The sequence below is a fragment of the Sturnus vulgaris genome, chromosome 2, assembly GCF_052056855.1.
Source record: "Sturnus vulgaris isolate bStuVul1 chromosome 2, bStuVul1.hap1, whole genome shotgun sequence".
NCBI classification, from domain to species: Eukaryota; Metazoa; Chordata; class Aves; order Passeriformes; family Sturnidae; genus Sturnus; species Sturnus vulgaris.
In genome coordinates, this window is record NC_142244.1 from 55,675,430 (window position 1) to 55,819,608 (window position 144,179).

The 144,179-nt window shown below is 40.1% G+C and overlaps 1 protein-coding gene and 1 long non-coding RNA gene across 2 annotated transcripts; one reads left to right on the forward strand and one right to left on the reverse strand.

Moving 5' to 3' along the window:
* The first annotated feature begins 6,446 nt into the window (after positions 1 to 6,446).
* COG6 (component of oligomeric golgi complex 6) lies at positions 6,447 to 62,034 on the forward strand. The gene is made up of 19 exons (XM_014868879.2): positions 6,447 to 6,597; positions 7,191 to 7,334; positions 7,666 to 7,737; positions 11,016 to 11,074; positions 22,278 to 22,389; positions 24,396 to 24,478; positions 24,719 to 24,789; positions 25,964 to 26,057; positions 30,718 to 30,846; positions 30,958 to 31,049; positions 35,332 to 35,396; positions 38,921 to 39,012; positions 40,455 to 40,572; positions 49,261 to 49,392; positions 49,942 to 50,109; positions 52,053 to 52,160; positions 53,584 to 53,637; positions 56,034 to 56,113; positions 59,628 to 62,034. The coding sequence occupies exons 1-19, from the start codon at positions 6,469 to 6,471 to the stop codon at positions 59,773 to 59,775; spliced, it is 1,950 nt and encodes a 649-aa protein (XP_014724365.1). The 5' UTR covers positions 6,447 to 6,468; the 3' UTR covers positions 59,776 to 62,034.
* Positions 62,035 to 65,613: 3,579 nt separating this feature from the next.
* LOC148224791 (uncharacterized) lies at positions 65,614 to 80,841 on the reverse strand. The gene is made up of 4 exons (XR_015801420.1): positions 80,686 to 80,841; positions 68,602 to 69,007; positions 67,225 to 67,362; positions 65,614 to 66,217 (listed from the first exon to the last, which is right to left on the reverse strand). It is a non-coding gene; the product is annotated as an uncharacterized LOC148224791 (long non-coding RNA).
* Between the last annotated feature and the right edge of the window lie 63,338 nt (positions 80,842 to 144,179).

Sequence of the window (144,179 nt, forward strand, 5' to 3'; positions counted from 1 at the left end):
GTGATGGCATCTTGCCAAGGCTTTGGAAGGGTTGTATGAGCTGACACACAAAGATGAATGGTTGAGGCAAGCCCAGATGACACTTCTGAGTCAACTTTACAGAAAGATTCAAATCCAAATATACCAGGTAGCTCCACACTGGAGTTGCTGAGAAGCTGTTTGGCTACACTCCTGACAGATGTCTGAGAGTGTGACTTCTGGCATTTTGGAAACTTTTATTTCTCCTGAAGTAGCAATAAAATTCCATTAAATTCACCCAACCAGAATTGTTATGAGCACTAGGAAAAGCTATTTATGACACCCATACCTGTAAAATTAGGTTGATGTTGTATTACTGCTATGAAAATTGCAATGATCACCAATATGTTTTTTACAACTTCTACTAGCAACATCCCTAAAGAGCTCTTTTGCAAGATAATGGCTTTTGTGGTGAAGCTGTACAATTTTTGCCTCATGCCCCACTACTGCATTTTCCCTCAAGAGCTCCTTGTGCACTCATGGCTCCAGATATGCTTTTGCCTGACAAAATTGTTAGCTGCCATTTAAAAGGGAAATTCCATGTGCCAGGTGTCCCTGACCATGTAATCTTCTCTGTTCTGTGCCACTACAAACATCTGTGCAGGATTTGCTGGGCTAGCAAGGTGAGAATTCCATCATCTTATGATACAACTACATCCAAATCAACAGCTACCAGACCCAGCAGAGCAGTTACTAACACTGAGGACTGTACTTTGGATGTTGACTATGGTAAAGAAATGGCCTGGAGCTGAGAGAAGCCTGTCATACTATCCTGCCTGCATGGCAGAAGTATGTGTGTATAGATGCAAAAGGGGCAAGAGGGCAGAAGATGTATATAACAAGAGTTTAAAAGGAGCTTTGGAAAATTCAGATAGGTTTCAAAACACAGACCAGCCAGTCAATGTAATTAAAAAAAGAGGAAAAAAAAACCGCTGCAAAAAATGCACTTCATTCTACATGTATGCATCTCTGGTCCTGCCAAATGGAGTTATACTATCTTAAAGTCCTGTATGAATCCTGAGTGACGGAAATAGATGTTACATTTATCACACATCTTCAGTAACTTGAACTCTAAAAACAAAGTGACCATCGTGGTTGGATTCTGGGAATAACAAAAACAGTTCAGTGAAGAATAGTCATAGTTGATCACTAGCTGGGGGGGCTTAAGGCAAGGCCTGACTTTCCACTAAGAGATCACAAGAAGAGCCTGTTCACAAGAAACATATCAGAAAAGTCAAAGGAGGAAAAGACTAAGAGATTTGACAGAGATACATAAGACATGGAGGTCTGACCCACAGGTCTGGATTAAAATACAGCAGTTGGAGTCAAAGTTTGCAGCAGTTATGGTCTTTATTAAAACTTGTGTTGCTGATGTACTGACTCAAAAGGTATTTTTCTAATGCCGTCATTCTTACAACTTATTAGATCTACCTTTGGCTTGTCGTGATCCACATCATGACCCTGTCATGATCTTGTAGAGGGCCTTATTGTGGATCAGCTGATCTGAGAGCACTGCCCAGTAATTTAGGTGTCATTCTCTAGATTTTCTGTGCTAGACATTGACTTCAGCTGAGATCAGGGCATAATGAAGGGTACTGTTTCTTTGTTTGATGGTGAATAGTTGTAATTTTTGTTCAGTTGTTTGGCCTATTTTTATTTCACTTATAAAACAGAACACATTCCAGAGATTTTTTGCCAGCAGGACATGGACAGTCATTGCCTGAAAAGATAGGTCAGCACACATCATTATCATGTGTTACGTGTCCTGCTTCTATTTTTTTTTGGCAAAAATATTCCTCTTTGTTGCTCTATTATAATAATGGTAAGAGTAATCATCTATATTAGAGATCTTATCAGCATATTAGTGAGCATATGCAAAGGAAGATAAGCTTTATACTTCAGCCACAGAGATGTGGTGTAACTAGGGTGATGCAGTTCATCAGCCACAAACAGATATTTGTTCTTATGTTTCCATGATCTAAACTATTTATTTCTTTTTTTTTTCTTAGGTGAAATTTGAGCCCTCACTGAAGTGAGTGGCAGTGCCATGACCAATGACCTTGCCAGGGATGTGGCCACATAGTTTAGAAAATCACTTCCTTAGAAAAGTCCTTTATTCTGTAGTGTTCTAGAATCACATAAATTTATACTAAACCCTATTATTTTTGCTGATACAGTACTTCCCTTGAAATCAACGGTTGGGTTGTTTTAGCAGGAGATGAACAGGAAGATTTCATGGGCCTGGTATGTATTAAAGTGCACACTGTACTGCTAGTGTTATCTTTTCAGTGAGTTATAACAAACAGAAGTTTTATAGCTCCTCAGCCAGGTGGCTGATTCAGCATCACATATATTAGAGCCACTACTGCTGACTGTGAGGCACAACAATAAATCCTCAAGTGAGATAGTATGAGCTAACCTAAAACTTCAGAACTGTACATTCTCCTGGACCTTCAAGGAACACAGACAGGCTTCACTACATGACTACATGTTGCTGTCAGGGCGATCTTTGGCCAAATCATTCACAGAGTCATATTTCCAATTTCCAGATGATGTCAACATTGTCTGGGTTTTTAAAAAAAATATTTAGCTCAGAAAATGAATTTATTTGGTCTGGTGAAAAGATTCTATAATATTAACCTCTAAGAAAGTAAATTATTAAAAAATCCAGCCCTAATTGACTTAAAGACACAGAACATTTTCCTGTGCTCCTGCCTATCTGTTGAATTTTCTAGTCCAACCTTAGCACAAAAAGACATCAAAATACTGGAAAAAGCCAAGTAATAATTTCATGGTAGAGAACTAGTGAAGATTATAAAGCAGTGGTGGATTTCTTTTGGGGTAGGTATGCTGCATGCAGTGGAGAGCCTGGCAGAGCCAAGTTCCACTCACATGATCATGTAAAGCGATGTCAGCCTAAAGGGCTGCAAACATTTTCACAGGGATGGCATAGTTGAGCAGCAATATATCATATCCAGCTTCCTTCAGATACTCTTCTTCACTGCAGGACATGTAAACTACATGCAAAATAGCATTGTCAAATTCTTTTTATCTACTATACTGTAAGAAAAATACAACTAACTATGGGCATTTGTCATATGACCTTTCACATCCCTGACTTCATAAAGCTTCCCGTTTCTATGTGCTCTGTGCATCATATTGAAGCAAGCTCTCAATATGGCATTAGTCCTTCCTTCCTTCCTTCCTTCCTTCCTTCCTTCCTTCCTTCCTTCCTTCCTTCCTTCCTTCCTTCCTTCCTTCCTTCCTTCCTTCCTTCCTTCCTTCCTTCCTTCCTTCCTTCCTTCCTTCCTTCCTTCCTTCCTTCCTTCCTTCCTTCCTTCCTTCCTTCCTTCCTTCCTTCCTTCCTTCCTTCCTTCCCTCCCTCCCTCCCTCCTTCTCTTCTTTTAATGTATTTGTACATTTTCTTTTCCCTTCATCACAGAAATCTTCCTTTCTCACTCTCATTTGCCTATGACAACACCCATAACAAGGGCTATTCCTTCTTCTTTGTGTTTAAGAAAATATTTTCATTGTGCCCTGTTCTGCCACTCCTCTTTTGCCACAGAGTAGGGAAATACATCCAGCCATGTCTTTGACCCAGTCAACCTATTCATCCACTGAAGTTTTATTACTACTTAGCCTTTTGTGGAACAAATTCAGGTTACTACTCCAAATCTTTTTTGTCTGTCTTCAGAAAGTGCATGTACTCCCAAGCACTTGAAAGTACAGCAGCACTTACTAGCTTTGGCTATATAGACAGCAGGTGACATTCCTGACCACACCTTGTTCTGCAGGCTGAACCATGCTCCTGTCTGTGCACCAAATGAGTGGTTTGTGAACCAGCTGCATAGTGGTAACAGTTATCAAACGGTTTTGCTGTCTGAGAGGGAAAGCCCACAAAACCAGAAACCACCATAGTAAGGAACTAAGATGGAAAATTAACAGAAAACACCCTGTGCTAGACATTTCTTTACTGACACCTGTAGTTCTGCTGCAATGTCAAGCTTTGATAAGGGAACTTGCAGTGGAGTAAATTACACACACTACACAAACTGTCTATCATTGACACCCAGAAACTAATAACTGAAATCAAAGTATCTTCTGGCAGTTAGAGATCACAAAATCCCAAGCATCTTATCCTACAATGTACTTCCAATCGATTTAACAGGATGTTTGCTGGTGGGTAAGCAGACTGGTAAGAATGTCAAGCCAAACCCACGTTTGTGATGCATACAAGCCCTGGCATATCAGCTGAGTTCTAGATGGTGACTTCGTTGCAGTCACATTTGTATTTTTGTTTAAAATATCTGCTCCAAGGAAAACTCTACCCTGCAATATTATTCATATCAGAAAAAGAGAGGATTTCTTTTTATAGCTGTATTTAATATTCCTAAAAGATGAACAAGATATAAGCACTAGTATCCTCATACAAACATCTTTTAGATGTGTGAGAGGTAAAAAAGTGCTCCCTTGATAATTTCTTCTCATTTTTTCCAGAGAACACATGCATAGATAAACACATGCTGTTTCAAAGCTCCATTGGTTCCTGTCAGCCCAATGTTTTACATTAGCTAGAAGCATTCTGGCTTAGGAAACACATTCTTGAAGAAATGCACACCCATGAAGAAGCATCTGAAAACAGAGCTGGTTGCTTCAAAAGAAAATGCATGTAGCAACTAACAGAGGGAATTCTTTCTGGCTCCTTGTATGTTTGTGGTAAAACTTGTTGGACAAGACTTGGCAATGGTCGTGACTTATCTGACACTTGTGTTTCAGATGTTGGAGCCTTTATGACTTCAAGGTGTGCCTTCACTCTGTCAACTCATCCATCAGGTTAACAACATTTGAAGTGTTGTTCAAACAAGTAACAACATTCAGCTTCTAGGTGGGAGGGGATCTTTCTAATAAGAGGATTTTCTTGACATGCTTAGATATTAATTGCTTACACCTGTGATGACTGCAGGCTGTTTTATCACTTCTGACATGGAGAAGGGAGATCCTGGCTCCTGGAAGCTTAGTCAGAAGTAAAGGACATCTTGAAGGAGATAACATCAGTGTAATAGGGCAGATGAGAGACAGAAACTAAGGAAAACAAGGTGTCTGAATATGCTTGAAAACCTTCTTGCTGACTAGCCAAGAATAGAAACAAGGCACTACACGGACTGTTCAGAAAAGTTGGCCTCTTTTTTTAGAGGATCCCAGTGAGGAAGCAAGCAAACAAAAATTAAATAGAAAAATATCCTGTCACTGTCTCCATCGTGCTAAGATTTCAAGGGCTCAGGTCATACAGTTTTTCCTTGAGATAAATTACTCAAACTAACAGAACAAGTGATTAATGAATAAAATCATTCAGAAGCTCAGCGCTCCACCTTGGGCATAAAGGCAATGTCTGCTTGACTTGTTTGCAGTTATTTTCACGAAGGCTCTTCAGAAGAGCAATGTGAAATCCCCGAACTCCCAAAGAGTTAAGCTACTGCTTGAATCTTCAGGTTTTGACCACACACCATCAGACAAATGGAAAGGTGATGGTGTTTTCACAGCTAATACCATGGTGGAACCCGTGTCTGCTTACATAATAGCTGTGTGCTCTTAGTCATCATCTTTCCTGAAGGCATGCTACCTTTATCAGTGTACCTGCTTTCTGGCCTTTGGAAATTCACAGAAATTCACAGAAATTCCTCTGCTGCACCCCAGCCTTTCAGATGGGACAAGTGACAATACGAGAGGTCACGGTCTTAAGCTGCACCAGGGGAGGTTTATGTTGGGCAGGAGGAATTAGGAGGAATTTCTTCACAGAGAGGGTCTTTGGGCATGGGAATAGACTGCCCAAGGAGGTGGTGGAGTCATCATCCCTGGAGCTGTTTAAGGAAAGACTGGACATGGCACTCAGTGCCGTGGTCTGGTTCATACGGTGCTGTTAGGTATAGGTTGGACTCAATGATCTCAAAGATCTTTTTCAATTGAATTGAATGTGATTTTGTGCTCTGGAGCTTGTGAGGAGACCTTGGGAGTTCACCTCTGTGTCAGTAAATGCGCAGCAGAAACAAGACAGCTCCCTCACTTTGACACATATTACAGCCACTGCAGTTAGCTTATGCAACAGAGATCTCAATTATTGTTTCCTTTCTAGCTGTGCTCATAATTAAAACATTTGTTTTGTGAAATAAATACAGCTATCTGGCATTATGAAGTGAACCCTCTACCATCGACTCAAAATCCTTAATTTAGTGATTAAATTATTTTTAATTATTAATACTTTAATTTTTACGTATTTTTATTTTATCAATAAAAACAAACAAAGAAATAAACAGAAAAACGCCGAGCGCCGCCTCGCACCAGGTGCGGCCTGGCTCTCCAGCCGGCCCGAGTTAGGCCGGAACCAAATGCTCGGAGCGCGTTTCCGCCGGAGCCGCTCCGTGTGCGGCGCTGTGGCCGGAGAGGGCCGCAGCCATGGCCGACACCGCCGCGCCGCCGCCGCCGCCCGCCGCCCCCACGCCGGGGCTCCCGGCTGCCCCCGGCACCAACCCGCTGTCCCGCAAGCTCAACAAGATCCTGGAGACGCGCCTGGACAATGACAAGGTGGGTCGGGCGGCGGCGGAGGGACGGGGTGGGGGCCGGATGAGCCGTCAGGGGCCGCGGGCCCCGACAGGCTTCGCGGCGGGGAGGCGAGTCGTGCCGTACCCTCAGTTCCGCTGCGGAGCTGCGGGCGGCCCTTTGCAGCATTAATTGCAAACAAAATTAGTTTTCGCTTCTCCAGCAGCATGCCACGCTCCTATTTCATCCCTTCAGATCGGAGGGAGGTTTGTATTACTTGCCTCGAAGGGAACTTCACAAGCTTCTTGTAATTTAAATGTTTTCTTGCTGTGGATAGGTCATTCATTTACAGAAAGTAGTCTTATTGGTTAAAGCTGCTGTAAAATTGTGGGCGAAGTTCTCTGTTATAAGAGAAGAAGAAAGGCTCAGCAATTATTTTAGTTTGTTAATGTATTTGTATAGCTGTTTGTTTATCTATTTGCCAATAGATGTGAGTGTGCTAAGGTAGCTTTTCCTCTAAAACAATTTATTAGGTTTGCTTTCTTTTTAATAAGACCATGAACTTGGGATGAGTACAGATTATTTAACCTGCTTCTTTGTAACTGCTTGCAAACTGAGGGTCCTTATTTATTTTCTAGGAAATGCTGGAAGCACTCAAGGCTCTCTCGACCTTTTTTGTGGAAAACAGTTTACGCACCCGAAGGAACCTGCGTGGAGACATTGAACGACGAAGCCTGGCCATAAATGAAGAATTTGTGCACATATTCAAGCAAGTTAAAGAGGTAATGTTTTGCAGCATGACTAGCTATTTTGTAAGAGTACTGCTATGTGATTAAAAAAAAAAGGATTAAGATAGATTTTAACTTTCTAGGACCGATATACTTCTACAGTAAAATTGTTTCATTTGTTGAAAGTGTTGCATTGGATGTTTCAAACAAATCCAAGTGCTGAGTGAATGTTGATATTCAGGGGTGCATTGCTCTGCACTGACTGACAGGGAGCCTAGAGCAACAATATTCCTTTTAACTGGGGCATCTAATTGTGGTGGGAAGCTGGGCCTGGACACAGCATTTCTGATTAAAAACACAGTTACTGTTATTTGAACTTATTTAGGAACTTGAGAGTATAAATGAAGATGTGCAAGCAATGAGCAGCTGCTGTGAAGACATGTCCAGTCGTTTGAAGGTAATGTATAGATGGAAGTGCTTTGAATAATTTTCCTTTTGAGGTGTGACTACATTCTTTTAAAAGGACGAAGAGTTATTTTTGAGGATTAACAGCAACACCAAGGTGTTTCCATGGTATGCATATTATGTTACTTTAGGAAATTAATATGTTTCTTTTTACTTGTTTAGAAAATGTATAAAGGAAGTAATTTTAATTTCTTCCAAAATGCAGTTCAAAATGTAACCATATAGGTATTTTGAGAATAGCAATGTGATATCCGTATCTACATTAGTGGAGAGAAAATATTGTATTTGATGGGATGTGGGACAGATATAAGGGTTAATTTGTGTATTTCCATTTAAAATGGCTTTTGCATTGACTGTATCTGTTGAGTTCTGTGTTTATATAAATACCTCAAGTATATTCATAGGAAGGTATCTGATAATTCAAAGAGGGAGACAAATCTGGTGTGCATCTTCAGTTTATTGGTTTTATTTCTTAACATTGTCTCAGAATGCTGATATGCAACAAAACCAATTCTGTTTCACCTTAATCCTGAATCCGTAATATTCCTGGCAGGCCTGGGGAATGTAGGAAATTTGTGGTTTATGGTGCATTACTAAATCTGGCTTGGTTTTAGGGTACAAGCTCTAAATTCAATGCAGTGATGAGTATAAATGGCATGTGGATGCTGAAGTGTAGGTGTATTGCCAAACCAAACTTGTTCCCAGCACAGCATATAAGTTATAGTATGTGAATAAGAATCCTTCACTAAAAAAAATACCTATGAAAACAATTGTTTTCCTCTGCATATACGTGTTTGTGGATATTTGATATCCTCCTATGTAGATAAATAGGTTTCACAGTCATTGTACAAATGCTTGTAGCTTGATGCTTTGAACTTGTACCAAAAAATGTTAGAGTACAGTGTAGCCAACTGCAGTACTTAATTTTCAGTTTTGGAAGGAACTGGGTAATGTGCCTCAGAGGTCTCAGATCTCTTTGAACATGGCTAATGTGGATATATTCCCCAGTGCAGTTCAGGAACTGTTAGACTAAGCTCTTAGATGTGGAAATGAGTCAAGTGTCCATGCAGATTTTTGTTCCTTTTGGTCTTTAGATCATGAAGTGTAGCTATCGTCTGTGATTTTTTTTTTTCTTTTCCCAGAGCAGAGCCACCCTGCAGAGATTTCTTTTTCTGTTAAAACCAGTAGGTAGTTTTGTTCTGTGCCCCACAGGAGGTTTCCTCTAGAGTCCTGTAGAACTCATAACTTGTCTTGATTCAATCCATATTTTCTTTGTAGGAATGTAAAGTAATAAACTCATGAACTAGCACTCAGTTGTGAAATACTCTGGTACTTTATCTGTAATAGGACAGGAAGACTTTCAGGCATGTGCTCAAGCTGAATAAGAAGACAAAAATGAGCTAAGAAGGGCAAATAGAAGGTACAAAGAGGAGGATTTGGGGCATATAATGCAGAAAAGTGTGTAAAGAGAGCAGTATATTAAGAAAGCAGAACAAATGCAGGACATGAAAGGGAATATATTTGGATAAGCCAAAAAGCTTTTTAGCTTTGTTATTTTGTAAGTTTATAATACCATCTCATCCAAACAGCCATATATTGTCACATCTGATTTTAGGACAGTGATTTGATAAATACAGTGGCTGAAAGGGAAGGAAGGAGCAAGTGCTGAAATGGATTTCAGTGGGGTTGAAGTATAATGAAATTGTTAACTAATATACTGAGGTAGGGAAGAAGAGAAAAATATTTCATCAAATACCAACTTTCTGATTTTTTCCAGCATGTCTGGCTCATTTCTGACAGTTACCTTGTTAGGTTAGATGTAAGCTCTTACATTTCATACCTGACATAATGACAATATCTGGTGTGTTTTTGAATGCACATATGTAAAATTTGACTTCAGGGTATATCTAGCTAGATTCAGAAAAAACGCCCTTTCTTCTTTTCTGCTGTCCTACTGTTAGCATTGTTCATGGTAATCAATACTTCTGCCCAGAAAGTACTGGAAAGGAAGCAAATTGCTTATTTTTTGTTATATGAAAATTTGCAATTAAGTTAGACATGAATTATTACAGTCCTACTTTCACCTTTCAAAGCATTCCTGTACCTTGACTGCTTTTCTGTTGTAACTAATATAGTGGCAGATAGAAAGGCTGAAATGAAGCAGCGTGTATAGATGCTTTTGTTAAACCTCTCAGGGGTCTCAAGACTGGCATCTTCAATTTGGCAAGCTGTAATTTGGCTGTAACTGAAGTATTGAAATTATTCCCACAGAACGTCTTTATTGCTACCTCTTCACTTGCAGTATTATTCTATACTGAATGCATTTTGATTTTAGTATAGTTTTGTTACATCATCTTAGTTTTTCTGCATAAGGGATCACTGGTGGCACCCAGTGTGAAGCCAGAAATTCCAGATGTCTTTTAGCTTTTCACAGAGCAATAAGCTTCAGAACTCTTTAACTTCAGTTGCAGCAGTCCTTTTAATTATGCAGTTGCTGTTTGATGCAGAATTGTTTCTGCATCAATCCATATTTAGGGCTGTGATGAACTTCCTAAGTGAATTGCTCTTAGAAAGATAGAATCATTTAGATTGGGAAAGACTTCTGAGATTGTCGAGTCTAACCCAGCACTGCCAAGTCCACCACTATCCCATATCTCTCAGTGCTACACCTGCACATCTTTTACCTCCAGAGATGGTGACTCAACCACTTCCCTGGACAGTCTGTTCCAATGCCTGACCACCTTTTCAGTGAAGAAATTTTTCCTAATAATTGTCCTTGGTCCATGCAGCTCTATAAGCTGTTGGACTGTAGAGCTAGGCTTGCTTAGACTGGCAGAGATGTGTTCATCTTTTCTAAAAAGTGAACACTGGTACTGGGCAGTTTAGCATCCAAAGAAATTGGTTTCATTTTTTTATTTTGTGACATCACACGATTTGCAGCTGATGGGCAAACAAAATAATCAGAACTTTATATAATGTTTATAGTGTTTCTCTATTAAATATAAATATAAATTAAAAATAACTGTGTGAATATAAATGTATATAAACATGAAATATATATGATTAAGGATAAAAAAATACTTTTTTTACTGCCTGGACATAGGGAGAGTTAATGAATACTTGTTTTAAGAAAGCCTTTTGTTTCAAAGAGTATACACTTTAAATTGCTTGTACTCAGAAAGCTTCAAAAGTATTACCTATTTTAAAGATTGTTTAATACAGTTGATATGTTTGTTTTTCACATGCTTAACAATTCTAATTGTATTCTAGGCAGCAAAGGAACAAACCCAGGACTTGATTGTAAAAACCACAAAACTCCAGGCAGAAAAGTATGTATACCACCTTATTTATTTGATAGACTTTTCTTTTAGGTGTGACTCTGACACTTTGATTTATGACTTTGGGTTTTTTTTCAATACTATATATGTTTTCAGCTCGGTTGCACTCTCAGCTTATTGCTAAATGATCCAAAAAGGTAAGAATGTGTGCTAGTGTTTGTTTCAATAAGAATTGGCTTTTTAGGGAAAACAATCAGTTACATTGGTAGCACATGCTACATACATATGAACATGCTTTGCCTAAAGTCTGTTGATAATGTAAGTTATGTTGTGTCATAACAGATATCAACTCAGTTTCTTACCAGTTTGACAGGCTTCTCGTTATTAATGCTTTCTATCCAGTGGAAATCTCTCTTTTTTTCAGGGACTGTAGGAGGGAATGCAAAGTTGGATTCTAACCTACTCTGCCATATTTAAAGCTGACTGTAAAATACGGGAGTGTTGTTTAATGAGCCTAGCACAGACCACTTTTTCCATTGGTTCTCCAGCCTCCTGTGGAAGAAAAGATTTGTATTTTTCTCTTTTTAGTATTTTTATTCCTGAGAAGGGGGTAATAGCCAATGACAGATTCAAGCAGTCTTTATTGTTTTTATGGCTAGGATGTATAGTTTTATAGCTTCAGGTTTTCTCAGTGTAGAAGAATGATTCTCCTTGGTTTATGAGCTTTCTTCAGAAAATTATATACAGTTCACTGGAGGTTAGAAATAATTATTTTGCAGTAGTAACTTTCTAGTAGAAATTATAGTTTTGGATAGCTCTCGGTGAGCTTTCAAAATCAGTAGGTTTATGATATGAGCTTCAGTAGGAAATGGATTATGTCTGAATATGAAGTTGGAGTCTAATCTGTATATATTTTAGACGTTGAATGTAGAATAACTGCATAAAATGCATTACTGGTTCATATAAAATGAAGGATTTGGTAGACACTTTAAGTAAGTGAGCAGAAGTCTTAAAAAATGTATCATTTTGAACATGAATATGTGAAGTAGTAGGACAGAGAAGTGGTTATATATTTTGTAGTCCCAAAAAAAGAAAAACTGCTTTGATTCTTTGTTCTGAAGTAGAATGGGAGATACCAAGACCAGTCCCAAATGGTGTATGTCTAATTTGCCTTAAATTCCATTAAAGGAGATTATTGCAGAGGTACTGATGTGCAGTGTGCACATAGTCCTTACTTGTGCTGTTGTTTATTTAAAAGATTTTCTGCTAATTCCTTTAAAAGACAGAACATCTCTCTAGTGTGAAGAGGAAAACGTTTAGGAAGTAGCCTGTCCTTCCAAGGAGCTGTGTGACCTTGGAGTGCACATATAGGAAAAAGTTTGGAAGTTTGTGTTTTAAGTATACCATGAAGTACCCATGAGCAGAAGCCAAGAAGTACTTGAGACTTTTACAGTCTGATAGCTATGGAAGATTCATAATACCATTTATTAGCAAAGTTGAATTTTCCCCTACCTAAGTGTATAAAATATGTAAAGACTGTTTGGTGCCGTTTTGGACGTTTTAGTCATTTGTTCTTTTAACTTGTTAAAGGACTTTTTCTTCTGATGCGTTCCTTTGGTTTACATTAGGCACGTGAAGAGGTATCTGCTGCCAGATGTTGTTGTATTCTTGAACAGCAGAAATCTTGCCTCTGAAAATATCCAGGTCTTAAATTGCTGATACCTTCAACTTAATGTGACGTTTTTTAGCCAACAAATGAGTAAGTGGTGAAACTGGAAGGACATGGCTTCTCTGTCCTCTGAGGGTGTAAGAGCCTGACGGAGAGATGGAGGCCTCAGACAGCTCCTAAAATGCCGTTTATTGCACAGATGAGGTTACAGCAGTTGCGGGTCGTGGGTGAGCCTGTAGCCGCTGGCTATAGGCAAGCCGTGTGTCCTGAAGCCCGTCAAGTTCTGGTTACAATGTATTATATACTTTTTATTACAGAGCATCTTAATACCTTTAACATTTGCATATAACCTATCAAAACTGCTAAAATTATCATATTATGTCAGTGATTTAGTAGTTACATGTTCAACTTTGGGACTTGTTCTCCAGTGGAAATTTCTGAGATCTTTTCTCTACTTGTAACATTGGCTTTCTTGTTTGCCTGTGAAGACTCTTTTGTTTGGTAAAAACACTTTTGTTTGAGGCGGATTTATTCTTTGCTCTAAGCCATAAAAGCCCCTTCCAACTCACTTGCTCCTTGCCTTCTAATTACCCAGTAAGACTAGCTCAGCAATTATTTCCTTCTATATCAAAACTTGTTTTCATTTCTATAGAACCATCTGTATATCTGCAAAACTCCTCTGTTAAATTCTGGTCCTTCCCAACATGAGGGTTGTCCTAAAATGCTGTCTGGTTGAAATGCAGAGATGAAAACTGAAACGGTTCTATTATGTTCTTGTATTAGGCTAGCATTTATGTGATTTACTTTAGCTGACCATGTTTTGATAGCTGGAAAAAATATTAGGATGTTATTCAGTGATCTTCCAGATGCATTTAATGTATTTATGGTAACTGGAGATTTAGATTTTTTTCCTTTTTTGCTGTACTTGGAAAGGAATGGATGTCTCAGTGGCTCTGTGTGGGTACTAGGTTTTTTATACTAAGTAGTTTTGGCATTGTATTACCGTCTATATAATTAGTTGTAGTTCAAGATGGTTTTCAGTTTCCAAAGCTTGTTGCCTGAACTCTTGTTGATTATGTTATTGTCTCAGATTTGTGGTTTAAAAGTAGAGCTACCCACCTGGAGTTTCCTGTAGTTAGTCTTGATGAGCACTTTGGGACTTCCTGAATTGGTGAAATGTGTGAATTTAAGACATCTGTGTAAATATTTGAGATAGAAATTTAGACATTTGTCTCACGTTTAGATTAAAACCTTTGCATTCTTGCGTTTTTGCTTTGCAGCATTTTTTTTCTTGTTACTTAGTTTGTGAGCTTTCAAACTGCTTTGGCATAAATGCTGCATGTAGGGTCTTACTTAGATAATAAATTCTAAAAGTAATTAATACAATTGCATTTTTATATTTGTGCATAACTTAGAGTTGGTGCATTTTTTGGTCATTTAGATTGCTTATTCTGAATTTATTTATTCTGTAAAGTCTAGTTTAAACTACTGTACATTAGAAACAGTTATCCTTCACACTGTTTAAATTATGCTATCTGCTTAGCATAGGAACTAGGATTTTTTTTTTCCTTTTTTCTTTAAAACTGAGGCTTACCATAACTTAATAGAACCATTTAGTGTGAAATAAAGTAATCCAGACATCCAGCCCATCTCTTCATAACAAAAGGTTGTTATTGCTTCTCAGCAACATAGAGTTTTGAATAGAGTGCCCGTTTTAATGTATTTCATAACAAACCTCTATAGTAAAGAAAAATGGAGTTAGTTAATTTAGACAATTTCTGGTAATTGATAAAAATCTGCTTCCATTTCAGTTATCTTCAGCAGATTGGTGTACTTCTACATGAGCACACTAATATTGCTTTTGGGTTGCATTAGGCTTTTTATGTATAGTTAATGAGGAGATTATTTTCAAACAATGAACATCTGTTGTGCTTTAGAAGATGTGGGTTTGTTTAATTCTATTGCTAGTAGGCTGACGGAAAAAGGATCTCGCTTCTTGAAATGAGATTTTAATAATAGCTTCTTCTGACTTCTCTGACTTATTCATTCTCTGATTTTTGTTTTTTTTTTTTGTTCTACTTGACTCTAGTTTTGTTGGTTTTATTTATGGTTGTTGTTGAGTTTCTGTTTCTTTATTTGAGGTTTTCTTTTTGTTGGGGTTTTTTTGTTTTTTTTTTTTTGTTTTTTTTTCTGGGGTTGTTTCGTGTTTTTGTTTTTTGTTGTTGTTGGGGGTTTTTTTGTTTGTTTTTTTTTTGTGAGGCTTAAAACTTATTTACAATACTGCACTACTTCACCTTGCATAGGGAAGAAGCATCCCAGAGTTCAGTAATTCCCAAGGGAAATAATTTGTTTTGCTCCAAATACTCTATACAGAATTCCAGAAGCCTGGTTTCATAGTAATTCTGCCAGACACTTAATAATATGTTGTTCAAGGTGTTGTTTTGTTTTTGAGGTTAGCCACAAGTTACAGTCATCAGTGTAACAATTGAGAAGAGAGACTAGAAAGTAATACTCACAATATTAATTCTTATGAAATTAAGTAAGAGCAGTTATGTAAGTGTATGTGTATGCTTAGAGGCTTCACTGAAAATAAGTCTGTAGAAATACAAAAGTTATCGAGAACTAGAACTAATGTTCTAGAAGTAAAAACCACAATACTCTGAAAACTGTAAAGAAAAAATGGAAATGGCTCAGACAGATAGTTCTTGAGGGAGGCTGCTGGTTCAGAGCTTTTGTGGAATTATGCACTTAACACCTTTGCAAACTATCTTATTTTGCTCCCCTCTCTTAATTGTGTTCTTAAACAGACCAAAATTTGTGTTTTGATGTCAGAATCATTGTTAGTTATATGGATACCAAAAAAGCCATTTACATAGCCCTGGGAGTCTTTTACTTTTTAAAGAAACAATTAAATATGATTCCCAGACAGGAATGTAAGTGTGTACTTTAGTTTGTTTCAATTGAATTACATTGTATTCAGGCCTGATCTTTATTTAAAAAATAACAAACACCATTCTTGGAATTTAGTCAATTATTTGACTGTTACCTCTGTGCTCAATACAAGCTCAGACATCTTAGGAAAAATGTTTCTAAGTGAGCATCTGCTTCAGTAGTGCTACACTACTGTTCTCTCATCCTTCTCTCTTGGTGGTGCCTTTTTCCTTTTGTAACAAATACATTTTTTGTCCTAGTCAATTTAGAAATGATGCGGGAAGTTCAGCACTATTTGTAGCAGGCTAGAGAGGTTTGCTTTTATCAGCCTGTGCTAAGAAAAGTGGTGATCTGGTGGTTTGCATTGATGAGATATATTTTGTGTGTTGACATTTTGAAACTTATATTTACATTTATTCCCATGAATGTGCTTCATGAGAAAAATGAGTGATTGCCTAAACTTAATTATAATTCCATGTGGGAGAGGGTGAAGACTTGAAATCCCGAGGCTCATTTTCTATCCTGATTTGTACCAAAGTAAAGTATAGGTGACAAGGTGTAGCAGAGGAATAAAACCAGCTAAAATAGATCTGAAAGAAAAAAATCAAAACTAACCTGTCACATTCTAGCCATGACCAGCAGAGAACATGTAAAGCCGTATTTTCTTACCAGCTTTTCTTCCAGGCATCTCTGTTGAGACATGAAGTACTCTTGGTCAGTATGAAATGAGGTGTGGTTTTACAGATTGAGAAAGATTCACCAGAAATGCAGAATCAGTTATATGGTACCACTTCTGATTTCTTTCTGGTGTTTATCTCATCTGCTCTGAGAAGAAAAGCCCAGGAACAGAAGGAATAGAGAGCCTGTAGTCTTCACTGGAAATTAATTTTGGTTTTATTGTTTTCCTGCTATCTGATTTAGTTCTCCTTTTGCTGCAGCTCAGGCTTATTTGTCTCTTATTCCAGATGGATGTAGAGAATACGTGTAATTTTCATGCTTTTGGCAATATTTTTTGAATTTGATGGCAAATTTGAAGCTAGACCAAGCAGACTTCTTTCAAGTGGCTTTATGTCAAATTTTATAAAAGATTAACTGAAGATACCAGTCTGTTTGGTATGGAGATATCAAATAGCTCATCTCTACAAGATGGAAAATAATGTATTTGTTGGAAATAGACTCTTAAACTTCATCTCTGTGCACGACTTAGAAATCGTGAATCTTAACCATTGCCAAACACTGATTTACCGTGTGTGTTTGTATATCTATATCTGTATGTATCACATGATTGCTGCAAAGCTCTGCATATGAAAATTTTGTCAAAACTATTCTGTAGGTGCATACACATTATATTTAGAGGGAGCCTTATCAGTATAAAAGTAGAAAATGATTGAATTTGTCAGATTTATTTACAACGTGTAAGCTTTTTTATTCCTGTGTTTGGTAATCGGTTTGGTAAGATTTTAATCATTTCAGTGCAGATGTGTTGCTTAACTTAGATTTAGCCTTTTCAGTTTTTTCCCATTTATTTTTATCACAGAACGTATGAGATGGCAGGGCTGCAACATTGCAGGCTGTCTTCAGATAGGTGTTACAGATGGGAGAAACCTTCTAAGTTCAAGTCCACTCTCCTGCTGCCACCTATTAGTTGCATGATGACTTTAGTAAACTCATCAGCTGTTCAACACATAACTAGTGCATTATTTTTGCATGTTGTGTGTGTTGCTATTCATGGAACAGTTACCCCAAAAGCTTATTCTTTCCAGTAAAAGCCTTTCCCGGATTTCCAACCTAATTATTGGATATAAATTGACTGTTTACTCATCTTGTCCTTTGCCTTAAGAGCTGCCTTCATCTCCTGTGATAAATTAGTTTTTCCATTCCCATGATCATCCTGCTCGCTGTGGTCTAATGGGAATCCATTGTTCTTGCACACAGATGATCAGGATTGTGATCTGTTTTCCAGATGAGGTCTCACTAAAGCCTTCTTTTCTATTACTGCTATTTTCTTGTATCCTGGAAACATTAGACAGTTCACTGGGTTTTTTATGTCTTCCAAATTTTTAGTTAAGGCGAATGTTTCATAATTATATTTTAGGATGGAATGGGTCACTGAATACCTCCTCACAGTATTTCAGTTCTACTTCAATAAGAGATGTGTTTGTTGGATAAAGTGCAGAACAAAACATTTGTTCTCAGCATTTACCAAGGCACTTCTGCACCTGTACTTATTCTTAAAAACGGTTTTCCAATGCTTGTGTATAAATGTTTTGTTACATAATTTTGTATATTTGCCTTTCACATGACAGAAAAATAATTTCACAGCTTTATACAAGGTGTTAAAGGTGATTGTTATTTACTTATGAGTTAGAAATACTCCATTGTCCTGAGGCTTTAAAAATGTGTTGACTCCTCAGTACCACAAATGGAAAGTAATTTCAGAATGACTGCTCTGATTCATCCTAGGTGGAAGAAACTAGCAGATTTTTATTCTGTATGTGGTGGCAAGATAAAATTAAGCTTTAGAAAAGTCTGCTTCTTCTCCACCTCATTTTTGAGCTGTCAGGTGATAATCCTAACAAACAGTGCACATTTGTATTTGGTTCAAAGGAAAAGTGCATGAAGTGCATAGTTTTCCCAGCCTTTTGAGTTCTCTTGCAAAAGAATTCTGTCTCCCTGGTAACGATTAAAACTGGGGAAATTGCTCTTTGTTGGAATCCTGTCCTTTGCCCAAGTTCTGAATTGTACCAGCACTTGGTACTTGCCCTTTTGCATCAATGCGGGGTTCCCATAAGTTGTTAGTTTTGTTTGTTTATACAGGATTCACTTTGTTAAAAGAAAAAAAAAATTTGGGATAACAACATGGTATGGCCTTTACTCAGCTGTACTGCACTGCTTAGAATTTAGAAATTAGAATTTAGAATTTAGAAATTACTATATCTACAGAAAGGGTTTTAAAGGCCAGTGGGTCTTCTAATGTCTGATTGCACATAGGTACTGACTGCTGTGGGTCATATGTAAGACAGCCTTACACTGGCTTTTGTTGTTCTCTGCAGTGTTTTGTAAGGCACTGTAGTGAAATGATTATAGCAACCTTGAGTGACATTTTAATCCATTGCCCTGCCTTAATAAAATATATTAAATTCTACTTAAATATCGGTTAGCTTGTGTGTAAGGAAATAAATACATTTTTAAAAAAAGTATATATATATATATATAAATTGAATACAGATGTGAGTGTATTTTTCTCAGTAATACTGTATGGTGCCAGGCAAAAATCAAAAGTATTTAAAATTTTACATATTTTGTTCCTGATCCATCATATAGCATATAGGGTCTTTCTTGTGCAGATTGATAACTAAGGCAACTTTCACAGTCATCTCAAGAAGAACTGGCTGACCTGAGTTCTGAAGCTGAGTAGCACTTTGAAATCCTGTGTGCTTTGTAAAGAGCCCAAGAGAAGCACCTTGATCAAAATTCAGACACATTCTTTTGTTTAGGAGAGATGTTTGTCACCACTTCCCAATCACTATCTTGAGAAAAGTGAATGAAACATTACTGCCACCTTGAGGTTGTTATCTTGTGAGTACGTTGTGAAGCTTCACTTGCCCAGTGTGCTTGAGTTTAATGTATTGACTCTATTTTATAAAAGTTAATTATTGGGAGTGCACGGAGTCCATCAGTGTGCAGTTATGCCCAGCCTTAGCCCAAGACACAGCCAGGGATGGGAATGGCTTTAAAGCACAGTTGTTTGATCAAACCTTGTTCTCCATAGCAGCAAAAATGGAGGGAGGACTGTGAAGAATGAGGTCTTGCAAAAGAGGAAAGATTGCTTAGCAAGATTACTCTTTATTTATAAAGGAGGAGTAAAACAGGGCAGAGAGTTCCAGGATGGGCTCATGAGCATGCTGTTTGTACAGTGCCTGACTCTGTTTCTTGTTCTACCACAGCTCTAATTCCACCTGAAAACTGAGAAAACCATTATGCCCAGTATACTACACTTCTTAAAATCAGACCTCCTTCTACCCGCAGTTCAGTGGAAGTATACAGACAAAAAATCTGAAGAACAGAAGATAATAATAAATGGAGATCTTCTGGAAGAGAACCTAAAAGTTTATGCACTCAGGAGATAGGCTCAAAGAACAGAAAAGTTTCTCGGAATCCCATTTGCTTCTCTCTTTGTGGAATATTTGTTTCAATTGAACCCAAAGAAGGCCTTGCATTTGCCTTCTCTCATCTGTTTGCTACATTCCTTCTCTTACCTAAAGGGAAGGATAATCTGGTCAATTTTCAGTTTTGTGGATTTATGTTAAATTGAGACTTCCATCCCAAGATGAAAGACTTGGAGCAACTGTTGAAGTTAATGCACTAATTTACATTTTCTCTTGTTTCAACCGAATACAGTGATGGTGATGTTGAGGCATTAGAGTTGCTCAGCAAGCAATGTGAAACAGGAATGCTGTGTTGAATGCAGCATCATTGTGTTAAATTTTAAATGTCTTCTGCTGATGTTCAATTTGAGTAGCCATCTTGGTGCTTCAAAGGTTTTCTTGTGTTGTAATATTTATGATTTTGATTATTATTAGTATGAAATGAGCTCTTCTTACAACCCACAGGAGTTCTGAAGTGTAGTTTTCATGAGAGTTTCATAGCAGCAGTGAGGTCAGTGCCCTCATGCCTCTGGCAGCTCCTGGTGCTGGCACGCCCCAATCCCTTAGCACAGGCTGTGGTAAACGGAGTTAGAAAATACATGTAATCTCCACCCCCAAGAAGTAAGAACTTCTGGATTTTTTTCCTGCCAGATTTGTTCCCTGATCTGATGCACTACATGATGCTGTAAACAGTGGTCCTGGCACAGTGGGAAGGTCAGTACAGGGCAGGGATGAGCAGGAATGGCTGAGGCAGCCTGAGTATGTTAGTGCACTGCCCCATCTTTCATCTGTGTTTTGAGAATTTCATAGTTATCCTCAGAACATCTCTCACAGACCTAATAGTGATTTTAAAACATTCTCTTGTCAATATCTTGACTGTTTCTTGTATGTTTTGTAGACCACTTGTCTTTTTGCCTCTTACAGCATGACTTACTCTCATCAGATTTCATCACATAAATCTTCCTGCTGAAAATTTACTGAATTTGTTCAAAATGTTGTTGTTCCATTCCCCTTCCACTGTGTTGGAAAGTGCCAGGATTTTTCATGGATGCATCTCTCTGTATAGTTGGTTAAAATCATCCTCCATCGTTCTTGTTCCTTCCCTGAGAAACATTTGACTTCCTGGAGACCCAAAATTTGGAATTGTAGAGTTTACTTAGAGAAAATTAAATAGTTTGAGTTTAAGCATTGCAAAACTGTCAATGTAAAGATAAAGTCGTTTTATTTGCCTAGGACCCCAGTGGAACTTGAATTACCAATTCAAGATGTGGTATTAAAGCATATGTGTTTTTGATTTTCCTTTTTGATTAGGTCTCTTCTGTGTAACTTAGAAGTATTGGCTTGCTTTTCCTTTTGATTTTCATGGATTTTACTATTAAAGTACTGTTGGATTTTGTATTGTTCTCCCTCTCACTGTTCAACGTGCTAGAGCATTGACAATTGCAAAACATTTATTCTGATCTCTAAAAGAGTTTGTGGAACTGCAGGGTGGGAAAGTCATCCATGTCTACAGAAGAGAAGCTGGTTTTGCATACTTAGTAGCTGAATGAAATTCAGATGCTAGTTGGATAGTAGAGAAGGGGTAAATAAGTTAAAGCTTACTTTTCCAGCTTTAATTGTGCAAGGAAATTTAATTATACAGCATATGGAAGTACACTTTCCTGTCTTACCACCCTGTAATAACAATGTATTTATCTTGTTGTAATTACGTCATACTGAAAGATGAAATGATCTTAAAGGAATTGAGCTTTATTCTTCTGCGAATAACTAATTAGTGCCTTCTCAATGTCCTGAAAAAGTAGATTTTATATTCAGGAATACTGTGTGCTCAGACCCCAGTTCAAGCAAATTTTTTGTTGCTACTAGAATCCCAGTCAATTCCATTTGGGTCCTTCAGTGGTTGTAAGGTGTGTGACAAAACACGTGCAGGAAAATGGTGCCCATGAGATGGTGCTTGCATATTGCATCCTGGCTGTGTTTATTTCAGGAACAAGGGAATTAGCAAGATTGCATTTTGTTTGCTTGTGACATTAGTAAATTGTGATCCCAACTGTATGGCATTACAAAGAAATGGATCTGGTCTGTAGAAAAGTAGATTAATCTGAGGTTAATTTTTTGATTTTGGATGCTATTTTTGAGGCTTTTCCTTTCCTTAGTGAATTTGAAAGGAAATAACTGCAAACATAACAACTGTACGAGCACAAAGTATCTGGATTAGATAACTTATGATGCAAATGCTAAATAAAGGAATATTATTGTAAAGGACTTAGTAATTTTCAAATGTGTTACCATACCTCTATATTGTCTTTTCTGAATAATCTGCGTAAGCTTAGTAGAAAGTTGTGTATGAAAACGCAACTAAGTGTTTGATGGCAAGAATGTGCTATTATAATTTAATAATACCAATTTCTGATGCTGGTTATATTTCCAAAAGTTTGAATATGAAAAAACAGTCTTTGAGATAAGCATAAAAAGCTAATATCCTCTTCACTTTGTTTTATTACAGTCAGAGATTAGAAATGAAAGCACAAGTTGCTGATGCATTCATAGCAAAATTCCAGCTGACACCGGATGAAATGAATCTGCTTCGAGGCACGAAAGATGAGCCAATTACTGAGGTAGCTCAATGAACATTAAAGTCTTCACCCTGAACTAAAATGTAGAAATGCCCTAACTGAATTGTACACGAGATATTATTTTGACTTTGCAATTTAATTCTTTATGGAGGAATGTAGCTTTTAACAGAATGGTGAATTTCTGATGAGTTTGTAATGTGTGATGAAAGATTCAAGTAAAGAGACAGAAAATCAGCATTAAATTCTAGTTTGTTTAATGATGTAATGAGTTTGAGGCAAAGGAGTTCTCATATGGTTCTACACTTAAATAAGACCTTTATGAAGTCTGAATTTTCAGTGAAGACATTTTAAAACTTCATGATACTCAAAGCAAATGAGAAGCTTGCAGCTCTCTAGTACTGCCACTGTGCATGTGTGTGTACATTTTGCATATTCATGTATATAGGTATTCAGTGACTTGAGACAATATAAGCTTAGGCTTTCCCTCAATGTTATTTGGTTGCTAAAGATACTAGGTGCCGATTCACTTTGGCCACCTTCCAAAGCAAGTTTTGGAATATGTTACGGTTTTAATAAGAAGACAGAGTAAAAGGAAACTTGTTCTACAATAAAAGCAAACTGAATAATGAAAGAATTGAGTATACTGAATACAATGTTTTATTATTGTAGTTGCATGGAAAGCTTCAGGTAGTGTCTCAGCAGGTAGTCCAGATTTATCTCATTTTCACAGGCATCCTGTTCGCAGTTAAAGAATTAAAAACGTGGAACTGATAACCAAAAACAGTGCAAATGAAAGCATCGATGGAATGTGCTAAATAATTGTGCATTTGAGTAATTGCTGTATGCTTTTGTACCGCTATTGCCATGAAAGAACATTCAGGTTTCTAGAAAGCGCCTATTGCAGGGAACAATGACAGTAATGCTGTGCCAATTACTGCGTGATTGGTTTGCAGCCAGCGAGGGCTGGTCTTTTTGATAATTCTTCTAAAAAATGTGCAGAAGTAACTGAGATAAAATAGTTGTTCTGCTTTAGTTGGCAGACTTCAGTAATATCATGTCTGTGCATTTTACCTATGACAGTGTCAACCAGTGTGCTTAAAAAGCTTTAGTCAGACTTCTGGTTTGGAAATTTTCTTTTTTCCTGAAGAAAGAGTGCTTGGGGTTTATAAACAGTCTTTAACACAGCTGATGCCAGGCAGTAGATTAAATTGCTGGCCTGTTTTATTTAGAATATGTCTGTTTTTATGTGACTTGAGCCAGAACTCTACTCTCCTGAGCGAACTGTGTTGGAATCATGAAAGATGAACATGAAAAATGTAACAAACAGTTGTATCTGAAATAGCTAGTCTCCTCCAGGGCATTTAAAATATGTTTTCATAAGAAGAGGTGCTTGAAAATGTTACTGGCTTTCCATTTGCACTTTGAAACTAACAAAGTAACGTTTTTAGCAGTATGTCCTTGTCTTCTGGGGTTTGCGTTTTTGTTTTTGTTTTTGTTTTTTTTTTTCACTGCTGATGTTGAGTTACTCCACAGAGAAAGGTTGTTCTGGAAAACCTTAGTCTAGTCTATTGCAAATGGATTTTAATTTTTTTTTTTGAGAAACAGTTACTCTATTTTATGAATACAATAAATATCAACCTGTAATCATTGTACTTTATTTTGCTCCTTAGTTGCTAATAGTAATGGAAGACAGTGATGTAATGCATAGCAGTGTCCTCAAAATCTCCCTAGAGTTACCTAATTGATGTGAAACACATATTTCACAAGACAGGTTAAAAACACATCTTTAGTGCTTTGCTTTTTTGCTTTTTTTTTTTTTTTTAAGAAGAAAAGTTTGATACAATGGGAACTAAAACATACTAAGGTTCTTATGATGGAATGAAAGGTAAGTAGTAGGGGCGGGGTGTGAATTTTAAAAGCAGCATTGGAACACAGACCTGCAAGAAACTTAGGAATAGAATTAAAAGAGAGAGTATAGAGTGCTAGAGATTTGAATAGAAATTTCTGCTTTTACACTCTGCTTGTATTTTGTTTTTAAATTGATTTAGGATTTTTTCAAGGCTTTGGGAAGAGTAAAACAAATTCATGATGATGTCAAGATTCTCCTCAGAACAAACCAGCAAAGGGCGGGGTGAGTCCTACTTAAATGAATGAAAGAGAACCACTTACAATTAAAAGCAGAAATTAAAGCAAGGTCTCTTTCTTTGCTTCATATGACAGAATATATACAGAAATATGCAGGATATTTCACAAAGAAAAAAATTTAAATGCTTAGCATTTTAGTAGTGGTATGTTTAGTTTGACTTGGACATGCCTTTGCTAGTCCTGCCTAAAATAGTATTTGCAAATAAACTTTTTATTTATCTTGTAGCTTGGAAATTATGGAACAGATGGCTTTACTGCAAGAGACATCTTATGAGCGACTTTACAGATGGACTCAAAGTAGGACTAAGAATGTTTTTATGTTTATGAATATTATTATGATGATTCCTTTAATTCCTTTATGTGGATTGAACTTAGCACAAACCCTTTCCAAGATACCTTAGCATTTTGATTTCCTTCTTAGAGAAAGATATGTTTTGAACTAAACAGTTAATTGGCAATTCTCTCATTTCTTGGGCCAATTTCATTATTATAAAAGTGGGTTATTTATTCGTGTTTTTAGTAGATGGTTTTCCACAAAGAGCAACTACTACAGTTTGGTAGTCCAAACAAATTTTTAATTGTATTGGATTTCATTTCCTTGCGAGTTAGAGGGAAGTTGTTGGTTTTAATGATTTGGTAGTAAGATCTAGTTTAGTGGGAGGAGTGGAAGATTACTTTTAGAAAAGGAAAAAAAAAAAGACACCTGCTTTTGTCAGGATGCTCTTTTGAATGATAGTAGGTTTTTTGGTTTTTTTGCATATGTACCCTGGCTGTAGCCATCCACGTTCAACGTGGCACCTTGATAGTGTCAAATATAGTTGCTTTTTTATTACTTCCCTATTCTCCATAGCAAGAAACTGTCTCACTCTCACAGTAAGATTTATGGGGGAAAAAATGGTGCAATGTGATTTTTATATTCATTAGCTGTTCTTCAGTGGATGATGAAACCTCAAATAATAGTTGTGGTTTCACCCTTACAAAAAGTCATAACTTTTCTGCCAATGTTTGATTTAGTTTATATGATTTCCACATTTTTGCCTGGAATATACAAGATTATATAGTTATTTGGATGAAAGAAAAAAAAATAACAGAACCAAATGACAAAACAAACAGCTTGCTTAACTACTTGCTCTGTTTTTTCTTAATACTTAACCTGAAATGTGGTGAACAGTTAGAAAGGAGCCTAATAAAATTCTTGAGGTTGAATGAGTCAGCATTTGTATGTGGGCACAAACAAATAGTAAGCTTCCTTTAGTCATTTTTGTTGCTGTAATTTGTGACGGACATGCATTTTACAGTACTGCTTGCAGGGGAATTTAATTATATTAACACTAACTAGCCCAGGTAGCACATTCTGAAGTCTTCAAAATGAAAAACCTTTGAGTTTTTAACTAATTTTCTTGTTTGACAGCTTGTATAAAATGTATTACTATGTAAAGAATGTGCTTTTATTTGTGTTGGTATTTTATAGATGAATGTAGGACATTGACACAAGAATCATGTGACATTTCTCCAGTTCTCGCTCAAGCTATGGAAGCCTTACAAGATAGACCTGTCCTGTACAAGTAAGTAAATGTTTGCTATTGCCTCTAACAGAAGCTAGTATTTTGAGGTTATAAAACTTTGGTGGGCATGAATTACAGTGCCAAGGCTGATGGCACTTTGGTCCTGTGCCAAGTTCAAAACTCCCCAGAAACGTAAGTTATAAAATAATCATATTTCAACTGCTTTAAATTTCAGAAGTATTTTTGATATAATTTTGATACAGGAAATGTCATTGGACTTTTTCTAACTTACAAGTTTTCTAATTAAAGTAAAACAGCCTGACATTTTAATCTAAATTAATTGTGAATTTCTCTGCTCTCATTCTAGGATTTTTCTAAAGTGAAAAATTCTGTTCAAAACATGCGATTGAATCATTTAAATCCCTAAAGTAAGAAATTGGTAAAGGCTAATTAGCTTTTACTGAAGTGCCTATGGCAGTAAGAATGTCTTCCATTTTGAATTATACAGTAATCTATTAAAAAATTCTACATATAGACCTCTAAAATGTCAAGGCATTTATATATCTGTATCTGTGTAAAATACTACTGTTCTTATTCCGAATTTGCTGAAGTGTTGTTGGAGTAAATGGAATGGTACTTAGGAGAGTGAACCACCAGGTGGCACTGAAAGAACTGTTTATTTGGGGTGACATCCCTGAAGAGTTTATTTACACTTCTTTGGGTTTTGGGCTTTTCGTTTTCGTTGGGCTTTTTTTTTTTTTTTTTTTTTTTAATATATTCATCACATTTGGAACTACGGAAAATTGCCTTCAGCCACAGATATCCAGGACAGCAGAGTAACAGGCAACCTTTCAGAGGCTACCTTTGAGAGTGTCAGTGCAAAGGTGTAGGTACATGATGCTGTAAAGCTCCATGGAGCCCTTCACAGGAAAAATGCATAGGGCATGTGGACCTAAAAAATGCTGTAAGTGTGAGAGAAGGCTCAGATCTGGACATTCTCGGTCAGCTCTGCTAGTTAATGTGAGGGAGAAGTGGTGTCACTTGACCTCCCCAGCTGTTGGATGGGGTGTGTTGCAGTACTTCGGCCCATAGCTGGGACTTCCTGTCCTTTTTTGCATTCTCTGCTCTACACCCTCTTTTACAGCTGCAAAAGATCAGTCACTATGCTGTTCACAACATTTTAGAGGATTCTTTTTAGATACAGTTTTATTTTCTGTAATAAATACTTCGTTGAATTATGATACTTTGAAACTTAATAAAATCATTGTTTTGCTTTCTTAGTTCAAGGAAAGTAAACCCCATCTTGTGTATAAATCCACTGCTGGCCAGTTTAAAATGAATCTGCAAAAGATTCCTGACACTTCTGTCACAAAAAACAGTAATAGTATTAACAAAGATAGAACTTGATACGTAAGACCTTTCCTCTAACAAAAGGGCAAAAATAAACATTACTGTAGATGATGCAGCCACGTGTCTCTCATCATAGATTATCAGGCTTAATTACTTGCTCCAGCATATTATCAAAATTGCAGTACTGATGCTTTACATTTTAAATCTCAAGATTTACTTAATTCCCTTCCAAAATTTTTTGTATACCTTTAAGTAACGAATTGCTGAGTTCATAATGTAGAAGGCACAGAAGAAAAGTTTTAAATTGTTTTTTGCTCTTTGTGTATTAGCACTGCTGTGTGAACGAAACACTTTCCCTCCCAAACACTGCCCTTGCATCTGATGAAGATTGTGATTTGATTGGGTGAAAGTGAATAAGATGGAGAAAGGCAGGAGTTCAGAAATAAATCTACAAATTCTTGTTTCCTTGTATTGACTTACGTCTTGTTAACTAAAAGTGTCAGAAGGATTTTACTGTGGATGGACTTTCTGGAGCTGCAGTCAGTAGGGATATAAAATAAACATTTCCGATTGGTTTTCACTTCCTGGCTCTACCAGAAAAATTGAGAACGAGAAAATGCATGGAGACATAGCTGAAAGCAGTGTTCCTTTTCCATCATCCACTCAGATTTACAAAGTTTTTTTCCTTCTTCTTTCCCCAGTGATCATTACTGTATATTTTAAACATTAAAGCTGGGTTGAAAACAATCCAAATATTGTTTTCTTCTCCGAACATGAGTATGTCTAATGACATAGTAGTAAATACTGTGTTCTAATGTAAATAATAGCTATTGCTGAATTTTTTAAGATGCAGGGTTTTGTAATGGTTATACCCTGTTCTACTGAGAAGAAAAGGAAAATTAGTAGTTTCCTTTTTAAAACAAAATTATCATTATTGAATGCTGTTTTCAGAACTAATAGCAATTACAAGATCTGTTTCACTGCTGTATATGTAATGATCTATTGTATAGCTTTTTATTGGAGAGGAAAGAAAAAACGAACTGGTTTCTGTAGATGCTTGAGATTTTTCACTCCAATACTGCTCCTTCTAGTCAGTGGGCAGTTGTCAGATCCTAGATCTCTTCCACTTCTAATTGCACTATTTACAAAAATAGTAATTTATTAGAATTTTTTTGTTAGACTTTTATCAATTGCAGATATTTACTCTCCAACTTAAAAAGTACAGTGTATAAATGAAAACATTTTAACAGAAATTTCCAGGTTCTTCTCTTTCCCAACCTCTTTCAAATAATAATTAGGATTAAAAAGAACAAAACTGAGGTTCCCTCTGACTTTTTACAGCGGAGTAGAAATCTAATTGAACTTAATGTCAAACATTTTTGAAACCTTATATTATTTTCTTTTAAATTTTGTTCTCCACTCATATTAAATGTGAATGCAGTGCTTATTAAATGCAGACTTAAATAAGTCAGTGAATAGCATTATTTTTATTAATATTACTTTATTTATATTCCTCTGTTGGATGTCATTGGTAAGTGACACCATGCTCACTCTTTGACAATTTTCAGTTATATTGGAAAAATAAACTGTAATGTGTATTTTCTTTCTCTCCTTTGTAGTATGTGTGTTGTTCAAAGTGCTTGAATTGGTTTAAAAATAATAGAAGTGTTCTGTGGCTTGCGAATATAACTGGGATGTTAGCAGTGTTCATTTCCCATCCTTTACTTGCTTTCATGCTTCAATGCCAACAGAAAGGTAGCCTGGTCTAGGAATGAGCCATGTGTAAGTTACTGGCACCTCCTCTGCCACCAGCAAGCCATTTGAGATAATGCACTCTGGGTTGTAATTGTTCATCCATTAAATATCTAGTTAAGATTGCTTTGATTAAAATCAGTGAACGACTATCAAATGAATGTAAGTCTGTTCTTACTAGTCATGTGGCAGCCTAGGAGGAAGAAGCTTTGTGTTGCAGTGCAATAAATTACTACTCCTGTCAGTCAGCTGGACCATATGCAAACAGGAGTCCCAAACCTGTCAAAGATGCTTATTTGTACAAAAATTGAAAAACTGAGCTGTGATTTATTAATTTCTGTGGGGTAAGGGAATGGGAGGGTCAAGCAAAAATTATCTTTAGTATCTGTTCAGAGGAGTCAAGAAAATCACAGATTATGCTGAGTTGGAAGAGACCCCACGAGAATCATGAAGTCCAGCTCCTGGCCCTGCACAAAACCATCCCCAAGAGTCACACCATGTGCCTGAGAGCATTGTCCAAACACTTCCTGAACTCTGTCAGGCTGGTGCTGGGCCCACTTCCCTGGGGAGCTGTTCCAGTGTCCAGCCACACTCTGGGTGAAGAATTTTTTTTCATATCCAACCTAAACTTCCCCTGACACAACTTCAGGCCACTCCCTCAGGTTCTGTCAGTGGTCACCAGAGAGAAGAGATCAGTGCCTGCGCCTCCTCTTCCCCTCACAAGGAAGCTGTAGCTTCAGTGAGGTCTCCCCTCAGTCTCCTCCAGGCTGAACAGACCAAGTGACCTCAGTTACTCCTCATGCAGCTTCCCCTCAAGACCCTTCACCATCCTCGTGGTTATCCTTTGAGCACTCTAATAACTTAATGTCTTATTTATGTTGTGGCGCCCCAAACTGCCCCCAGCACTCGAGGTGAGGCTGCCCCAGCTCAGAGCAGAGCAGGACAATCTCCTCCCTTGCCTGACTGGTGATGCTGTGCCTGATGTACCCCAGGACACTGCAGAAGCAGTCACTTCATTATTTTCTCTCACCCGTATTTCTTTTTTTCAGTAGTAGTAGCCTGATCCTGGCAAGACTATAGCCTCTGCCAATGTTCCTGTGTAGGAAACACAGTGCCAAGTACTTCTTTCAGTCTGTTTTGCAATGGTACAATGGTATCACAGGAGGCGCACTAGACAACCTGTTTAAATTCAGTAGAAAAACCCCACATATAATAATCTGACAGGTAATTAATGTAGCCTGGAAACTAAGCTATCTAACCAAGAAAGAAGAAAAGGACAGTGTATATGTGTATATCTGTGTAAGACTATATATTGTAGCACCTGTCTGCAATATCAGAAGTCTTGTCTCATCCTACACATTTGGTCTAGAGCAGACAGGCAGGTGACAACATGAAATTTGTCTTCTTTTCTCCTGTTTGTCAGATGTACCATAGGCAGAGCAGGATGATAGAAATTCTGACATCATCAGATGGTTTCGAATGCTTTATAGTAGAAGCATTGATCCAAGATTTCTAGAACTACAAAAATGTTTACTTGTATGAGCTGTGAGGCTGAACTAATCAACTGTGATGAGGCAAGCTGGGTTTTTTTTAACCTGTTTTCATGTTTCAATAACAGATACACATTGGATGAGTTTGGGACAGCTAGAAGGAGTGCTGTGGTCCGTGGCTTTATCGATGCTCTTACTAGAGGAGGTCTGGGAGGTACTCCCCGCCCTATTGAAATGCACTCTCATGATCCTCTGAGGTACAGCACTAACAAGAATGTATATGAAATAATCTTAGTTTTGCTGTTGGCACTTTGAATTCCTGAAACCATAAATCACTAATTTACACAGAAATTTATGTCTTTCTGTAGGTATGTGGGAGACATGCTGGCCTGGTTGCATCAAGCTACAGCTTCTGAAAAAGAGCACTTAGAAGCTATGTTAAAGCTTGTGACTATTCAAGGTAGTACTGGTTTTAAAACATAAATTGTGAGGTCATAGTAAATCTGTGATAAGTAAGAAAGTGTGATGAATTTCTTAGGCTGGGATTCAGTTACAAGTCTGAGTTTAAATTTTCCTAAAAATAGTCTCAGAATAGCTGGTGGTTGCACTCTGCCAAAAGAAGGCCCATAATAAAAGAAGAGTATTTCAAAATGCAGCCATTTTATTTTACTGTACTTACAATAAATTTACATTAAATGTATAAAGGGACATTTTAGAGTGTAGTTGAGAGTTCAGAAATTGTTTGTAATGTATATGAATACATATCTCCTTGAAAACATTGTATATTATTTTGAGGATTTTCATTATGCCTTTGCTCTTTTGTTTAGTAAATGTTTTAAAATATAATTCCTTATTTCTGTAAGTCTCTTCATTGTATGCTACAAGGAAAATGGAGTTTTCATCTGTCATTTAACATCATTCCAGGTTTATGGAGGTTGAAGTAAGCCACTCACGGATAGGTGAAGCTTTTTAATATCAAAACTCTCCTTCATTTCAGAACTGCAAATTCTCATGCTTAGTCTTCAGCCCTTTTGCATTATTTTCAGTAGATTGAACCTATACTTTAAAGAATTTTATCCTGTAGAAGCTTTAGTATGATTTACCACCATCGTTTCAGAGAATTTTTTTTTAATAAATTAAGCATGTGTACTCAATTGTGACAAACTCATTGTAAGAACTTACATTTCATCTGTATCTGGTGAGCTCGTCAGATTTTATGTCTCAATCCTACTCTGGGTTTTAAAGTGAGTGTGTATTCTGATTTTCCTTACTGCTGTAAGTATTAATTATCTTTCCTAATTAATGGTATATGGGAAAGGAGACTGTTTAGGAACTACTGTAAATCGAACTGGGGGAATGCTGGTTTTTTAAGTACAGTTACAGTGTACTATAGATGTGAATTTAATACTGTTAATTTCAGGGGGGCAAGAAAGCAGGCCTCATGGTGGTTTTATGGTAGAGAAAAAGACATGGCAGTTCTTCCTAAATGACTGAGTGATGCTTCTGCTGTAACTGACGAGCCCTTCAGGAAAAGCTGGGCTCATGGAGCGTGTAAATGTGTCTGGCTCCCCTGTGGACTGGACTTCTGCTGCTGCACTTTGTTCTGAAATTCTCTCACTTCTTTGTGTAGTGCTTTGCTTAACTATGAAGTTCTTTGGCCTTCTGACAAGGTGTCAGGCTGAGATGACCATGAAATGAGATATATTTAGAGCATTTTAGCCACAGTGCAAAATACTTGATAATATAGAGAATATAAATATTCGGGGGAGAAATTTTCAACAAAAAATCACCAGGCCAAAACCTTTTTCTGGAGAGACTGGTATAAACAAGAGATTCAGTATTTCAGCCTGAAGGAAAAAGATGTTTTCCTAAGCTCTCCAGGATGGGTCTGCTATCATGGTTGCACAGTTTTCAAGAAATGCAAAGAGGAATTCTTACTTTCATACCGGGAGCAACAAACTGGGAGCTTGAGAGGTGGTGTCTACAACTATTCCTCTGTGTCTTTGGGGAAATTTTTTTGATGACAAGGATAGTGATGTGATAAGGTCTGTAAAGCAAAACAGTACTTGATAGTATACCACTGTATTTAATAAGAAACAGTTATGGGCAGTGCAATCCCTAAGTACCCTGAGATTATACGTTCTTTATAAATACAGGTCCTGAGTTGGTAGTGAGGACAGCATTTATAGTACTGAAAAACTCAAGCTGAATTTTCTGTGCTGTTGTGCGATCTTTACGTGTCTGGCTGTGCAGGCTACAGTAAAAATTGAGTTAATTTCATGTAGCCATTTAACAAGTGGACATCTTGTTTATTTGCAGTTAGAAATAAGGACAGAAATTTGCATAATCGGAGTGCAGTTCTTCCTAACAAAATTTGAGATCTAATGTAAGCATTCACAAACTGCGATTTTTTTCCATTCCCCTATAGAGGGAGCCCAAGCAACTGCTATAGATAAAACACCTACCTGGCGGTCTGAAGTTAGTTCAGTCAGATGTTTTCACTTCAATTTCAGCTTGAGTAGTTTTTTGCAGATTTGCACTTTGGTTATTTTCATTTAGGTGTGTCTGTACTGAGTTCTGATTTCTGTTTAAATTCTTCTGTAAGCTCAGTGTAATTTCAGGACCGTGGAAAGTGTGGTAAATCACAGCTGTACAAAAATTTCCCTTCTCAAAAAACAAGCAAAGCAAAAGGCCACACGTATACCTGTTGGTGCAATAACAGGTGGATTTGGTCCCACTAGATGAAATATTGTATATGTGACACTTTTTTTTTGAGAAATGTTTTCACCCCAGTTTTTACTTTAAAGTGACCAAACTATGTAGCCCATAAGCAGAGCATGCAAGGATAGCTTTTACAAAGTTTTAAAATGTTAAGCTTGCAAAAATTAACTGTTTCGAATTAATCTGACTAAAAATGCTATTAAATTTTTAAGTGCTGAAAACACATTCAGTAAAGTTTAACGCTTTTGCTGGACAAACATGAAGCATGTGGTTTTCCTCTTCAAAGTTTAGGTGTTCTGCTAGCAGCAGCCTCCCAGTCATACAGAAGTCTTCTACTTGAAAGGAATGAAGAATTGCAGGCATTTTAAGAGATGCAGTAGAAATCCATTTTTTGTGGAGTTGCAGGAACCCAGATGGAGAACAGAAGCTAAACAAAGTCCAAAACAGATCTCTCCTTTTATAGAAAGATACACAGAGAAAAATTATATATGGTGTAGCAAGGAGTTGGAAGCGTATCTTCAGTTATGAGCTGTACTCTAAAAGTTATTTTGGACCTCTGAGAATAGTTTATTCTGTAATTCTTTTATGTCAAACTTGCACCACTTATATAACCCATTTTGCTGGAAGATTTCACTGCTTTTGGAATCCAGATATTCTGCTTGGACATGAAAATACATGCAAAGGCATAAGCATGTGGTATCTCAAAATTTTTATTCCGTGTCCTTTGGTATTCGAACTTGTGTATTTTTTAAGCTAAAATTTTCATACCAAACAACTTGTTTTTAAGTCAATCTGGTCTAGATACACTATTGCGAATATGTGCTAGGTACTTGTTACATTGATGAACAGTGCAAGTGTGACTGTTCCTACTAAAAAATATGTAAATTGCTAAGGTCTATCTGGGAGCTAGCCATTACGTAAAAGAGCATGCATGCTGTGGTTTGTAATCTTTCTTTTTGCCTTGATATCAATACCCAAGTATATAAGTATATTTTTATTACCTTACCAATTCAGTATGTTGAAATTCTTACAGCCACCATATTGAATTCAGTTGTTACTGCTTATATGGCTTTTCATGTTAACTTGGTGTAAAGAGGCATTGGCACAGATCTCTGATCTTTCATTATTTTTACTCTCTGAGGTAATCTGTCTTAGTCTGAAATAAGCAAAATATAGCTTCAGGTCACCTGATTTTTGTCACATGTCACAGTCAGTTTGTTTACTTTCATTGCATGGGTCCCATCTGAAGATGAACTCCTGTTGACAAGTTTTAAATTAGAATTAAAGTATTGCTTTCTCCATAAATCTGTTCGGAGTTGTTACTGAAGTGAGAGCTTGAAGATCTGTTGCTTTCAGTTTGATTGATTTATGACAGCACTGGTTGCCATGCAACAATTCATTTGTGTTTCGTGATAAGATAGGGCAGTATTCTCTTTTGTACATCATTCTGTGAAAGATGAGTTTCAATTGCTGCTGGGGAGGAAGCGTTTGCCAGCACTGCAGCACGCAGTAGTGTGGAGGTACACATGTCACTTCATTTGTAACAATGCCACCAGCTCGTCACTAGCCAGCGCTGGCAGACACGTGTATTTGCCAGTCACGCCTTTGAAAATGGAGTGTTCTGCTGCTCCTTGTGTGTCTCGCTGGCCTGGTTGTTTTTTGGATGTTTTTCTAGTTTAATTTCATGAAGTGCTAATATTGAGCCTTACTGAGACATCTTGTTAAATCATTTATTCTTCCCCTTGCTTCTTTTACCTCAAACCCCCACACATGTGTTGCAGGAGGAAGCAATTGCATAGGAAAAGGTGATGACTTCAGGACTGTTTTGCCATGCAGCTATTTCTTAATGGCTAGATTGGAAGTACAGTGGAGGTGTGAGCTAGTCGTGTGGAGAAAAGAACACACAGTTCGTAATGCTTTTTATGGAGGAGTACCTCCTACATTTGTTTATTTGTTTTATAGTCTTGAAGAAAAGAGAATTACATTTGCATAATCTTAGCATATGTTTGCATTAACTATAGGTGTGGAAGAAAATATTCAAGAAGTAGTTGGGCACATCACAGAAGGTGTCTGCAGACCTCTGAAGGTGAAGTATTTTGTTTTCCTTAGCACTCTAAATACAAAAACTGTTCTGTCATGTTTTTTCAGAACTTGTGCTCCCATCTCTTCAGTGTATTTTCATTGCCCTTGGTTAAGAATTAGATTGTCAACTTCTGAAGGATTTTTTTCTCAAATTAAAGATTCCTTTGCTCGTAGATGTGTGCTTTATAACAGTCATATAGTGAGCGATACTAGGATGCTATATTCAAGTCTTGATTTTGGTTTACTTTACCTATGTTGAGGAGTGCTGATGTGCCAAAATACAGCTTTGTGATAAGTGTATGGGAATAGCTATAGTGGGTCAAATGAAAAATCAATGTAATTTACTAACCTGTTTTTCACAGTGATCGTTATGCTTAGGGAAGACTGTATAGGTAATGCAGTTGTGTCATACTTTGGTAGGATAGTTTCCTTGCCTGCTTGTGAATATACTAAGGACTTACTGAGCCATAATTTCCTTGTATATAATAGATCTCAATAGATGTTTTCTTGCATGAACATGTCAAATTGATATAAAATGTTGATATTCACAACGTATCCTTCAGGAGGGAAGTGAACATTTCAACTCTGTTGTGTGAAAAAACAGTTCCTTTTGTGGTTTGTGGGGGTTTTTTTGTTTTAATGTTTTGGGGTTTTTGGTTTGTTTTGTTTAATAACTGCAGCTCTTGTATTTTAAAGACACCATGAAAAAATGTTTCCTAATTACCATCTTTACGCTACCTCAGTTTTTTGTATTTATCACATCTTTCTTTACTTGTCTTTTTTTCAAGCTACAGCCTTAGTAAGTTTAGGGGTCACATTTGATAGAAATCCTTAATAATGATCCATCAAATGATTGACTGACTTTTCTATTGGATGTGGTTCACATAAGCACAGAAGTAATCAAGGTGATGAAGCTGATACCTATTATTGCTTGACCATGCAGTGTATAAATCCAGGAGTTTTTAAAGTAAAATCTACTGTGCCTAAATGCAATTATAATAAATTTCTCTTAGGATTCTGTAACTATAACAACCATGTCCAGTTGACAAATACTCAGTCTCAAATGTGAACAGCTAGTTTCCAGATACTGTACACGTTTCTGATAAGAAAAGGATAGGGTCTGAAGAGAGGTAAAATTCAGAAAGGTGCCATTTAGAAAGTCACAAAATTACTGAAGAATTGGGATTAGCAAGGACATCTGGAGGTCACTTGGTCCAAACTCCCAGCTCAGGCTGGGCCACCTAGAGCTGCTTGCCCAGGACTGTGTCTCGGTGACTTTTGAATACTTCCAAGGAGAGAGTCTCCACAGCCTTGCTGGGCAACATATGCCAGTTCTCAGCCACCTGCACAGTAAAAAAAAAAGTGTTCCCTGATGTTCAGACAGAATCTCTTGTATTTCAGTTTTGTGCTGGTTGCCACAGAATCATGATCATCCTTCGCAAGCTTTTAGTTTTAATCTGTTCTAATAGACACACAATCACCACAGCTTTGTGTTTTTGGAAGATATTTCCAAACTTCCTGTGCTCTTGAATCAGTTCTGTTAATACCGATTGCTGATGTTTGAGTTCAGTATTTCTGTGCATTCCAAAAAAGCGATTAGGAATAAAATCAAACTCATATGTAAGTCAGAGGAAGTTTTGGTCTTGGTCTGAGTGCTTGTGAAATTTGTAATTAAGTACAGAGTATCTTTAATTTTGATTGCCAAACTCTTTACACTTAGATGCTGCTAGTCTCTTTAGAAATATCCCCTGAAATACTGTTGTTAGTTAGTTACTATGCTAGTAAAAATTAAAAAAAACTTAAAAGAACAATTAAAGGCTTCCCATTGTTTTCTGTATTTTAATAGAATGCAACTTGAATTAATTCACTGCCAGTCTAGACTTTCCAGTAAAAAGTATGAAACACTTACTGTTTCCTGAGGGGAAAGATAAAGAAAAGTTATAAAAAATCCCCCCTGAGAAACCCCCAAGCAGAAGAGCCTTCATACAATGCAGAATAGGTAAATTAGATAATTGCAAGCCACCGTGTTCAGAGGAACAACAGTAATAGATTCAGTTCGGCAGAGTCTTTTCTACAATACATAGTAGAAGGTTATGCTTACATGCACTCTAACTTGCCCACATTTCTTACTGATAGTTGGTTTGTATTTTAGGTATTTAAGTGACTCTTGGATACTCCCTAGTGGTAGATCTTACCACAGGCCTCTCAATTCAGATGGAGGTAGAATCCTAAAAAACATTTAAATTAAACTCATCTTTTCCATAACATTTAAGATGAGTTCCAAATAAAATGTCTTGGATGCCCTATGTAGACTGCAGGTAGTCTTTTATGGTCAACTAAGAACAGGATGTACAAGACTATAAAATAGCAATAGAGCTCTAAGTCCAGAGCTTCCTCGAATGGTTTAGGTTACGTTGCTTAAAAATTTTGCTTTTCCAGTGCAGTGAAGACTTCTGTATGGGAAGCAGCAGTTCTTCTTTTCTCACTTCGTCTTTTTAATTCTTATTTTTCTCTCATGACCCAAAAATATTTTTTTCTTCTCCTTCTGCTTCTTCTTTTTCAGTTTTTAATTATTTTCTTTACTTGTAGTTGTTCCTTTTTTTTTTTGTCAATATTTTGTTTTCCCTCCTTTTGCCCTGCCTGCCCTATTCTCTTTTGCTGTACAACTAGAATATACTCAGTATTCATGCCCACAGGACCTTTTAGGTAACACTGGAGACATACATTTGTATATACAAATACATTGAAGAGTAGCATTCACCTGCATGTTGAAATAACTTAGTGCATTAAGTATTGCGAAAAGAGTTAAAAAATGTTACTTAGTTTTGGTCTGTGAATTAGGTGCAAACGAAAGGGTTGAGGAAACATAATCTTAGTTGGTTCTCCCTGCAACTGGCTCTGAGAAGAAGGGACTGCAGCACATGAACAGCAAATAACTTGGGAGAGTGGATGGTGGCTGCTGATTTGTGTGTAACTCTTTCACACTCAGGCACGTGGGAGAGCAGTGCAACGATAAGTCACTGTCTATTCTGCTTCATAGGTGCACAAAGATTGACCCTGGGACAGCTTTTTATGGATTGGGACTTTGTGTGCCATGGACACAAGACATCAGCTGTCTAACTGTAAAGACTCGCAGCACCATTTTGTTGTGCAGCCAGTATCTCCTGGTTGAGATAAACAGTCAACATAGCTGGTTATTAGTTACAAATATATCTAACTAAATACTGATGGGAGATATATATGATCTCCTTTAAGGGAAGAATTTATTAATCCTGGTGGAGGTTGTTTCTTAGGCAAAATACCTAATACTTTGATATTCTGAATTTCTGTTTTCTGCCCAGATGCTTGGCAGCCCAGAAGCACTTCAGTTCAAGCTGAACATTAAAGTTAACTGGACATTCTCTTTTAAAATTTATTTCTGGTTTAATTTATTTTTCAAAAATCAGAGATATATAGCCTATAAAGTCATAGAAGGCTGGCTTTTGGAATTTATCACCTGAAGGATGTTTGTATTTGTTCATGCTGCAGGTTAGAATTGAGCAGGTGATTGTTGCCGAACCAGGAGCAGTTTTACTGTACAAGATTTCTAATTTGCTCAAGTTCTACCACCATACAATCAGGTATGCAAAATAACAAAATATATTAAAAATGCCTTTTTTTCCCTAATTGTATATGTAAGAATATATCTGCTAGGAAGAGTACTTTGTTGCTTAGTTGTTGCTCTGCACTATAACATCAAGAAGAAACACCTGGTATCAAGCAGAAACCATTTACCCATTGCCATTCCTCAGTTCATATCAAAACTGCTTTGGAATAGAGCATCAATTTGTCACAATAACTGTATCTTTATTGTTCTATGTAGATTCAAATATTATATGAAAATAATATACACAGCATTTAATATGACAAAGTCAAGTCCCCTTTGAAAAAAATACTATTAAATGAAATCTTCACGTTTTATTTGTTTTGTTTTTGCTGCAGTTGTTTAAATAATTGTGTTTTGATAACTTGTTTTTGATAACTTTTAAACAATAATATTACTAGTTGAGCTTCTCTGTCTGAAAATACTTTGGATGTTGGGCATATTGGAATAAGTGGTTCTTGGGTACCTCCCAGCTTATTTAAAATCCTCAATTGTGATGGCAAGTCTGTTGTAGAACACCTGTAAAACTTATTGTTGTCCAAAAATCCTGGAAGATTTTGGTGTTGTTTCTCTGTCTTCAAAGTTAGTGTTTCTCCAGGGTTATAAAGCTTGGTGCAATTAAAAATGTGATGTTAAAATGGAAGGTCTTAGGCAGTGTTATCTGTTGATTTCTGTCTTAACAACACAATGTTTAAAGACCACTGAAGTACCTTCTACCAACTGGATAATTTCCTCTGCATAGGGAAGGTACCCCTCACTAGTGAAAGGGAAAAGTAGTTTGAGAAATGATCTCTTAAACACAAGATTACAATCTGAAAAATCAAGATAGAGGTTTAGTCCCATTATGACCCGATTAATTTTCACTGCCAGTTTGTATCTTAAAAGTGCAATTCAGAGGGAGGGTATATCTGTGAGAGGAGCACAGTCCTGTAGTGCCATTTTAGGATTATGTGGTGTCTGTGCTAAGTGTGATCGTTTAACACTTGGAATAGCAAGGTATGAATTCTTACATTTTTGGATATGCCCAGCATCTCAGTGAAAAAAGGAGAGAGATAATGCTATCCCTAACAGGCAGTATGATAGAATATTGTTTACCCTTTTTTTTAACATAATTTGATTTTTATTACAGAAGTAGATTTCTTGCATAAGAAAGCAAAAATACAGTAAATTTTAGTACTCTACAAAAAAGTTTGTGCAAGTTTGAGAGCCTGTATTTAATATTTGCTTAATGACATACTTTGATGATCCTTGTTCTTACAGTCTGCTTATCTCTCAGCCATTATGGAGAACTGTTCCCTGCAATTATTTGTTCTGAAGTTTCAATTTTGAAAATAATATTTTTAAAAATTATATCAAGGTATCTGACTATCATGTTTTTCCCTTTTTAGATTCATTAAATAATCTTAATTTTTTTTTCAGTGGTATTGTAGGAAACAGTGCAGCCACATTGTTGACAACAATTGAAGAAATGCATTTGTTGAGCAAGAAAATATTCTTTAATAGCCTGAGTCTTCATGCAAGTAAACTAATGGACAAGGTTTGTTTCAAAACTGTACAGCTTTCATGTTCCAAAACAGGCTTGCATTTCCCTTTTGTCTAGTAAGATTGCTAAATAAATAGCTGTTTTATATGTCAGCTTTTCCTAAAGTTGAAGTCTTGTATTTTCAATATTTTAGTCATAGATCTACATTACAAACTTGCTGTTTATATTTTAATTCTAATAATAGTGGAGGTTTTGTGGATATGTGGCTAAAATTAGAATATTGCACTTAGCAATATTCTTTTGCAGAAGTTTACATGTTTTTAAAATCTAGAGAAGCACTGAAAATAGGAAATTTTCTTAAGCACAATAGAGCAAAGTCATCATTGTATTAATGCATCATCAGATCAGTAGTTAATTCTGCATCATTCCTTTTTTGAAGTTGCAAGGTATATCCCAAAATGGTAAGCTAAGTAAAAGCAAAATTTGGGCTTTTCTGTCTATTATAAAAGTCTTTCTACCACATGAACATTGCTATAACATTTGTAAATACATTTCTAAATTATTTAACCTACCAAAAAATAGAAAAAATATTAAATTTTCCAGACACTATTCTTTGTGCAGACTTGTCATTTGCTGACCACTCAGTCAGGTTTTCTGAGTTTTGTCAGTATTGTTTTGTGATTCCAAATGAGTTTTCTCCTTCAGCACAGTCTGTCTGGTCCTAATTTCCTGTCTTTCTGCAGGGACTGGGGAATGACTCAAACAAGCATTTGTTTCTCCTCTCCCAGATATTCCAGTGACTTCTTTCAGTAGTTTCATTTGTTCATTGGTTGCTCCTTAGCTGCTACACCCACAGTCTATACTGCTGAAGTCCACTTAATGCACTGTTGCTGTTGGGTATTTCCATTTGAATGCAGTATCATATCAATAATAGTTCCTTTGCTATTAATATCTCTTCAAGGATCAGCTAAAGCTGAGTTCCTAAAACATGCAGTGGACAAGAACAACATGAATTTACCAAAAAACATCTTCTTTCCTAATATGCAAGCTAAAATAAAACATCTGGGTAAATTTTCTTTATGTAAAAAGAAATCAGTGATGGACCTTAGCCAAAATGTATGACTGTTCTTTGCCTACAATGTGCTTAAGGAAAGAAATTTCTTGACTTGAAAACATCTCTGTATTCATCTCTTCTGTATTTATTTATCCTGTTGGGTATTGCATCTATACTCAATTAGGATCCAGCATGATTTTCCTACTCATATAACTCACAGTCTTTGAGGTTTTGTTTTGGGTGATACAGTGTTTTCAGTTTGGAAATGTGAAGAATTCAGAAGAAGAATGATAAAGGAACTATGATCCCCCAGCCCATAGTATGCATTCTTTCTGTTGTCACTGTGGCAAGGTTGTGTAGTCCTGTTTGCCCTCTTAGTTCCCCTTCCCTCAGTCCCCAGTCTGGATGTAACTGGTTCTAGATGCTGTCATTGTTTTATAAAGTAGTCAAATTTGCTTTTACTGGCCTTAAATGAAGGCGGTGATTGCACTGCCACCTTCAGTGGTATTTTATTACAAATAATGAATGAGCCTAACATGTAATGGGAAAAGATCATAATATTGCTCTTTCGCAGAAACACATTTATAAATTAAGTCTGAAATGTCGACAATATTACATTGCCTATGTGCCCTATGAAGATCTTTCCTCAGAATATAATTGAGGTCAAAAGCTTAAAGAGATTTAGAGGACTGTTAGATATATGGGTAACAAAGGCTTCCACAATTATTTATTAATCTGCTTTAGGAGATAACAGTGAGGTAACTCTATGTCTGAGAAGAAATCTTACTGTTTTAATATGTAGTTCTTGTAACTGAGTTTTAGATAGTCCTCTGTAGCACCTTATATTATTACCCTTTGTGAGTGGATTACTGAAAAGATAGAATGATGTCTTATCTCTTCATGACTGAAATTAGTTTTGCTTCATAAAAAACAAAAAATTTATAGCCTGATTACACTCAGTCAAACATTAGTTTCCATGTGATAAAGACCTTTCTTTTATCATAAATTTAATTCTCTTGTTACTTAGGGTTTTTTTTGTTTTCCTGTACAGATAAGCAGGTTTTATGCCTTTTCATTCGTCTTTCTAAGTTTAGGAGTGAATGTCACAATGCCTTTACATTTTGAGGAAGCTGAAGGTTGCATTATACCATGCTTTTTAAAAATGCTTGTTCAGACCAAAATTTTGTATATGTATTAGTAGGATTTTCTTTCATCCCAGCCTTTTTCCAGCTTTTTGCCAATTATGTATGCACTGCAGTTGTTTCCAGTTTTTCAGTTTCTGGTTTTGTTTGTTTTTTGGTTTTTTTTTTTTTTATTTTCAGAGAAGATTAAACCCCTACAAGATAGATCTTTTGTACTTACAAAGGCAATTGCAAAGGCTTCATTGCTGTTCCTGTTGTGCAGCTAGAGAATATTCAGTGAGAAAATTAGTAAATTACATTTCGCTTGAACAATCTAGAAATTGTGGTTTCTTACTTCAATTTAGATTATGCATCTTAAAGCATTGATAAGCCTGTTTCAAAGAATAACAATTGTCTAATACTTTGATTAAAATATTATCCTTAAGACAATTTCAATAGTGTTGGAAATACGTTAAAATGCAAATAGGATGTTCTGAAGTAAAAATACTTCTATTTCTATAGGTTTAAGTGCCTCTTCTGTTTAGATTATTGCAAAATAGTGAATGGCCTGTCAGGTAGACAATTTTAACAATAGTATTTCTTCAGTATCTGTTGTTGCTGATAATTCGCGTTTTTAATATCTACCTTGTATCTAGTAGTTGATAGATCAGAATATGATTTAAGCAAATCTTCCACTTAAGTATGGCTAGTTGGGAACATTTTTAGACAGAACAGGTTTCATTAAATATGCTAACTCCTCAAGATCCCATCCTTAGGATGCAGACAAATGACAGGATGGTAATTTGATGTCCTCATCACCACAGACAATTTAATTCCCTAGATTATTGATTATCTTGAGTTGAGCATTGCCTTCAGTCTTCCTGGGATTTAATTTCTGAAGCACAGTGGGAAACTGAAACTTCAGGCTGTTCTTTCTAGGACAAGAAAATAGCTTCCTCTTCATATCTATTTTTGAAAAGAGTCCCATATTACATAAGGAGTGTCACTAGTGTGGAGGTGTATGGAAGCTTTTAGGCAGTCTTAGATCAGGATTTTCCCTCTTGGTTGTCAAGCCATCGGTAAATGATAGAGGGAAATCCCTGGTTACTTCAGAATACTTACTGGTTTGCCCAGAAGCACTTTGCTATGAACTTTTTCTTCATTACGTAAGAAAATCTCAAGCATCCTGGTTGGAATCTGAAAATAAAATACTCAGCAGCTCTCAACTTCAGACTGTTTGTTCTGAGAAAGCTTTTTTTTTTGTGGTGTTCTCATTCAGGCTTCTCAGGTAGCTCTGTTTGAGCTGAAATCCATGTGACAGAAATAATCAGCAGACTGCTGGAAAGCGAGTCCATTGTTATCAAAGAAATGCAGTACACAAGGGATTCTCTTTGGTTCCGACACTTCTTGAAGCCTGTCACGAAGCTTGGTAACAGAGTTGTTGCAAAGCCACTTTGCTTTCAGGGTTTAAAATGCCATTCACAACTTTGAGATTCTCAGGCTTGCTGTAGAGCTCAACGTTGACATCCTACAGATGCTGTGCATCACCAGCCACCTCCTATGTCACTGAAGGTTTGATGCATCAGCTCTTATTACAGACACTGTCTCTCCTTTGCCTTAATGACTCTTACCCTTCAGAGCCAATGTTAGGCATTCTTGCCAGTACTTTCTAGCTCTGGTAGCAATTGATTTGTTCTGGTTCTTGGTTGAACCAGAATCATTTTTGGCCAGTATTGGTGTCCTGATGCTGAAAAAAATGTGTTTGTATTTGCTACTTTTTAGCTTTTTTGGACCCAGCCATAGGTCTACCAACCGTGCTAGTAAAGTGGATCAGAATTATCATTAAAATCCTTACACATCCTTTTCCATGTTTCTTTTCATTCTGTGCTTATAATTAGATGTATAGAAATCCAGGATTCTGCTTGTGTTACTCATTGTCTGGATCTAACAACAGCCCATTAGAGATGACCGTTTTACAGGTGATTGTAAATCCAGGAGAAAATAGTGAATGAAAATAATTGCCAGAACAACAGAAACTGTTCCAATGAAACTGGGAGTTAAGTTTAGAGTACCTAATGGACTGGAGTGGATTAACTGCTCTTTCAATCCTCTCAATATGGGAGTTATTTAATATCGTGAATCCACTGGTGAGGCATTTTAACAAGTGTGTTAGACCAGCTATTGTCAAAATGTTTTATTGGACCACCTGTTAAATTAGGAGAGTGGGAATTTTCAAGCCCACATATCCTTCCTCTAGTTTCACTAGTGTTCCAGACCAATTATTAAAGAAAGAATAATTGCAAACATTTAATAAAATGGAATGAGAGTTAGCATAGGGGCACTAGAGAAGGATTGTGCCGAAGTCCAGTCATTTGCTGTCTGGGCTGTTAGAAAACTATTAGTAGAGTATCCCAAATTAAGTTTTGGGATTATTATTCCTTAATGCTGTTCTTTTTAGAGTAGATATATGCTAATTAAATGGTGTGATTGCATTATCTTTTAAGTTTGTCTGTTAGAAAGATATTAAAACGTTGCATGGGAATAATTGTAAACTTGTCCTTCATAATTTGATTCCTGCCAGAATGAAATCTATTAGGTTTCTGGGAAATCAGATGTGGGGCAGATTGAGTAAAACTGATTATTGTTGTGATCTGAATGCTGTTGTGGTTTTAAATGGATCCATGAGAACAAAGGAAAACTAGTTATCTTTTCTTCCAAGACCAACTTGATAGCTGAAAAGATAAGCATGCCATTAGGCATTCTGCTTTGTTGACCTCTGTAGGATCCTAATAGGACCAGAAAATCTTAAGACAGCTTCTCTGATAAGACATGCACTCGGGTTTCTTGGGGTGCTGGTGAATATGATCTCAGCTGAGGAGAATGGACTCTGCAGTTGTTGCTGTTAAGTGCTAACTGACAGCATGAAAATTCATAGCATTTTTACAAGGTCCCCACTCTGTTGTACTTTGGATCCAGCCCCTGCCAGTGAGGGTTTTTAAGAAGCTGTATTTAAAGCTGATCAGGCTCTTAGAAAAGCCACTAACCTTCCATTTGTTATTTTTAAGTTGGGCTTTCTCTGTGGAGTTCTGTGTTTTAAATTACCATCTTGTTTTATTTGGTAGTAGTATCACAGAATTAAAGAATGAATGAGTTCAGCAGGAAACTAGAAACCATCTTGTCCAACCCTCTTGCTCATGGCACAAAGTGCCAGCTAGAGCAGGTTGCCCAGGACTTGCTCAAGCTGAAGTTTTAATATCACAAAGGATAGACTCAAAAACCTCACTGTGCAGCTGTTTCCAGTGCTTGACTAACCTCACAGTAAAAAATTGTTTTCCTGTGACTTAATCTTGCCCATTGCCTCTTGACCTATTACTGGACACCACTGAGAAGAGTCTGGCTCCATCTTCATCCCTCACTTCACATGTTTATACACATTTATAACATCCCCCCCGAGCCTTCTCTTCTCCAGGCAGAGCACAGCCTCTCCTTGTGTAGGAGGTATTCCATTCCCTTCGTGAACATTGTAACTGTTAACTATCTAATGTTCAAGTACCATAGTTATATAAAGTTCTGATTGACTGTGCAGTATTTTCAGAAGAAAATTTGCCCTTTTTTAAAATGTAGCCTTTTTTGTAAATGGGGAAAGGAAATAATTAGATATAGACGCACACTTGATGGTTGATGCTGCCTTTTCTTTTTTCTGTGTTTTTCTTTGCTGTTTATAAACTTCTGTTAGACATCCTTTGAGCTACTTGCTCTGATAGACACAGAAACCTGCTCTGGATATGTTTGGAGGGAGATTACTGGCTTGGTATCTGTTCCCCACTGATTAATATGCAGAAAATAATCATTTTGGTGCCCATTTCAGAATTAATTTCAGTTTTGTATATTGGATTTTTAAAATTGATAATTTCTTGGGTTTTTTGAAAGGCTGAAGAGTTGTTTAGTATCATTTCTATATGACTGAACTGGTAGCTAAAACCAATTAGAGACTTAATACTGTGTTAAAGTATGTTTTAATGCAGTTGAACTCGCTGCTGCAGAACTTCGCTACTGTCTAGCTTGCATCTGAAAGAGTTACTTCAAAAGTAGAACTCAGCATGTATTTGAAACCTATTTTTTCTGGAAATAGGATCAATTATAATGATATGAGTGCATGTAAAACATTCAGGTCAATTATTTTTTTATTAGAATAGTGATTTCTGCTCATGAGCTGGAGTCTGTAGGTTCCTCTATAAATCTGAAGTGTCTGCTTTTAAATTTTCTTTTTCAATTTTGAAAAAAAAGCCCTCGCTTTGTATTCATGTGTCAAAAGTTAGATAGCACTACTTTGATTCTCCTTCCACTTACTGATAAGTTCTCTATTGCAGTAGTCAGGAATTTCAGGATAACCAATAAAATCTAGTGATCTGAATCTTTTTACCTTGCCATGTTTTCTTCTTCTATTATGTTGTTCCTTGCTCTTACCTAGAAGAGAGTGGACTGTAAAGGAATAGGCAAGTGAAAGATGTAGCTAATTTAAGAGCTTCTGAGCACTAGCTACATTTGGAGACAAAAATTCTGTGCAAAGCAGCCTGAAATTATAATTGCCGTGATCTATGTGTGTGTTGGAAGTGAAAACTCCATTAAACTCTAGTGTCAAAGTAATGCCAAAATATCGCTGAATGCAGTCCAGTTCAAGTCTGACAATGGTGTGTTCAGGAAACAATCAATACCCCTAATAATAACAAGAAGAAACAAGAACTCATTCAGTGCTGTAAATTCCAGTAAACTTTGCTACTGATCAGCACTGAGTTAGTGCCTCTTTTTTAATTACTGTTACTTCATTGCTAGAATATTTGTTTCATGCTTTCAAGGCTGCTTTGGCTGAACAACTGTTCTCTGAACCTATTGGATTTAGTTTTCCATTACTTCCTTGAGTTCAGTATACTCTCTTTTTGGAAAGTGAGAATAGAGGAACATTTTATATTCAGAAGGATGAAAGTTTTCATTAAATCTGTCATGATAACAGTATAGGGACATGTATGGTTTCTCAAATGTTTCAAAGCACAGTGTGAAAATTCAGCCTGGTTTCAAATAGAGAGTTGTTTTTTCCTTTCTTTGCTGGCATGTTCATCAGGTATAGATTCATTTCCAGACAACTCTGTAATGTTCTGCTCTGAAGATGTTTGCTGTGCTGTTCTTGGTTTCTTTGGCCATCAGCCTCTGCCCCTTGAATTTTTTTTTTTAACTTGAAGATTCAGACATCCACATTACTATGCCATTCATCAGTATTTCTCATTTGGGAAGGTATGGAACATGTTGCCCATGACTTGGAGCCATCCCAAACTGCTGCCTTTTCTTTAGAGCTGGGGTCTTAAGAGTATTGCAGAAGTGCACACTGCACTGCTCCACTGTGGCCAGATACCCTGGCTGAGACACATGGGCCAATCCCATCCGAAGTTATTTCTGCCTGCATCCTTCTGGAGAGATTATGCCTTTAAGTCAACTTACTGTGTATTGCTGAGGGTCTCCTTACTCCCACATGATCCAGCCACATCTGCCTTTGCCCTTGCATGGGCAGAAGAGAGAGGAAGGTGAGAAGTGGATTGTTGGCTGACGTAGTGGGATTGTAGTAAGGCTTTGGAGGCAGCAGGAAGACAGTTTGACACATAACTGGAGACAAAAAGATGCAGCTGTTTGGACTAGAACCTAAGAAATGCATGTTGGGAAAAAGGTGCTAGATTTTTTTATAAATGTTTTATTAAGTGTTTAATGAGTATTGGCCTTTTAAAAAGAAAGGGCTGAAGTATGTGAGCCTGGGTTAAAAATAGCATAGAATTTCAGTCCATTTCAGGGGGTCCCATTTTCATAATTTGACATGGAAAGTAAATTTTTTTCTCTAATATACACAAACTTTCCTTCTTTATTTTTTAAACATCTGCATTACCTGCTTCTTACCTTTGCATAAAGACTGCATTTTGTGAAGTCATGTTGCAGTTTGTGCAGGTGTACGTGAGTTAGCTTGTGTGTAGTTCATTTGTGTACTGGCAATTTAAGGTACGAACTTGCTGGGGATTGAGACTGTTGCATTTGTGACTGAAGCTTTCATACTCAGCATCATAGGAGCTGTGCAGTCTTGTCAAGAACTGCTGCAGCGTGGCTCTCGTCTCCCAGAGCTCTGCTTGTGCTAGATTCTGACGTATTTGCAGGAGGTCCTGCTCCAGCTGAACTCAGTGATGCCAGCAAGGTAGTTACTCTGACACCTAATTTTGCAAATAAATTTTTTTTCACTGCCAAAGCCAGTAGAGTTTGGGTTTCTCCGAATAGTAAAATAGGCATAGTCTGATTGAAAGGAGAAATTCAGTGTTGCTTATTTGGCAATGAATGAGATGATGATGCTGAAAGTTGCAGGCAGTTATTGTCTGAAATGTGCTAGATTTGTCCAGTGTCAAATTGAAGTTCTTCTCTGTGTGCCTATATGTAATTTTGTTATTAGCTGACTGGATTTGTGCTAACAGACTTGATGGTATTTGCTGTAAATGAGATTAATAAAAGTCTCCACAAACAGATAATCTTGTTCTTCAGGTTGAGCTCCCACCTCCTGATCTTGGCCCAAGCTCTGCTCTAAATCAGACACTTAACTTGCTACGGGAGGTCCTGGCATCTCATGACTCATCTGTTATTCCACTGGATGCCCGTCAGGCTGACTTTGTGCAGGTACAGGAATGTTTTACTGCTTTATGTGTTTGAAGAGGAGGGAGAGGGGCGAAAAAAGAATGTGTAAGTTAGTTTCAGTGCACAAAGGTAGATGGAACATTAATCTTTTTGTCTGGTCCCATTTTGGAGCTCTCTGTCAAACCAGAGTTTGTAATGTGCATAACAGGGTGACTAACAAAATGGATAATTACAGTTGAGTATGGAGTGCTACTCTTAACACAATATCTAAATTCTGTTATCCAATTACTACTCCATTAAGTAAATACACCCTCAAGATTGCACAATTACCAATTATCTAATCTGGGTTATTCTTCCTCCTGCTAGGCTGGAATCTGTTCTTCTCAGGTTTTTATACTTTCCCCATCACTGTGGTAGGTGATCACCTGCTGACAAATCCGGTAGAAAACTGCTTTCACAGTTGGAAACTCTCATTCCTCTTTATTCTGCTTTGGGGAATAAATATGCGATAGAGACAGAATGAGGTTAGAAGCCTCATGTGACATGATTTCCTCCCTCCTCTCCCTCTTTTCTGTGTGTTTGCTATTTTAGGTCCTGTCGTGTGTGCTAGATCCCTTGTTACAGATGTGTACTATGTCTGCTAGTAATTTGGGCACAGCTGATATGGCAACCTACATGGTAAATTCACTTTACATGATGAAGACTACTCTGGCTCTCTTTGAATTCACTGACAAACGTCTAGAAATGTTGCAGTTTCAGGTAAGCTTTATCAGCCCCAAAAGAAAATGAACTTACTACTGATTTTTAGACACTGTAAGTTGTGAACATATTTATCTTAAAATGAACCGAAAGCCAACATTGTCAAAACTGGGGAAGTGGAATGAGGGCTTATTATCAGAGACCATGAGCAGATAACATCTTTCATTTTAAACAGACAAAAAAAATGATTAAAATACTTGGTTTAGTTTGGTTAATTACAGATAAACCCAGACCAGTGAACGTTTTCATTAGCCGAATCATTTTAATATTTATCTGCAAACTGTATGAGAAGAAGCAAATGGAAATTGAAAGCTCAGTCGAATGGCTGACTGTATTCCATCATACAATTAGTACTAGATCATCATCTATTTTGTGCTAGAATATTGTGTAGCTGAAGTTACTGCTTCAGTCCTGCTTTATGCCTCTCTTTTCTCATTTGTTTGGTTTCCCCTCACATCCCGGGATAATAATTCACGTGTGGTACAATTTTGAAATGGAAGTGAAAAGGTAGAAACCGTTGACTTACAAAAACTTGGCCACTGCCCATTTTTATTTTGCTGCATTAATATGTCTGCAGTATATCTCAGGAGAACCTTTGGAGCTAGGGGGCTTGAAAAAAGTTTCAAATTCTTATTTGAAAGGATCAGCAAGAACTGGCTGTGAGCCATTTTTCACTTTCTACTCCTAATCAGAATTTCTAGCACCTTTTAGCTCTGAAACAAACAAACAGAAAACCTCACCAAACTGTCTAGGGTATTTCTAATTTCTTTTATCAGAGTTCCTTTCACAGTAAATGTTGCAATTGATTTATTCTTAAAAAAAAAAGCAGTAGAGCTGAAGCTTACACATTTTATACCATTTACTTTCTTCAAACATTTTACAAATACAGAAACGGACTGAAAAAAAATCTTTAAGATTATACATAAGTAGGTTATTCAAGTGGAGTTAGAATGGCATATTTAATAGGGGAAACATTTTTCATACAAAAAGAACTCACTAAGACAGTTAAAAACTCCAAATTGAAATATTAAGATTTCCCTTCTGATTTAAAAAGGGAAGTGTGTTCTTCTAAACAATTTTAGGAAGTGAAAAAGTGAGCTCTTTTAGTATCGCACAAAAGAGTCTAACATTTTACTAGACTTAAGTATATTATAATTTTGTTTCTTTTCTTTAGGATTGGAAGAAAAAATTTTGGGGTAGTTATCTGTAAAAATGAAGTAATAATGTATATATACCCAAATGTCTTTCTGAGACAGCTCAAACTGAAAAATGGTTGCTGCTGCTGTGACTATATTTAGGGATTAGGTTTTCCTAAGGAAAGATTATATTAAGAATGTAAAGATAATATGAGAATGTAAAATACTTTTGCAAGTTTTTTCATATGAAGATAATTAAAACAAAGTGGATAACTGTAATTTCACTGTCTATTGTTCTTTCAGTTGACTTTTTTCAAATACGTGTTTATCAGTATTGAATTTAAAATCAATTCTGAGTATGATTTAGTTTCAGGTTTATTTTCCTTATGAAAGACTGTCACTTGTTTATTGTAGAACTGCCGTGTTATTGTCAGTATTTTCAATAAGAGTTGAATGATTTTTATTATATATTTTCAAAGAAGTGTATCAAAATAAAATTATATAGGAATTTTACAATCTTCATTTTTGGTGGTGTTATATTTACAAATACCAAAAAAATAGATTACTTTATTAGTCAGACATGAAAGAATTCTCTGCATTTTTATTATTGGTTCCTTGTAATATGAGATATGTAAATGGATAAAATAATTATCCTCTATGTATTTGTAGTATTTCCTTGTTTGTTGATCACTCTCCTTATTTTTGGGTTTTTTCCTTACTTGTGTTTCTAGACCTTTTAACCCCAGAACTTATTGCATTTAATATTCTCACACACTCTCTATAAATACCTTATGCTTACCATTTCAGATCGAAGCTCATTTAGATACACTCATAAATGAGCAAGCTTCCTACGTGCTAACGAGAGCTGGTCTGAGTTACATTTATAATGCTCTGCAGCAGCACAAACCAGAACAGGTGAGCTTACAGAATTTACATGTTGAGGGAGTACCACACACTTGCCTACTAGTAGAATTTTGGCACTAATGTTTTTGCAAATTAAGCTTCCTCTGAAAGCAAAGGTTCTGTAATGTTGAGTTTTCACATGGGGCCAGGACTATTAGATGCAGGCACCTTGCAGCTACAGGTTTTTTTTACTGTGTGTTCAGCAGGCCTAGCAGGATTGGTGTGCAGCAGTCCTGTACTGCTTGTCTGGTGCACACTTTGTCTGAACACCAGCACTCCCGTGGCACCTAGGACATGTTAGACCTGCTGTGTATGTAAGCAGCATTCAGCTTCTTCATTGCTTCCTGTGGCACCACGCATGGAGATATCCATAGATAGCTGCATGCCTTTGGTAATTGCTGCTTTTTTTCTTCTGTGGAAAACTGGCAGATGAGTTTAGTAGTAGTTTGAAATAGTTTCTTCTTTCGTCCTTATTTGTTGCTGTAGCTATTCTAGTACCAAGACAGTGAGATTCTCAAAGTGAAAACTTGAGATTTCTTAGAGGAGCTGAAAACTGGAATTCAGAGCTCACGCTCTCCCTTTCTTGTGAAGCACAGTTGCAATGTGGTAGGTGTTAATACAGCCCTTCTTCCCTTCAGCTGTGCCTGTGTCCTTTTGTGATCTTTTGTAGAAGTGAAAAACAGTGTTTTCTGGAGAAAACAGAACTCTATTGGAGAGCTTTATGTTGTTTCTTCAGCTAATAATTTTGCATAAAGTGCCCAGATTCAACAGATTTTTATGTATAAAGATGAATAAATAAATGTATAAATAATCTGATTAATATCGCAACTTAGTTTTCTATTCATGAGTCTATCTCCTGTTTTAAAACCAATTTCAAGTTGACTAGGGCAGGTTGTTAATGGGATGTAGCAATTTTCATTTCTATCTGTACAGCTGTCTGGCTGCAGGGGTGATGTTGTCGCAGAATTTGCTAGGGGGTTAGACACCATTTGTGCATTGTGCTGCCATACCAGCACAGAAGGTTTACTGGGAAGCAGGTCTGAATTCTTCACAGTCCAAGAACAGATAGATAAAGTTGTTGTCTCATAAATCCGGATTACCAAGGGGATGCAGCCAGTTTGCAGTTCAGTTTTTATTCTCGATATTGTGGAAGGCTATTTTTGGCTTTATTTAATGATGAAGGAAGGAAAAGATTGGAAAGGACATATTAAGAATTCTATATTCTCAGCTTTTAATGTAAGGCAGTGGTAGAATACAAATGAGCTGTTAACAGCCTTTCAGTACTGAAATGGTGATAGTTTCCAAACATTTAAGATCCTATAGCAGGACCAAATAAAAATAAACTACTAAATTGATTGTAGACTGTATTATTTATCTTTTTCTATATGCTAGTATGATCTTTTTTTATCGTCCCTGTTTGATTATTGATTCTTAGGGTCCTCTTTCCAATTTGTCAAGTATGGATTCCGTGTCCCTGAAGGTTGCAATGGTAAGCATTTATAACTTTCATACGGTGGTGACGCTGTGACATGGTAAAGAATACTGTTAATTATATGATTAGAAGATATTCATCTGTAGTAGAAGATACTCATCTAATCAGTCCTACTCTTTAAGAATAGCTGAATTACATGTCTGGGAATACTTTCTTCGTTTGTAGTGATTTGACTACTTGAAGTAATAAATACATAAATTATTTCTGAAGGGGTAGTAATAGAATATTATTTTCTAGGCCTTGAGAAGCAGATCTTTACTTACAAGAATTCTGTCCCATGAGTCATCTTAAATTGCTAAAAGCAAATACTTAGCTCTAATTAGTTTTAATCACCAAAGTTTCTTTTTTTGCCTCTATGCTTTGAAATACAGGTTCTGCTATAATTTATAATCTTAGTCCTAAGGCTTTGATTTTATGCAAATAGTTCAGCGCTTTACTCAGAAGTTAGATTCTGGGTGTATGTCACAGTTATGGGTTTTTTAAGTTGAAAGCTACAATATATTTTAAAGCAAATTATCAGCTGATATTTTTTCTTAGAGCGTGTGTCTCTATTTTGCATAGAGATAGCAGTATCACAGTTCAGTAGGCAATAATGTATAATCTCTCACTCTTCTTGCTTAGCCAAGTTTAGCTTTATTCTAAAAGTTTAACTGTCAAGGCCTCCTCATACAGCAGTGTATGTACACACCCATGGAAAAAAAGGGGATTTTTAAAAGGTTTTTAAAAAAACTTGCGTGTTGAATGCATCCCAATTATGACAGTGTAACCCATTTTTTTTTGTTCAGGATTTAAAACAGCAATTCCCAAACTGATTGTATGCACAGAGCTCTGGCACAGAGCACTCAGTGGTTTACTCAGATCAGTATGCATTCTTATTAGCATGCATTCTTATTAAAACTTATAAATTTTACATTTAAAATACCTTCTATTTATCATGGTCTTGTAGACCAACAGCAAATTTAAAGGCTGCATCTTGGGGACCTTCTCTAAATTATACATGTGTAACACTATTATCTAGAGTGGTACATAATAATTTCCCTTGAATAGTTAAGAGAAGAATCCAGCTGTTTTATTTTGTTCATTACTTAACATCAGCTTCTGTGAACACACTTTAACTTTGATTTCAGCCAAGTATGCTGAAATCAAACCCACGTAAATCCCATTCATCAACCTAATCTATTGGCTTCTCAGCATTTAAACCAGGGTTTAAGTTTTCCAGGACCCAGCCTTTTAAGTTATTCATACGTGCTTTGCTAGTGCGGTGCTTGTTAAGTCCATACTCAGCAAAAGCTCCCTTGCATTCCAAACAAGGACAGAAAACCCCAAAAAATTCATTTGTAAGAACTGTGACTTCATTACTCATTTTTGCCTATGTTTTAAATGATGGATGGATGTAGGTTTTAGGATTTACCACCTTGAGAATATTCATTCAGTGAACAAGTGAACAGGAAGGTCGCCATCATTAGATAAATTTACTTAGGGCCTTGTCTTAGTGAGTAATTCCAAGGATGGAGATTAGACAGGTTTTTTGGATAGTCTGATCAATGTTTGATGACATTCCTGATGAGAATTTTTCTTCTCACTATCTAATTAAAATGCTTCTTAGTGTAGTATGTGTTCAATATTCCTTGTGTTTTCAGCTGTAAGACCTGGTTTCATCTTCTCAGTAGTCACCATTTGACTGCACAGTCACAGAATGTTTTGGGTTGGAACAGACCTTAAGGACCATCTTGTTCCAGCCTTCCTGCCATCTACTTTTCACTAGACCAGGTTGCTCAAAAACCCATCCAGCCTGGCCTTGAACAATGCCAGGAATTGGGCAGCCACAATTTTTCTGATTGACTGTTGAAGATGGAGGGAATGTTTTTTCTTAGAATCAAAGCACTGCTCTTCTTTTCACTATATTCTGTGAGAAAGAGAAGTAGGCTTAGAAGCAGTTCAAGAAGCCTGAAGTGGGTGATTTGCTCTTTGTTTTTCCCAGCTAAGTAGTGACTCCCTGCCAAAAAGTAAAAAGAAAACATGCAAAAAGAATCAAGCGACATGTCTAATTTGGGCAGAGTAGATAGTAGATAGCTCCGAAGCTGTCTTGTATTCCCTCTGCATTGAATAGACTCAGTGTGATCTTCAGTGTAGTAAGTACCTGCACCAGCTGCATAGGAAGCTTAGATGCATAATTGCAGAAGCTGGATTCTCATTATTTGCTCTCCACTCATATTCCTCAGAGTCAGAAACAGAATTTTGGTGGTAGAGGTGCTGAAGTCAATCAAACTTATTTTGGACTATTAAGTTCTGTCTTTTAATGTAATCAGAGATGTTTTCAGAAATTGTGTTTTTACCTATTTTCACGTAATAGCAAGGTGTTAATATGTTCATCTCGTATTCTCTTCTCGAAGGCTCAGTTTGATCGCTATCTCTCTGCTCCAGATAGTCTGTTAATGTCACAGCTGAATTTCCTTCTGAGTGCCACTGTGAAGTAAGTACCTTGCCTCTGAATTTCTCTTATGCCTAAATAGTGATTACAACGATGAATTTGGTTTTAGTGAATCATGATGAGAATTCAAGTTACCAGCTGTGATGATATCAGCATCCTTCAAGTCACAATTCAGTTTTGTTCTGAGTCTCCTCTTTTTGAACAAGCAGTGAGGAGTATCTAGTTCTGTAACTTTCTGAAGTAGTTACCCCTGATTTAAGAGACACCATCAAGATGAATTACATTAATCTATTTTGAACATGTTCTGCTGTGTCAGCGATTTTTTGTCAACTTAGTTGTAAATTTTTTTAGAACTATTTTGTAAACTTTCCAAAGACAGGCAAAATATATAATTCTCCAAAATTTCTTTTATCCCCACTGCTTTGTCAGTTCTAGAATTTTCACCTTTGTTGTCTTCTGCTGTAGAATATTGGCATTTTGTCTCACTGAATATTTTGCTGAGATTACTTTTCACCTAATGCATTTTTTTTAGAGATTTCTTCTTTGAAGTATGGAAGTAAGAACTTTATTATTTATCTCTTAACTTGTTTTTTGAATATAACTGAACCCTAAGGCTAGGGAAAGTGCCACGAATTTCTTTCCAATTAAATGTGAACCACATGAAGACTTTCTATAGTACTTAAACTCAGGGAATTATATGTTGCACTGATCAAAAACTTTCCTTGACATTATTTTTCACACTTTAGTGAAGAATGCAGGTAACCAAATATACCAGAAACTGATACAAGCACATTTTACATAATGCAACAGTATTTGGAGTTTCATTACTAGTACTTGTCCTCAGTGGGGTTGTATTACAGCATCCTGCAATTAAAATGATGTGTCAAGGGAAAAGTAATTATTGTTGGGAATTGACTAGAGCAGTTTGGTTGGAAGGGACCTACAACAATCAGCTGTTCCAGCTGCCAGGTTCTCATGCTGCACTGCTCAGGATCTCCTCATCCAAAGACTTACAGTGTCACACCATACAGGTGAAGCATGCCTGGGCTTGCTGGGAATGCTGGTGCTTTTCAGGTGGCATTGGGTGTCTCTGCCAGATTTGCCATTCCCACAGCTCAGCTGGCAGAGCTGACCCTATTGTGGGGGAGCTCTACTCTCTGTACAGATCAGACAGGGTAGTTTGACCAGTAATGTCACTGAAACATCACAACTTCTACTTCTCAGTGTCAGGGCATTAAACCTGTATTTTAGCTCTTAATATATTTTCTTAAATGTAGGTCTATTTAAAAATTGTAATGATAATAAATGTGTATTTTGCAAGCCTAAACTTTACATTGCTATCACAGAGGCAGTTTTAAGAGGTAGACTCTATACCACCATAAAGACTATGGCACTGTGAAATTACTTGAACTTAATCAATCCTTCTGTCAGATGAACCAAGATAAACTGGTTATGTAGGCACTCTTAGCCTTATTCCATTGATAAGCTTTTTAAACCTCTCAGCACATTTGAAGCTGAATTCCTATTATCTTGCAGCAGTGGACAGTTGAGAGGCAAGAGGGAAGCCTTGTGTGAGGATGATTGCTATAGCTGCTTCAACTCAGCTACCATGCAGTAGTTTATTAATCTGTTATAATTAATACTATAGGTCAGGTTCTGCTTAGAATCAAAACAAAGTAAATAAATCAGCCCATTAGCCTTCAAACAACTAGCTTTAAATGCAAACAGTCCTTCTGGAATTAAAATGCCCATTTACAGAGATGCTTGTAGAATCACTGTCTTGATAGTCAATACTTTCAATAGTAAAAAAGCCTTGAAAATTCTGACTTTTCTCAAAATTCAAGCAAAACATATAACTAGTGCTATAGCTTTAATCCCTGCCTATAGTAATTGGGATTTTCAATTTTGAAGACATCTTTCCTGAAAACAGATAATTGAGAGCTCTCACCTATGAGGTCTTTGGTTCTCAGAATCAGACCACATGCTTTGATAAGGGACCTGTGTATTACATACTTATTGGCAATATAATTTTTAAGCTTTACAACTGTGAAGAACATTCCTACCAACATTACCAGTGCTTGCTCTTGTCTTTCAAATTCCTTTTCTCATTTAAAAAACCTTAAACTATGTATTCATATGGTGGTTGGTCCTGAAAAGCTCTTTTCATTCGTGTTGGATCACAGAAACTGAATGCTGAATTACTATTTTTAGCAAGTGCTGCCATTTGTGTTAGTAATAAATGTATCACGTTGTTATGGCAACTGAAATCCTAATGTACTGATTAATGACACTGACATTATTTGATTGAACAACACATGTGATTCTGTTCAGTCCTCTGAATATTTTAACGAACTTTTTTTATTTATTAATTTGGTGCGCTAGTTCTACACAAATTCAGTGTGCAATGCTTTCGTAAGATTGTCATGTTACAGTACCTTAGTGATCCCAGGCTGAGGTCAGAGACAGTTGTCTTGCCTGAACACCCTGAGTATATTTCCCTTATAATAGTGAGTTTGGATTTGCTATTATAAGGAAATCTTTTTTTCAGGTATTCTAATAACCTAGTAATACTGGCAGTTGATGCTATATATAAAAAAACTGGATACTCTGTGTCAGAATAAAATGCAGGCTTGGTCTTCTAATCTGCTTTCTCATAGCTTCTGTTCCTTAATGTTTCCTGTAAAGATGAAGACTCTTGTACTTGATCTTTGAAATTTCTTTAACTTATCAATTCCCAACAGTCTGTGAATTCAGCCTTGATTTTATTGGATGCAGTTTTGTTGCCTTTGTTTCTCTGCTGCATATTACAGCAGGGCTGAATCTGGATTTGTGGTTACCTTGGTTTCCTCAGCTTCTGCTGGAGTTCCCATTGCATGGGTTTGGCTGTAAAATAGTTGTAACTGCTGCTCCTAGTAGATAAAAATTCATCTGCTCCTGTAAGCACCATCACCATGATGATTAAAGTAAACTGATTCTATAGGCAATGTAAAATAAAATTATTAGGTTATCTTCAAAAAACATTAAACTTTCTAGTTAAATTAGCATTCAGTCTGTGTGCATTGTTATCATTTATCTCCAGAAAAATAACAGGACACAGACTTCATAGCATTGTTGGTAAAAGGTTTTGTTTTAAATCTCTGACCGCTATCACTAGTTTTTGTCTGACTATGGAATCATAATGGAATCTTGCTGTCAAGATAAAGCATATAGAATATATTTACTAGTAGATTTTTTAAAAGTGTGTATTTACAAAGGGCAGCAAGAAGCCACTGGAGGTAGAAGGTAGATCACTAAGTTTAACAGTCTTTTAAAAGACACAGGTGAGTTCAGGTGGGAAATTAAATCCTTCTATTAGTTTTTGCTTGATTGTAAAAATAAAGAAGCTCCTGTCTTGGTTATCAGGTCATATATGTGAGTTTATCTGTGTACAATACAACAAGAGAAAAAAGCCTTTTTTTTAAATGTTTATTTTTAATGTATGTCTTTAATTCCTTGTATGTAGTACAGTTATATTCTCTACAATTTGCAAATTATGTTACTTTGTTTTGGTTTTTAGAGAGCAGATAATAAAACAGTCAACAGAACTGGTCTGCAGAGCTTACAGTGAGTTATATGCAGCTGTGATGGATCCTTCAAATGAATACAAGGATCCAGAAACCATCCTGCACAGATCTCCTCATCAAGTTCAGGCACTCCTTTCATAGTCTTGCCTCCCCCAGATTTATCAGAATCCATAATTCTGTATTTCTTGAGTATTTGCATTGAATTATTTTTCTGCTTTGAATTTGGATGTGTAACTGTATAGTTAAAATATGTAGGAATGCAGTTTTTTCTTTAATCTGCTTGGCAGAAGTCTAGTCTTTCTTGTGTCTTTGAATACTTTCAATAGGCCAGAAATTAGAATATAGATTGAAAATTATTTTAATGTATTTCTCTGATGGAAGTGGACCTTGACAATGTGCAATCTCTTTGAAAAAGGAGAAAAGCTTTCTTCCTTGCTGTACATAATCCTTTCAACTACAAGTTTAACCAGTGTCTCTTATGACCTCAGCAATATTTTTATTTGCTCTATTGTCTGTTCTCTCATTCTTTTTCTCAGCCTGCCATCAGTAAACACTGATAACTGAAATTTTAGTACAACTGATACACTTTGAATGACTCATGCATCACTTTTGCAGCTCATAAATCATTTCAGAGTACTTGATGCTCTTTTGCAAATCCTGTTGATTAAATCTTTGAGGCAAAATTTGTGTGGTTTTTTGGCAATCTATTATCTGGTATTTTCTGTCAGAAAAAGAAATGTTTGAACTACTTGCTTGTATATAAACTGGGACTTAGTGCTTTAAATTATTTTTATAATTCTGTTTTACTAGAAGGATTTTGGTTTAGTGCAATTGTTTTCAGGAGGAATCCTTGTATCAGTTGAAACTTGCTGATCTCCTAAGGCTGGGACCAGTAACAGTGTAGGTTAGGAAAGTGATTTTCACAGCAGTATGGCCATTCTTCCCTCACATGTACATGATTTTTGTTTTGTTTGTTTTTATGTACAGAAAAAGTCCATCTGCTCTAGTACAAGTGTTTACACAGTTCATAATCCACCAAGAGATTTTCATGGTTTACATGATTTGAGATTTATGTGGGAGAGTTGGGGTGTGTAGATGTCCTAATCTGATGCATCGAGAGCCATAAATGAAGCTTTCCTGTTTTTTCCTCTGGTGCAAGCTGAAGCTTCCCTGTGTAGAAGCCCTGATATTAGAGTTATGATTTAGGGGACTTCTGCTTCCAGGAAAAGAGGAAAGTAAATAAGTGGGATATTTGTTCTCCATTTGGCCTTGTGATAATTATCTGAAAATTCCTTAAACAGTTATTTTTTTAGGAAAGTATTGTTAAAGAAAAACCTTCAGGAAACAAAATGTTAGTAAAAAGGATTTGTGACAAGTTTTTTTTGTTCATTTGTTTTTAAAGGATAATTTAAGCGAACTGTTTTGTTAGAAGCATTTAATTTTTTTTCTTCTCTTTGTTACTGTAGGAGTGCCAGAGTTATTACAGTTGCCTGAGTTTACTCTCACATTATATGTGGCTTATTTTATGTACATCAAGGGGGAGAGGAGCAGTCATTCATATTGAATAACTTATTTTACTTTTATTAGTAGTAATAGGCCACATATAAAATACATACTTGGTGGCAGCCAAGTCTGCAGCTTAGTATATGCTTGCAAAAGAGCAAGATATAAAGAGCAGCAGTAATACATTTTAGCCTCTTAGAAGACTCATTGCACAAAATGCATTCAGTGCACTCAGAAAGCAGCTTCTGTGGTAATGCCACAATAAAGCAATAGCTCCTTTTCCAAATGGGAGTAATTTGTTGGTATAGAAAGTGTAAGTGTCCCTGCAGTTCTTGGGCCAGGCATAAATCTTTCTGTAAATATGAATGTTAGATTTATTTTGTTTAAAATCTCTAGACCTGTAAAACAAAAAATTGTAGAAGCTTAGAAAAGCTCTAATGTAAAATTACCAGGTAAGGCTCTTTGTATTACTCAGATTTTGCATTGCCATAGTATACATTCAGGTGGCTGTTCATTGTTGTTTAATAATGTTAATATTGCTTAATATGCCTGTAATTATTATCTAATATATGGAAATTACATCAGCTGTGAAAGGACTATAAATTATCTTGAGATGAGCATACTCACAAGAGTGAACTTTTTCCTGAAATAACACTCAACATCAGTCTCCAGTAATCAGTAGCTTGCATGACGATTAGTAAGAAGTTGCTTCCTATCTTTGATTCCATGTAAAGACTTACTCATAATTTTGTCTTCTCTTGGTAAAAATGCAAAAGCTATGGAAGTTGTAATTTAGGAAAATTAAAGTCAGTCGCTAATTTTGGTCTGCGCAATTAAAATTAATGACCAATAGCCACAAATAAGAAAGGACATCAATAAAAATATTTGACTTATTGACTCTGTCTTCCATGTTGTTACTTTCTCTTACTTGCCTTCTTTCCTGAGTAGGAAGAAAATGTAATAAAATTATGACCTGCCTTTTCCATCTTGGCAGTTCTGACCCTTTTATTTTACAAATTCCCAGGATTTCCACACTAGGAACCTTGAAGCTGCAGTCCCCTGATTAGCTAGAGGACCCATAAGCATTGCAGTAAATTAAATCACTACGGGTGTTGGTATCTGGCCCATTTTCAGACCAGTTACTGCAGCTCTGACTTGAGTGTCCCATGCCTGAAGAGATGCTCCTGTGGCTGGGCTGGGTCAGTCCGCCCTTCTGCTGTTGGTCCTTATCACTTTTCCTGGAGGGACGTGGCTTTTCCTGGAGAGAGCAACTCCCTGCTCTGTGCTGGGCTGCGACTGGGGAGGGTGGGAAAAGAAGGGGTTTGCACAGCACCCATAGTCGGCAGCACTCCCTACGTGTGACACCCTGACAGCCCCGTTCTGAGAACAGATGTTTTGTCTGGTACAAACAGCACTTTCCTGGGAAGTGGGAGAGCTGGGTTCTGGACCAAAGGAGTTTGGAATCAATATATCCCATCTCCCTGGTGGGTACCCAGCCCTCTGACTGTTGTGTTACAGTATGAGATGGGGTAGGTCTGTTTCTTCTCTTTTGAATTCAGTAGCTGTGCATAAATGAGTGCAAAATATGCGAGGCAGGAGATGGAATAAGCAAGGAGGAGTTTGGCCCTGTGACACATACATAAGGGTTCTCTGAGACCTCAGAGGTCTGCATCTTCCTCCATCTGTTGCATCAGGACCTTACCTTTGATTCCAATACATGAATCCCTGAAACAGAATCAGGTTCCCAGGACTTTAATCACCCACAAAGTATCCAGTGAGCGGCAAGATACAGAGTTGGGCTTGGTTGGACCCAAGGTGGTTCATCTGTACCGCTGGCAATTCCTATGTGTTCACTCCAGCATGTACAATTTCCTCCTTTGTCCTTTATAAATGTACACATCACTGAGGAAATACAATATAAAAGTTATTTTAATTACAGCAAGCAAGCAGCAGCCCAGCCATAGTGATTTTTTGTTTTTTATTACAGGAAAAGAGAAGCTTGCAGAGGTTTGGAAAGGTGATAATCTGTTTTGCAGCATTTTAAAGTGCTCCTCCCTGTTCTCTAAGATTTATGACTCTAGCCCTGCATGTTGTCTGTTGGACTCAGCTGTAATTATTTTATTAATGTTTTGAAATATGTGTTGAGGGAAAATACTTTCAGAACTGCTAAACTTTTCCACTCGTTTAAAAAACTGTAACTGTTCTTTGATCCCTTTGCTTGGCTTGCTGAGTCACTTTGTGGGCAACCCAGGGGGTGGGACGCTTATAAAATTTTGAAAATTAAACAAAGAGGTCAGACATATTTCCATGAGCAAAACACACCCTCCAGAAAGGAACATGGGTGTGGGTTTATTTGAAATCTACTGCCACCTGCTTCTGAGGGAAAATGTGGGAAAGAGACATTTGCTTATGTCTGTTATGAGGACACCCATCCAAAACGGCCCGGGTACGGTTAGATGCTGCAAATGGATGTTAAATTGATGTTATGTTTGAGAAGTTCAGAGAATTTTCAAAAATCATATAACTCAACTCACATATTGAATTTACTTGTTAAAGATTTCCAGAACCGCTACATCTTTTGCCCACCAGTCTTAAGAACTTTGCAAACCTTATTTCAAGCCAGTCCAGCAACTGCTACACAAATTCTAACCCTTGAATATTTAGAGTAAAATTAGATGCTTTGAGTCAGCCAGTACATACAAAGCAGTAGTTGAACTCAGAGCAAATGTGTTTCTTGAATTTCAAAAAAGGAAATGATATAATTTGAACTTGAATATTTGTCCTGATGGGTAGGAGAGGCAGTGCCATTCATGTGGCAAGGCAGATCTCTCTAATGATCTACTACACAATAGGAAATCGGCTTCAGTTTTTCAGAATCAAACTCCTTGGGTTTTTTAAAGGTGCTCATGTGCTGCTGTGCAGTGCTAAGTGAGCCAGCCAAACTGTGATCCAGTGGGGATGGCCGTGCCTGGTGTACGTTGTTTCCAAATGTTCAAAAGGTGGGTGAGCCTCTTGGCACACAAAGATCTTTTTTCCAATATCCTGTCTCCAGCCTTCAGTAAAGAGCCACTTTGTGCAGAGCTAATGCAGGTCTGAAGTAAACACAAGACATTACTTCTGGTTTGGTCCTCGACTAATTGTTTATCCACTCAGACATGGTGATATCCAGCAATCTGCAGAATCCTCTGGTGCCAAGCTAAGGAAAGGCAAAGCACAAGGAGCCCTTCACACCTGAAAATGCACACTTATGTACGTCATTGTACATATCTTGTGTGCATGTGGCCTAAATGAGGGTACGACCACCTCACACTACAGTTGTCAGACTGACTTTGCATACAATGGAAAGATGAACCACGAAGGCTTTGCTCTTAACAATAGGAGTTTGTTTTGACTACCTTGCTTTAGCAGTAAGGAAACCTTGATGGAGCAAGATGTGGCTGAAAGTTGTTTGATAGATTTCTGCAGAGGACCTGATGAAAAAGAGACTGTTGCATGTTTCATATTCAGACAATGAAGCTTTTACTCAATGCCTGGTTCACAGATGTGGCATTGTCAAATTGTAGGAAAATGCCTGGCAGACTGTATCATTGACTATTTTAGGGAGGAAAAAAAAATCAGAACACACTATTTATAGAAGCCACACAAATAAGTACTGAGTTCTTATCAGCCAAAGATAACATTAGTTGTGATTTATCAAAGTAATCTTTATTTTATGGAAAATAGATAATAGGGTGTAATTTAATCCTCTGTGAATGTAATGTATATTTCAAAGGGTTCTTTTTTGTCAATAAAACCATTTGTTGTACTTGTTAAACTAATTAGTCGTGTTGCTGTTGCTTAGGACAGGATAAAAGATGCCCATTAATGAAAAAGGGGAGGAAAAGATGGGTTGAAAGTTTGTGAAATATTTTGTACTCATTGCAAGCCAGTTTTCTGATCAAAACAGATTTTGCCTCTCACTGCAAGCCTGTGTTAACTGAGTTTGTGCAGATTATACATTTTTCCTTTTTAATTAAAGAAAATAAAGGATTACTCCAAAAAATTTGTCTAATCTCTCGGTGCCTCACCTTCTCCAGGCATCAGTCTCCTCCAACTTTTTTGGCTACCACCAATGCTGGCACAGGCTACCAACCCCAGGGCTGAGCGCCGGCAGGGAGGGTGATGTTCCTGGCTGCTTCTCCCTCCTCGCTGCATTTTTTCCACCATGTGCAAACACATTCCAGGAGTCACAGAGAAAGTGAAAAGGGAAGAAAATTGAGCTGTCTGGGTGCATCCTGTGCCGGTCGCTGGCCAGCCATGCACCTTTCACTGGGTGAGGGCAGGTTTTGCAGGGGCAGAGCATGAGGCTGAAACTCTGTTGAGTTTTGGCTCTGAGGTATCCTGGCAGCAGTGCCAGGCTGTAGAGGCAGGACATGAGATCATTCTTTGGATCTGCAGTTGACCTTGAAAGATCAGAAAGTCAGAAGTGGGCAAGAGTCAGAAGACATATATTTTATTATAATAATTTTTTCCTTTTTCCCTTAATGTTTTGGTGTCCTTGTTTGTAGCCTGGCAGCCTCATGGACTTTTAATAGGAATTTATGAATTATTTTCAGAGAATGACTCTTAAAAGACAGGCTAAGCTCTTAAGGGACTTCTCCCTTAGAAATGTCTCAGAAAATGTTCCTCAGAAGGACCAAATTATGGGAAGATCCTTCATGGTCTTTTCCTGGTTGCCTGTAGCCGTTTGGCATGATCATCCCAGTTTCTTGATTCTCCTTGTACCCTCTGTTGTAGAAACTGTCTAAGTGCAACATTTCTAATCATAAATTACTGCATCCAGTGGTTTCAAAGGACCTCAAAGCTGGTGGGCACAGAGGTGAGAAGCCTTGGTCACACATCCAGCTGCCAGGGCCCAAATGGAGAGACTTGTAAAGCAGATCTGCCTTCTCCAGCCCTTCCCCACCTTGCTCTAAGGACACCCACCTACTTCAGCAGGAGAGACTTGCCACTGTATGCAAAGGACAGTTCTTCTGCTGCCTCCATTACCTCTGTCCTGAGTGCAGCTCACAGCTTGGGATAGGGCTGTCCATCTTCTCAGCTGAAAAGAAAGAACAGGAAAATTACCAGATTACTTGATTTTTGTAGGTGAAATAAAACCTTCAGCAACCATTCAGTCAGAAAATCTGAGTGGCAAGTCCAGCACTTCTGACTTTGAATCTACTGCTTCATACCTAAATACTGTGGGACCAACAAAACTTTGCCTTCTGAAGATCCATCCCCACTGTAGCTCAGAGAGAAACCTGTGCCTCAGGCCTGGTGCTCCACACCAGCAGAACAGACTGGGTATCTTCTCACAGCAGCCCTGCTAAGACTGCAAAGCAGAGCTGAGGTACCCCATGGGCTTCCAGGACAGTGACCCAAGCAAATGACAAGATGAGCTTGCCAGCACTTTGATGTGGAAAGGGCTGTGAATCTGAGTATGCTCTATCCTTGCTGTGCTCCCTTTGGTTTCAGTAATAATTTTTACTTGAACACACTCAAGCACCATTTGTTTATTTTATAAAATACACCAGTTTCTGACGATCCTCTTCCCCAGGTCTTCTTGGCAGCAGTCAGGAATATCACAGTAGTGATAAAAATGTGTCAGCTTTCTAATTAAATGGGATCAGTTTAGAAAGTTGAGTTTTATGTTTCTATATCCAGAATGACCAAAAGACTGAAAACTGCCAACCATACCCAGAGCTGCATCAAAAGCAGTGTGGCCAGGAAGGTGAGGGAGTTGATTCTGCCCCTCTAATCTGCTCCTGTGAAATCCCACATGGAGTACTGTGTCCAGCCCTGGGGCCCCCAGCATAAGAAGAACACGGACTTTTGGAAAGAACAATTCCCACCCCACTGATTGCTAAGGCAGAGCCCTGGGAGAGAGGCGATTTCCACACAGGGAAGTGCAGAATCTGTTCCAGTAATCCCTACTGAGCAGAGGAAAATAGCGACCTTACTTTCAAGCTTACATTTTAATGTAAACACTGAATGATGTGGCTTTTACTTCGGGGAATTGATATGGACTGAGAAAATTGCAGACAGGTGAGATGTGATATATTTTACTGGTATTTTTTCTGTCCTGCAGAGCCTGTGTTGTCTTTCATAAACAGGTGAGGAGGTGTCTGTGGTTGTGAACATGTTCTTCCTTTTTCTTCTTGGAAATCCACTCTCAATTAGTCTGGAACATTAGATAAACTGGTGCTAATGAAATAAAAGGTTTTATTAGGTTACACAACGGTATGCAGTGACTTAGGGGAAAAAGTCAAATATTTACTCAGGCTAACTTTAGGAAAGAAAACAGCTAAAGAGATCACAAGTGAAACAGCTGAAAATGAAAATTGCATCTGTCAGGTATATTTGTAAATTGATTAGAGGGATAAATGATATAAAGGTGTTATCTGGAGAGAAACTGATTTTTTTTTTCTAACTTTCTATTGTAAGTCTTTGCAGTTACCTCCAAACACCCGCTACATGATTGAACTTTGGATCAACTCTGCAAAACTCTTGAGCATATGATTAAGACCAATTGACTTAATGGGAATGTAAACATGTACTTAACTTTTGAGTCCAACAGGTGCTTGAGGCCCAAAGGCACCTCTTGTTGAGGGCATGGCTCACACTAATGTCAGGAGCACAGGACTTGGTGCTCAGAGTGATGCTTTTCTGATCAGGTCAAGAAAATTGCTTCAGAAGAGATTAACTCTGCTGTGGAATTGCTTATGTCCCCCCACAGACACCACAGTAGTGACCAGTTTGGAGACAGCTATCTGCTGGAAACTGGAAACTGAGTTTGTTTGGGTTGGCATAGCTTTAAATAACTAGAGATCCCAGCATGGCCTAAAATACCTTTAAATGCCACAATCCCAGCAGAAACAAAATAATTAGATGGGCACTTACCCAGCCAGGTACATAGACACACTCCCGTCTGTGTTTTTCTGGACTGAATGTGTAGGCTGCAGCCTATCTCAGATATTTTTTGAGCAATATCCTTCTCAGCACGTCCTGGATATCATGAGACCTAAGCTCTGCAAGTGCCAGCCTGGAGCCCAGCTCATGAACAGCCTGCTGCTCCACACTCCTCCTTCAGCAAGTGCTTACACTGACTGCAGCCACAGCAACGTGAGCTTGGACAGCAAAATTAAGGCTGAGACCCCCGAACTGCCTCTGTCTCCTCCATCTGAAAAACTCAATAGCCACTGCAAACCCCTAAACTCCTGAGCAGAGATGACTTTACATGATTTAGTAGGCATAATTTCTCCCATTCCCTGATGTCATATATTCTCACCAGGTAGGTAAGTACACACTTCTCAGCAGCACCAGCATTTCTGAGATTGATTTCACTGATTTTCTGGATGCAGAAATGCAATGGATTTAAAATGTGCTGTTTGGGTGCTGAGATTTACAGAAGCAGAAAGTTTTTAGTTTCCCACAAACACTTACCCTGGATGTATTTTCTCTAGTCATTATGTTCTTGGTCTAGAAAAGTTGCTACAAGTGTTGCCTAAGTGGAAACCAGAATCAGCTCAGAGCTCTGTTGCAGATGACTGAAGTGGGTGGAGTGGCAGAAGGTGAACCATGGGATGGCCTTTGTTTTTCCATTGAGCTCCCGAAGCTGTGTAAACTTCTGCACACAGTTCAGCACATGAGTAATCCTACTGCATGCCTGTATTTCAGATTCAGCAGGAGAATTCAGAGGAAGGGCACATGTGCAGGTGTCTGCTCTCATGACCTCCATCCCACAGGCATGTGAAAGGCTGCAGCTCATTTGAAGTCTGGTCTCTCAGGAGAGGCACAATCTTGGAATAACCTCTAAGAGTGTACCATCATACCTGAGGTTTTTTTCTGGCTGCAAATGAAGACAGAGAAAAAACATTCTTATGTTATTAAGGGCTGAATCCAACAAATGTGCTTAAAGAAAAACTCCCATCTCCATGGAAAAGACCATTGACAGATTGAGTTTTTAACAAACCAGTAGGAAAAAAAGAACTTTCTTTCTGCATTTTGGTGTGTTAAAAATATGAGCAAAAATTTATACATGTATATTGACCAGTGTTCACACTTTCAGAGAATCTCCCATTAACTCAGTTAAAACTAATCTATTCACTGCATTTTTTTATCCCCCTCCTAAAAGGAAAAAGAGTCTAATTCAATAATAAATTGTGTAACTTGGATATTGATGTTGCTTGGTGATAAAAGAGCCCAGAACATGGAAATCCCCCGGTACACTTATTTTCCATTTATCTGTTTTCTAAACCATAATTTTCAATAGTCCATATATATAAAGCTTAATCTTCAAAGCATGTCCTGATTTCTGCTATGCAAATGGAAATACATGGAGTGCTGTGAATTTAGATCCACATTTTTAGATGATGTCTATTCTTTCTAGTTTCAAGACATAATACAGAACATTTGCAGCTTCTTTACAACTCTCCTATATGCACATTGTTATTTTAGAGTCAAGCTGTTAAATGCGTTGCCTGTGACTGATTCCTTGTGAAAAGTCTTAACTGCAGCAATGATCGAAAGCAGGTTTTGGTCCAAAGAGCCTGATGGAGGAAAGAAAGCAGGAGAAAACAATGTGTGCAGTGTACACGTCAAATGCAACAGAGCAAGAGGTAGCTTAAATACTTTAATCAGAAGGTGAAAAGCAATTTGGTTTGGCAGTTTGTATCACATTGCCTGCAGAGCCCAGCTCCTGAGAACAGGAAACACTAAAATCACAAGTCAGTAAAGAAGAGATGCCCTAGAATCAGAGGAAGTGTGAGGGACAGGAGCAAGGAAAGATACAGTTTGCAGAAAGACATGACATGGAAAATGCTCACAAGAGGGAGAGATTACTTGAGGCAGAAATTAAGATACAAGTGGCCCAGAAAACATGACAGGAAACTGCTCTAGACCTTGATGGCAGAGTGAAAAGACACAGGAAAGGCTGGCAAGCTCAGATAAAGGAGGAAGTTGCAGCCTGGGTGATGGGGACAGGGACTGTGCGGAGGCTGCCAGGACAGAGGGAAGGAGGGAAAGATATTTCTGTGGATAGCAGGGCACTCTTTCTTCCACGGTTTCAGAGAGGTGGGGAGGGGGAGTGAGCGGCAAGATCAGAGGGTACTCGCTGAGCAGTGAAACAGAAAGGATAAATTAACGGGGAGCTAGTGATCATTCCAGAGTGAAGGATCCTGCCGTGTGCTAGGAATGGCAGCAAGAATAAAGGCTTTTCAGGTTTCGGGTAATGACAGTTCAGACAGGCCCATCTAAGTCAGAAACATCAATACAGTGTATTGCAGATGTTTACAAGCCAGGCATAAAGAAAACCCCCTTCATTTAGAAAACACTGGAGCCACGTCCTTTCCATAAGGCTCCATGCCACCCAGCTGGCATGATCCTTGTTCCTGTTTGCAGTGCCACAGGCTGTATGATGCAGCCTGAAGGTGATGGAGACAGGTGGGTCTGTTCCTGTCTCTGTGCACAAGATGGAGGGGCTCTGGAGAGCCTTGGAGGATGCTTGGGAGAGGTAGTAGGGATGCACTCTGCCAGGGGGACCCTTGCTGCTTTTGGCACCGGCACCAGAAGCTAATGAGCTCTGTGGGAAGAGAAAGGGAAGTGAGCAGAACAGATAGAAACTGCCCTGCCTGAGCCTCAGCAGCCCTGATGCCATTATTTCCTAATGGAGTGGAGCAGAGGGACGAGCAGAGGGACAAACAGGGGAGAGGTTTGCAGAGCCTGGAGTGGAAAATCTGAAACAGCAAAGCAGGAAATCTGGGTTTCTATAGTGGTTGCCACCACTGGTGGGGAAGTCAATCTCTGTGCTTCAGTTCCCCCACCCTGGGTGTTGTAAACACTCGACTGGAGTCAAGGAAAGGCACCAGCCCTGGAACACAGGTGTGAGGAAAGGGCCTCTCTGCTGCGTTTTCACATCCAAAACCACTGCTCTGAATAAGCAGATATTTTATTACCCTGATGCTGGCAGCCTAATCTGAATCTTTCCTCTCTTGTTGTGCCCTGTTATCTGGCCATAAGCTGCAGGAGAAAGGCAAGGAGGAGGCTCTTTCCCCTCCTTGTGCATCCCCTTGCAGCAGGACATAAAATCTGCTTACCTGCCCTTCTTACTCTGCCTCTCCAGCAGAGTTGTAGATGGGTACCAGATCTCTGCCCTCATCTGAAACATCATTTAGCAAAGATTTGGAGGTAGTAAAGTGATAAGAATAGTTGTATACTTAAATACTAAATGAGGTCCTAAAGTCAGAGTAAGCAGGCTGGCATGGAATTATTCAGAAGGTAGCTTGTGTCTAAAACATGGATATGTGTCTGTGGAGAACAATTCCAGGGTTATAAACACCCACAGGACCACAGTTTTGGGCCTGCCTAAGAATTCTTTCAGCAAAGTAATTGCAGCTTTAAGGCTTTGCTTATGTGTTTGCTTATGTGTTCACATTTATTGAAAGAGATTATTTCTTCATTTTCCGCCTAGTCAGGTGAAATTTTTCACTGAGAGCTGTGTTCTGCTGCCCAAATAATTGTTTCGTGTACATTAGAGGCAGAACTGACTTTCTCCAGCCCCTTATACTGCTAGTTCATCCTACAAAGAATTTTTTAAGCTGGTCATGGGGAGTAGAGATAGGGAATGGGAGTAGAGATAGCACAAATATTTACCCTTATAAATACTTAAGATCTTTAATCTAATAACTGAAAATTTGCTTTATATTATACACCCTTTTCTTATTTTCTTCTCTTCTTCTGCCCTTATCTTTTCTATATCAAACTTATCTGACTCTCTTTATTTTGTCACTTTGACTTCCTTCTTTTGTTCCTAATGCAGTTTCCCTCTTTCACCTCACTTCCCTTTTGAAGTCTCCTTGCCTTTGTGCCCTTTTCCAGGAATATCATCTTCTATCTCAAACTGCAGATTGTATCTTTGAGCCTTCTCCCATAGCAGTTGATTTTAATCCTTAGTCCTAGTCACTTGTGACTAATTGGATTGCTTTCATAAAATCATAGGCATCTGCACTGGGAATTTACCCTGTGGTAATTTGAATTTAAGTAGCTCCACTCTTAGTTGTTACTCCTTTCAATCAGTCACTTTTCACTGTGAAAAATCAGGTTCAGGGTGGGTTTTCCTCTAACTTCTTTATTTTGAAGACCATTAGGATGCATTCTCTAGAAAAGGGGATTTCTATTTTATTCTATTTCTATTTTTATTTTATTATTTTTCTTTGTTTTGTTTTTGTTTTCTGATTTTGTTTGTTTGCTTCTCTTAACAGCCACAAAAAATAGAAGAGAAGGTTTTGATTTAATTTCCCCCTCTTCCTGCATTCAGCAGTTGCTCAGGCCCTTTCTCCTGTTTTCTGTCTCTTGGCTCCTTGCCCCCAGAGCTGCCTGGGATTTCTTTTCCACATGGCACTGTGCCAAGTAGTGCCTTCCCTAAGGCCTCAATATCAAATCTCTAATTGCTCTAAGCACCATGTTCTCCTGTGCTCGTTAGGCTGCATCTTCACCTTTCAGTGGCTTTTCTATTTTTTGTTCAGTACTGCTTTTACTTACAGACATTTTAGAATACTGATGACCTTCTCAGGCTGTCTGTACTTGTTTTGCTGGGGATTTTTGTTTTTGTTTTGGTTGGTTGTTTTGTTTTTAATAGATAGACCCTTCATCTCATACTGGTGGAAACAGCCATCCTGTAAAACCTTGGTGCACCCTTGGATCTCATGCAGTTGGGTGTGTGTTCTCCACACCTGACAGAGGATACAGTAGAATCAAAAAAACCCATAGGGAATGGCAATTAAAATAATGGGGAGAATGGAGCAAACTGCATATGAAGAGAAACTGAAAAGCCTGGATTGCCTTGATTTGGAGAAGAGAAGGCTGGGGAAGGATATGACAGAAGCTTACAAAACATGAAGGGGATAGTAAGGAGAATAAAAAGCTAATGTTTACCTCATCCATCAATAGCAGAAGTGTGGTCACTCAATGAAATATGGATAATTTATAACAGAGAGTAGCAAGAAAAATCTTACATGGCAAATAGAGAAATTTGGGAACTTGTTACCACTGGAGGTTGTGGAGAGGGACAGTAAGATGCAAAGGGACTGGAGGAAAAAAAGTCATGAACAACAAATCAATAAAAGGATCCTAAAGAAAAGAAGCCAGGACATCCCCTCTAACCTCCCTACTCCTGTAATTGCTGTGTGGGGCATTACAGGGACAGCGAGGCTTGAGTGGCACCAAGACTTGTGTGCTGTGCCCAGAGAGCCAGGACAGACAGACAGACATTGATCTGATCTGGGAGGGCATTTCCTGCACTCTCCTGCCTTTCCTGTTCATTGCTAGAGATCATTAAACAGCAGGAGTAGCACCATGCAGAGAGAAGAAAGACAAGCAGGAGTGTGGCCTTTTGGGGTGGATGAATGCTCAGAGGATGGCAGAGCTAATAGAAGGCAGCAAAATTTCAGAGGTCTCAGGTGAGACTGAGACACTTGGGATGCTCAGCAGGAGAAGGCAGAGGGAAGATGTGATGCAAATGGGTGTCCTTCTACACCAAACTATCTTGTTGGATAAAAATTGCAAGAGGGGAAAACTAATTTGTAGTTTTGTCCCACTGCAACTCATTGTGGGTTGTAGTGATAATAAAAATAATCCAGAAAGGAAATACATGGTGCTCCTGCAAACTGTTAAGGAATAGACCTGCTGTGTGTTAAGGAGAAAATTTGTTGCACACAAAAGGATACTTTGTGATTAAAGCCAGTTTCTGGTTTTACCCAGCCTTCCGGTATGGGCTGATGAAGGCTGCTCAATCTGTAATTTTAAAAAATAATATCTCTGCCCCCTGGTCTTTAGCCTTGTCTACCCAAACTGTGAGCTATTACAGCCAGGGACCATCTCTCTGTATTTAGCACCTGAGAAACATGACCTAATTTAGCATGTAATGCTACTCTGTGAGCACTTTTTCCTTTGAATGGATCTGCTGTAATGTCAGAGTATGGAAATCCAGTAAATGCATCCACTGATGTTATAAGGTGGGAAAATCAAAAGTGAGCAAGAGAAGCATTTTCCTGTTGCGTATAATCAAGCTTTGGGAATCAGAAACATGCAGGTTTTAAACTGCCACTGAGCACATGCAAAGTGAATATCAGAAGTTTGTCATGGTGAACAAACACTGTGCAAGACATAATATACTGCATGTTGAGGAAATCTCCAGCCTGTAATGGACTTGGGAGCCTTGTGTGAAGTTGGATCTCTTACCACCCTCCTTCACAAAATCCTGAGCACCCTGCTTGGCCCTTCTCCTGGACAATTGTGAACAGGAGGGGAGTCAGCTCAATTTTAGGTCCGGTCCGGGATGGCAGATTTGCAATTCCAGTTTATTTGTAACACAGAGAATGTTAAAACATGCAAACACATGATCAGTAACCTAAGGATAATTTTTTATAAAACATTTTTTTGGTGCAAAACTCTTCCCATTGTCAGCATTTCTGCATGATTTCTGTTTACCTTTTGCTAGGGAGTAATCTCACAATAAGCTTCAGCTAGTTCATTTTCCAGAAACCCAAACTGAAACTTAAAATAAAATTGACTTATAAAAAGAACACTGAAATATGCACAACATAGGGGAAAAAAAAGGAGAGAAAGGTTTGCCTTGAACCCTGATAAAGAGGTGAAGTGTAATACTAGCCTTCTCTCTATTTACCCAGTTCAACAGGCAGCTGTGTTTGGTCCAGCCAAGTGAAAACAGCAGCAAAATGTTCCTGTTTATATTGGGGCTCCTTTAAATCTCTTTTGGCGGCTCTTTGCTTAGCTCTAATTTATCAAAAACGAGACACCAGGAAAGAGTCGTTCCAGTTGAAAACCTTGAGGCAGGGATTTTTGCAGGCATCAAGTGGTGCTGAGCAAACAGAGCCAGGCATTGCTGATCTCCACAAACCAAATCTGCGGGAATTTGGGAGGTTAAAGGCTAGACACAAGCCAGAGGCTGTAAAAACAGGACACTTGACTCCTGTCTTGTGGCAGACACTTGTGTTAGCATCTTTCTCTCCTACAGAAATCTTCCATCTGCCTGTGTTAGTTAAGACCCACCAAAAGGCAGGCTGGCCCCAGCAACAAGCCCCTTCACCACTGACTCCTTCTGGAGCATATCTGTCATCTAAAGTTGGTGGTGTCTTTTTAAATGCAGCTCCAGCCCTCATGTGGGCAGGAAAAAAATCCAACAAACAAACAAAAAAACTAACAAACAAAAGCTCCTCAATTCCTTTTTCCCTCCTATTCAACCTGTCAGAACATCAGCACTGGAAAAACTGGATACCTTTCATTTCAGCAAGGGGAGGGGAGGCACTTTTATCACCTTTTCACATCACAGTTGAGGATAAATTAAAAAAAAAAAAAGAAAATGAAATGTTTCAGGTTGAGTGAATCCTTTGGAGGTGCTGCATTTTGTCAGAATACATGAAGATTTTCTAAAACTTTTGAAACATTTTCAGATTAAAGATTTTCTTGGAAACTGATGTCACTCTCTCCTTTTACCCAAGGACTGTAAAATATAGCCTGAAATTCACTGTGGTTGGACAACAGAGATTCCCCACCCCAGGATGTCATTATTGAGTGCATCCTCAGCAAATGTGCAGATGACATCAAGATGGCTGGTAAAACTGACACACTGAAGGATGAGATGCCATCCAGAGGGACCTGGACAGCCTCAAGCACTGGGCCCAGGGGAATATCATGAGGTTCCACAAGGCCAAGTGCAAGGTGCTGCACCTGGCTTGGGGCAACCACCAGTATTCACACAGGCTGGGGATGAACAGATCAAGAGCAGTCCTGTGGAGAAGAACTTGGGGTGCTGGTGGGGGAGAGGCTGAACATGACCCAGCCATGGGCACTCACAACCCAAAATGCCAGTGGTGTCCTGGGCTGCACCCAAAGCAGCGTGGGCAGCAGGGCAGGGAGGGGATTCTGCCCCTCTGCTCTGCTCTGTGAGAGCCCACCTGCAGGGCTGCACCAGCTCTGGGGCCCAGCACAGGGAGGACATGGACCTGTTGGAGTGAGTCCAGAAGAGGCTCATGAAGATGATTAGAGCAACGGAGTACCACTCCTATGGGGAAATCTGAGAGAATTGTGGTTGATTAGGCTGGAAAAAAGGCTTTGGGGGGACCTAATTTTGACCTTTCAGTACCTTGAGGGACCTTACAAGAAAGGAAGGGGACTTCTCACAAGAGTGACAAGACAAGAGGGAATGGTTTTGAACTGAGAGAGAGTAAGTTTAGATATTAGGAAAGAATTATTTACAGTGAGGGTAGTAAGGCACGGCAACAGTTTGCACAGTGAAATTCTGGGTCCTCCATCCCTGAAGGTGTTGAAGACCAGGTTAGATGGAACCCATGGCAGGTGGATTGGAATTAAGTGATCTTTAAGGTCACTTCCAACCCAGTCCATTCTATGATTCTGTGACTCTATGACTGTCCTTTAACCTGCATATTATAGAAGCCAAAACTGCATATATTTGTTGGGCTAAATTTGCTACATTACTTTTGCACTTTCAGTCAGTCTGTTTTGTATCTGCACTGTTGATTTTTGCTGGAATAGTCAGCCACAGTTGTGCATAGTATTGTGATTGCTACCTGCATAACCCCTGTGATTTCAGATTATCTGAAGAACACCGTGATATTGAGATACTGCTCAAAAATGCAAATATTCACTGTGGGAATGCCTAGAAAAGATGGTTTCCCATCTGACTTCTATTTTTGCAAAGGAAGATAAACACTAAACAGTGGAAAGAACAAAAACATGATGGGAGTTGAGAGCATGAAGCAACAGGGGAAGATAGAAAACTTCTTTAGATGAAGGTTTTTGCAAAACAACAAATACATTTGCCTTGAAAGCCACAGATATTGTTTTCACATCTCACACAGAGGCCTCAGGCTCAATGTAATCTTACAAGGTATTTTTAGATGAGTGTGGCTATTGCTGCTATCAGTGCCTAACCTCAACTATCCCTTAGTGTGCCAGTTCCTTGCTTGCCTTTCAAATCTCTTGCCTTGGCCTTCTAAAATAGCTCAGGTTTCTGAGTCTTCTGTGTATAAGCAGAGTCTGTGAGTTCAAAGCAAGGCTTAGACAACACCAATACATACAAATTCAGAGGTGAAAGACAGAAAGTTGGAAGACCATTTAGAAGGCATAGCTATGAAAAGGTGGATAATTCCCTTCTTCTTCTTCTTCTTCTTCTTCTTCTTCTTCTTCTTCTTCTTCTTCTTCTTCTCTGCCCTTTTTGTATCATTCAGACAATGTGGACTTTTTCAAGGAGATGTTTTATCTATAGCTTTGTGAAGTTAAGCATATCATTATCTTCAAATTGTTGAGAGTTTCAGGCACAAAAAGTTGTGGTCAGTAAAGCTACTTTGCAAAGTACTCTTGGTGCAATAGAAATGTCATGTTATGAAAAACAGAAAAAGAGAAAAGGAGAAAAGGAATTCAAACCTGAGACACCTGCAATGCAGCAATTCTGCACGTGGAAATAATTTCCTGCAATGAATTGATGTTCATTTACAGGGATGGGACAAGTGTCCAAAACAGAACTAGCAGACAAAACAGCTTGCTCGGTGGGGCTAAGCCCTTGCCCAAAGTGGAGAGAGGAGATGGGGAAGTGTGGCAACATGAGGTCTGAGCAGGCCCTCGGCAATCCAGTCTTAAAAGCAGCCTGGAATATAAGTCATTGTTTGGCTGAAGCCATTTCAGCTATAAAAGTTGCCACCAAACTGACATATGATTGATAGCTGATAACACCTTTTATCTTACACTGCCTGAGTCATCCTCATTACAGTTAGCACACCAAGAGCAGCTTGTAAATTAGGGGTGTAATTGCCTTAACATCCCAACAGTCAAGAAAGAGAAAAATGAAACTCCCAAATTATCCCCAGTTTCCTGGAGATGTGTCTCCTTCTCACGTGGTGTGCACCTACAACCATGAGTCAGCTACCCCATTTTGGTGTCCAATCTTAAGTAGAGAAAATTGGTTTGGAGGCCACTCTCCAAAAGGTCAGAAGGCAGCAGTGATGGGGTCTGTGTCACACAGGGATGAGTCTGTGCAAGAAAGGTTACAAGGCATGGAAATGAGGAACTATGTCTGCAGCAAGAGCACGCCTCCTTCTGACACCATGTTTACCAGTAGATCTCCTCCCCAGTGTTCTCCTCAAAGTTTATACAGTCCTTCTCGCAGTGTATCCAAGTGTCTTCCAGAGGACACTGGTGACAGGAGTGCCACCTGCCACAGGCTCTTTCAGGTTCATCCATAACCCCAAAGGCAGTTTATTTCAGCTGCCCAGCATATACATTTCAACAATAGATAAATTGGTGCCCATCCTCCTTAGTGGAGATGAAGCCAGTGCCTAGGTCCAGCACTATGGATCAGAGAGAATCTTCCGAGGGTAACCCAGTGTCCCCAGATATTGTACAGCTAATAAAACGCAGGGTGTGCATCAGTCCTGCTGCATCTTCCTCCCTCTTTGTTCACCTCCTACTGTCAGGACTGTTGATGCATTTCCTGTATAACCACCCAGCTCTTTCAGACCAGAAAAGTGACTGCTCTTCCCTTCGAGGCTCTGGAGAACTGATGCCAAGAAAAAGTAGAGATGTGTCTGGTGCTGCAGTGAACTATGAAGACAAGGATTGCTTACCTCTCCTTTCTGAGAAAACTGGGGCATCACATTCCCTCTTTAATCTCAGAGTGTTATGATACCCTTCTTGATTTCCATAATATTTCAAAATGTTTGAGGGGTGTTTGGGATAGCTTAGAATGGATACATTTTTGTACTCTTCCTTAGGGAAGTGTCACTACATCAGAAAGAGGATCTCTGGGCTGCACAGGTCTGTCAATCCTTGTCTTCTTAACACGCTCATATTTCTTTCTATGCCAACATTCTCCACTCGATGAAAGAGCTGTTTGGAATCTTACTCTAATATATTCACAAGCAACAAACATATCTACTCTCTGTCTTTGATTTGCAAGACTAAACAAGATGACAGCTTTCTCTGTCCATTCATAGAAAAGGTCTCCTTTCCCTCAAGCATCCCATACTGTGAGAACTCTGCTTGGAAAAGCCAAGCAATTTCTATGACGTGCACAGAAGATTACCAGGCATGAAACATTTCTGAAAAATATTGTGGTTTAAGACATCCTATAATCAGCATATTTTACTTTTCCTTCTTAACACATTGAGGTTACCTATTAAAATGGATGGATGCCCTAAAAATAGAATTCAAATTCTTAAAATGAAATTTCAATAAATAAAAAATCCATAAAATAATGGTAACATTTTTAAAAAATCTAACCATTTTCAGTAAAAGAATTTTAATAAAACACACAACCTTATGTTACAAGTCAAAATAGCATTATTAGTTTCAATGATGCTTTAAATTAGGCTGATTTATACATGTGTTATTTAATGTCTCTGAGCAATATTTGCCTCATTTCATATAGATTTCAGGTTGCTTTTGGCAGTTTATATATAGTAACTAACTCCTTAACAGATTTGTGAATGTGATTAATTTATTTTTAGTTGTTTATGGCAAGTTAATATGTTTCTACAAGTAGCAATGATGGTAAAATTCTCCCAAAGCATGGCAGTTACAGATGCAAGCATTATAAAGACTAAATAGTGTGTATCATCTTATAAATTTGTCCTTGAGATAATACAAAATGAGGCACAGTCAGTTAAGATATTAATCCTGTATGTTTAAAGTCCCTGACAATGAAACTATTTTATGAAATAGCTTTTAAGGCAGTTATAAGAGCGGTTCTGTCTCCATTAACACCCACACACACATTAAGCAAGCCTCCATTTCACTTTGATAATTTTAGAACTGGATAGCTTTGTTATGAAGCTGAGAAGGCAACAAACTCTGTGTTTCTTTTGTGCTGCCTGCAAAACGGGGGAGATGATCTCCAAAAGTGGGTGTCCCTTATACAAAAGCCAGGCGCGGACAGCGGGGCTTGCACCCAGGTGATGCCTCTGTGCCTGCTGGGGAGCTGCTGTCAATGTGTGGGGGACCATCACTGCTGGGACCCCGTGCAGTGGGGTTTTTGCAACATTTTGCAAATGATTAATGTCACAGAAATGGTCTGCTCACGACAGAGGTGTGACTGGGCACAAAACTGCCCGTCAAAGGCTGCATCGCGACTGTACGTTCCAATTCGTCCTGGAGGCTGTATGTATGTATTACATATAGCCGTATACATCTATAAATGCACAGCCACATCTGCTTTAGCATGGAGCTCCAGAGAGGCACTTAAACCCAAAGCGATGGCGTGAAGAGGCAGGGGAAGGCTGTGGGGAAAGGCAGACCCGAGGCAGACCTCGGCAGGACGCGGCTGCAGCAGGTACTGCCAGTGCTCTGCCCCTTCTCTCAGCCTTGCCTGCTCCTACCAAGCTGCTGTCACAGCGGGTCCCCCCGCGATGGCTCTGGGGCTGGGACGCTGCAAGTAGAGCTTAGGTGAGCGCCTAACTCCCAGCAGAGCTCGGGCAGGAACGGGATCTTCAGACTTACCTCCCTCTCTCCATCTGCCCCCTCCCTTTCTCCTCTCCCCCTTCTCCTTGGCTCTTACAGCTCATTAACTCGCTGATTTCAAGCTTGGTCCCAGCAGATTCTCACAGAGCCAGAGCAGTAGCTGAGCTGCACAGGCAATTTGTGTGTTATTATCTAAAAGGAATTGCTGCTGATCGATTGACAAGAGGGCAAACGAAGAGACAACAAATTCTCCACTCCTTTCTCTTCCTTCCCTCCCTCTCTCCCCCGCCCCTTCATTTGGACAGTAAGAGGGAAATAGCTTGTGCCACTCAACGAGGATAAGGCACAATATGGGTAATGAAAATATGCACAGTTCTCTGGTGTAAGATGAAAAGCTTAGGCACAGAAGCACTCAGGCTTAGGGGGAAAGCCTGGCTCGTAGCCCATGGGCATTCAGAAGAGATCCTCAGCGGCTGCAGTGGATGCTGCCTGGTTTCATCCACTTGCAGATGAAGCCAGTGTTGCTGTGGCAGGAGACAGACTGGTGGTGCCAGAGCAGCGTGACTGTGAGGATGTGACCCACGGGGTTCTGTGCCCTGGGCACACAGAGCAGCTCTGGGATTTTTTCAGTTTATGGTTCAGGTGCTCCTGAGGCCCCATGTTGACCCCAGTCTTACATTTTTCTCTATGTCAGGATGAGATCCCAGTGTCAGGAGAAACTCCAACATAACCACAGCGCTGTGGAGGAGTCACCTCTCTAGAGCATTAGCTGCCACAAAAGCTGTCCCAAGGCAAAGCAGAAGAGCTGCTGGTTACCACTGGTTACCACTGGTTCTGCTGGCTTTTGTGCTGGTGTCAGCCAAATCTCTTCAGGATGGCACAAGAGGAATGGGTGCAGAAGGAGGAACTTTTGCTTCACCTGAGGCCGGAAGGAGAGCACAGAACAGCAGGGGGGAATCAGGTGTGGAAACTCAGCAGAGCAAATAAATTAGCATCCTGTCCCCTGTGGGAAAAATGTTCCCATGCTGCTTACAAAGGCAGCAGAGAAAATGGGTATTTCTGGGCCACCACCCTGTGCAGGGAGGGATGGAGGGCAGACAGGTCAGAAGGAAACCCTGCAGCCCTGGCGGCTGCCTCTGAGCAGAGGAAGTCCCTACCATGGTGGCCCTTGCTCTGCCCTCTTGGGCATAATTATTTAAACTATTCATTTCCTAATGTTTATTTTAGAGTAACAGATAGATGCACCACATGATATTTACTTGTGTTTTGCCTTGATGCCAAGTACTATTACCCTGTATTTTCTGTGTTGAAATGTAACAGGGACACCACAGAAAAAATAGCCAGATTTTTTCCTGCCGTCTTACACACAGGAGGATGAGCAAAACCCCACCCAAGGAGGGTTGCACTTCAGCAGCTCTTAAGCACATCCGCTTTACAGCAGCATGTGCTTAAATGATTTGCTAATTCAGGACCTTCAAATGGAGCCAAAGCCATTTCAGGAAAAAGGTCCCAGTGCCAGCAATTAGATAGGGACTAGCCAGGTCCAAAATTTTTGTGTTAATTATAGGAAGGTATTTTATCTACTAGCGCATTCTTTCAAGTCATACATATAACTCTTCCACAAGTAATCCAAGAGGTCAAAAAAACATTTTGCACATCTTCCAAGATGCAAAGACACAATAAGAGGAAATAATTATTTTTTCCATCAAATAGTAAAAACAGAAAGAAGGGTGCCACTTCTCTGGAAATCACATTGGCTCTCCTGGTCCTCTGAGGCTCTTCTAGGAAACAAGACTGGGTTCTTTCAGTTCCCTTTGAAGAGGACAATGTCACTGAATTTCAAGCCATTCATTTGCAGAGACCAAAGACAAATATTTTCCTGAACTTTGACTACCTGAATCAGGGAAAAAAAATGTTTATAAACAGACTGATGTTATTGATGACATACTTGGCTGAAATCACAAAGGCTTATCAGTATTCAGGGGCTTCTGGAGTAGGGTTGGTAAATGTCTAATATGTGTGTAAGTGAGCTATTTCCTGTAAATCAATGTACCTTACTTTAGACTTCAGCTTAATAGCAAACATACCCTCCAAAACAAATGACACAATCATGGCTTTATCTCTACATGAACGCTGTCCTATACCATTCTGCTCTTTTGTCTTTTTCTTTCAGCAGAAAATTTGTACTCGTCATAAGCTTCAATTAAGGTAAATGAGCACTATAAATCTGGAATCCCTGAATGTATAATCAGCAAACAAAGGCTGGTTTCTTGGATGTTTTTATTAAGAGGATGTACCTTAATGAATAGATAGCAACAAATGCTAGAGATGACAACAGCATGGCAAAGTGGGGACTTGCTTTATATGGTTTTAAGGGTGCTTATTCTGATAATTTAGGAGACCAGAAGGATAACACGAAGCAAACACACTAGTTCAGAGATCAGGGAAAGGAAACAACCCCATTTCTTCTTGTCCTTCAGGCCACAGAAGGCAGATGTGTAGAGGTTTCTGGATTTCTGTTATTAGCAACATTTTCATTTTCAATCCCCCCTGCCAAGTGATATAAACAGACAATAACCTGAACTTGTTGGAGCCCAGCCAGTTTATCAGACCTTCACATGCCCTTGTCTATTTTTCAGAGCTGCCATGTGGAAAGCACACTGTTGGCCAAAAGCAGCAGAAGTGGATAGAACTGGTTCCCTCACTTCTGGTGAGCCTGGTCCACAGCTCCACCTTACCCTTTCTTCCCAAGCCAGTACCAGGATCTAACACACATAATTTGTCCTGTAGAGCCTCTGGAGTAGACCTGTTGTGTCAGTAGATCTGTTGTGTCATTTCTGAGGCACAGAGTCAGCAGAAGGCAGTTTGTCCATCCCTTTCATGGCTCACAGGTGCCCAGCTGAATCCCCATAAAGTGGGAACCTCCACACTGTGCGAGCTTTCCCTTTTCTGTGAACTGAGGTAAGCAAGCAGCCCAGCCCTGCTCTCCCATGGACATTGGCACGTCACAGGGTCCCTTGGGAGACTGACCCTTGGGCCCTGCTCACTGTCACATGGACTGTGTCACATGGAGGCAGGTAAATACGTGATGTGGTGCTCTTTGGACAAGGGCTGTTTGCCAACCTTTAGAAGAGATTGAGGCTCTTGTTTCACAACTGCAGAGGGGAAAGTGAAAACATTTGGGAGTTGGCCCTGTCTGAGTACACACATCTCTCTTGCTAAATGGGATGTCTAAATTGCAAAGTCTTCAGTAGCATTTTCATCAGTAACACAGCGTTACACAGAAACCTCTTACACAGAGCAAAAGACAAAAAAACTAACCCCAACAAGCAGTTAGGGCTTAAGATCACTTTGAGATTTACGAATTTGAAATTATCTTCTCAAATTCAAAATGGCTGCCCAGAGAGAGGGAGGAGATAGCCTGGACATCTCACACATCTGCAGCACTGACCAGGCAGAGCAGAAACTAAACCAGACCTCTCTGAGCAGATGTGTGTGGAACCTTCCTGCCGGCACTGCTTGCCTGTGTGGATTCTCTAATGTCCAGAAAAAAAAATTAGTTTGTCAGCCATCATCTCTCTTCATGATAATTCTCATCAAAAGGGAAGAATTAAACCACTGGATTCACACATTATGGAGATGGGAGAGACACACATACGCCTGTGAATTTTCTAAGATTACATATTAACCTTAGGAAACAAGAGTTATTTATCTGCTAGAGTAGAAGATGGTACAGCAGCTATTCCTAAAATCAGAAGTGCTTACTGAAAAACCTAGCAGCATGTATTCCATTAGCTAAGAGGAATCTTTGCCATACAAACAGCAGAAGATTCGCCTGCTCCTCTCCTTGAGGAGCACAAACACGTGCACAGCTCCCCACTTCGTGATGTCACTGAGATCAAAGACAAAATCTCCCTGCCCTTGAGTGGAGCAGTCAGGTGTGCAGTGAGCTCCTGTCCAGCCATGCAATGTAAGAGAAGGAGGTGATCAGCATGGTGAACAAATGTAGGTAAAATCCACACACACTTTCCTTGTCTAAACCCTCCATGGATTTCATGCAGCATAGATGCAGGATAGCCACCTCCTAGAGAGCCCTGTGTGTTTGTCTGTGACATGGTCACCATCATTGCAAGGCATCACACTGCCCTGCTCTGCTAACCCTGCACTGGAGAGCCGGACATGCAGCACCATGCTTTAAGTTTTCCACTCTTTTCAGCAGACACCTGTTTCTATGCCATTAACCCAATGAAAATTTGTCTCAGCGAACTCCAGGGACATTTCCCCAGCAATGTGGCTGGGATAAGAAATCCACTGGGCCACAGGTGTGCAGAGCCTGAGAAAAACTCCTTTCATCAGGAACTTTGGCCTTGATTTTGCATGGGTCTCAAATTCACCATTACCAGGGGATGGCTGCAGTGTGCTGTGCAGGGGCAGGGATGCAGATGGACCAAAACATCCTGGGCCACTGCTCCTCCTGCCAGCTGGGCACTACTGGAGCCATCCTTGGGTCTGGGAAAGTCTAATGCTCTGTCAGGAAAGTGTGCTTGAAGGCCTGAGACTCCCCTTTGTGAAAGCTGCCTGCATGGCTGAGGTCAGGTTTGAGGTATGCTGGGAGAATGAGGAATTCACTCCCTTGCTGCAAGCTTGGTGAGGGGGATGTTCTCCGTAATATCTAAGTGCTGCTTCATAATAAGAAACTAATTACTTTAAATGAAGTAAGGCTCATTGCAACTAGAAAATTAAACGTAAAATATAAGCATGCCTTGTGTCGACAGGACAGCAAGTAATTGGCTACTTTCCTGCAATTTTCACCTCAGCTCACCTTGGTATGCAGTCACTTCACTGCTCTGCCTCAAACTTTGTTTCTGTGCCAAGTTAGTAAGGGTGCAATCTTTTCCATTAATTTTAAGAGGTTTTGGAGCAAGCCCTGCACATGTGGGAATTACAGCTGCAGTGTGATGGTGCTGCCTGCTGTCTCTGAAGCTCTCATTCACAGAACTCATCACACCAGTCCATAGGCAGGCAGCCAGAAATGCAGTTGTTAGCTCCTTGTAGATACACCTGCGAGGTGATTACAGCAGCACAAACGGATTTTGTGAACTGGTAGCCACTGAAAAAGCCAATGCTCTTCACAGATGCAGACCACTGGGTCTGACCCAGCAAAGCAAACTAAGGTCAGATCAAACCATTCAACTCTGTCAGTTCATGAGAGTGTTTCACCAGTGCTGTGTTTGGTACCATTTAGCAAAATGAAGAAATTAGTGTATTTCTAACAGTTACAAGAAACTGATACTTCCTTTTCTATTCATACTCCAGGGTACTTTAGGCTTCTCCAGGTTTACTACGTCTGTCTGCCTGGAAAGTTTTGAACCTGCCTTGGCTGTTTCCTTGAGCAATGTGGCAACAGCCAGCTGGGGAATACTTTCAGTTACTGATCTTGGTGTCTGTTTCCGGAGTAATTTACTGAATATATAATATTTCAGTAATCACTGAAGCAGATCCTCGTCCCAGTTTACAGATCTTATGGATTTTCTGTCCTCATCTCTCAGTTAATGTTTAAATATTGAATAGTTATTCTTTGTTGATAAATATTTAAATGAGAGAGGTATGCTTCTGAGGGCTCTTATAAGAGACGTGGCTGAGGAGAACTAAAAAGAGAGAAGTTGATTTGAAGCCAAATGTAAATCACAGTGAGGAAATGACCTGAGTCTCTTATCCCTTGGGTGAACAGCCACAGAAATCTAGCATTAAGGAACAAGACTATAGCATTGTAGGCAGCCAGCACCTTCGAGGGTATTTGTTCATTTCTTAGGCAGTGTCTCTCTTGGGATCCACCCAAGGCAATCCGATACAAATTCCTAGAAGGACATAGACCCTATCTGTAAATGAGAGTATCCTACCATGCCTTACTGTGGTTGTTCCCCGACAAGAGGAAACAGCCTCAAATTGTTCCAGAGGAGTTTTAATTTGGATATTGGGGTTGTGAAGCATTGGCACAGGCTGCCCAAGGAAGTGGTGGGGTCACCATCCCCGGACATATTTAAAAGATGTGCAGACATGACACTGAGGGACAGGGTTTAGTGCTGGACTTGGCAGAGCTGAGTTAATGGACTGAACGATCTTGAAGATCTTTTCCACCCTAAATTATTCTACAGTGCTATGGCAACACCAATGGCTTTTCCTCTTCCTAGGCATGAAATCAGGACGAACTCCACTTCCTCTTTCCTCTAGCTGATTGTGGAACTTTCTTGGCCTTTCCTTGCCACCATAAGCGTTAGCTTTTCCACTGTGCTGGGATTTCTATTTATTTGGGTCTCTGTTTCAAAACACAGTAGCCCTGACTACATGCATGTTACTTCATCTGTATTTGTAAACATGCTGAAAGGTGCACAGGATCATGTCTCTGGAGAAGTGAGACATGAGACTCTGGAGAGAGCTGAGCATCTTATGGTTCTGTGGAACACAACAAGAAGAGGAAAGAGCCAGGTGTCTCATACATGGGTTAATAATTCATGTAGAGGTCTAAGGGGGAGACAGAAGAAAAATAATTCTCATGAGCAGATCTGGTCAGGACCAGTAAGACTGTAGTTAGGGATATTTTTTTTTGGTACTTGAGCACAAGTATCCAGGTATACATTTCCTTTGAAATGTGCCTCAGCCATGTGCTTGGAGCCACCCTCACCTGCCCTCTGTCTGTTCTGGAAAGTGGGACAGCTTCAGCTGAGAAGAGCACAACCCTGCCCAAAAGGTAGTCAAGGTGGTTGCAGCACTGCAGGAGAAGATGCTTACAGCTCAGAGCAGGCAGGGAATAGGAGATATCTACCCATCCTTTGGCCTCTAAAATCAGTCCAAGGCTCTTGCCAACTTCTCACCACCAAGATGGTAGGGATGGAGTTTATTGCTCCCAGCTTGGTTTTATCTAACTTGTTGTTTAACACACAGAACATGCCCAGCTCTAGAGCTACCCAGAGACAGCCAGCCAGCTGCTAAGTGGGATTTTACATCTTAAATTTATTAATGGGAGCGAATTAGCAGATTATTCATATTTTTTTCAAGTGCTGGTCCATAGTATCTCAGAGTCCCAACTGTAAAAAACAGAATAATTCCCAGCTTTTGGAACTGTTTGGGAAATAATTAATTTCTTGTGAGGAATATGAAGTCAACAGTGAAAACTGTGCTTTGGTGTATGAACACACATCTCAATGAGTTCCTGGGATAGAGGTGTTAATAGGAGCCATGGATACAATAAAGCAGAGGATTTGTTTCCTGGTGGAATGATATTTCTTTCTGCTTATTCATATTACACTTATTATAACACTGTCAGCATGAAGAGGGTTATAATAATGAGGGCAGCAGAGATAAGATCATGTGCCTGCACAGGCTGCTGGTACCTTGCACACAGCTTGATCCTATTCAAAGGCTTAAACATACTTAAATGTTATCCAAATCCTTTATCACTTTAAGCCTCTTATGGCTTTAATGCTTCAAAAATACACCCTGGATCACTCAGCCTGACAAAGTGTAAAGAGAGGAAAGGCTGGACTTTTGATGGTACCTGGGGCTTGTGCCTTGCATACCTAGCTCAGGGTCCTCAGAAAATCCCCAGTGGCCAGGCAGGACTCCCCTGGGACCAGGGGCAGGAGGCAGCTCCCTGTGTCTGGGAAGTGGGATGGTGCTGGCCATCATGGGCACAGGAACATGCTCCTCTCTGAGAGAGATGAGAAGGAGGCAGGTGCATGGTGCAGTAAATGAAAGCCTCTGCATGACAGTGGGCTGTTTGAAAGGGTGAATGCCCCCCTCGTGCTGACACCCCATATCTTTGAACAGGCACAGTGCCAGAGATCCCTGTCACCAGAATTTTAAGGTAGTGATTGCAGGAGGGTAGGGTTTATTTTCCGGTCAGGCGCTCACCCTGCTTGGCATGAAAGACACCCCACGCTGGCTAGAGCCTGTAGCTTTGACAAGAATATGAAGAAAGAAAAATGACAGCAACAAAGTCACTCTTTGGAACTGGAGTTTGTTCTGCAGGGAGATCTCTTTTTACCTCTAAAGTTTAGGTATTGTGAGTTGAGGGAAGGCATTATTATCCACCATAGTTCTTTTTCCAAAGACAAAATAAGAGGTTAGTAGGTTTGACATTAAAGGATGCTTTTAAAGTGTTCTTCTGCAGTATATTTTGTTGTATATATCCACCAAGTGTGGGAATAAAAATGTCATACTCATGGGTTTACTCATCATGCGGCTTCTCTTGTTTCAATAAGAATAATTGATCCCAGACATGTACATGCAATAGTGCTTTGCAAGGAACCACATACTGTACCAAATGCTGCATACTGTACTCAGATTAGAACTTTGTGTCAACCCATGTGAATGATTTACAAGGCAAAATACAGAGGAATTCTCTCCAGGGTAACACTGAGGTTACAGCAGTTCATTTAGCAAAGACAAATCAGCTTCTGGCCTGGAAAAAAAGAGCTTTATGATCTGCTTGTGGGGCTGTTCTGGTTCAAATGTGAGTGTGCCAGCAGCAAATGCTAACAGGAAGAGTAAGGCACATCTCAGAGATGGGCAGTGACCATTTTCCAGCGCGCACTGCAGACGGCGCACTGGGGACGAGCTCCGGCTGCGGCTGAGCAGGGCAGGGCACACAAGGGATGCTGGGCTCCGGCTGCACCGCGGCGCTGGGCATGCAGCCTGGGCGCCCTCCCTCCTCTCCCCATCACCTCCCCATCCCACCTTCCATGCAATCGTGGCCCCCAGCAGCTGGGAGTGAGTGCCAGGGCTGCGGGGATGGCGGGGCGATGGCACCCACACTGCCTTCCTGCTGCTGATGGCAGGCACCCATCAGGAGACAGCATGCTTTCGGGCTAGGGGCTTCCCCCCACCCCTGCCCACTCTCATGGCAGCGCAGCCTCTCCAGTCTGCAAGTTCAGACTGCCTGATTCACCACTAAACTTGTGCCATCCTGCAAAACCCTCTTATGCTGTCAAGCCAGACCTCACAGAGATGGCTCTGTGGGCTAATGCTCGCAGCTGCGATGTCCAGCAGTGACAGCGTGCATGTGCCAGCCCGAACTAGGCACCTGCCAGATGCGTCTGGACCTAAACTTCTATCAGCTAATTTGATTTTTTAACACCGGGACACCTCAGGTCACACATGAATCTCATAGAGCACTCATCTTAGGGCCCTGAAATGCCAACTTCATACAGTTCAGATGCCCGAAGCTATTTGGGCTGTGTATGGGGAAAATGGCACCCCTGCCTCCTTAGCCTTGTATCACACTCCTCCTCAGGGCAAAGATGCTGTGCTGTTAAGTCTCACCCCTATTCTGCCCTCCATCCCATTAGGAATTTGTCTCTTCTCAGAGAAGCCCATGGGCTCATTCAACTCCTTGATACTCTATGACTGATGGAAGGGTAAAAAATGCAAAAGGACCTCTCAGGGCCAGAGGATGACTCCATAGGCACTGAGGGTCAGAGTTAAAAGCTTGTTGTCCAACAGCAATAAACCGTGGGAGCTGGAGGGTCCACAGCACTGCACATCCAGCTTTGATGTGTTCCAGCAATGACCATGACCCATTATTAGTAGCAAATTTGGGGAAATTTAAGTTTCCCTGAATTACTTAATATTTACATAGTCTTTCTGACAGATATGGGGAGGTTTTTTGTTTGTTTATTTGCTTAAATTTTAATTTGCTGTTGTTGTCATTATTAGAGTTTTTGTTTGGGCTTGGTGGGTTTTTTTGTTTGGTAGCTTGAGGGGTTTTGTTGTTGTTGTTGTTGTTGTTTTATTGTTGTTGTTATGTTCATGTGCTTGTTTTGTCTTCTTTTTCATCCCTGCTTTCTTTATTTTCAACCCTGGGAGACAGTCCACCTTTGCAATATTTCTGATGTGACTTACACCCAAAGAAGCTGGCTCCATACGATGAAGACTTCCAGTCTTCATAGGCAATTCAGCACACGAACTACAGATTTCACATTACCTTCCCTTGTTAATCAACTGCCCAAGAAATCTCAGCATTCGAAGATGAGCAAACATTTTCTTTACAGGTTGTCCTAGAGAAAGGGAGAAGTAGCCTGTGCATGGTGTCTGCTGAGGAGACCGGCATCACAAACACAAAGATGGACCTGTCATGCAAGATTGTCCATCTCCAGAAGAATTGGTACCATCCTTTGTACCACGTGTGTTGACACCTAATAATCTGATTCTTCAGTACTCTGACAACTTGGGAAATCTACCTGTGTCCATCTTCTGAGCTTGGTTCTGAGGATCAAGTTTATCTGTATGTATCTTTGTAAGACTTTAACACTCTTGTTTATATTGCCTGTGTGTGGGGGGGGATGTCCGTGTCTATTTTTTTTTTCTTTCCTTCTTTTTGACCTTATGTGTGAACTTCTGGAACCATAGGAGGAGAAAATTCTTGCATCACCTATAGACCTGAAAGTCACCTTCACAAATGTCATGTACAAACAAGCAAGCAAAATGATGGCACCCTCTGCCAAACTAGATTTTTCCAGCAGCCATCTGCTGAAGGGGGCCTGGGTGGGAGGGATGAACATGTCACTTTCTACCTTTGGTCTAAACTCCTCCTGTGACATGTGAAAGAAATCAAGGAAGGGAAAAGCATCCAGCTGTTTTGCTAAATTTAGACATCTTATGTCTTTCTCAAGCTGGTTGAAGCATCTGCACGTAGAGCTACTGACACTTGAGCAATCTGTCTCTGGGACAGCCCCAGGGTGTTCATGACCTATGCATGCTGGGGATGTGTGACCAGGGTTTGCACAACCTGGGCCAGACAGTTCCCCAGTGCAGAGTAGGGTGAAGCAGATGTTGTGAAAGTCAGCTGGATGGCAGCAGGCTGAAGGCAAGTGAGACCCTCATTCCTCATCCCTTACCTCTCCTGGACACAACCCAGCTCCCAGTCTGGCACTGAATTCGTCTCACATTGGGGTTTACCCCTGAAGAACTGCTACAGCAAACCCAGGATGCAATGGTGTGAACATGGCAAAACCAGAACCACTTGGCCTCCCCAGCAGGCACTTCTCTCCCTCTTTCATCACCCATCAAGTGCTAGGCAGGTTTTATTGCAAATATCTGTTTTATAAAAATGACTTGGCCATTCATTATTTCCATCTCTAGAAATCAATGAGAAACTGAGAGCTTGGAGGGAAGCTCTGTCCACTTCATGCTGGTGCCAGCAGCTGTGGTAAGCCACTTGGACCTGAAGCAAGCACAAGGACATCGGTTCCAGCCTCCTCATACTAGAAGCCACAAAGGTTCCTGCAGGATGCTAAAACAACCTTGGAGACTTCTGTAGCAACAACTCAGATCCTTAGAGGCTTGACTTGTACCACACACAGAAAGTAGGAGGACCCTTCTACATATTTGGTCCCTGTCATGGCCAAAGTTGCTGAGAAATAAAAACAGTCCATTCCACTGTCCAACAGCCAAAGACAATATGATGGCAATAGAGATGCATCTCAAAGATTTGGAAATAAGAACTTTCTCCTAAATTGTACTGACAATTTTCTCTGCAAGATTTAAACTTAACTCTCCTTTGGCAGCCACAGCTCAGGAAGCTTCCCTCATGTCTTAGTTTGCATTGTGCTTTCTTCCAGGGCTGGGTAGAAAGGTGTATTTTAAACTGGGATTGAGAAAGGCAAGACATCTGAGGTCAAGAAGATCAGCAGTGAAATTTTGTTTAGCTAGACAGATCACTAACTACACTGTAGTGCAAGACCCCAGTCCCACTGGCCTGGCCCAGCTGTTGAGGTAGCAGGCAGCCTTGCACCTTTCAACAATGCCGTGGGTTTATTTCTCAGCAGAAATACTTGAACTCTGTCCAAGTGAGTGACTGAATACTGCCTCTCACTTTTCCCCCTAGCACAGGAGGACAAGCAGGCCCACTTGGAAGGGAGCTTGTGTTTCTTTCTGCCTTGCTCTCCGAGGGCATGTGAGCTCAGACGCCTCTTATCACTCCAATCTCTGCGGGCCTGAGCCTCTGGGCTTAAGGGAGTTCAGGACCACACAGAATCAGATGCTACATTAGATGGATAACACGAGCCCAAAGCTGAGGCTAACGCTGAGAACTGTGCAGTGGCAAAGCAAAAACTGCATTAGCTGAGTGACACGATGCTTTCAAACATTTTTTGATAGCATGATGCTGGGTTTTGTATTTTATAAGTACAATTCCAACACTTTAGTTGGATGTTTTACAAAATTCTGCTAATGGGTTTCAGTATCACCTATGTGTTTCACCTTTTTAAAATCAGAATATTGCACTGTCACTTATTTCACCATAATGATTCTATAAAAGGGTCTAAAAAGGTTAAATGTACTATTCTGATGTCAAGGAGCTTGGCAATCAAAACATAACTTTACAAGTTGCTGCCAGACAGTGAGTTGTGAAAGATTCACCATGGTCAGCAAGAAGACTGGATATGGCCTTCCCCAAAAGTCTTTGGAGTATATTTTTTATCAGCTGTGTAAAATACCAGTGCAATGAGTGTGTGTGAGAATGCCGAGCAGGCTGCAGCATGTCTGCCTGTCCACAAGGGCAGTCTGGGACTGAGAAGGCTGTGATGGATATAGGCTGGGAATCTTCTCCTTGGCACAGGCAGCAACAAAGGATTTCTAGGATTTTTCAAGACAATAACTTCTCCGGCCTCTGAATGCAGAAGGACGCTCATGGCAGTCATGCCCCCTAAAGCCTGATTGTTATTGTTCTGTTTACTTAAGCACCCCCCTGTTCTAAATAAGTAGCAGCAGGTGCTAGGCAGCACTAGAGCTAAGAAATTGATTATTTGTAGCTCAGAGAGATTCTCCCAATGCTGGTCCCCTCTCGTGTGGGTCCACTACTGCTCCAGCTGTCACCAGGGAAAATTGCAATTTCTGCAATTTTTTTTACATCTCCTCCCTGCCTCCCCTACAACGTACAATATGGAAAAAGTAAGAGGAGGCAATACCCTGCATTCACTGAGAAATAGCAGTGAAGTAGCTTTATCAGGGGGATTTTCCAAAATTTAAAGGTCTGGTTTAGCATTACATTTTGGCACTTATTTGTCTTGATTTATCAGGGGAAAAAGGGACCAGCCAGCTGCAATATTCCAGGTGGTTTTACTCAGTTGTGATGATGCTGAGAAGTGTGCCAAACCAATAGCAGAAGGTTTGATGATGTTTTCATTCAGTAAATCATCTGGTAATTGTAACATGTAAAGCAGGTTTGAGCCGCACATGCCCTGACCAAAGCTCTCTGTTCCTCAGCACCCCATCCCTGCTAGTGCAACCCACAGTTCCTCAGCAAAAGTGGAAAATATGATGGCACTTTCTCAGATGTACTCTCCCAAATTCTGGCTGTCTATGGCTCAGGGAACAGAAGCTCTCCTTATTCATGTCCTCCATGAGCTCTTCTTGTATGAAGTGGTGAAAATTGCTTTCTGATGTTCCCTTCCCTTTTCTCTCATATCTCAAACTGAAGTACAAAACACAAAGATCAAGACAGAATGAGGGGCTCATGGCTGTGGCCTCAAACGGCAGCAGGAATCCTGGTAGAAGGGTGAAAAAGAAGGCAAACCAATGTAGTTGGTTGTACAACATTGTGACATTTTTATGGTGTGGCAATGTCAAATTCAGCTCCTTCTTGCAAATTTCAGGAGTTTCAAAGATTACGTTTTCAAATATTGATGTTTCAGAGAAATATTATTTCCATCAAAAAGATATCTATGTATTTCATAGCTGAGTGCCATCTCCCTAAAGAAGGGATAGGGCAAATGCTTCATGACTTGAGCAACTGATTACACCTCATTAAGAGCAACTATTATATATCTATGTATATCTAAAAATCCAGGGCAGGAGCAACCTACAGGAAAGCACATTCCTGTAATCCTTAAAAATAATCAACAAATTCCCAGAAAGTAGGGAATGACTGGAAGGCTTTACTGAGTGAATAATTAAGCCAGAACAGATGATTCACTTACTCTAATCAGCAAAAATACACGGAGAGAAACTTGAAAACCACTTAGCTGCTGAATTGCTTGGCCCAGCGGTAGTTGTCGCTTGTTTTTATTGGCCATTAATTAATGGATACGTTTAAAAAGGCTAAATATAAAAAGGCCCCTTATGAAAAACAACGGCGGCAAGGCGAGCGCCGTGTTTCCCCAGGACAGCTGGAGCAGAGGTCTCTGGGTGGTTGTGGCCATCACTCCAGCTCACTCATCTGGAGCCCCTGCTGCTGTTTTGCCTCTGTCTGCTCGGGCACAGGAACTGTTTGTCTCAGGGCTGCGTGTTCTCAGAGCCACGGGAGCAGCCCAGGGCCGTGGCTGGGATGTGACCTCCTGGTGCGCTACACGCGGCTTTCCCTGCGCCAGCTGTGGAGATAATTTAATTTGTCCACGGAGCCTTGGTCACACTTGTCTGCACTTCTGAGCGCTGGCAACTGTGCTGCCTGCTGGTGGGGTGGGCTTCAGGCCTCTCTGTGTGCATTTATAACCACGCCGTGCCCCATGACCAGACCAGACTGACAGCGGCAGTCAGCGGGACCCAGCCCAGGACCCTCGTGCCTGCTCTCCCAGCTGACCAGCCACTGTCAATCAGAGTGCTGAGATTCAAGTTTCTTCAACTAATCTGGTTCTGCAATGAAGTGTCTGTCAGCTGGAAAGTGCTGCTTGCATTAAGACAAACTTTTGTGTCAGAAAATTTTGCTTTTTCCATGCATTTTCAAAAAATTGGTCAGAAGCCATCAGTCAAAAGCATTCTTATTCAGCCTTTTTGAGATGAAATTCTATTTTCCATTTCAAAGCAACTTTTCTATTTTATATTAAGAACTTTCCAGATATTCTAAGTCCCAGAAAAACATTGTATTTTCATTTTTTCCCTAAAAATTATTCTGAGCAGAAGCATTATTTTTCTCTTTTCAACATTGTCTTCTAAATGGTTTATTCTTTTTGTCATTTTTTCATCTTTCATTCCTAAAAAGACAAAAATGTTGAATCACCAACTGTCCTTTGAAATGTAAAAAGTTTTTTTCCACAGAGCCCTTTTTAACATAGGGAATATATTTCAGTGAGTGTTCCTACCATAAAGAGTTTCCAGACAAAACTGGTTTAAAAGTAATTTAATTTAAATTTCCTTTTCTGCATAAGCTTCTGCTGGTGCTCACTATTGTTTCTAGATCTCTGTTCTTCATTCGTAGCAGACTCATTCTGACCTCAAATCCCATTTCCTACTAAGCCTGGGAATAGAGATTCATAACTTCACTGGCTATCAAATACCATGGATTTGGTGGAGATACTGCTTTTACAGCATTTCATAATAAATGCTTCCTCTCCTCACTAAAGTCTCCCTGTCCCATAGGCATAAATGAGGAGACTGTCTCTCTTTTCCTACTAAAATTAAGTCTACTTCACAGGTCCCAACAACCTCCTTTCCAATCCTCTGAAAAATATCTGATTACACTCAGGGCATTTGTTCACAATCCCTATTCAGCTTTGAAATTAGCTGCTTCTCTATGAAGCCTGAAAAACCTCTTGCCTGCCTGAAAGCCTGTCTGCTTTTTCAAACTACATTGTTTGTCCAATAAGAGAAAGTATCTCTACCTGCAGACTTTACCTTGCCTTTTATTGCAGCTCTGTTGTACAGCAATTATTATTCTCAGGGACAGACATCATGAAGCAGAGCATGAGACAGCAGGAGGAGAGCAGAACACCATCATTATGCCAATGCCATGTTGTAGGCCCTGGAGTATGATTCAGGGGCCCAAATACAGACATATCTGCTTGCATCCTCTGCCTGCTGAGGTGGTCCCACTCTTGGTGTCAGTTTAAGGCCAGGCTACTTCACACAAAGCCTGATCTTCCCTAGGAGCACACCAAGTCACACCATAGGGAATTGCCAGCCCATGCACCTTCCATCTTTAAGAGTGTTGCTAAAATAGGGCAAGAGAGTCTTCTAATTTGGAGAAACCCATGCAAATGGAGCTAAAAACCCTTCGAATATCCAGTGAAGAGCAAAGCCAAAATCCAACAATCCTTCCAACGTCGTAATGTACAATCCTGCTTGCAATCCTTTATCAGGTAAGAATGTTTTGTGTACATTGGTCCAATTTATTCTGGAGCAGAAAGCTGTAGCCACACACAGCCCACCCCACTGTTTCCTGTGGGAGTCACTAAAAAAATCTTCTGTCCTTCCATTCTCCTGACCAAAATATTTCAAAATATTCTGGGAGGATCTTGCAGGCAACCATGTGACTACATTTAGGAAGTAAGAAGATAACAGCAGGCAGTCACCAGGGGATGCACATTCATTCCTTCTGTATCTTGCTGAAGTTTTTATGAAAGAGAGCTTAACCTTTCTTTGGCTTGCAAAGTCGTAACCAATTAACTGCTATTTATACAAGATAATTCCTTATAAATGTAATAGGAAGAAATTCCCCATATCCAAAATCCTTAGAGGGCATAAGAAATACAAGAACAATAAAGAGTATCCAGCCCTGAATATTTGACCTCCTCTACTAAATTTTAGAATCAGAGTGGAGTAATTATTCCAGCATAAATTCCCTTCTATTTCAGAACATAATGTCTACCTAGGGAGCTATCATGGAATCATGCAATCTGTTGGTCATTTCCCCATGTAGATTAGACCTAAATCTTATTTTCCTACAGCTCCTCAACTACTGTCTTGCTTCAGATATAGTTTAAAGAAAGGGAAATTCATACCATGTGCATGAACTCTTCTGCCAAATGAAATTCAGTGGGGTATTCTGTTTGTAAATCTTAAAAACTACTAAGTGGAGTAGATTATTCAGCAAATCTCAAAGACAATGAATTAACTTAAGAGCTATATAGAAGATAATTCTCCAAATAAGATAGATTACCAAGCAAAAAATTTTGTGATAAAGGAGATCAAGCTGAAATTAAGCCTGTGGGAAAATCTTTTTTTCATAGTTTGAGTTTTCTCTTCTTCCTAAGCCTGTTTTGCCATTATAATGGGATTACCAATTAATGGCTCAAGTAAAGGACTTAGGTTCTATGAGCTTCATGTAAGGTGCACCACAAAAGTGGCTGGGCTACAAGACAGCAATGCCTGAAGTGCCTTCAGTTCTGTAGAAAGATCCTGTGGGCCTTTGTCACAAGTGGAGAGGAGAGCTTAGACAAGTCCTGCCTTTCACTCAGATTTCTGGCAGTGCCTCTGTTTGGGGTGGCCTGCATCCCAGATTGCTCTCGTTCACAAGGTCTTAATAATGTCCCATTAGATCTCTTACAAAATGAATTATTTATTGAATGGACACAAAATTAACAGACATAAGACTTTAAACAGGCTACATGCTACACCCTTCAGGTGGTTATCACAGATATTATAGTGGCCTCTTTCCACTGCAACCTAGATTTGCTCTCAGTAGCCTAAATCATGGGCACTTGTGCCAAAATTTTGTACCCTTGACAGGCAGACTAAATCTCCCCTTGGGTTTTTCCACAGGAGGCACTCAACCCAACCACAGCAGACTATTTTCTTCTCTTTAATATGTGGCTTTCCTTGCTGGGAACATTCATCACACCTGTCTCTGGAGGGGTTGTGCAGCTCTCACTTACCAGGTCACCCTCAACATTTCCTATAGCCCTGCCACAGCCATCACCTGCTCCTGCTGGGCCCCTTTTCTACCTTCCCACCCCTTGTCCTTCGTGCTTCTAAAGCAGCATGTCTGCAGCCAGGCCAAGAGAGCTGCCATGGCAGTTTAGCTCTGCTGCAGTGTCAGCTCTGAGCACTGCATGTGTTGAGCAAACTTAAAAAGTTACAGGAAACTTGGAGCCAAGTTTGTGTAGGAGCCGGTGGATGATTAAATGCTGTGGTGTCAATTGCTGTAATCAGAGCAATCATAACATCAGTTTCTGAATGCTCTGAACTGCAGCCAAATAAGTTGTCCTGAACTGCAGTATATAGAAAACATCAGAATTTTCATGCTAGTTTCACATTATTTCATGATCTTCCCGACAACTCCCTCATCAGACAGACACTAGTTTATTCACAAGTGAATGCACAGAATCAGATGCAAGACTGGACATATAACAATATAATTAATATTTCAGAGAAGTATGATATAGTACAAATACCTAGGGTGCCCCAGGGTATCCTAAAAAAGTGGAAAGAGATCACCTGTGAAAGTCAGAGAGTTTTTTTCTGTTGACTTAAAAGAAACCAGCATGTAACCTTAAAAAATGCAGAATGTTCAAGAAGAAAATCAGAGGTCACTGATTTTTTGTCACGTTTTAAAAGTGCTTCTGCTATAAAATAAAATTGTCTTTGCTGCCATTAAAACACCATCCAAAATATGATAGCCTTGATATTGTTGAGTCTGCAACAGAGTATAAACACATTCTATTGGCAACGTTGCATGAAATAACCGCTTTCAAGTGACCTTCAGAGTGGTAACACAACAGATCATATTCTTCATTATTATTATTTTGAGGCTGTTCACCATAATATGTGAAGTATGAGCCAGACAAGCAAAATTGCATCTCACTGAGCTGATTTTTAATGTCTTGATTTGTCAAGTAATGGGGTGTCTGTTGGCATACATGATTCTCATTCACATACATTGGTGATAATTGCAGGAGAGTATCCCGAGCAGCTATTTTTCAAGCACTCAATATTGACGATTATCGTGAAGAATTTCCTAGCCTGTCCTAGATATAATTAACAGCTTGAGCAAAACATCTTATTTACTGCTATTGCTAAGCTCTTCTGAATACACTTTCAGGGTGGTGAATTGACTGGTGCGTGCAATCTTTAAAGGATCAGATTGATGGTGCGTGCTGAGAAGACAAAAGGCTCTCTTTGACGAGTAACAAGAAGTCCAGTTTGTGGATTTCACTCAAGAAGGGCTTCAGGTATTAAGAGGAATAAATGCAGCAGTGTGGTGGGCTGTATTTTAACTCTGTGTATGGACTTGATCAGCAGCCCTGGAGAACTCTTTTAAACAGTAATTTACACAGTTTGGGAGGAGAAAAAAAGCTTCTGTTCATTGTTTGTGCATTAGAGTAAATAACATTTGATGACAGGAAAAGGAACATTTGGCTCTCTCCACCCTAGGACTCTGAATTTGTCTTTTAAATTGCTCACTTATGGTTATGCAGTGGATTCTTTAATGTCTTTTTTGTAGCATCCTGGGTTTGGAGGTTGCTGTATTTTTTTTTAATTAGTGCATCCCTGGCCCACCTTGGGATGCTTGGCAGGGACTAGGAAAGGTACAGTGGCTGAATTGATGTCTGCCTCTGCCCCACCAGAGCTGTCGGCTTTTAAAATAACCATGCCTGATTACAGGATGGCCATGGACTGACTGACTGCGAGGGCTCAGCTCATTAAAATTGGACTTGAATAATATAGCTTGACCCACTTATGAAACCCAAGTGATCAGTCACTGTTTTTACAGAAAAAAAAAATGCTTCAGGAGGCTGAGTGAGGTCTCTCCAAAGCACTGCAGGGTTATTCTCCTCACCAGTTGCTCCTCTGCCTCTGGTAAACACTGGGAATGCCAGGTTTAACATACTGGTATCTGCTGATGAGAGAAACATTTTGCTTCTGCAAACCCTGGGCTGTTGTCACCTGTGGCTGTCCCCAGCAGATCCTGGCTGCTTTCTGGAGGCACATACCACAGGCAGAGCTGCCTGCACAGCGGACTCACAGCTGTTGGGCTATGCCTGGTTTGATTGTTATTAACAAGCACTCAAACCTTATGCTTAAACTTCTGTGTAAAAGCTGCCCCTCCCTTCTCCCTTGTCTCTCCCAGAGGAAAAGGTGGCTGCTAGCCAAGCAGCTTTTTTAAGACATGTTTTTCAGACAGGTGCCTATAGACCTATGTTTTGGGGAGGGAAGGAGAGGTAATGCCGAAGGAAGCCATAGCTGCTGAACCTGTGCTGGGTCACGTAGACTTTGCAGTGGTCTGCATTCCAGGAGGATTTCATCCCGTGGCTGAGGAGCCTCTGCACCAATGCAGATCTGCAGTGTGAGTCCTGGTCACCCCTCCAGGACAGTTTGCATTCTCATTTTCCTTAACAATTTTGTTAAAGTTGAAAAACAAACCAGCCATGAAATTTTCCATCGGTTCCATCCAGCCTTATTTTGCTGATTTTTTTTTCACAAACCCCAAATATAGAGTGGAATTGAACCTGACAGTGTTTTCTTTATGTTCATCATAATTTTACTACTAATTCACCTCATGCCATGCTGGAAATATGCCTGACAAGTGTTTTTAATTTGAAGGGAAAGTACCAAAAAGTTATATCACTTGCAAATTAATGAATGTGATTTTTTTTCTTCTTGGAAAATAATCTGCTCTCATTTCCAGCACCCTGTTCTTCTAGATGTTATCAGTATGAGAAAATCAAGGTAATGCTGGAGCAGGCTGTTCACAGATCTGCTAAGAACCATTCCAGGGCTTTGCATATTTGTTTGTTTGGGCTTTTATAAGTGCATGAATGGTTTAGAAACTCAGCAGTATCTCAGGTGACTTTGGGCAAGATTCTCCACTTTGACTCCAATACTGTGGTACTACATGGCTCCAGATGCCATAATTTTCCTAGACAAGGCTGTTAAAGCCATTTACTTACCTTACTCCTGTTAAGTGATCTGGGCCCTTGATCTTCCTGAACCCCAAAGTGCCCTAAGCAAGCATCCTTTGTTACACCTGTTTTGTCAAAACTGTGGATTTCCACACTCTAGATCAGTCTTACAGGGACTTAGGAAGTCAAGTGGAAAGACAAAGCTTTTGAATAGTCATAGTAAAGTAATCACAAAAACTTGTGTTTGAGCCACAAAAGAATTTTTTTTTAAAAAAGCCAGAGAAAACAGGAAGGGGGAGGAGGGAAAATGACTTTGAACACATTGAGTAGCAAAGTAAAAAGTCATTAACGAAGCTGGAATGAACATTCCAGTGAAGACCATCTCAGAAAATAACTGGGAAACATAAACATATGCTCATCTCATCTCCTCAAGGGCCCTGTTGGAGAGGAAATGCAACTGTGGAGGAACTTTCAAAGCAAAGCACAGGATTTCTGGTCCTCCTCCTGTTTTTGTCCCTTGGACACAGACCAGAGCAGCACAGCGGCATCCACAATAAATATTCCTTGCTGGTCAGTGCCAGCAAGAGGAAGAATATAGGTTCAAGCCAAACATCAGGACTGACCTGGCTTGCCCTGACAGCCAGAACTTTCTGCATGGGGAGAGGGGCAGCCAAGCATCATCTGCCCGTGCACTGCTGCAGCACCGGGCAGAGCGCTCCTTGTGCGAGTGCGCTCCCCCTCTCTGACGTGTTTGGGCAGAAATGCTCCTTCCGATCAGATGCTCCAGACAGAGCTTCTGTCACAAGTCAGGCTGTGTCTCCAGAGCACAACAGAGATTAGAGGGGTAGGGAACATACTGCCTGCAAGGGAACACGCTGCAGCAAATACCACATCCACCCCAAACCTAGCAGGGGGTTGGTGAGCTATACATTTACTAACACATGAAGTAATTTTTAACAGAAAATCTGTCATGTTTTGACTCAAGCACTCTAATTGTATACAATGATAAAAACTGCTGATGGTAAAAATTCAGTTCAGTAGTTGCTGAAAAAGCTGATTTCAACCAGGAAAAGAAGAATTCTTATCAAAGCTTGCAATTACTGCACTGCAACGAGTTAATACAGACTGCAGCTTATTAAAAGGCCAGAGATGAACCAGCAGATACATGTAGGGAGGTTTATGCTAGCACCTACTCCTACAGGGTATGAGTCAGGCCAGTACTGTTGCTCTTTCACTTTTATAAGCATTAGACTTCTTTGCAAGCTTTTGAACTACTCCAAAACTTCAGGTACAGTTTTTCAACTGGTAACCATCTAAAATGACTGCATAGTAATAGAGACAGACATTAAAAATTTTAACACAGGTAAGAGAGAAGGAAAAAGAAGTAAAAGGAAAGAAAAAGAAAAAGAAAAAGAAAAAGAAAAAGAAAAAGAAAAAGAAAAAGAAAAAGAAAAAGAAAAAGAAAAAGAAAAAGAAAAAGAAAAAGAAAAAGAAAAAGAAAAAGAAAAAGAAAAAGAAAAAGAAAAAGAAAAAAGGAAAACTGGGTCCATTTAAGAGTAACAGTCAAGAGTAAAACTGAACGTCTAAACCCTGAATGTTTGAGGCATTATACAGGTGTATACTGTTTTAAAGGTGATTTCCTAACTTGACTTAATCAGGGATTTACTTCTTAGCTGTAATACAGTTCAGCCTCTTTCTTAATTTGAGCTCTGACCTGTAGTGTTTAGACTATATTAATTCAGAGGGTACCACTCTCTCCTTTAAAGCAAAGAATCAAAAAGTCCCAAACAAATCCCCTTAAGACATTGACTGAAGCATGGAAACAAGCAGAGATGGGACACATCATTTAACCCCACTGCTCTGAGGAGAAAAGTGACAGCTTGAGGGTGAGACCAGAAGGTCAGACCAGAGACTTGTATTCAAATCATCTTCTCACTGTGGTGAAAGTAATTATTCTGACTCCTTTTGCTGTGAAGAAGTTGACAAGCACAAAAGTCAGCATCTATTTTCCTGTTTCAGTATATTTTTTCCCCAACTCATTGCAACATGAACTACACTTTAGAACTTACTTCATTTCCACAGATTTCTTTTCCTTCAGACAATTAAGTCTTATGAGTAGTTTTTATTTAGCTGTCTTTCCATATTATTTACAGCTAGAAGCAATTTTTTATTCCTCTTCAAATCCATACATACATGGAAAAGGCCAGTTTAGCTTCAGGGGTAGGTGTTAAGTTAAAGGATGGTAGTGGTACACACCAACTTACACATAATATGTATAAAAGCTGGTGCTGTTTGGGATAAAATTTAGGTTTGGAAACTCCTCCCAATGCATCAGCAAGAAATCGGAGAGCTCGTAAATATAGGTCTGCTACAAATCCTCATCACAACGTGATCCAGACCTCCTGTGAGTGGACCAGCACCCTGGCCCTTTTCAAATATCCTGGGATACTGAAGCTGGGGGTTATGGCACTCCGGAAAGAAGGTGGGAAGGTGTGCCTTCATAGAGTCTTTAAACCTGGCTCCTAGAAGTTACATACTACTCTGGGAGTTATTTGAATAAGACAGCCTCATCCATGTTGCCAACACTGCACTCCTGCACATCCAGGAAAGTGAACTCTGAGCAACTAGTAACAGCTAGCAGAGAAAGCACAGGAAAACAAGGACAATTATCCTGATGAGCCATGGTTGAGAGACACCCTCTAGGAGGCTCCTGCCAAGAGAAGGAGGGCCAGAGCTGTCATTCATGGAAGTTTTAAAGGAGATACAAATGTGCAGAAAAACCCACAAACGACCTTTGACGTAAGAAGGGCCAGGATTTTCTGAAGAATTTTCTTTTTGACACACCGCTTGTTTAGCTGTACTCAGCCATTTCCAGTTTTGAAGCCTTTGTGCCTTTCTTCTTTCACATATAAAACTTAAAGTAATAATACTTTTAAAAGTCTACATGTCTGACAAAATTCAACACCTCTCTGGGTAAATACATCCCACTGCGCCCTGTAGCTTTCATTGTGAATCAGAAGAGATGACTAATGCCATAACTGCTTATTAAAAAGAAAATTATTAATTTCTTTGTGAACTAAAGCCTTAGAATTCTTTTTAACACTTTAAAACCAAGGAAAATTAGTTTTGGTGGTATAAAGCACAGGCATTTGGGTTTTCTGTAGATTTTAAAGAGCATCTTTTTCTCAAGAGCTATTGCTGATTTTTCTTTTTGCTTGACAGATGAGCTTATCAAGTGTCACTGACATTTTTGCAGTACTGTGCTAAAATATGCTTCATTTGCTACTCATCTGAGCACTTCAGATATGTGTCATTCAGATGGCACTAAAGGCCTGATCAAACAATCATGTGGGCTGGAAATGCCTCAGTTTCCTAGAGACCTCTTGGTTTTGCTCCCAGTGCCTAAACCAAGAGTAGTAGGTAACCTGGTGAATAGAGCTTGTTCCCAGGCAGTGGGAAGTGAGGATTTGAACCTCCTCAAACTGGTCCAGAATGCCTTTCACCACCTTTGGTGCACTTTTCTCAGTCTTTAAGGCAGCTCCAGGATGTACTCAGGCATTCAGTGCTCTCCTACACAAGGGTAAACTTACACAATGAAGAGAGGGCTGTATCCCCTGTTGCTTACCTTCTGCATCTGTGAGCACTTAATCCTCAGAAACCACCAGCCATTTGAAAGAATACTGTAGCTGGGGCCTCAACAATACCTGACTGAAAAGCTAAGTAGAAATTAACAGAAAAAAAAAGGGTAATAGAGACCACTGCAGCCACCTCATCCTGCCCTGTAGTGAAAGGAGAGCCAACTTCTAGGCTAGATCTGGGGGTGGAGGCTCCTGTAAGCCAAAATCTGATTATATCCAAGGATATAGATTTCCTCAGCCTCTTTGGACAACCTGATCCAGCTCTACAGAAGCGGTTTCACAAGCACTAAATGGAGAGGAAAATCACTTCCCTGAACCAGCTGGCATCTGCTGATGCTGCTCAGAATCCTCCTGACCTTCTTCACCCAAACTTGTTGTCCTCCTGGACCACCAGGTTGCTGTCTGTAGAGCTGCTTTCCAGGCAGTTTGTCCACAACCCTGGTTGGGATTATTGCATTTGCACTCATTTTCATTAAATTTCATGAGGTTTCTGCCAGCTTGTTTCATGAGCTTGCTGACACATCATTGAACAGGAGCCCTACATTCTGTTTCCTCTCCCCACTTTGATGTCATTGGTGTACTTGCCATGGGTTTACTCTGTTCCATCATACATGCTATTAATAAAAATATCAAACAGTGTCAGCCACTTTATCAAACACTAAGAAAATCACTCCTAACTGGTGATCAGTTCAAGCTATTGGCCTTTATTTTTTCAGTGAGAAAGCCTACACAGATTTATTTCACCAGCTTTGTGGTCCACCCACCACATCCAGGCCCTCCCAATTTGAGCACAATGGTGCTATGGGACAGTGAGCTTAAAGCCTTGCTAACAGGCTTTTGTTTTCTGAGCCAGTCATCTCATCAAAGAACACAATCAGACAGATCAGACATGATTTGCCCTTAGTACTGGGGCTTCTCCTGGAAACCATGTCCAGGCACATGGATTGTGATTGTCCTGTGCAGAGCCAGGAATTTGGCTTTGATCACCCTTTTGAGTCCCTTCCAACTCAGGATATTCTATTATTCTGTGATTAAGTGATGATAATTCTATGATCAAGATGTCAGGCCAGTAATCTTTCTCTCCTTTGTGTCTGGATATGTCTTCCAGAACAATTTATTCCATTGTCTTCCTAGAGACTAGGGTTGGGATGACCAATAATCAATTGACTGGTTTGCTACTCATTTCATAGCAAAGCTTCATGCTCTCAAGCCACTCTTTCACCCAAAGTGAAACCCACCCCTCCTCACCCCCTCTTTCTGGCCTTTTTAAAGACAGTCCATGGCACTGGGCACCACCAAACTCTCTTATTGTATCCCTCTGATCCCAACTAAAAGGCTGTGGTAGGGATACATTTGTTACCGGAGATTTCTGTTTACTTCTCTCTTAGCAGCGGATGCAGCCTCAAGAAGAAAACATCCAAAGGGCAATATTTAGTTCCAGAGGTCATATTTGTAGTTTATGTTATGAGATTACGGCACATGAGCTCCTTTGCCTTCCACTATTGGTTTTCACATGCTTTGCAGAATTTGAGGATTCTTAAATGCTGGAAAACAGTCTTAATGTATTGCGCCTCTGACCGCCGTAAATGTATCCTCTCATTGAAAAGATTGGGTTGTTAAGTTTCTTCACTTTATGGAGATTGATGAGGTTTACCTTACACTTAGGGCTATGCAAATAATTGATTTTGGAGTCCAATGGCAGAACACAGCTAAGGCCAAACCCAATATTTTGAAGTATTCCTTGCCAAAATAAGAAACTGAAATATTTCATTTTCTTTTTGAAAAGAACATTGAGCTCAATCAGAAAGCGAATGTTTCACTTAATTTAAAAAAAATTAAACAAAACAAAACTAACCCCCCCCCAAAACCCTAAACACACCGGGAAAACACCAACAACTAAGGGGTAAAGCCACAAAACCAGCATGGGGCAAATTGTCCATTTTACCCATTTTCCCAGTGTTTGGCATACTTTTCCTGATCACAGAATTATCACAGAATCTTTGAATTTGTAAGGGACCTCTGGAGATCCTCTAGGCTAATCCCTGTGCTCAAAGTAAGGCAGATGAGAGCAGCTTAATGTGAGAAGCAGGCTTAATCCTGCATCTAGAGTCCACACTTTCCACAGGACAATCCCTGCATCTTTCTTGCCGTATGTTTGCAATGTCACTTTAATGTCACACAGGCACTAGGATATAGGTTCTTACACCAGGTAATGAGGTGAAAATCGCCCACAAATAATTTTCACTTTTTTAGAAAAATGTAAGAAATCTTAGCAATTCTTCTAATTAATACTCCTCTGCTGCAAGGAGAAGATACACAGCAGAGATAGGACAAGGCAGAGCAGTTCCCACACTGCTGAAGAAGCTTACATAAAGCAGGCTATTCATGTCTCTTACAAAGCATAAGTCTCTGAAGTTTGTTTTTTTTCTTTTTCTGTTTGGTACTGATTTCCCATAGTGATATTCTACCCTTACAATGAAGAATACACTCTTGAGTGGCAGAGTATGATCCTGCAGGGCTCACTCTGACCCTCCTAGTCAGCAGGAGAACCTTGTGTAGGAAGAGGTGACTACACAGCAGAGGAGGCTGGGTCATGCACTGCTGTATGGTTTTAGCCAGCCCTGGACTCAAGGCTGCTCTAAGTGCTTCTCTCAGCATTCAGGGCACCTCAAAGCTATGTGCTATGCATCTCCCATTATTGTAAGTTTGGCCAGAGCTGAACTGTTGGAGAAAGATTTGACCTTGGCCATTTTGAGGACCTGCTTCTAATACAGCTCAGGAACAAGGTACTATGACAAGTGAAGCCCCAGCTTTCACCCTGCTCACAACAGGGTTGGCTGCTCATTTGGTGCCCCCTCCCTCCAGGTCGTTTGTGAAGATGGGAGACCCAGCAAGCCCCTGTGATGTTGCACACTACTCCAAAAGGACCAGACCTAGCCAGTTCCTTGTACCTGCTGAAATTTTACCTGCCTCCCCTTTTTTAAATAAGGAGGTTGCATGGGACAGCCTGTTCCCACACCTGAACGGTCTCACATTTGGCTGAAAGGTTTTGGGGGATGGCTTAGGCAAGCATTTGTGAGGAAAGATAAGGACTTCCATTCTGGTATGCTGGTAGTGTGGGAGCAAGCTACGTGACTTCTTCAGACTCTGTTTCCTGTGGTGCTTCTCTTCAGCTTTACCTTGAAATCCCTTGCCCTTGTTTCTCTCTCCACATTCATCTCTGATAGTGGCAAAAGGCATGTGGAGAACCTACAGCCTTTCCAAATGTCTAATACTTAGGCAGAAGGATCAGAGCAGAGGGAGAATCCTACATCCAATCTTTTCCTGTGCCGTAGTCACAGCAAACTGCTCACAGTATCCAAAATTTCTGTGGCATGTGGTGAATGGGAGAACAGCTTTACTGTTTAAGTTTGAGTTAGAGCTGAAATGTGTTAGACTAGTAGATTCACTTTGTAAAATAGCAACGCAATGCCCTCAGGAACAAAACAGGAATTTTCACCACAGCCCGAAATTTGAGCCTTTATTAATGTTGAAGGAATTTTGGATACCTTGTAATGAATCCCCAGATGTTGGGGGCCCATGGGTAAAGAAAATGAAATGACTCCTCAGACAGCACTATTCAGTGAGTCACTAGCAGGGGTGGATACAGAACTCAAGAACCCATGATGTTGAAGCCTGTGTAAAAATCACTTGTTGCCACTAGATTGTCAATTTTTTGGCCTCTCTTTTGGATGTAAGTAGAGAATGGTTCATAAACAGTGCTGCAGACATGAACAGTAAGACTTTAAGACAGTTTTACAGACAGAGAGAGTGTTGAAGTTGATTGCAAGTTTTTCTGTGATAAGTGACTCAGAACCCATTGGCCTCTACAAAATTAGTCATTTATTAAAAGGTGTAAGAATAATTTTTTAATCTATTAATGAATGCACTCTACTGTAAAGTGTGACTAACTTCCCATAAAAAGAGAGCAAAACTGTGGGTGCACATAGTCACTTTGTTATCTTCCTGCCTAAACTCAGTCTGTTTCTGCACTGTGCATAGGCACATTCAGAAACTGAGTCCACAGGTGTCTGAAGGCACTTGGGGATGGCTGACAGACTCACTCCTTGAGGGGAAACCTTTTCTTGGAAATTCTGACTCTATACTTATTTGGAAGACAGGGAAAGCAGCAGCAGCCTCTCTCATTTGTTTCACCGAGCCTAGACCTGTTTCCAGTCAAGCTATTAGTCCCAGCCACTTTTTAACTGTTGTGGTTTTACCAACCCAGCCCTTATTTTATATTTAGGCCATTTTCTTGTAAGAAGTCACAGCTGTGACTGTCATTTTATATAGTGAAATGTGTCAACAGGACCAAGAATAGCAGCTGTCTATCAGACCTGCACCTAGTGTGTTAATGGAGATACCAAGCATTGGAAAAAAAACAAAAGGCACAGAAATAGAGAATGTGGCTCTACAAAGAAAGTCATATTCGAAACAGTATGCTCACTTCTTTTCTTCCCTAAAAAAGAGAGTAGAAATATTTTAAAATTAGCTCAGAGGGCCTTATCATGTCCAGACTAATCTGAGGTAATGGGATTTACTGGGATAAACCTTCTGCTGGGAGGACTGGAAAGTCCAGAGTCATCTGTACCTCTTCATCGTCACCCCAGCCACCTATTCTGAATGATAATAGCTGAGAACTTGTGACTTCCAGCTTCATAGCAAAAAAAAATATATATGGCCTGGGAGTACAGCATGAGACTTGAGAGGAGGTTATCTCAGCTCTGCCACAACTGCCTCAGTTCCAGACATAAAAACTTTCACTTCTGAAGGAGCTGCTCAGTTTTGTGATGCTGTGGTCAGTGGTGCAAAGGCCAGCTCTCACTCAGTAACTAGCAGAGTCCCTAAGGGATCTGAGACCTCGTCACACTCCTACTGCTCAGATGCTCAAATCTTTCATTTGATCTGCTAATCAGCTTCTGGGCACTGAAAACTTTTACTGAAGCCACCAAGATTTTTGTGGCTTTAAGGACTAGTAGGTAGTAGTAATAGCCTACAGATGATAACACGTTGTGATTAAGTTGCCCCTCAAAATTTGTCAGGAAAATGTCAAGTGCCTTGACAAATCCTGCTTCATAACCCCAAACTAGCACACAGTAAGTCAGTATGTTGAGAGAGGCGTAAGAGTCTGCTTAGCCTGCCTGAGTCACTAATGTTGGGACAAGTTTAAAAAACTACAGGTTCCCCAAGGCACAGACAAAGCAGAGGTAGCTGAAAGCCCTTTCTTCAGCATCTGTACCAATGCTTAAGTGGTTCACACTAACAGGCTTTAAAACAGGGTTCCTGAGATTTTTTTCTGGGAGGGCTTTTTAATGAACTGAACATCAGGCTGGGGCCAGATAACAAACTTCATGTGAAAATAAATTTCCTTCTGTTTAAGAATTGAATGTAACAAGCTTTACAAATTGATACTGCAGTAGAGCAAATGCAGCAGGATTTATTTTTCCATGTTTGAGGGACATGAATGAAGGGGATTTAATTTCCAATAATTTAAGATAAACTCTATTAAAAACCTTCCTCAGCCTGAAGGACTGAGCCAAGGTAGCCCCCAGCACAGATCTGCACATGCCACTCCTAAAGGAGATTAATCCAGATCCCACAAGACTGATGTATCTAGAGCAGACCTCAAAGAAGTTTGTTAACTCAACATGGGATAACAGGAGGGCTCAGAAGAGTGCTTAAGGACAGAAAAGTTGTAGAAATTAAACTCATTATTGTCCTTTCCAGAAGCCAGTCTGGGCTGGTCAGTTTTGTACAACATTGCAGTGCTTTATGGAAGGAATTTGGGTTGCAGGGCAGGGAGAAAGAGTGGTACAGTTATGTGTACTGTCTCTTTTAGAGAAAGAAAAATACCATCGATAGTTATTTATCATGTTATTCTAAATCATACAAAAGAAGGAGTGTACCAGCTCAAAGGATGGAAGCACTGATGGAAAGGGAGTTTGTTCAGTCTTAGACACTACCATATCAGCATGATGTACCTAGTTAAAACATTCTGAGATTCTAAAAATGAGAAAAAAACCTGAGATCTTAGCCTATGGTAAGATATCTCCTCATCCTTAGATGGTTCAATGCTTGGGTCTCATTAAATGATTATTTTTCAGAACGATATGCAGAGATGACAAAACTATCACTTCTTTCCATATCTGTTCCCCTGGTTAACTCTACTTTTCTCCTGATATCTTGGCCTTTCTGATCTGAAGGTCTCTGATTTCAACATCTGTACATTGGCCTGAGTTTTCAACCAAACCGAAAACCCTTTCCATATGATATTTTGCCCTCCCAAGGGACAACAGTATCTATTATGGTCATTCTCCAAAAACCAGGTTGCATCTAAGCCTTGGTTTGGATAAACAGACCTAGCTCTCCCTCCACAGCATTTTTCTCAGACCTCAAAACATTTTTATGACTCATGTTATGACCTTGGACACAAATACTGTGCTCCAGGGAACCTCTGGAGAGTGAGGGCTGAACCCGTGAGAGTGTGGTTCTGCTTCAGATACTCCAGTAAGAGATTAAAGATCTGGGATGAAAAAGATATCTGTTCCCCAGGAACGCTGAGTGGGTCCTTGGGGGGAGAACTTCAAAGCAAGGAATCTGAAATACCAAAAGTATCTTAAATACTGATATTTCAGCAAAGAAAAAGAAAAGAGATTCAATTCAATATGCAAAGAGTTAAATCAAGCAACACAGATGGATAATTACTTAAAAATGAATTTGTATTTATGACTTTGTGTTCACAACCACCACTGTTAACTGATTGTACCATGTGTCATTAAATAACAGGCAATGTTGAGATCACACTCTCCTATTATTAGAAATGTAATAGTCATATCTTTTTTAAAAACCTGTTTTTAAATCTGTTGCCACCTGGAAAACTAGATTAAACAGATCAAGAGTTAATGTTATCTACAAATATTCTGGACAGAAACATAATTAGGTCTGTTATTAGGATTATCATTTAGTAGGCAGTGTAGATGAGACTGAGAAGATAAGCCACTATCAGTTGCTGTTGAGGGCTAAAGTGATCATTAAGCTTGTAAGTTTGGGCCATGTGTTTGCCTGGCAATGTGGACATAATGTGGAATAGCTTCCAAAAACTCAAGGCAGGACTGCAGGTGATTTCTCCTTAACGGCTTTCCCAGTGTGGCACCATCAGCAGACAGGTGAAGTGCTGGTGTGTGCCAGAGCCCCCCTGCAGCTCTCCAGCACCGGGGCAGTGGATCATGCAGCATGAGGTTGCAAAGTGGGGATCAAGCTACATGCCAAGCAACCCCATGTGTGTGCCTCCTGATGTGATCCCCCTAGGGCCCACACTTTCCATCCCAGGTGATTCACTCTGGACACAAAGCACTCAGCACTCAGAGCTGCTGCACAGCACCTGCAAGAGCAGGTGAGAAGAAATTCCATGCTAGGATGGAAGACTGAAATAATTTTTGCATCGAACTATGGCAAACAGGTTGAACTTTTAAACAAACATATTTCAGGATGTGTAACAGCCCGAGCACTCTGCATGTGCCTACAGTGCATGACTGGAGGTCACAGAATCATAGGATGGTTTGTGTTGGAAGGGACCTTAAAGATCATCCAGATGCAGCTTGCCTGCCATGGGCAGAAACACCCTCCACTAGCCCCAGTTGCTCAAATCCATGTGGGTGGAATTGATCTAGTTGAAGATGTCTCTGCTCACTGCAGGAGAGTTGGACTAGACGACCCTCAGAGGTCCCTTTCAGCCCAAACCATTCTATTATTCTGTGTGGGAACACCATTTGGAGCATGTTCCCGAGCAGGGTGAGCAGCCAGCTCTGCAGCACCAGCTGTTCTTCTCCTGTGCTACCTCTCAACTCAGTGAGACAGACAACTGCCCAGCAACCTCACCCTCCCTTGGAGCTGCATTTCCCAACTTCCCCAGGCCTTTTCCACAGCTGCCACCAGGGATACATTGCTTTAACTTCTTGTCACACAGAAATCCTCATGGGATTGGGTACTGGGACCTGTGTGCTTTTGCTTCCCCCCGCCCCTGCATCTTCAGGGGCAACTGGTGGCACCTGCAATTCGATGTCTGCATTGCACCAGAGACATGAGGAACTCCCCAGCAGGGACCTTCCAACATACAGCAAAGAGCACAAGAGCTGACAAAAAGTAGCTTGGTGCCACAGGAAACTGGCAGAGGTCAGCATGTCTCTGCTGGGACTATAAAGGTTAATGTGGCTGTCATTGCTCAAACAGGCTGACTAACCCAGAAGATGCAGGCACTCCCCAGCAGCCCTCTCTTTTTGCTGCTGTGGCTTCAAAGAGCACAGGAGATACAAGAAGGGAGTTGAAATGATGCAGCTTTGATGGGGTTGGTGGGCTCTTGTCACAGGAACAAGCCTGTTCCTTGGAGCAGACCAAGAACTCCTACTGAACACAGCAAACCAATGGCAGCCCCTAATTCTTTGAAGTTTCTGATGTTTTTCAGCTTGCCGAGCTGCTTAGTGAGAAAGTCTCATTTTGTTTTCAGTAACAGAAATAAATTGCTTTCCTTCAGATAACTGATACTTTTCTTCCTCTTGAAATACTCAATGGACCTGTTTTTATCTATGCAGTGTTTACTTTCCAAGAGGCTTTGCCACATTTGCAGCTTCATGAGGTTTTTTTGCCTGAAGTTTCTCCACAAAATGCACAGAGAGCCCAGGGCTGGTCTGCTGTTGGGAGGGTAAATCTGCTCCCGAGACAGAAAGGATGGCCCTTCTCATGACTTTTTCTTTTCTTGGTTCTGTTTTGACATTTTATCTTCCTTCATGCTACATGAACAGGAAGCTATAGGGACAGCCACAAATAATCTTGCTGCCTTATGTCCTTCAGCTCCACTATTTTTACACTTGTTTTTGTAAAAGTGCCTCTACATTTACAGGATTAAGTGGTGATGGCAGAATGTCTCTGATTACAAATTCCATTACATCTAAGAAGACCAAGTGCCGTTCCCCTGGTTCAAACCCAGCCAAGGATCTTTCCTACTCTGAATTTATAGTAACTGTAATTCCAGAAGATCCTCAGATACCTCACAGTGTTTTTTTTTCAGCACAAATAGGTTTTACAGCTGGGCGAGGTCTTACATTACAGAGAAATTTATGCCTAAACATCTGTTCTTAAAAATGTCCTTCAGCTACTTGAGGTAGTTACAAATCCATCCACAGCACCCACTGGAAGATATAAAAAAACCTACTCCCCTAATTTAATGTAGAAAAGTATTTGTTATTCCACTGACAGTCTGGATAGCAGGAAGTAAGATGTCAGGAAACTTTAGATTCATGTCAGACCTCTCAATTTTCTCAGTGGTAGGGAAAAGCTCTTCTCCTTTTATTTTTTTCCCTCTTTGCACAGTCTGAAATGTGACTGGTTGAACCAGTTCAGTGTTGCTGTGAATAGACAGTCCTAGAGGTCCTAACAGGCAGAAAAGCACACTCACTTATTTCTGCTTGCCCTAAAACTTTTGATACGGTTTTGCTGAAGCTCATTGTGGCAGATTGACTCTACACACATAATAAAAACTAGTCCTTGATACAAGCAATGCATATCTAGGAGGTGAAACCTACAGAAAATTGTATATGGGATTTCTTTTACTATCATGAGTAGTGGCTTGTTTGAGATAATAGATCAAATCACTTTTGTACCTCAGCATCCTTGATGTTGGTTGTTCTAGTAAGAGTCCATACAGCCTTCCTCAAATCCAGTGGCACAAGAAATCCTTGTTACTCAAAATTTTACCTTGATAGATTTCCAGCAATAGTATACAATAGCAATTTCATTAAGTCAAAGAAGCTATGTCAGTGATAATTGCAGAATTATATACATTTTGCTATAGTAATTATGTGAATTGGAAAATAGGAATATTTATAACTGAAAATGTAAACTTCCCTCAAGCTGGCCTCATTGGGGTTCTGTAAATGCTTAAAATAGTTTTTATTTTCTATGCCACAACCTCTCTTTTTCTGCCAGCACATTTAAACATGAATAGCCCTTTTACAATACTGCTGTGGAGTTTCTGTATCTGCAACAGAGCCAGATTCAACCTCATGTTCTCTTTGAGCATTTCATAGAGTAAATTTCTTCTTTAATAAGTTAATCCAATGTTGAAATAAAGCTAGCATTTCACGTGGGCTACATATTCAGAAGAGTAGACAGATGGAATTATGCCAAATGACACCAAGCAAGGACAGAATCAAAGGATCATTTAGGTGGGAAAAGAACTCTAGGATTATCCAGTCCAGCCATGGACCTAACACCGTGAAATGCACCATGAAACCATGTCTCCAAGTGCCACATACAGTGTCACATCTTAAATTCCTCCAGGGAGGGCGACTGCTATTCCCTGGGCAGTGTGTTCCAATGCCTGACAACCCTTTAAGTGATGAAAATATTAATATCCAATCTAAACGTCCCCTGGTGCAACTTGAGCCATTTCTTCTTGTCCTAAAACAAATTACCTGGGAGATGAGACTGACCCCACGTGTCATTGCAACCTCCTTTCAGGTGGTTGTAGGGAGCAGTAAGATCCTTACTGAGCCTTTTTGCTACACTAAACTCCAACTCCCAACTCCCTCAGCTGCTCCTCATCAGACTTGTTGTCCAGATCGTTCACCAGCTCCATTGCCCTTCTCTGGACACACTCCAGCACCTCAGTCTCCTTCTTGTAGCGAAGGGCCCAGAACTGGACACAGGATTTGAGTACAATGCTGAGTACAGGGAAAAAAAATCACTGGCCCTGCTGGCCACACCATACCAGGATGCCATTGGCCTTCTTGGCCACCTGGGCACACTCTGGCTCATGTTCAGCTGCTGAAACTGCTGGACCTCCGGGTTCCTTTCTGCTGGGCAGCTTTCCAGGCACTCACTGACTGTGGTGTTGCACCGGCGTGCTGTGACCCAATTGCCATTTTGCCTTGTTGAACTTCATGCAATTAGCTCCAGATCATCAATCCAGCCTGTCCAGATCCCTCTGTAGAACTTTCTCTATGGAAGGTTCTATAGAGAACAGCAGATCTGGAGAGATAACAGATCAAGACTGGTCTGCCAATACTCCTGCCCAATTGCAAACTGACTGAGGATGCACTCAACCCCCTTGTCCAGATTGTTGGTAAAGATGTTAAATAGAACTGGCCTCATTGTTGTGCCCTGGGATCACCACTAATGACCAGCTGCCAACTGGATGTAACTCCATTTACCATGATTCTCTGGGCCTGGCCATCCAGACAGGTTTTTACCCAGTGAAGAAGGCACCTGTCCAAGCCATGAGCAGCCAGTTTATCCAGGAAAATGCTGTGGGAAATGGTGTCAAAGCCTTTACTAAAGCCCAGGAAGACATTCTACAGGTATTCCCTTATCCTTCAAGTTGATCATCCTTTCATAGAAGGAGATCATTCTGGTCAAGCAGGATCTGCCTTTCATACACCAATGGTGGTTGGGCCCCGTTCCCCAGTTCTGTACATGCCACATGTTGGCCCAAAAGATGATCTGCTTCATCACTTTGCCCAGTACCAAAGTCAGATTGTCAGGCCTGTAATTCCCCTAATCCTTCTTTCAGCCTTTCTTGTGTTATATTTTCTACCCTCCCATCGACAGGGACATCTCCCCATCAGGACTGCTGATAAATGATGGAAAATGGCTCAGTATGCACTTTTTCCAGTTCCCTCAGTACCTTCAGGTGGATGTCTCAGGCGGATCCCATTGGGTCCCAAAGACTTGTGTGGTTCTCAGTGGCATAGCAGATTGCAGACCATTCCCTACTGGATTGTGGGGGCTTCATTCTGCTCCCCATCCCTGTCTTCCAGCTCAGAGGGCTGAGCACCTGAAGAACAACTGATCTTAGAACCTAAAATCTCTAATAAAAGACAGGAATCTACCCCTCAGCACTGATTCATTTGGATTTTTTCCACTGACTTTACTAGTACATATATTATGCTGTCAAATCTTTTCTCCTTTTCTCTCAGCAAAATTTTTCTTCTTTGGTACACACTGTGGGTCTCTTGTATGTGATGAAGAGCTGTGTAAGACATTTTCCACTCTTCTTTATTTGATTCTTTTATAGCATTTTGCTAGGCTGGTGTGTGGGCCTTACGTGACTGGTACAAATGCAGAACTGGCAGAAGATGCTACAGATGCAGATAAGAAGGAAAAAAGAAGCACATGACATCTTTTAGAAGGAAGAATTTCTGTGTTAAATACTCACTGCTTTGCCAAGCTGCAAAAATGTCAGTGTCTAGAAATACCAGATCTCCATTTTTTCTTTAAAAACTTATAAAATATATAGAATATAAACAAACTCAACATGCCCAGCATGGAGAGAGTCTAGATGGAGGTTACAAAGCTTAAAAGGAGTCACTGACTTTCTAAATAAGCCTTAAATCCACGGTTAAAGCCAATTTCAGGGATGTAAAATCATACTATGGAAAAGCAAAATTAGAGCCTAAATATTATGCTAGGCTGAGCTTGCTCTAATCAAATTCATTTAACCCCATTATTTTCTTTCTTGAATATCACAGATGAAAACAGTGGAGCCCTCTTGGCAAAAAGCCAGTCTGAAACCATCCATTACCCTCCATACTGAAGTTCTGACAAGGAGAACAAGGCAGCTGCCCCAACAGTAATTGATATTAATGACTCAGGTTAGAGACCATTGTGCCAGCTTGAGACTGACAACAAAGAAAAACCACAGCCCAGCTCCATGGTAATAAGGACAGGGGTACTCTGAAGACAGATGGATTTAATGGGAGCAGAGCAGTGTAGTCCTTTAAAAAAAATTTGCCTTGGATGTTATTTAGATGAGACATCAATATATATTAAATGAGAACAAGAATTACAATTGTAATTGGCAGTGTCTTTGTGTGCCATTTCTCTGATGTGTCCTGCACTGTGTCCATGGAAAAGGCAGATGTGGGGTTGGCCACCTCCCTGGAGTGGGTGCACACTGGCCAGGAGGATTGCTGGATCCCTAGGCATGGTGCAGTGCAGGGGTGAACTGCCTACAGGCTCAGCCCCAGCTGCTCCTCAGAATGCCCTGGACTGAGCCCAGGGCCTTTCCAAACTACATTCCCAGGCTTCTTACAATATTCATAGTAAGGTTATTTTCAGTGTTTTGTGGAAGTCTGTTCTAGTTTTATCAGATGCCTGCAGATTTCACACATTTTTGCTGAAATTTGCTTTCAAATTAGCTGGAGCAGAAACAGTGATTTGCATTGGTGAAAACCAAAATGTTTGTACCTACTCTGTATAACCTGTAACAGGCTCTGCTCTGACAAAACATGGCTCAAGGTTGAAATGTAAGGATGGAGGGGCAGCCCTTACAATACAAGAGACAGTGGTTACACTGGGGAAGAGAAACTTTGCAGTGCTTCTTGGTTTAGCTTATGACAGGCTTTGGATTTCAGTTTATTAAGAGAAAAATGGTAAAAGGGACAAACACATGCTAGGGGCCTCTGTTGTATAAACGTGGGGACAGATGCTGTGTTGTGACCCTGGGAGTGATGCACCACTGTGAGCTGTCTCAAGCCTAACTCAGGTTTCCCTGGTCTTCTTCACGTGCTCTTTTCTCTTTCTGCCTTATCCTACTCCAAGCTTTCACATCCCTTAGCCCCCAAACCGTGTGGGGCATCACGCAGATCATGTGAACAGAGGTTACCACATACCACTGTTCTGCCTCTTGGGGTGTTGTGTCTTTTGGCCATCTTATCATCAAGGTGTTGAGAAGCTCAGCATTGCAACATATGCTGTCTGTTAAAATAAATGTAGTGTCTATGTTGTCATGATTGTTGAGTAAAAGTCTTTCCTAAGTAGGTCCTTGAGAAATACATTTTCTTCTTGACCTAATTCTCTTCAAAAGACTGAGAGATAGAGTCAAGTGCATCACACTTTTGAAATGAAAATAGCACTCAAGCTTGCTCTATAATTTCTGGTCTCTCATGCAAACATCTGCTGACATTCCCTACAAACTTTGCCTGCTTTTGCACCTTTGGAGTATTTTAGCATAAAGTGGAAAGAATGAAGTCTTTCGAACAGAAAAAATTAGTCTGTATGTCCCACTATTCAGGAAGAAAGAAAATCCCTGGGTTACTACACAAGTATCAACAGCCCAGCCTCTTCTCTACTGTCACACCTCTGAAGGCCAACTAACACAAAGCATTTACTCACTATACACCTGGGCTAATAATTATTTCATGACACAATAATCTGAAATGTCAAGACACAATTCAAATCTGATTTCAACTGTTACTTTTAAGCCACAAGAGATTCAAAACTGTGATTTAGTCTCTTATTACAGGGAGTAGGGTAAAATTTCAGGAAGCAAATGCTTATCTGGTAGAGGAGACACCATGATCAGGCAGTTAGCTTTTCCAGTAGGAGGCTCATCCCCTGCATTATCTTTTTTTTTTTTTTTTTAGGTCATGGATCAGATCATCTTTGAAGATATTTCAAAACATACAGAAGGCAGGGAGGTGATTGTACAGAGCCAACCAGGTCCCACCAAGGGCAAATCCTGCCTGTCTAATCTAGTGGTCTTCTAAGATTAAGTGACTGCATCATCGGACAAGGTAAGAGCTACAAATACCCTTTCTGTGACCTTTGGTAAGTGCCTCAATGAGGTCCCTACAACATTCTTACCTCTAAATTGGAGTGAAATGGATTTGATGGATGAACTGTTAGATGGGTAAGGAATTGGCTGGATGTCCACTCAATGACTCAAAGACCAAGGGTAAGTACTGGGTCCAATACTGACTAACATCTTCATAAGCATAGTGGTGCACTTGCCACACCTGAGAGAAGAGATGCCATCCAGGGGCATCTTGGCAGGCCTGAGGGGTGGACTTATGTGAGGGTCATGAAGTTCAATTAGGACAAGTGCAAATTCCTGAACCTGGGTGAGGACAATCCCCAGTACCAGTACAGACTGGGTGAGGAATGAATTGAGAATCATAGAATGATCTGTCCTGCAGAAAGAATTTGGGTATACTGGTGAGTGTAAAATGAGACATGAGCCAGCAGTGTGCACTTGCAGTATGGAAAGTCAACTGTAAGTACAGACAGCAGGTTGAGGAATTCAGTTCTCCTCTACTTTCCTCTGGTGAGACCCCACCTGGAGTACTGCATCCAGCTCTGGAGTCCTCAGCACAGGAAAGACACGGACCTGTTGGAGCAGATGCAGAGGAGGATCACAAAATGGTCAGAGGACTAGAAACCTTCTCCTATGAAGAAAGACTGTTCAGTCTGGAAAAGGCTCTGGGGAGACCCTCATGTGGCTTTTCAATACACAAAGGAGACTTTGAGAAAGACTTTTCACCAAGGTCTATAGTGACAGCATGAGGGGCAACGGTATTAAAATGAGACTGGGTAGATTTAGACTCTATATAACAAAGAACCTTTTTTACCATGAGGGTGATGAGACAATGGAACAGGCTTCTCAGAAAAGCTGCATGTGTCCCATCATTGGAAGTGCTTAAGGATAGGTTGGAAAGAGCTTTGATCAACTTGATCTTGTGGAAGGTGTCACTGCTCTTAGCAGGGGAGCTAGACTAGATGATCTTTAGGGATGCCTTCCAATGAAAACCATTCTAGGATTCTAAGAAATCCACTATGAATGGGTATGTGTATATATCCATAGATATATATATATATATGTGTGTGTGTGTGTGTTTATATGTGTGCACGTATGTGTGCGTAAATGAAAGAAATGTCCCAAATAGTTCCAGACATTTGGTGCCTTTTTTCCTCCTGTTTCTTGTGCTTGACATGCTTTTGGGACCTCTCCATTATCTCTAGGATGCCACAGCTAGAGAGTTTTAAAAGATTCAATAGTATAGTGTGACTTCTAGGCCAAAAGCAGCCCACGAGGCTGCGGGCCATACACAGCCAAAGTAAAAGACCATAGCCTATAGTAAATCTGTACAGGTGGGTAATCCTAATTCCCAGATATGAAAGGAAACATAAGATCCCACAGTGCCACTACCATCTCCATATTGGGAACATCTCCCAGAGTATTCATAAGCTCTCAGCTATGTGAGGTCTGCCATAAATGTCTTATGGTTGTCAAACTTGGACATCTCAACTGTGTTTTGCAGAGTAGAAAAGATCACTATCTCTGTACAGCTCTAGGTGATGCCTCTTTTCTCATTCTTGGCAAGTTCACCTTGTACAGCTCTCTCCTGAGCTTAGGCTCTCCTTTCTCTTTATATTTGCCTTTTAATCTTTATTTACACACCTTTCCACATTCTGTCCTCTGGGCTCTGAGAGGACACAGCAACATCTCCACTCAGATCTATAGAATTCCACCCTTCTATGAATTGCCCAGATACAATACTGGGTTTTTTTCAGTCTGAGTATTCACAGACAGAACCTTCCTTTATGTCTCAAGTGAAGTCGTCACAACAGAATTACTGACATTGTTTATGAAAGTCCAGATTGTACATTAACATGAATTCACCATTTGTGCCAGATTCTGTAAGTAGCAGCTCATAAGACAGTTCATTTAAAAAAAAATTAAAGTATACACATTTCAGAAACAATAGCATTTACTGTCTAGAGATCTGGATCTTCCTACTTAAATCAGTTGCTTATTTTTTAAGCACTGTGGATGCCTGAAGGCACTGTATGAAAAATATCCATTTGCCCATATTTTTCTGAGCAAAGTTGAATCTCACTTTTTATTCAGAAGTATTTGGCAAATACTGAAGAAGTGTCTTGGTGTAAGAGATTGGCATACTGGGTTTAAACCTTAAGGCTCATAGGCAGCAGTAAGCCCACCTGTTACTCTATTAGTGTTCAGATATTCTTTATAGTGAAACAAATGGGTTCCAGCCCAATATGTTGTCTGGTCTGTGGCCATAAGACAAATTCAGGGTCATGACTGTCCTTCAAGCCTTGAATTCATGTCTGATGGGAGCTGGAAGGTTTGCTTGGTTAAGATTTTAGTTCAGATTAGGGTAGATTGTTACTGAAGAAAAAAGCCTTAGCTATAATACTTAACTGTGCTAGTTAAAGCCTGTCAAACCCTTCAGATAATGCAATTAATCTTGTAAATGGAGTAACTGATATGCCTCTCTGAGTTTCACACTCCAGCTAGTCTTTAAAAGATGAGAATTACACTGATGCTATTAGTTACTAGGGACTACACAATTACAGAATCACAAGTGGTGTTCCCCAGGGCTCACTAGTGGGGTCAGTTCTGTTTAATATCACAGAACACAGAATCACAGAATCAGCTGAACTGGAAAAGACCCACAAGGATCACCAAGTCCATCTCTTGGCCCTGCACAGAACCATCCCCAAGAGTCACACCATGTGCCTGAGAGCGTTGTTTAAACATTTCCTGAAGTGTCAGGCTGGTGCTGTGACCATTTCCCTGGGGAGCTGTTCCAGTGCCCAACCACTGGAACACCTCTGGGTGAAGAACCTTTTCCTGATATCCGACCTAAACCTCCCCTGACAAAACCTCAGGCCATTCCCTGGGGTTCTGTCACTGGTCACAGAAGCGAAGAGATCAGTGCCTGCCCCTTCTCTTCCCCTCAGGAGGAAGCTGTGACTGCAGTGAGGGCTCCCCTCAGTCTCCTCCAGGCTGAACAGACCAAGTGACCTCAGCCATTTCCTCATAGAGCTTCCCCTCAAGGACCTTCACAACATTTATAGCCCTCTTTTGGACACTCCTAATAGCTTAATGTCTTGTTTATATTGTTGTACCCAAAGCTGCCCTCAGCACCCGAGGTGAGGCCACCCCAGCTCAGAGCAGAGCAGGACAATCTCCTCCCTTGCCCATCTAGTGATGCTGTGCCTGATGCACCCCAGGACAGGGTTGGCCCTCCTGGCTCAGATTCAACTTTTCATCAGCCAGGACCCCCAGGTCCCTTTCCTCAGTGCTGCTTTCCAGCCTCTCAATCCCCATTCTGTCTGTACATCCAGGGTTGCTCCATCCCAGATGCAGAATCTGGCACTTTCTCTTGTTGAACTTAATATGGTTGGTGATTGCCCAGCCCTCTAAATTGTCAGGGTCTCTCTGCAGGGCCTCCCAGCCTTTGAAGCAGTCAACACTCAATTTTTATATCATCTGTGAACTTGCTTAGTATTCCTTCCAGTCCTGCATCCCAATCATTAACAAAGACATTGAAAAGCACAGGGCCAAAGATGGAGCCCTGTAGAACCCACTAGTAACAGCTTGCCAGGCTGATATCACCCCATGCACTGCAAACTTTTGCCCCATGTACTCAGCACTGGGGAGGCCACACCTCAAATCCCATGTTCACTTAACTCTGGGCCCCTCACTACCAGAAGTGTACTGAGACCCTGGAGTGTGTCCAGGGAAAGAAATGGCTTCAGGTTGCACCAGGGGAAGTCTAGATTGTGTATCATGGAGAGGCATTGGAAAAGGTTAAGTAGTGAAACCACAGTCCCTGAAAATGTTGAAAAAACTTGTGGATGTGGCACTTGGGGTTATGGTTTTATAGTGAACACAATGGTGCTGGGTTAACAGATGGACTGGATGATCCTAGAATTGTTTTCCAACCTAACCACTTCTATGTATTTAAGTGCAGCATTAGCTATCAGGAGCCCTTATCTCCACATATGAGCAGACTTAAATACATTAAAGTGATCAGTGAAACAAAATTTGTACCACCTTCTACCAGTATTCCATGGAAGAAGCCCTTGTGTTAGAGGTTCAGGTTTTGCTGAACTATCATCCCCATCAAAATAATTTCATTCTAGTTGACACTGATTTTCAGATCTGCTGTTCTCAGGGGTTTAGAGACATCACATATTGTCTGGAGAAGGGAAGCCCTCCATTTACTACTTGCCTGCCAACAAATCGACCAAGAGGCTATAACCTACAAGCTTGCATTACAGTATTCTGCAATGTTTAAAGCCCATTGTCATTTATCAAAGGTGAATTGAATTAGTGTGTAATTTGGAAGAAGCAGCTTCTCTCCTGAAGAGATGAGCAGACACTGAACCACGGTATTGATTCATAACTGAGTTTGTTCAGTTATACACTTGATAGAATTGGGATGATAATTTGTACATTTTGATCTTCACATGATAATTACTTCTTTTCTCAGTGGTTTACACTGTTTTCTATTACTCCAGCTTACTAGCAGCTCAGGTGAAGCATAGGTTATAAAACCTCAATTGCTAAGGTTGGATCTGGACAAAGAGTGCAATAAATTTTGCTGATGTTGATTTGGAAAGCTTAGGTACACGATTTTGGTTTCTACTCCCTTGACACAAGGTTGCCAAAATTACTGAAGCCCTACCACTGTAAGACAAAAGCACAATTTTCTCCTGCTGTTTTTCATTTGGTAGACATACGCTCTAGCAGGAACTCAAAGTCCCTTTTCTTGTAAAGACGTCATGGGCAAAATGTTAGGCTATAGTATTACCTGGTGTTATAAAGCCCTCTGAAGCAGGCAGCGTCCAGTGAGTTCTCAGCAAGATGGGAACAGTGGCTCATTCACGTCACAGCTATATGCTATTTTTGGCATGCAGTTCACTTTTCCTTATTAGAAAAATAAAAACTATTCAAATAGAAAGTTCCTCTAGCTTGGTGTATATACCAGTTTGGCTGCTTTCAGCCACATTGATTTCCTTTCACCTGCAAAAACTTAATTTTTTAAAAGTATTTTGTTTTAAAACTATCCCTTGGGAATAATGATGGATCTGGGTTATGGGACCAGAGGAGAAGCAGTCAAGGTAGACAAACAAAGGGTGGTGAATGCTCAGACTAATTTTGGCTTTCTGTGAGCAAAGCACATACCCACGTACAGAGGTGGCCCCTCACACAGAGACTGTGGGGATGCCTCATATAGGCAGTGTGTCCATACTACTCTCAGTGTTTCCCTTTTTCATAACTTCTCTTCAACTTGAACTTCTGAAAACAAGCTCTGGAGCTGGCTGGGCCAAGGATTTTCAAAGAACTAAGACAATGTTGAATTTCTGCCTTCCACAGAGATTAAGCGGAAAATTTTAATTAATATTGTCTGGAAACTTTGTTCTTTTATTGTTTTATTGGAAAAACTGCATCTGAACACTACAACAAGGCCTGATTCGGTGCAAGTCAGTTCTAATGGCATCATTCCAAGATGGTTTTTGCTTTATCCATACCAATCCATTTTGCACAAAGGTAGCAACTTGACATATTAGTACTTACTGAAGTATATCAACATAATAAACAAGATGTAAGAAAAGATGAGCTGGTCTATTTTTAATAGGCTTTACTGAGGGGATGAGATTATACAGTTGTACAATATGACTTTTCCTTATTAGGAGAATAAAATCTCTAACATTGGAAAGCATCTCTTGGACATCTCCTGAAGTATTTCAGATTTTCTCCAGTGCCTTCTTGTTATTTAAAAGGAATGCAATTCATTCCCATAGTGGTCATGGATTATTTTCTGGACTAGATCTCTGTCATGATGGCAGGCATATATTATACAGTAAAGTCATGCAGGGCCAAGGGTAGTTTCCATTTTTTTTCTGAATGAATGGAGTGATAAATGAAAGATGGAAAGCTCTTCATTTCAGCATGTATTTATGGACCCAGCTGGAGATCAGATCTCTTCCAGACTAACACAGAAAAAGGAATTAAATTTTGTCAAAATTATCCAGCTTTTATATATATATATATACATATATATATATATATATATATAACTTAAAGTTTTTCTGAAAGTTTTCTTGGGTTTAAGCAGAACTAAACAGGAGAAACTTACCTGCAGCTGAGCCTGAACTGGAACTCACCCAAAGTAGGTACTGCTTCAAGTTACCAGCTTATAGAGGAGGTCAGTATGTCCTGACACCATTTGAGCACTGCAGGAACCACATCTCTTGTGAGACTTGGATTGAACCAGGTTTTAGTTGTGGAAAATCCAGAATATAGGTATTGCTTTACTGCCATGCACCACCTAAAGATGATGACTTCATGAAAAGGGGGATTCATCCCAGCTCAGAACTGGACATTTGATTCAAGCTAGTTGTCTTCTCCATTTACAGTGATAGATACAGGGATACCCAGAGGAAGACTCACAGAGAGCCCAGGTGGCTACTTTAGACTAATTTCATGATTCCCAGGAGACTGTTGGACAAAAATTTCACAGCTGAAATACCTGCACTTGTACAGATACCTTTTGCTATTGCAACCAACTGCTCCTTCATTCCATAACTCTCCAGCTGACATCTTCCCTCTTCCTGAGGCACCTCAAAACAAGAGTTTTGTGAAGAAACTGGCTTCCATGTCATGTGAAAAGTTCACATTTTTCAAAAATTAACTTTTTTTCCTCTGTTTTATCACAAACTGGGAGCACCAGTCTGATTAAAATCAATGGAAAATATGCACTGGAAAGTCCTCATGAGCTAGGAGAAGAAGTGACAGAGGCGATTTTTTATGTTTATTTTAATTTAATTTCCATGGTAAGAAAACAGGATGGTAAGAATCTCTCTTGCCTCTTTCCTTAGCTATTGTTCCATCTGTAACTAGTCAGGAAAAGATTACAAAGAAAGAATGGGTTGTTCAAACTTGTTTGTCCATGAAAGTATCTGTTGCAAGAATTATTTTTTCTCTCAAAGATCTAAAATGCTTCATTTTTCCAGCCAGACTGGATAAATGCTGTGAAGTTATACAAAAACAGTCGAAATTTTTAAAATTAATCTGCTTTAGTTGTGTTTGCATCTGGTCTGGTTTTATTTTCCACAAATATTCATGCAAATAAGTTTTTGGAACAAAGTCTTTTTCAAAGTAAATATAAAGGATGAGCAGTCAAATGTATGTGCAAAGGAAATTTTAAATTGCCTTTCTGAAAGGCTTCAGACGTAAAAAACTCAGGGGTATTATGTTTATTCCTGATGTCAAGAAGCTGTAGGAATACAGAGTAGATGAAGTGACATGTCCAAAATAAGAAATCCAGGTCTTATTTCAAGGGTGAAATCCTAATTTTCCTGAATTCATTAGTGGAATGTCCATACATTTCACAATGACAAGATTTTATTATACTTCTGAGGTACTGAGTCCACTTTTTTTAGCCTAAGGGTTAGACAGCGCTGACTTAATAAATTCAAAAAAATCCCTTTATGTTTTGGAGATCTTTAAATAGCACAGAGTAGGCGAATAATCTTTTTCCATTACTGCTCCAGGTTAATTGTAGACAATTTCTGGGTTGTTCCACTGCCAGGAAAGGTATTTTGCCAGCCCTGGCTATGCCCTCCTGCTCCTTTCCTCACACCTGGCACTCTGGTTGATTTGTTTAACTTGACTGATGAGCTGAGCCAGCAGAAGTAAAAGGTTGTGAGCTGGCTTAGGGACAGATTGGCTTTAATGTGATAAGCCCCCTGATCTGGCTGGCAGTATAAAAAGAGGAGACTGTGGAGGGAAGATGTCAGGAACACTGGCTCTGGGGGGGCAGCATGACATGGAATTGCCTCTACATTGCTTTCAAGCCAGAAGTGTGGAAAGGAACAACTTTAGCTGCTCCTCTGACTCTTCTGGACATTTTGCCTCAAAAAGGTGGAAAAGTGGAGATGCCATTTCAGTTCTTAGTAGTAGAAAACTACTAGGGTTGTTCAGGAAGCAGGTAGCAAAGTAGCACACAAAAACATGCCAGTTTGGAAAATGAGGGTTTTCAGCCCTCTGTCAAAGACAGGGAGGCACAATCTCCTCCTTCCTGGTATTGGCAATATTTGTTAAAACAAATGCCCCCCTCCACACCATGTGCTTTCCCCTTGGGCCCACAAGTTCTAAACCTGGCTGGTGCCCCAGAGGCTTCAGGGTGATGCATCTGAGGTGCAGTGCTGCTCTATTCTCCTTTCCCCACTCCCACAGCACAGCCTGCCAGGCTGCTCCTGCTGCCCCCTTTCAAGGATCCACTGCCACCGAATTCATGCAGATGTTACTGGATTCACAGCTCTGTCACCTGTCTTGGCATTAGGAAGCAGCCCTGAACTGCCTCTCCCAAATGTCACTTTGGAAGTCAGTGCCTCCACAGAGGCAGGGCAACCACCTATTTCCACTACCAGTGGAAATCCCTCCAGCATCAGGATGTTAAACCTTTGGCCTTTATCTAATCTTGTCCATCCACCCCTTCCCACCATCCACTATCAATGTCTCCACAGCTGTAGATGTGTTTTGCTGTAGCCAAACTCAGCCATTTCAGGTTCCCACAGGAGTACTGTTTCTAAACCCTTATAATTTTCCACTGTGCCTCTGTTGAAATAGAGAACACTGAAAGTCTTTTATGGACGAGGCTTATAAAATATGAACATCTGTTTGTTATGAAACTTAATGCTGTTAACTTGTAAGAGCCATCTAGAAAAGTATTTAACTCAAAGTGCTCTTTGTGTGTATTGGAACAAACGGCTTATATAGGTATATTGGAGGAGACACCTGCCTCAAGTAAGATTTATTTCAAGATAGTGTCATTGAGGTTTTAGAAAGAATTCAAAATAGAGAATGTGAATTCTCCCGAGACTCCTCTCCAAGGTACACCTAAAATGCCACATTTTCTAGGTTCAAGACCACTATCAGACATGTTTTGTTACCTGGAAATACCTGCATTTCTTCAGTTTTGGCTTTCCGAGATGGCTGCACTATGAAGTAAAAATCACTGGCATTCACCAGCTACAGGTGATGGTTGACAAAGTTATGTATTAATATTCTGTGACTACAAAATGCTGCCTTAGATGAGTTGATTCCAATGGAAAGCTAGCAATTTGCTTATCTTTGAAGTGATACTATTGAATTATATTTGGTGTAGTCGGTGGTTTTATACTTTGCTTTCATATCAAACTAGTTTAATAAACAGCATGAGAACAGGAAAAGAGTAAACAGTGAGCTTTTTTCAAAACATTCATCAGCCCATCTATGTATCTGAGAGGGATGAGAGACTTACTCTTTTATAAAAATTAATTTTTCATATTAATAGACCATTTGATACATTGCCACATGTGAGTGTCAGATATTGCCAATACTGTTGACATGGGATCTTCGAAATTAGAAATGGAAGAAGGTCATTAGATTTACAGTCTGCCCTTCTTGTTGATACAGTGCTAAATGACTTTTTCTGGTGTGTTCTGCAATTGCATTTTAAATGAGTCCAAAGTTATACTCTGTTAGTCAGTAATCAGGGCTGAGGAACTCAGAGCCAGAGGAAGTGTGCAGGTTAAGTGTCAAGTCAAAAGAATTTGTTCCTAGTGGAATTTTTTTTTCCCAAAGACTATTTACTGTTTTGCATTAATTCAAATGGAGCCAAGAAGACTCAAATTGACAAAGCTGTGCCTCAAAAAATAAAGTGCAAAACAAAACATGCTGGTGATGTTTTAAAGAAACACTGAAATATAGTTACCCGTATTGCATCTCTATGTTCTCCAAGGATAATCATTTTTTTATCATGATTTGTGTACTTTTCCCCCTTTTTGCTTTATAAGCAACAGAGAAAAAGAGAGAATACAGGAGACACAAAACAACTGTATCACACACAGAGTTATAAAAGGGAAGATTCCTTCTAGTCTGTTTAGTCAGATTATCTCAGGTGTAACTGGAGGTAAACTGGGAGATCCAAATGAGAATGAACAGTTTCAAAGAGATGGTGTAAAATATTTCAGCTTAAACTTTGACAAACATTTATTTGTGTGCTCACTGCCAATTTAAACACTGATGCATAACAAAGTCATTCAAAGTGTAGCACAGCCCACAACACATTATCTTTCATACCATCATATCAAATGTCAGCTTGGCAAATACTACACTTTTGTAAAATTTACTATTTGTCTTACAAACCAAGACAAACCTCTGGTGCCATGGCCAAGTTTAGTTCACTGCTGCTGGACCATACACAGGTAAGCTCATTTGTGAGATATGAGTGCATATGCATGCAGGACATGCAACATCTGTTGTTGCAATAATGCACTGATATGATTATCCCTGGGACTGTTTGGGCTGGCTATTATTAATTTTCCATGTAATCTTTTATCTATAATTCGTAGCTTTGATAGCCTTAAATCCCTGAACACACTGAAGAGATTACTAGGGATAGTTCATCCTGGAGGGTGCCATAGCTAGGAGACTTCTGGAAATGCATGATACCTTCCCTCTCCTAAGCCGAAAGAGGCCAGGACGTGAAGACGTATGCTCAGCTCTCAACACCACAGGCAGCAGAGCTGATTCCAGCTGTGCTCTGCAGACCAGGGCCTCGGGGCATGCAGCTGTTCATCTGCCCCATTAATTGTCCAGAAAGGCACCAAGAAAACAAAAAGGGCTGCTCCCTTAGTTTTGCAGTAGGCAGACCTCTTTACAAGCCCCCATTGCCTCTGAGAAATGCACGCCCAGTTAGCAGCTCTGTGCTATGAGCTCCATAGTTTGGCACAAAGTCAACTGTACTCCAGCATGCAACCACATTAAATGTGATTACTTTGCTCATACTAACTCTCCTTCTAAATGAGCCAGGCTTCACAAAATGAGAAACCACAAAAATACCTGAAGCAATTAATTTTTTATTGACATGATGCTACCAACTCCAAGTGCCAGATTAAATTAAAACTCACTCTGAGTGATCAAAAGATTCCCAGCCAGCCTACTGCTTGCAAAGTTCCACTCACTCACGATGATCATGTTTTGAAAACAGGAGTAGACAAAATCCAAGAGATTTCTTGCAGCCTTTTGGCTGTATTTCAGGCTAAGGGGAATGGACCTTCATCACTGTTTTAAACCACTGCATAAGCAAGAGTTCTTGTTACCAAGAAAAATTACAGAGACTTTTAGAAGATCAGGTGAAGGGATTAAATATAGAACAAACCACCTTCCTGCAGTTATTCACTATACTGTAGCTTATATTTAGTCACAAAAGACTTCATGATGAACATATAGTAAAGACAATTTCCAAACAAAATGAGTTACTGATTTCTCTGCTTTTTGAATAATCAGTCTTGGTTATTTACAAAACATTTCCCATGAACGTAACTTAAAATACTACTGGAGTTGCATTCTCTAACAGTTCAAGTGATTATATTTTTTAACTGTTGGCAAAATTGCATTAGATTGGCTTGTTCTATAAAATTGGGAAGGAAAATAGGCTGTAGTCACTAAAACATTGCTTTGCTTATGGTTTTCTTCATTTTCTACCAGCAGTACTCAGGGAAATAGGGTGGGCTTCCACTCCTGGACTGATAAACTAATTTTGGAGAAACAGGGTGTCTGAACTATGTGCAACTCAGATGAACACAAGAGACAACGAGGGCCAGTTCGGTTCAGAGGCTGCAGGACTATTTGCAATACACTCTCTTCTGCTGCAGCTGAGTTCACACACATCCTAAGTGAGAGCTTGGGCCCAGCTTTAAAAGGGTTTCTATTCAGTGGAAACCCTGCTCCCTTTTCCAACTTCACAAAGCTCAGTAGGACTCTTCAGGGTGGCTCTGGGGATACCTGGCCATACCAAGAAACTCAACTGGAAATTGCCTACAACAAGTCAGTCTTCTTTCTAAGTCTAAATTGGGAGTAATCCAAACAAAGGGAACCCTAGATATACCTATAGTGATAAATGTATCATTTTCAGAGGGTGATCCCTGCAGGCATCATAGTGATCCATAACCAATAGCTGTCTTGGCAGAATCCAAAGAAGCAGAATTCTGCTCCTTGAAATGCTGTCTGGGCAAGGATCTCCTCCAAGATCAGTGATGTCACAATCAGCTTTGGTGTTTTGCCTTTCCTACACGTGAAGAGTGCTCATAATTGACACTATCAAAGAGCAGATATCAAAGCTCAGGGGTGCCCTGCAGATCCAAGAACAGTACTTGCCTCCCTACAGCAATTCACACAAGGTGCAATGTATACTACACATGGCATGGGAATAAACTACTCATTTTCATAAGATACCTTGTGATTTTTCAAACCCCAAGAATGAACAACAAGCAGTATGTTTATGTGACTGGAACACCCTTGTGTATGCAGTCTCCTGTTTTCACACAATCAGGTATTGGAATATTAAGCGTTACAAAAATGGAGGGGTATAGAAATTTTTCATCTTTTCAGGTCTAAGTGTGCTTTAATTTCCCTGATTTTTAATTTTCTTTCCTCAGGCCCACTTGTTCCTCGGTGTTTTGCACACTGCTGTTCTGAAAACAAACACAAACTAGATAAGACTCTGTCTATCAAAAATTAAGTCTTATCTAACTGGAAGGAAGAAGAAAGGGAAAAAAATGTAGCATAAATATGCTTGCAGCCATACTTTAGGGCACACTTCAAAGTAACTCCATGTGGGGCTCCAGGAGGTACTTTGCTACATACATAGAGGCAGGAGCTCTGTGCAGAGCTGCATACATGAACATTAAAAAAAAAAAAAAAAGTTAGGCTACTTCAGTAATTTGTCTATAACTTTGATGTAGATCTCTTATTGCTAACGATATGTGTGCCATGCCTTTTGGGAACTGTTTTACACTACTAGGCCAATATTCATTGGTATGTCTTCTGGCACCCTTGGAAGAGGCACTTCTGTGAGAGGCAAGCAAATCAGAAAAGGAATTACTATGTATTTTATTTATTTGAAGTCTTAGACATGCTAATATAACCAAATATGTCTTCTGAACACCTGTAATCACCTGAGAACCTGCTCTATAAATAAGGCCTCTCACTCTGTAAAAATTTCTTCATAATCAAATTTGAGGGAGAAATGATGCTCATTTCTCATCCAAGTTTTTCCATAATAAGTCTGAGAAGGAGAACAAAGAAAAAAAAAAAAAAGAAAAAGTAAAAAGAAGATTCCTTCCCAGAAAACTCTCTTTCTCCAGGCACTCATATCCTTGTAAACATATTGAAGTCAATAAAATTAGCCTCACTGGCTCTGCTCCCAACATCTTACTATCAAAGGACAGCCCCTGTACAGATATGGCTTCTATTGTATCCTCACTGGACAGTAAAACACATACCTAAAGGAGTAGTGAAAGAGAAGACATAAAATTCAAAGCAGTAAAAGTGAGAAAAAGCATGCAAGAAATGCAAATGCCAGAATAGAGACAGCTATTTCAATAAGCACAGCATGAACAGGCTGATGCCCAGGCCAGTAACAGGTGTTGGGAAAGGCTAATTTTAGGACTTGAACTTATTTTGGAGTGGTTTTGCCAGAATAGTAAGCACAAGCTCAGTTACCATCAGCACGATGCCTTTCCCTGGTAGTTTGACTATGCAGAAACAGTTGCTGAGGTTTTAGCTCTATCTGAAATCCTGCACTGGCCTCTAATTAACTTCACATTTATTATGCTTGGGAGAGATCTTCCCTGCAATACAACTTGGTGAAGATGAATGGCAGCACAACATAAAATCCTTTCCTAGTGATGTTTTTGCCATGTCAGGATAAAACATTAAGTGTCACACCCTTTCCTGTCCTGTCTCTTCCTGTGTCCCACTCCAGAGGCAGAATATAGGACAGTCTCATCCTAGGATCTGAGACCCATGGGTTCTCATCTCCATGAGAAGCAAAGCATGCAGGTATCTCTTGGGGGAGGACTCCTTGGCAGATAGATGCATTTGTGTCACACCAATAGAGGCAGAAATTGCCTCAATTTTGTATGCACTTAACTAAGCCAAACTGACACAGCAGAGAGACCTGGCAATGCAAAAATCTGGACACCTTTTGTGTGTTGGAACAAAAAATAGACAGAAAACCAATTAAACAGATGCATTACATTAAACTTGGGGTCTTGATGCTGTGAGAGAGAATACTGGTGAAAATAGTAAAAATACAAGTTAGGCAGACTGGGATTTCTTGATTGTTGTAGTTGAACAGGTGATTGCTTAAAAGACTGAGCAATAAAGATCTCGAAAATGCTTCAAATGTATCTTGACTAACAACAGCTAGGGAAAGACTAATGTATTTATTTGTTGAGCAGAGCTATACCCTCTATAACTGCTAAATCTCTTCTGTCTTGAAGTGACAGTAATCAAACTTCAAAGAAAGATCAGGCAAGCAAGGGAAAAGTATAGGAATTTCTTGGAGACACAGATTTTTTGATTCTCATAGAGTTTTAATTCATTTTCTTCTTAAGTTGTTATTAAGGCAAAGCCTTCTTCTTCTGTGGCCTCTCTGGACTGTCTTCTTTCCATTAAGTTGACAATGCATTTGATATATAGAAGTAATATGTTTATCCTGAATTTTAGCATTTAATACCTTTTCCTTCCACCACACACTCATACAATAAACTGCTGGCATTGACAGTGAACTTCAAAGAGAGCAGCATGCATCCCTGCCCTAGGCAACTTAATTTGTAACCTCTGTCCTCTCACCTCCTTCCAAAATTGTGACAAGAAACCACAATCTACCTGATGTACAGTATGATAAACAGTGTAAATAACTAGGTGTGAATAATGCAACTTAAGTCCCACTTTTTCTTTTGCAAAGATTTTTCAGTGCTGGCAACTGATCTGCTTACTAGAAATCCACTAAACCAGCTCCAATTGGTAGGATTTGACAACACAATATCACTTTTCCATTCTTCCTCCTGACTGGTTCCCTGAAGAGCTGCCAAAATCATAAAATCATAGAATGGTTAGTGTCAGAATGGACCTTAAAGATGATCTACTTCATCTAGTTCCAACCCCTCAGCCATGGAACCTTCCACCTGAACAGGTTACCCACAGCCCCATCCAACTTAGTCTTGAGCATTTCCAAGGATGGGGAGCCCACCATCTCTCTTGGGCAACTTTTTCTAATGCCTCACCACCCTCACAGTAAAGAATTTCTTCCTAATATCTAATCTAAACCTTCCCTCCTTCAGTTTAAGACTATTCCCCCTTGTCCTATCTCTACATGCCCTTGTGAAAAGTCCTTCTCTAGCTCTCTTGCAGGCCCTGTTTAGGTACCTCTCAAGCCTGCCAAGGCCCCTCTGGATGGCCTCCCTTCCCTCCAGCATGCTGACCACACCACACAGCTTGACAAACTTGCTCAGGGTGCACTCAATCCCACTCTCCATGTTACTCACAAAGATGTCAAAAGTTGACAATCTAAATACAGACTCTTGAGGAACACTGCCTGCCGCTCATCTCCACAGGGACACTAAACCATAGATTGCAACTCCTTTGGTGCCACCATCCAGACAATTCCTTATCCATTGAGTGGTCCATCTGTCAAATCCATGTCTCTCCAGTTTAGAGGCAAAATGCTGTGGTCTAGAAAGAAAAAGAAGGAGGAGAATGGAAGAGCACATGCATACTCTCTCAGGAATTATTCAGATCTCTGCAGGTGTAGTGAAAAGGTGGGGGATGTTGAAGTATCAAGTAGATGTACATGAATGGTAGGTACACAATATAGGTACAAAAAAGAAAACCAGGAGGGAAAACCAGAGTGGTGATCAATGGTGATCAGCTGGTGTCAGCAAGAGCTACCAGTTTTTTCTCTGCTGAGATTCACATGTTTTGCTGCAAAGGTAGTACACACAGACATGATTAAAAAGAGCTGGATGAGATCTCCAGCACTCAAGACGTATCATCCACCATGCCATACGAAGCAGCATAACTCAGACCAATGCTACCATTTAATTTCCAAGTCCCATTAAATGAAATTGATAACAATTTCGAGAATTATACTCCCACAAAAAATTTTCCTTTCCTTTCTCAGCAGCACCTTTAATTTACTGATATTTCCCCATTCTTCTCCTCCTCGAGTTTAATTTCCCAAACTTTCTGCTTTCTCTTCTGTATGCACTTACTTTCCAGCGGGTTCTATTTAGGGAAAAAAACTTGCACCACTTCTCTCAGAGAACAAATAATACAATATGCTTCTGCATATCATATGAAGCCCAATTGCATTTTTGTTTCCTTATACATCTAGGGAACTCATTATTGAGACAAAGATCTCATTCTCCAACCAAATAAGCCAAGTGAAGTGTAGCACAGACCAGTAACTACATTGCCACATTCTGGCTCTGCTGCTCATGCAGACAATAAGGACATTTCCAATAAAACAAACATAAACAGTTAACACAGAGTTGTGAACTCTAATAGGCTTCAGCTTATTGCCTTTGCAGGAGCACACTGTACCAGTGAAGTACAAAAATTAGGCATTCAGGCAAATGATCCAGGGGCTGGTGACAGAGTGCGATCTTTCAGACCTTTGGAGCTATTTAGCTGCTCTCAAAACACACACACAACAACTCTGATAATTACACTCACTGCAAAACCTAGGCATGGTGCACTGGAAGCCTTTTAGGGGCTCTTCATAATTTCCTGCCTTTGCCAGAATAAGGCCAATTTACTCCTATTTCAGAGGGCTTGGGCAAAGTGAGAAAAAAGAGACTGGGTCGTCAGCATTATTGAAAAGATTCATGATTAGTCACACTCACTTGAAGGCAAGTTACTTGCCAGACACTACACCACTCATTAAAAGGCCTTCAAGCTGGCAGCCCTCCAGCAGCTGCAAAACAGCTCCAGAGCTGGCAGACCCAAGAGGACCCCTGAAGCCCCATGCTGTCCCACACACAGGAGTGCAAAAGGCCAGGTCAAGCATGCCTGGGTGTGATTGGTATCCCAGGAGTTCAACAAGTAAGACTCATGTTCTATAGTGAGGAAAAATTAAGAAAATTCATTTCATAGCCCAGCTGTTGTCAAAAGGTAATACCTTTTGAGTCTAGTCTGAAATTATTGCCTTTCCATGACTCTCATTTCTTGGTAAAGCTCATGCTTGGGTGGCCAAAAGATTCTTTCAGTGATATGGGAATTTGCAGAGTTTCCTAACCTGACTCAGCTTTGATCTGATTTCTGCAGGAGACGCTGGGATTTGTTGGAAATGCCCTGCTAGCTCAGGCCCACAGGAGCTGGTTTCCCATTTGAAGTGCCATCTCCACACCATTGAATTTGCCACTGTTTTTATGTAAGAACAGAGCATAAAAAATTCATACCTCTCCACCACATGCTTGCTTTGGATTTGGCCCTTCTTGTTCAGTGCCAGCTACAGCCAAACTACCCCAATTTTTTCAACACCTGATGAATTCTGACTTTTCACCCCAATTCCAGAAGTATCAGAAGAACCAGATGTTCACATGTACCTTATTACATGTCCAGGCTGTTTTCAAACAGGATGTAAGATGCCACATTAGCAACTCATATTTAGCTCACTTAACCTAGGAACCTCGTGGGATGTACAGGAGTGAGGGTTGGCAAGATGACCAAGCCAGGCAGCAGGTCCCTGCATATCAACAGCACAGTCCTTCCCTCTCTCCCTCTTATCTCACCATCATCCAATTCAGCTCTCCTATCCCCCTCTCAGCTCCAGTTCTCATGTACCTCAAATATTCAAAAAGCTGACCAAGCCTGACTAGCTACCAGAGCAGTCTGCACAGAGAAAGCAGGTGGCTCCAGAGTGATGGTAAAGCCACATCCACCACAGTGAAGGTAAATAGTCATGTCCTCAACACCCTGGAGATGTCCTTGCAGCCTGGATCAACATGGACTTAGCCAACATGAGCTTTATTCTCAGCTGAGCCAGCAAAAGACCATTGAAAGACTTAATCCCAAATGGAGAGCAGCATGTGTGAGCGTGTATGGGAAACAACAACTTCTCCTAATAATCTGAAGTAAAGTAGTATTTCCAAGACGAAAAGTTCTTTTTAGTTAATCACTCTTGCCTTTTTCCTACCCCTCTTGTAAAAAAGATAGAAAACTAGTGCAAAGTATGCTCCTATTATGCTAGATTTGTATATTGTATATACAGGGAGTGTATACTGCAGTATATGAATAGCAGTCCCCATGAAGAAAAAATAATTCTCCTCAATTCTTTTTTCTTTATGGGGAAAAAATCCCATCAGCACCAAGTTTACACCTTGAGTGGTTGGTTGGACTTAAGCTTTTTTTTCTGTCTGTAGCTGTGATGCTTTGTGTGTTTGTAATCACCTCCGAGGAATCCTCACAGCATGTGGGGATAGCAGGGCTGATCTTGTCCCCTCTGTCATCCCACAGAGCTCAGACCCAAGCCATTCCCCAGCAAAAGGCAAGAGACAACTATTACCAACACAGAATCCTGGATGACAACTCTCCCTCTTTTCCAGGCTGCATGGTAGCTCTGAAGAACTTCATGTCAATTTTCATATGATGGACACTGAGCACTGTGTGTTCTAGCTTGAGCTTTTATATACTTAGTGCTTGGCACATTCTCTGGGCCTGTGCAAGTTTGGGAGTTATTCTGGTCACATCTCATCTATTCCACCTCTCTCCCCCCATCCTCACTAGAAACAACCTGAGAGTGCTTCTAGGCCTAGCAAAATATTGCCTTTGCTTTCTCCAGTGGTCCTCATTTTCACTCTTGCTCCGTCCATCCTTGCCTTCCAGAAATCCTGGTTACAGAACTGCAGTTGAAAGTGACTCAGTGAGATCATGTGGACTCAAAGCAAAACTATTTCCCACTATATCTACCTGTCTCTTTGCATTAAAGAAAGGAGTGGATGTGGCACTTAGTGCCACAGTCTAGTTGACAAAGGTGGGGATCAGTCTAAGGTTGGACTCCATCTCAGGGATCATTTCCAACGTAAATTATTCTGTGATTCTGATGCTTTATGTGTACATCATGCCTTTGTGGGCTGTTCAATTTTTCCATCCTTATCTTTCCACCATCACAGCTTACTTAATGCCTGTGGATGCTCTGGCACCAGCTGAGGAGGGGGTGAGCAATGGGCTGCTGAGACATCAGAGCACAGGAAAGTTTAAACTGGATTAATCCCCTGAGGTCAATATATACTGTGTAAAAACATTATCCAGCCCAACTGCTGGACTCTCCTGGCAGAGTGTGCTACTCCTGTTCTTTGCCCTGTAATTGCACAGTATGACTTTCCATGACAAACCTGACTAAGAGCTTCCTACACCTGCCACTCCCAGCTGCTTGCTGCTGTGTCCTTCCCAGCTGCCTCCCCAGTGTGCAGATTCAACTGAGCATGTGGCCACTATCTAAATGCAGACGGGTGTTGCTGCTTTTTTTTTTTTTCCTTTTCAGAAGGAGAGGAAGTGATTTGGGTCATTATAAACAAACATGCCAAGCTGAGAAGTGATAAAATTGGAACTGAGAGGAAGGGTTTGGGGAGACAGGGCGGAAACATATGATTAGGATACAACATGGAAAGACACCTGGAGAGGCTTGACCTTCTATATCTGTTCAGAAACACAAATAAAATTGGGAAAATCCTGGTGTAAGATATAAGGTTTCCTTTCCATTACTGGAGTGCCTTTTGATACCTTTATTCTGTTTACTGGTTGAAATTAAAGTTGTGAAGGTTTTGGGTTGAGCACATACTCCTTAAAAAATATTACTCTATTTTAACAAGTGAAAATTAGCTTTGTCACTCTCCTGTTTCTGATCCACTCTTGTTTCTGATCCACAGGTGAAAGGTGTAAGGTACAGCAGCCTGGACCCCCTCAGCTGAGGGGGGTCTGATTCACATCCTGAGCTTACCCACAGCACTGGCTTCCATCGCTCCAAGAAGCAGCTCTTAAAAATAAAATAACCTACATTCTGAGGAAAATCAGGAGCCAGCATAGATGTTTTCTCCAGCCAGAAGCTGTAGTGGGAAGATTGTATCCTCTTCCTTCAAGCATACTGTGTTACAGAGATCTCCAGGTGTGGGACTCAGGAGTGTGATTATGGGAGCTGGTGCTGGGTCCCATTCGCTTCTGAGAATCCAAATTCATGCACATGTCCAGGGTGTGCACATTCAGCATATATTTTAGACAGCTGTTAAGGCTGGTGTGACTTAGAGAACTATTTAAAATGCAATTTCTCCCTTTGCTCACCACAGACACATTCAAAGCTCTCACAGTGATAAAATTTTTGACCATTTCCCTGAACGAGAGACCTTTATCACCTTTAAAAATCCCCTTTTCTGTTCCATCCCCTTTGCAGTCAGTATGGATGCTGGCCATCTGCCTCTTCCCACGCTGCCATGCTGGACCTCTCCTGATCAACAAGAACTCCTTCATTCTGCATAGAAGCTCTCACTGCCCAAAGCTGAACCTCTCACTCATTGGTTCATGTCCAGGGTTTTCTGGAAACTTCTGGAAACACTGTGAAGCCTTCCACAGTGCTGCCACATCCTATGGAGTGGAGAGGGAGCATCCAGCCTGTGTTGGGCGAGTGCTGGTAGATTTTCAGTAGGCGGAGGGCAGACAGCGAGCGCAAGAGCGTGGGATGTGTGAGCTGTGGCAGAAGGTTAGTGATGAATACCAAAGAATCCCAAAATTATGAGTTGTAACCCACAAGCGGTTCCAGGGGAGTTTCCATTCAGGACTGTGATTCAGCAAAGCTGCTGTCACAGGCAATAGCATATCAGCCTAAAGTCGCCACTAAAACCATCTGTGACAGTCAGCCTCTTCTCAGATGTGTGGTTGCCTTGCCCCCATGGTTTTTCACTAACTACCATTTTGCTCTCACATAAAATGTTGACAAGGCAAGAAACCAGAAAACTCTAGGCTCTGGAAGATTTGGTCTCAAAGTTAAAGCACAAAACCCAGGGGTAGAAGACATCAGCTGCTTCTGGAGCTGCAGACTTGTTGAGAAGAGTCTCCTCAGGTGCAAGCTGGCCTGGAAAGCGGCACCAGGGAAGGTGAGCTGGGAGAGCAGGAGCCGTGCGAGGCTGGCCATGAGATGGCAGCCTTCCCCGCCGCCTTTGCACGCCCCGGCAAGATGTGCCAACACCGCTTCAGCACAGAGCACTTCTGTCTTCCCGGCAGAGATGTGCTGCCAAGATTTTAACAAAGGGCTCCCTCAAAAAAAAAAAAAAAAAAAAAAAAAAAAAAAAAAAAAAAAAAAAGGTCCAGCCTTGCTTTGCAATAAAGCAATCTCTTGGCGAAAACCTTCTCCTTCGTTGAAATAAAACCCCAATCCAGTAATTACACATTTCCACATGTGTTCTCCCCACACAAATCTACCCACTGCAGGCTGGCCCCACAGGGAACTTGGTAGTCCTGGGCTGCTCCAGGCTTGGGTTCATCACCCTCTCCCTGGTACTGCTTTGCACGTGGCAAAGGCTTCTGAGTGCTGCCAGCCACATCTCAGAGAGAAGAGCTCGGTCATGGGCTGAGGGACAGTGGGAGCTGGGGTGGATGGGCAGCAGTAAAATATTCCCATGTTTCCAGTGCCTTCTAGTAGCACATTCGACATGTCAACAGAATGTGCTGGCATGAGGGAGTAGGAGTGCAGGGCTATTGGCCCCGTGGCAATCCACTTCAGGGAAACGGTTTGTGTTCCAGAGCCTGTCAGGATTTACACTGTGGAACAACCTGTACACCTCCTTCCTTTAAGAACACAGGGACACCTGTAGGCAGAACTCTAACCCATGCTGGTCTCACCTGTGTGTTGTTATCACAAGGGGATCCAGACAGATTTGGAAACATCAGGACACCTTTTGACTCTCCTGGTAGTTGTGCTAGTAGGAGTTAATCCAGGGGATAGAGACACTGCAAACCTACAAGGAAATAAAGAAAAAATTCATCCACAGACCTGACTTGTCCCTTTCCTTAAACAGATGGAGGATTGTGTCGATTTAAGCCCATTTCAATGAATTTTGATTTGAAAGTGCACTAAGGTGAACCTAGAGAATCAGCATTGCCTTGGATGAGTCAGAGAAGCCCTCATGTGTCAGATGCTGACTTCAGTCACACCGCTGTGACTGTCGGCTCTCACACCTCTGCAGGTAGCAGTGTGATTTCAGAGGGAGAATTGCACAACTGTGCTCAGAATCTGCCTTGCTCACCCCAAGGTGTTGTACTGGTATTACTGACAGCAGTATCTGACCTCTTGCCACTTCAGTCTTCGCTGGGCTTACACGTGAACAGAGGTCAGCTGCTGAGCACACTGCTGACAACGGGAGGTGACAGGATAAATGAGCAGGACTTGCCTCCAAAATCAGCTTTTCATATGCCAGTGTACAGCTGTGTCAGCAGGGATGTCAGTGTGCTATAGCCTGCTCCCCTCACCAGGCTTTCCAACCTCATTTTCAGAGCTAGATCCAGAGCAACCTCATAGCCTTCAATAAAGCAATTCCCAACGTACCCTTGTATAGAGAGAGGCTGAATCTGTCCCTTTGGTTTTTTATTAACACCACAGTTGGTGACTTTTTGATTGTGCTGGAGAGCCCCTATGCCTTTCACAGATTTCTTCAGGCTGTAAGTACAATGGGCAACTTTAAAATCATGGGCAACCGCAAAGCTTGTATACAGAAAACATTCAAATACAGACGACTTTTCACCTTTACTTGCCAGAGGCCAAATTCTTTCAAACAATGATAAACCTTATTTAACCAGGAAGTCTTCAAAATCTGGAGTGGGCATAAAGGTCATGAGGTCTGAGATGACCTTGAAAAGTGACTTTTATCTTGGTGGACATCCTGGGGACTCAAGGCTTAAACAAATATGTTCTCATATCTAATTCTCCCAAAAGCAGATCTCTGGTGCCAAAGGTTATATACTTAGTGAAATATTCTGTGCAGACATGCAGAGCTGTATGTATTTCCTCATAATTAACAGGGATTACTCCTAATTAATAAATACAGGTCTTTAAGAGGAGGAGGATTATTTGGAACTATTTGGAAGGATGTACAGGCTTCCTGCAAAATGCATGACAATTAGTATGATGATCACACAGGATCAGAAGATGCAAAGCCAGAGGCAGAAGGAGGATCACTAATCCTTAGGTCTGAGCATGGCAATTTTGTTATTTTGCAGGACAGCAAGGAAATAGCAAGAATATAATTGCACAGAGGACACTTCAGCACAGAGCAGAAGCAGACTGCGTCTGAAGCTGCAGCTACAGCTGCCCATGCCCACAGAACTAACATGCAGGCCAAGATGACAAGGCAGCAGAGGCAGGAGACAAACCAGGGCACAGAGTGAGAAGAGGCCAGCACTAGGGTCAGAGATCTGAACCCACGGAAAAGATGTGGAGAAGAGACGAGCAGCAGAGTTGGGAGACTGCAAGCCTCCAGCGTCCCAAGGCTCAGCATGAGTAACAGGCTAAGCATGCAGGGCTGGGTGGAGCACCACTGGGCAGTCACCCAGCCAGGGCAGCCCCGCTGCAATTCCATTTATCTTAGGATATTTACTCCAGGGATTAATTGCAGCAAGAACCACAAAGGTAGTAAGGTGCTTTTGAGGCACCTGAGTATTGCTGGGCAATCCATGCAGACTCTGACCATGTAGATATTCTGGCATTCAGAAAGGTCTACCTCTCACTGACTTTTAAAAGTGGCTTCCCTTTGCTTGTAACTGAGCCTCTCACTCCATTTGCTGTGACATTGCAGCCTGAAACTCTGTGATATCTAACCCTGCATCTTCTCCTGTCTTCTTCAGTTGGCATTGAGCCTGGCCAGTTGGGAGGTTCTGCAGTGCACCCAGCAGCTGCTATGTTTCATATCCAGGGGCTGTGGGTGTCTATAAAACTCCTGTGATTCCTCACCAACATGGGTTATAAATATATGCAGGTAACAATCTGAGAAGCTAACTCAAAGACTCTTTCTGCAACAATCTTCCTTGTTTTCCTGCATGCTACCTCTCCTTCAGCTGAGGTCTCTTTGGCTCTGACTCTGGTTTTATCATGGTTATCTGTAGACATCTATGTGCATCACACATGTAAACACTGCCATTTCTACTCCATCATAAATGCCATTTTTACTGCAGTCAGAGTGGGCATTTAGAAGGTGCTTTCCTTAATCTTTCTTCTGTATGTTGCAAACAAAAGGATGCCTTCCAGGAACCACAGACTGGTCTCAGAGCCTGTTCACTACTACAGAAAGTAGGGGAAAGGCTTACCTTAAGCCAGCTCTTCTGTTCCTGTAGATCAGAACCATGTAATGAGTTTGATGCTGAGGGTGCCTGTGAAATGAATGGGGGTAAAAGGACAATTGCCAGCAAGTTGCATGGGGACACACCTTATTTCACTAATAGGATATGCCTCATAGAGAGTTGGATCTTAAATCCTGTTTCTGGCAGGGACTTGAGTACTTTATTTTTGTCTGAAACTGAGACTTTTCCTTTCGCTTAGAAACCACAGTTCTATTTTTTTTTCTGGAGTTGGTCATTCAAGTCCTTTAAAATCTCTCCCAAAGAACATTCACCAAAGAAGTTGGGCTTCACATCCATATCACCCTCCCATCCATTAGTTCAACATTTAGAGCATATTCCTCGGGCAGTGGAGGGAACCAAGCCCGTTCCCCCAGGCCCTTACAGGACTGACATGCAGGACTGACAAGGAGGGGAGATCCATAAGTCACAAACCTGCCATCAACAACTGGTTGTGCTGACCCCTCATCACTCCAGTAAATCCTGCTGCTCTCACTG

Bases quoted from the DNA above. Each gene is read 5' to 3' on its own strand.
- COG6 (XM_014868879.2), top strand. From the start codon at position 6,469: ATGGCCGACACCGCCGCGCCGCCGCCGCCGCCCGCCGCCCCCACGCCG. The intron at 22,390-24,395 runs GTAGCTCAATGA...AAATTGATTTAG, and splicing joins AAGATGAGCCAATTACTGAG to GATTTTTTCAAGGCTTTGGG. The intron at 24,479-24,718 runs GTGAGTCCTACT...TTTATCTTGTAG, and splicing joins ACAAACCAGCAAAGGGCGGG to CTTGGAAATTATGGAACAGA.